At 38.8% G+C, this 144179-nt stretch overlaps 1 protein-coding gene and 1 long non-coding RNA gene across 2 annotated transcripts; both read right to left on the reverse strand.

The window, feature by feature from the left end:
• Positions 1–25360: 25360 nt before the first annotated feature.
• Positions 25361–26071, reverse strand: LOC137502359 (zinc finger protein 782-like; the record flags this gene model as incomplete). Its single annotated transcript, XM_068229370.1, has 2 exons — positions 25361–25483; positions 25574–26071. Coding segments are annotated over 2 exons (621 nt in total), but the record flags the coding sequence as incomplete, so codon positions are not given.
• A 134-nt stretch (positions 26072–26205) lies between these two features.
• LOC137502331 (uncharacterized) lies at positions 26206–68389 on the reverse strand. The gene is made up of 3 exons (XR_011018735.1): positions 68316–68389; positions 34400–34482; positions 26206–26705 (listed from the first exon to the last, which is right to left on the reverse strand). It is a non-coding gene; the product is annotated as an uncharacterized lncRNA (long non-coding RNA).
• Positions 68390–144179: the final 75790 nt, after the last annotated feature.

The following is a 144179-nucleotide window of genomic DNA, read 5'->3' on the forward strand; positions in this document are numbered from 1 at the left end:
ACTCCCTTATAGCACACCTCTCTTCTTTTATATCTCTTATTTTTACAACAATCCGTCATCCCCCAAGGAAGTATACTCCTACGCATCAAAGAGCTGACTAAAGGAAATAACTATTCGTAGAACCTCCACAGTAGATTTAAAAGGAGCACGAACACGACCAACGAAGAATAATGTTAAGGTCTCAGTTCGCTTCGAACAGTGGTAGTGTGCGGTTCTACTTTCCTACTTAGTTCGTGTGCGACAAGTGCAGTATTCTATAGTGCAAGCATTACAGTATATGTATGGCTCGCTTCGACAGTGGGGGTGGCGGTACTAACCGTTCACCGGACATGGACATTTCTAGTGATATTGATCATGAAGAAACAGTGCGGTCAACCACTAATAGTGCCATCACACCTGCTCTCGGTGGTGAAAACTATTCATCCAATAAACAGTCTGATAAGACTGATACAATTAATCCAATTTACTACTATTCAGGTCACCGCGGGCCGTACGTAATCTATGTTGAGTCAGCTGATGAGAAAAACACTGCAAATATTCATCCCGTGGCGCTTGGTCGGCTCTTCTATGATAGTAAAATTGTCGGTATAAAATCTATCAAACCGAAAGGTGCAAAGCGTATTCAGATTCTATTTGACTCAGCTAACAATGCCAACAATTTTCTCAAACACCCCATTTTGAGCTATCATAAACTTAAAGCTTTCATTCCGGAATCCAACTTGTATCGCATTGGATTAATTCGGGGAGTTGATAAGAAATTAACTGAGGAGGACATTATCAAGTACATTGAATCCCCCCTCCCTATAGTCAAAGCTCAACGTCTCAACCGACGTGTGACAGGTGATGGAGAAGCTAACTTTGTTCCTACGGGAACGATAAAATTAACCTTCAAATGCCAAGCTTTTCCTGAATTTGTTACTATTTTTCACGTAATACTAGAGGTTCAGGCATTCATTTTTCGCCCTATTATCTGCGGGAAGTGTCAACGATATGGGCACACAGCCAAAAACTGCAGAACAAAATACTCAAGATGCGGTAATTGCTCTAGGAATCATGAAACTCAAACATGTTCTGATGTATTACGTAAATGCCTACATTGTGGGCTAAATCACAGTGTCGGATCCGAACGATGTGAAGTTCATCAGCAAAAAATCGCAATGAAGCGCATGATGTGTGTGGACAATATTTCCTTCCAGGAAGCACAAGAAAAACTCCATCCGACAGGATTTTCCCCCTTTAGTGTTCCACATCTATTCCCGCAGCTTAGTACAAGCAATTCGACGCCTCCGCGTGAGACTCCTCGTAAACGGAAATTCACTGAAGTAATTCAAAGACAAATTCGACCAGACCCCCTGCCGGGCTTTGATAGAGCAGGCTATCACGCGATCTTACGCAATCCTACTTTGGATCATGCTCCACGGGTATCTATTTCACAGTCTCAACTGTCAAAGGTGCAAGTGGAACAGTCAAATAGCACGGCTCCCCCTTCAGAAGGTCCTCAGACTTCATCTGATCGACCTATGCTCCCGCGATTAACAATGAACGTTCAAGCAGACATACTGCAAGACTTCAAGCGATTAGCAGACGTTCTGGGTGGGTCAGTTTTTAGTAGAGGATGCGCATACTGCAATGGAACTGTAGAAGTATTGTTCCAAAAAAGCATGAAATAATACTTCTCGTCCAAGAATATCATCCCCATATTATTATATTACAAGAGTCATGGTTAAAACCTGACTCCACCTTTTCTATCCAGGGTTATAATGTTGAACGACTCGATGATTGTGGCTACGGTGGGGTACTCACTTTAATTGCGTCGCAAATACCATATACTAACGTCTTGCTACCTTACACGATTGTTCCTTGGCTGTGAGAGTACAGCATTTCCTTATCGTGAACCTCTACTGCCCGCCCTCCATACAAGGCAATGCCTTTCAATGACATCACTATTTTTCACAGTTTTTTGCCCAAGACAGTGTACTAATAGCAGGTGATCTCAATGGACATCACACTGACTGGGGATGTGTCGATATCACAACAAAAGGACGTCATATTCTTAATGCAGTCTTAAATAACCATTTGTTTATTTTAAATGATGGCTCTCCTACGCGGCTATCTCCACCCGGACACCCTAACAGTGCAGTAGATCTATCAATTTGTTCCGAAAATATCTTCCATAAATCAATGTGGTGTACGCACAAAGACACTCATCTAAGTAATCACTTTCCTATAATTATTGACATTATAACACAGCTCCATTCGCAGAACATAGTTTTAAACCTTCAGCGTAGAACACGGAATCTGCACGATTTTTATTTTGGCCTCTTTCATGATTATATTTTAAATCGCATTAAATTTGCCTCACAAACAGCTTCTGCCTATACCTCCTTATATCAACATATTCAAAACTACCTAGACATATATCACCCTTTTCATTATCGCAAATATAACAATACTACTAGACGAATTAATATTCACTGGTGGAATAAGCAATGCGCTGCTATTGAAACGAAACGCAGCCTGCTCAGAATTTAAAATCAATATTTCACACCTGCTAATTATTTGCAATATAAAAAGTACACTGCCCATCTGAGAAAAGTATTCAACGAAAGACGAAGAGAATCTTGGAAATGTTTTATTAACTCCCTCCATAGAAACACCTGTTTGAAGGATATTTGGGCTGCTACAAAAAAACTAGCTCATACGGGATGCAATAAAATCGACCAACCACACTTCGAAAGCATCTCCCAATTTTACGACACATTAACTCTGGATTTCGTTGTTCAAGAATTTCAGCAGTATACTACAATGCCTCTTTCAGATAAATTTCTCACACTCTCCCAACCTATATTCCAGCAGTATACTACAATGCCTCTTTCAGATAAATTTGTCACACTCTCCCAACCTATATCTTATCCAGAATTTATTAACATACTCCAAAAGAAACCTACTTCTGCTCCTGGACCGGACTATATTACCTAATGCTCTCCCATCTTCCTTATCATGCACATGCAATAATCGTAGCGTATTACAATAAAATACTAAACTCAGATGCTCCTCCTTCTGCATGGAATACATTTACGCTCGTACCCATACCGAAACCCAAACTCTCGACTACCAATCTCATCGAATATAGAGGAATCGTTTTAGGATCATGTTTAAGGAAGGTCTTCCTCAGTATTCTTTTGGAAAGGCTTTTGTGGTGTCTAGCTTATCACAATTTGCTACCGGTCTATCAATATGCCTTTATAAAAGGGAGAAGCACAGCGGATCCCATTAATATATTATTAACGGATTTGCAACTAGCAAAACAACGCAAACATGGAACAATTGCTGCTTTCCTCGATATCAAAGCTGCCTATGACAACGTGCCCATACACATGTTACTGTCGAAACTTCATAACTTACACCTCCCTGCTAATTTTATTAAAATACTCCAATATCTTTTATATTTTCGGCGAATGGAAATCACATGCCAATCCTCTACGTCTAATGTACGATCCGCGTCTAATGGGTTGCCTCAGGGCGACATTTTAAGTGGCCTGTTATTTGCTCTATACTTAAAGGATTTAGAAGGTGTCGTGCTTCGAGATGCAAGAATATGACTTTATGCGGATGATATAGCCATTTATTCTTCTCATGAAAGTCTGGAAGTCTGCACTCGAGCATTAACTGCTGCTAAAGCATGGTTAAACGAGCATGGTTTGGAACTTTCCTCTACTAAAAATGTGGCCATGATTTTCACGCATAAACGCAAGTATAATACAGACTCTTTCAGAATTGCAGATATTACAATTCCGATTGTCCGGGTGCACAAGTATCTTGGTATATTTTTAGATAATAAATTGTCCTGGAAACCCCATTTTGAATACTTTTCAACAATGACTCAAAAATTTACTAATATTTAGAAATTAACAATTCGACGAAACTGGGGTGCTGATCCCGTAACGGCTTTATTACTTTATCGGCATACAATACGCTCGCACTGAGATTATGGATCCTTTTATTTTTATATCGCATCCTCCACTCTTATTCACAAGCTCAACGTAATTCAACATCGAGCACTCCGACTATGTATAGACGCTTTACCCTCTACCCCAACTAATGCGTTACTTGTTGAAACATGTGACATGCCTCTCCACTATCGCCGTTTGTATTTAGCTTCTAAATTTTTATTGCCCCGAATGGCGCTAGCTAGACATCCTATTCTACCCAAACTACAATTAATGGAGAAATATCGTCAACGTTCTCAACAGCAATCACGAACTCCAGCTTTGTTAGACGCATTCAACTTGACGCGGCAATATCATACTGGCATTCAACAAAATGCTTCGCTTCCATACAATACAATGCCATACAATATTATGCACTACAAACCAAATATTGTAGTGTCTCAGCATATTTTCTTTAATAACAGCACAATGCAATTTTCTGAAATACCTCAACTAACACCTAAAATGGCAATAAACGATCTAAATCCTACTCTCACAATATATACAGACGGATCCAAACAACATGTAGGCACGGGAGCCGCATATTACATTCCGCAGTTACACGTCCGCGAGCAATACACACTTCCAAACTATGCCTCAATTTTTACTGCTGAGGCTTTCGCTATACGACAAGCTTTGATATACATAAAAAATAATCATATCTCCAAAGCGATCATTTTTACCGACTCCTTAAGTGTACTTCAAAGTTTAATGCCACACAAGTCCTATACAAATTGGTATATCTGCAATATTCGACGCCTTTTATTTGAACTCGATGAAAATGGTGCTGATATAACTCTAACATGGATAAAAGGTCATTCGAACAACGCAGGTAATGATCAGGCTGATAAAATAGCAAAACAAGCTGCATACGGAACCGGAATCAATGCTTCATTAGCCCTTGCCTACACAGATTTCACGCCGATTATTAAACTTGCTGTTCAACAAAATTGGCAGCACAATTGGACACAATCGGCGAAACTCAAAGGAAAATATTACTACCAGCTGCAACCAAGTATTGCTAGTCGCCCATGGTTTTCAACAACAAAATATTCACGCAGACATATTACAACACTTATCAGATTACGCTTTAATCACGCTCTGACTCCGGCTTATAAATTCAAATTAAAGTTAGTGAATTCACCCTTGTGCCCATGTAATAATAGTATGGCCGACATTAATCACATATTCTTTAGTAGTATAATGGGAGAGTTCTGCGGCCCCCTCCCGCAGGAAATTTGAATTCTGGCGGGAAATTTGAATTTTGGTAGGAAAATTGAATTTTGGCGGGAAATTTGAATTTTGGCGGGAGATTTGAATTTAGTGGGAGATTTCAATTTGTAAACAAAGCCACGTGCTTTTTGACAGCTGTCATCGACAACAACGCATCGCTAACCTCACTGCTGCCATCTTGACGGGCCTAAACCTCAGTAGTGCCAACTTAACCTAACTAGCGCGAGGTAAACAAAGCCACGTGTTTTTTGACAGCCACGTGCTTTTTGACAGACAACAACGCATCGCTAACCTCAGTACTGCCATCTTGACGGGCCTAAACCTCAGTAGTACCAACTTAACCTAACTAGCGCGAGGTAAACAAATCCCGTGTTTTTGACAGCCACGTGCTTTTTGACAGACAACGCATCACTAACGTCAGTACTACCATCTTGACGGACCTAAACCTTAGTGGTACCAACTTAACCTCACTAGCGCGAGATAAACAAAGCCACGTGCTTTTTTGACAGCCACGTGCTTTTTTGGAAGCTGTCATCCGCCATCTTTAAACTACAGAGCACTATGCTGCCCTCTTTATCGTAGTAGATGTAAATTCGTCACCTGTCATCCGCAGTGCTGCTATCTTGGCAGGCCTAAACCTTAGTGCTACCAACTTAACCTCACTAGCGTGAGATAAACAAATCCACGTGCTTTTCTGACAGCTGTCATCCGCCATCTTTAATCCATAGAGCACAGTGCTGCCCTCTTTGTGGTGGCGGATAATTTGAAAAATGCTTTTTGACAGCAACCATCTTTGAGCACCGTGCTGCCCTCTTTAGCTACTTACCTTTGAAATGTGGTGGCGGTAAATTCCACGTGCTTTACAAACCTATATGCTTTTCTGACAGCTGTCATCCGCCATCTTTAATCCAGAGAGAACAGTGCAGCAATCTTTAGTTGAAATATGGTGGCGGCAAATTCCACGTGCTCTTGTTTGGAAACAAATCAACATGCTTTTTTGACAGCTGTCAACCGCCATCTTTAATCACCGTGCTGCCCCTCTTTAGCTACTTACCTTTGAAATGTAGTGGTGGTAAATTCAACGTGCTTTACAAACCTATATGCTTTTCTGACAGCTGTCATCCGCCATCTTTAATCCAGAGAGAACAGTGCTGCAATCTTTAGTTGAAATGTGGTGGCGGTAAATTCCACGTGCTCTTGTTTGGAAACAAATCAACATGCTTTTTTGACAGCTGTCATCCGCCATCTTTAATCACCGTTCCGCACTCTTGCGTCAGCTGTCATCCGCCCAGCAATTCTCCTTCTATATAATAATTTCGTGTGGCTATTTCTAGCTAAGTGCAGTCTAAAAAAAATAATCCTAGTCTTGTTACATCAGGAAGGGTAACTGACTGAATCCTGGTCTTTCAGCGTCAGGAAGGGCAACCGGCCATACCGTGAAACAATAGTGTATGATGTAAGAGGCTAGATACTGCTTTTTAAAATCTAAGAAGTGCATCTAGCTGTAAAACCCCGATTCTCATGTTAAAAAGAGCATCTAGTTGTAAAACAGATTCTTAATCCCAGTTCTTTGACGTCAGGAAGGGCAACCGGTTGAAAACAATAGTGTATGATGTAAGAGGCTAGATACTGCCAGTTTTGCGTCAGGAAGGACAACTAGTCTTAAAACAAATTCTTGCGATTTAAAATCTTAGTTTTGCGTCAGGAAGGGCATCCGGCTGTAAAACAATAGTTCGTGATACAGCGATTTAAAATCTAAGAAGAGCATCTAGCTGCAAATCCCCGATTCTCGTGTTAAAAAGAGCATCTAGTTGTAAAACAGATTCTTAATCCGAGTTCTTTGACGTCAGGAAGGGCAACCGGTCGAAAACAATAGTGTATGATGTAAGAGGCTAGAAACTGCCAGTTTTGCGTCAGGAAAGGCAACTAGTCTTAAAACAAATTCTTGCGATTTAAAATCTTAGTTTTGCGTCAGGAAGGGCATCCGGCTGTAAAACAATAGTTCCTGATACAGCGATTTAAGATCTAAGAAGAGCATCTAGCTGTAAATCCCCGATTCTCGTGTTAAAAACAGCATCTAGTTGTAAAACAGATTCTTAATCCGAGTTCTTTGACGTGAGGAAGGGCAACCGGTCGAAAACAATAGTGTATGATGTAAGAGGTTAGATACTGCCAGTTTTGCGTCAGTAAGGACAACTAGTCTTAAGACAAATTCTTGCGATTTAATATCTTAGTTTTGCGTCAGGAAGGGCATCCAGCTGTAAAACAATAGTTCATGATACAGCGGTTTAAAATCTAAGAAGAGCAACTAGCTGTAAATCCCCGATTCTCGTGTTAAAAAGAGCATCTAGTTGTAAAACAGATTCTTAATCCGAGTTCCTTGTCGTCAGGAAGGGCAACCGGTCGAAAACAATAGTGTATGATGGAAGAGGCTAGATACTGCCAGTTCTGCGTCAGGAAGGGCAACTAGTCTAAAAACAAACTCTTGCGATTTAAATTCTTAGTTTTGCGTCACGAACGGCATCCGGCTGTAAAACAATAGTTCGTGATACAGCGATTTAAAATCTAAGAAGAACATCTAGCTGTAAATCCCCGATTCTCGTGTTAAAAAGAGCATCTAGTTGTAAAACAGATTCTTAATCCGAGTTCTTTGACGTCAGGAAGGGCAACCGGTCGAAAACAATAGTGTATGTTGTAAGAGGCTAGATACTCCCAGTTTTGCGTCAGGAAGGGCAACTAGTCTTAAAACAAAATCTTGCGATTTAAAATCTTAGTTTTGCGTCAGGAAGGGCATCCGGCTGTAAAACAATAGTTCGTGATACAGCGATTTAAAATCTAAGAAGATCATCTAGCTGTAAATCCCCGATTCTCGTGTTAAAAAGAGCATCTAGTTGTAAAACAGATTCTTAATCCGAGTTCTTTGACGTCAGGAAGGGCAACCGGTCGAAAACAATAGTGTATGATGTAAGCGGCTAGATACTGCCAGTTTTGCGTCAGGAAGGACAACTAGTCTTAAAACAAATTCTTGCGATTTAAAAATCTTAGTTTTGCGTCAGGAAGGGCATCCGGCTGTAAAACAATAGTTCGTGATACAGCGATTTAAAATCTAAGAAGAGCATCTAGCTGTAAATCCCCGATTCTCATGTTAAAAAGAGCATCTAGTTGTAAAACAGATTCTTAATCCCAGTTCTTTGACGTCAGGAAGGGCAACCGGTTGAAAACAATAGTGTATGATGTAAGAGGTTAGATAGTGCCAGTTTTGCGTCAGGAAGGGCAACTAGTCTTAAGACAAATTCTTGCGATTTAATATCTAAGTTTTGCGTCAGGAAGGGCATCCAGCTGTAAAACAATAGTTCGTGATACAGCGATTTAAAATCTAATAAGAGCATCTAGCTGTAAATCCCCGATTCTCGTGTTAAAAAGAGCATCTAGTTGTAAAACAGATTCTTAATCCGAGTTCTTTGACGTCAGGAAGGGCAACCGGTCGAAAACAATAGTGTATGATGTAAGAGGCTAGATACTGCCAGTTTTGCGTCAGGAAGGGCAACTAGTCTTAAAACAAATTCTTGCGATTTAAAATCTGTAAAACATATTTTAATCCCAAGAGAATCGAACCCGAGACTACCGGGTGAGAGGCATGCACACTAAACCAAACTGTAGGCTATAGGTTACATTTTTTTGTTCCACAGTCTTTGAAGTTGTATCGGCGCAGTCATTCAGAGCGACGTGCGGAATGCATGTGTTGGCTGAAATTGTACACGCATCTTCCGGCTGCACTAACCTTGAACGAAGACACGGTGTGCTGATAAGGTACTTGTAACTCACGAACGTCTTCTTAGCTGTGTACCATTTAGCCCGTGTAAGTTAATAACATAAAATATCATGATTGTACGGAGAGGTTAAAACACAGTGCCAGCATATAGCCCACTAATATCGAAAGAGCCTGCACGACGCCGGCATGTGGGCTACTCCTGTTGAAGGAGCCTGTACAAGGTTTAACACCCCTCCATCAACAGCCCTTACTTAATACTGGCTTTTTGCATGCCCTCGAAACTGCCTAAGAATGTAATATACTACCGTAGGGAGAGGGTAAAACTCGGTGCCAGCACATAGCCTACTCCTACCGAAGAAGCCTGCACAAGGCTTATTGCCTCCATCCGACAGATGAATCACCATCAACGTCTTGTACTCAAAATCATTTTCGAAGGAGCCTGCACAAGGTTTAACGCCCCCTATCAACAGCCCTTACTTAATGCTGGCTTATTTGCACACCCCGCCTCTTAGATCATACACCATAGTTTTACGACCGGTTACCCTTCCTGACTAGGATTTTAAATCGCAGTATACGCGATAAATTTGTTGTAGCGGGTTTTATAACTAGATGTCCCGGTACCGGCACTTAGCCTTCTCCTACCGAAGAAGCCTGCACACAGCTTAACGCCTCCATCCGACAAATGAATCACCCTCAACACTCTTCAATCATTCCCGCTACTTCGGGAGATAGCAGGTTCGAACTCCTACTGTTGGAAGCCGTAAAAAATAGCAAATGCTAGGCGAGGGACCTGCGCGATCGTCATAACGTGTAATTACATGATCTAGCTAAATGTAGTTTTAGCTCAATACCTTTAAGTGCCTACAGGAAAGGAATACCGCGGATGTAGCCTAGTACCCTCCCGTTTATGTCCAGAGGTCGAGGATCGCGCGCTAACTTTCCAAGGTTCGATCCGCTGCAGAACTCTTAAATTCTGACACCTCGGCATCAACAGGAGGTTCGATTCCGGCTTAAATATGTCAGCCTGCGGGACTCAGTGTAAGACCTTCAGGAGAGCTCTTGTTGCATAAACATTTAGTTCCAACTGTACTGCAGTTGTCAGCGATTTTCACATCCGCTTGGTAACAAGCAGCATATTGACTCGCTGCAGTCTGCGTGAAGCGCTCACAGTTCTCTGTATGCGTTTATTACGTACACATCTCCCGTCTAAGTACTGTCTGCTGTGAATATTATTCTTCAGCCTTTATCTTAAGGTAAGCTAGAACTGTTAGTTACTGTTTGCAAAGCAACTTCTACGCTAGGTAATAGACATCTACATTCATATATATTTGTTCTTTTCCTTTTTTTAGGTACCGTTCGAGTTACAGGCTTGAAAGTACTCATTTTATTCATCCGAGTAACAGTCTGCAGCACGTGCATTTTTAAGGTATGTTTTCGAACTTTGAGTTGTAAAGATAGCTAGGTTAACTGATGCACCCTACACTACATTCATATATGTTTGTTCTTTTCTTTTTAGATTCGACCAGAATATTATCATTCGAGTTTCAGGCTTGAACGTACGCATTTTATTTATCCGAGTAACAGTCTGCAGCACGTGCATTTTAAAGGTATGTTTTCGAACTTTGAGTTGTAAAGATAGCTAGGCTAACTGATGTGCCCTACACTACATTCATATATGTTTGTTCTTTTCTTTTAGGTACGACCAGAATATTATCATTCGAGTTACAGGCTTGAAAGTACGCATTTTAATCATCCGAGTAACAGTCTGCAGTGCGAAGATTTTAAGGTATGTCTGACCTCTATTCGTTGAAACTTGGTTTCTTCCGAACATCGTAACTTTAAGCTAATCATAAATAGTTGTTCTCTTCAATCCTCATGCTATAGACGGGGTTAATCTTATAATTTCAAAAACGCACACATAGCTATGTCTGTCCTCAACAGGCTGAAACTTGGTTTCTTCTAAAACATCGTAACTTTAGCCTATTGATAAATAGTCGTTCTCTTCAATCCTCATGCTATAGACGAGGTTAATTTTATAATTTCAAACACACACATAGCTATGTCTGACCTCAACAGGCTGAAACTTGGTTCCTTCTAAAACATCGTAACTTTAGTCTATTGATAAATAGTCGTTCTCTTCAATCCTCATGCTATAGACGAGGTTAATTTTATAATTTCTAACACACACATAGCTAAGTCTGACCTCAACAGGCTGAAACTTGGTTTCTTCTAAAACATCGTAACTTTAGTCTATTGATAAATAGTTATTTTCTTTAATCTGCATGTCGTAGAAGAGGTTAATCTTATAATTTCAAACACACACACATAGCTATGTCTGACCTCAACAGGCTGAAACTTGGTTTCTTCTAAAACATCGTAACTTTAGTCTATTGATAAATAGTTATTTTCTTTAATCTGCATGTCGTAGAAGAGGTTAATCTTATAATTTCAAACACACACACACAGCTATGTCTGACCTCAACAGGCTGAAACTTGGTTTCTTCTAAAACATCGTAACTTTGATCTATTGATAAATAGTCGTTCTCTTCAATCCTCACACTATAGATGAGGTTAATTTTATAATTTCAAACACACACATAGCTATGTCCGTCCTCAACAGGCTGAAAATTGGTTTCTTCAGAACATCGTAACTTTAGTCTATTGATAAATAGTCGTTCTCTTCAATCCTCATGCTATAGACGAGGTTAATTTTATAATTTCAAACACACACACATAGCTATGTCTGACCTCAACAGGCTGAAACTTGCTTTCTTCAGAACATCGTAACTTTAGTCTATTGATAGTTATTTTCTTTAATCTGCATGTCATAGAAGAGGTTAATCTTATAATTTCAAACTCACAGCAATGTCCCGCCTCTATACCTTGAAACTTGGTTTCTTCCGAACATCTTAACTTTAAGCTAATCATAAATAGTTGTTCTCATCAATCCTCATGCTATAGAGAGGTTAATCTTATAATTTCAAGCTTACAGCAATGTCCGACCTCTATACATTGAAACTTGGTTTCTTCCGAACATCGTAACTTTAGTCTATTGATAAATAGTCGTTCTTCTCAATCCTCATGCTATAGACCAGGTTAATTTTATAATTTCAAACACACATAGCTACGTCTGACCTCAACAGGCTGAAACTTGGTTTCTTCTAAAACATCGTAACTTTAGTCTATTGATAAATAGTCGTTCTCTTCAATCCTCATGCTATAGAAGAGGTTAATCTTATAATTTCAAACTCACAGCCATGTCCGACCTCTATACGTTGAAACTTGGTTTCTTCCGAACATCGTAACTTTCGCCTAACCTCTATTGGTCGTTCTCTTTTCAGATGTTCCCCTGCTGTGAGGAATGTAATGTAACGTTTACAAGGCGAGATAACTTCATGCGCCATATGAAATCAAAACACCCTAGCATAACATCTGCTTTATGTAAAGTTTGTAGTGTGTATTTCGCTAACGTAGAGCGATACGAGGCTCACTTAGTAGAGGTACATCAAATATCTACTTGCCCTCAGGTAGTAGTAGGGAAAAAGCGTGCAGCTACTGATGTAGCTGAAGAAAGTACTAGTTGTAAAAAACCTAGAAAAAATCGTGAACTTCAAACTATTCACTGCGAGCACTGTAACACTGATGTACCATCTTCGCATTTTCAGGGACACTTACGGAGTAATGCACATAAAAATAATGCGTGTAGAAGTGGTAGTAATGCAAACATCGAGGAAATTAATAGAGCATTTAAAAGTAGGATTGCTAGTTACAGAATTCGCACCAGTCAAAAGTTTCAGAGCACTTCAAACTTTTTAAATTGCGTTCAATCGGATGTACAACAGCTTCTTGCTAAATCTTTGTCCAATCATAGTTTATTTAAAGTTAATTTTGAACTTTTCGCCTTGTACATTAAAAGCACGGATGAATCCGAAATAACAGACATTAAATCATTTAATACGAAGAATTTTGTCATAAGTGAGTCGACTAATTTTGGTGATGTACTTAGGGATGTCTCTAACATTATTTCAACTAAGAGCGAGGAATTTCCGGAAAAGGAATCAGGGTGGGCTTTAGTTGAAATAATGTATCTAGAAGTTAACATCAATAAGTACAATCACATGCGAGGTTCATCGTACATCGAGCTGCCGACATGGATTCAGCAAAGAAAAGCTGTTGTAAACATCCAAAACAATGATGAAGCATGTTTTGCATGGGCGGTGATGTCGGCTTTAAATCCTGCGAAATCAGACGTAGCTAAGAGAACATCATCGTATCCACACTATTCAACGCAGCTAAATTTTGATAGTATAGAATTTCCTGTGCAGATAAAGGATATTAAGCGCTTTGAGGAACTAAATAACATTAGCATTAATGTGTATGGTGTAGAGAAAAAGTCTGTAGTAGGTCCTCTGTATTGTACATGTCATAAGAAGAGTACTCATGTTAACTTACTCTATATTGAAAACAGTGAGAATAGCCACTTTTTCTGGATAAAAATCTGAGTAGACTTGTTGGTAGTCAGTTGTCAAAACGTAATGGTAAAAAGTGGCTATGTGATGGATGCTTGCAGTATTTTAGAACTGAAGATCAGTTAACGAAGCATTCCAAGAATGACTGCAATCATGTACGTACAGAGATACCTACTACAGGCAATAATGTTTTAAAATTTACAAATTATCACAAGCAGATTTGGGTACCGTTCGTGATTTATGCAGACCTTGAAGCCATCCTCACGCCATGCAACACATGCTCACCTAATCCTGACAACTCTTTCACTAATACCACGCACATGCATGTCCCGTATAGCTTCGCGTATTACATCAAGTGTAGTTACGATAGTACGCTTAACAAGTTAGAGCTGTATCGAGGACATGGTGCTGCTAAAGTATTTTTAGAAAGACTTGAAAGTGATGCAGTTCGTCTCGGTCGTATTCTAAATAGTAATATTCCTATGAAGCCACTCACCGAAATTCAGTTAAATGATCATGAACGTGCTACAAAGTGTAGCATTTGTGATGGGGAATTTTCCGAAAATGACCCTAAAGTTTTTGATCATAATCATTTAACTGGTTTCTACAGATGTGTCGCTCATTATAGCTGTAATCTTAAGTATAGAGTTCCTAAATTTATCCCTGTAATTTTTCATAACTTATCTGGTTACGACTCTCATTTCATCATTTCACAATTTGGAGCTTCAGATGAAAAAGTAGATATAATCCCTCAGAATAAAGAGCGGTACATTGCGTTTGCAAAGTCTGTAAAAGTAGATGCTGAGCATTCTATAAAAATGAGATTCCTTGACTCGTTTCGCTTTATGGCGAGTAGCATCGATAAACTTTCTAGTCATTTACAGCCTGAACAATTTACGGAAATTCGACGCGTTTTTCCCGAAGAAGCGCAGTTTAATTTACTTCGGCGTAAGGGTGTTTTTTGTTATGAATATCTCGACTGCTTAGAACGCCTCGAAGAACGTGCCTTACCATCGAAACAATCCTTTTACAGCTCGCTGAATTCAGCAGATATTAGTGATGATGAATATTTACATGCACAACATATCTGGGAGCAGTTCCACATTCAAACGCTGGGTGAATACTCCGATTTATATTTAAAGACAGATGTACTTTTGTTAGCTGATGTTTTTGAAAATTTTCGCTGTGTTTGCAAGAAAACCTGCAGCCTTGACCCATGTCAGTATTTTACTGCGCCTGGGTTAAGTTGGGACGCGATGTTAAAATACACGCAGGTGAATTTCGAGCTGCTAACTGATATTGATATGGTGCACTTTATAAAATCATCTATTCGAGGCGGTCTAAGTCAGTGCAGCGGGCGGTATTCCAAGGCAAATAATAAGTACATGCCGAGTTTCGATTCTAGTCAGGAATCTCAGTATACCGTTTATCTCGATGCTAATAATCAGTATGGGTGGGCGATGAGTCAGCATCTACCGGTGAGTGGTTTCCGCTGGCTAACGCAGTGCGAAATTGATGCTTTACAGCTGCACGCCCTAGGCGATGAAGCTGATAAAGGCTATTTCCTCGAAGTTGACTTACAGTATCCTAAAGAGTTACACACTTCTCATAATGACCTACCGTTCTGCCCTGAAAATATGAAGCCCCCGTACATCGCATCAACGACGAAAATGCTAACTGCTAATTTATGCGATAAATCTAAGTATATCATTCATTACCGAAATTTAAAACAGTGTTTGCAGCATGGTTTGAAGTTATCCAAAATTCATCGCGTACTAGAATTTAATCAGTCACCATGGCTAAAGCCATATATCGATCTGAACAATAATTTAAGAACGAATGCGGTTAACGAGTTTGAAAAAGATTTCTACAAGCTCATGAATAACAGTGTGTTTGGTAAGACTATGGAAAATGTTGACAAACGCGTTGATGTAAAATTGATTACAAACTGGGAAAATATTAAGAAAAGGTATGGTGCTAACTATTTAATAAGTAAACCAAATTTCCACAGCTGTACCATCATACATGAGAATTTAGTTATTATACAGATGAATCGTGTTAAGGTTAAGTATGACAAACCTACCTACGTCGGCTTCGCAGTACTTGAATTAGCTAAAATACTCATGTATGAATTCCATTACGATTATATGATGAAGAAGTACGTGCATAATGCGCAATTGCTCTACACAGATACCGATTCGTTTATTTATCAAATCAAAACTGATGACTATTACAATGATATAAAGCCAGACTTGGGTAGGTTTGATACAAGTAACTATCCTGCAAATAATCAATATCATCTACCGCTAGTGAACAAAAAGGTTCTAGGTAAAATGAAAGATGAATGTGCTGGGAATATTATCGATTCATTTGTAGGTACTAAATCCAAGTCATATTGCATAAAACTCTTAAATGAATTACAAATAAAGAGATTGAAGGGGGTTAAAAAGAATGTCGTTCAGAATCAGCTAAGTTTTGAAAACTATAACAATTGCATTAAAAGTAATCCACCTGTTTTGCATAAGGAAATGTCTGTCATTAGAAGCAAGAAGCACCAGTTGTACACTCATTTAATTAGTAAGGTAGCCCTTAATAATGTTGATTGCAAACGGTTTGTCATTCCAAATTCTACCAACACTCTAGCCTGGGGGCATAGTAGTATTGATAGGTACTACTTTACATAAAGCAGATGTGTGTGTAAACATTATGCTAGAGGTGTGTACTTACGTTACGCTGTCTTACATCACAATTCACTGTACATATTGTAGGGAGACGTACGCTGAGAGCGTAGTACGGCAAGTTTAAACTTGTACATTCAAGAATTGCATCGAGAAGTACGCAAACATCACTAGGGTAAAATGATTCGAGATAAAACTTGTACATACAAGATGTAAATAAATAATGTAGAATTGGCATATTCTTTTATTTTAGGTTAGGTATTACCTTCCACCCGCTCCTTATTTGCAAGATAGAGTTTTTGTTTATTACTCAAAGAAGAAAAGCAAGAAAGAAGGTGTTGAGCAGATTCGTAAGTATGTTATTGTCTAGCTCATGTTGAGAAGAGAAATCTTTTTCTAAATAGTGTTTGATTGCAATACAGTGTTCAACAACATCGAACTATAAACGGTAGTATGTGTTCAAGTCTAAACTTGCAATACTCTTGCTTTTGCAATGCACGTTCGATAGAGATGTAGCTTGATAGAGGAAGAAGAGCAGTTAGTAAGTATGTTGAGAAGATATTTTGTTTTTCTTTCTAAACAGTGCTCGATTCTAGTTATACAATGCAGTGTTCAACAACATCGAACACTAGTATGCAGTTCAAGTTGTAATAAGTTTGGAACAGTAGTATGTGTGTGTGTTCAAGTCTAAACATGCGTCACTGCGGGTATGCGAGCGGATGACAGCTAACGAAATTGCCCCGCATGAGGGCAGCACGGTGCTCTGTTCATTAAAGATAGCGGATGACAGCTAACGAAATTGCCGGTTTGTTTCCAAACAAGAGCGCGTACAATTTACCACCACCACATTTCAAAGGTAAGTAGCTAAAGAGGGACAGCACGGTGATTAAAGATGGCGGTTGACAGCTGTCAAAAAAGCATGTTGATTTGTTTCCAAACAAGAGCACGTGGAATTTGCCGCCACCACATTTCAACTAAAGATTGCTGCACTGTTCTCTCTGGATTAAAGATGGCGGATGACAGCTGTCAGAAAAGCATATAGGTTTGTAAAGCACGTGGAATTTTCCGCCACCACATTTCAAAGGTAAGTAGCTAAAGAGGGCAGCACGGTGCTCAAAGATGGTTGCTGTCAAAAAGCATTTTTCAAATTATCCGCCACCACAAAGAGGGCAGCACTGTGCTCTATGGATTAAAGATGGCGGATGACAGCTGCCAGAAAAGCACGTGGATTTGTTTATCTCACGCTAGTGAGGTTAAGTTGGTAGCACTAAGGTTTAGGCCTGCCAAGATAGCAGCACTGCGGATGACAGGTAACGAATTTACATCTACTACGATAAGGAGGGCAGCATAGTGCACTGTAGTTTAAAGATGACGGATGACAGCTTTCAAAAAAGCACGTGGCTGTCAAAAAAGCACGTCTTTGTTTATCTCGCGCTAGTGAGGTTAAGTTGGTACCACTAAGGTTTAGGTCCGTCAAGATGGTAATACTGAGGTTAGCGATGCGTTGTTGTCTGTCAAAAAGCACGTGGCTGTCAAAAACACGTAGATTTGTTTACCTCGCGCTAGTTAGGTTAAGTTGGTACTACTGAGGTTTAGGCCCGTCAAGATGGCAGTACTGAGGTTAGCGATGTGTTGTTGTCTGTCAAAAAGCACGTGGCTGTCAAAACACACGTGGCTTTGTTTACCTCGCGCTAGTTAGGTTAAGTTGGCACTACTGAGGTTTAGGCCCGTCAAGATGGCAGCAGTGAGGTTAGCGATGCGTTGTTGTCGATGACTGCTGTCAAAAAGCACATGGCTTTGTTTACAAATTCAAATCTCCCGCCAAAATTCAAATTTCCCGCCAAAATTCAAACTTCCCGCCAAAATTCAATCTTCCCACCAGAATTCAAGTTTCCCGCCAGAATTCAAATTTTCCGCGGGAGGAGGCCGCAGAACTCTCCCATTATAGTACTTTCTTTCAATGTTCCCATTTCACCCTACATAAAAAACGTTTCTTCCACACTTTACGCTCGCAAAACGTACAAGTACCCACAACAGTCACTCGCCTCGCCTGTACCCTCACCTGTTCTTGCTATTCAAGAATTTTTGGATAATTGTACCATTAAACTCTAAGTTCTTTTGACTAGAGAGTCTTATGAGCTTCTTAACTCGCATCCTCCTCTACATAACTGTAACTCAATCTCTTTGCTGTAACCTATGAAGACGTCACGTTCTCGACCTGTAACCCTAGTGTTTATTGAGTGTTTCTACAAGTGTTGATCAACTCTATCAGTCATAAGTAAAACTCAGTATATATTTCTATTGAAGATTTGTGATAAAATAAGTGTTGCGACTGGGTAATGGCTTTTTAGCAGCGCCCAAGAAAATCCCAAGAGGAAGAAGAAGATGTTAAGGGCCAAAAGCATGCGCACAGCATACATACATACATTGTATTTACTTCTAAATTTACATTTACTACTTCTGTTCTAAATTTGGTAACTTACCCATCCACACGATGTATTGTAATTCATTACTATTGGTGGTTGGCTCATAAAAATTATTGTGTCGGAAAACATCACGACACGTTGAAACTTGTGCGTCAAAATTATCCACGGAATCCCTCTTGGAACATTTTCCGGTGCTGTTTCGTTTTGACTGTTCAAGTGACGCCATGCAACTTGCACGTACGCGATTAATGCGTGTTTGTGTGTTTAGGCCTGAAAAATTATTTTTGGTCTTGTAGAACAATATTCTGTGCTCCCACATATTTCTGCTATAGACATTTTTGCGCGATTTTCCATCCATGCAACTATATCTGATGAGCAAGAATATGTGTGATAGTTATAATTGTTTACTGCACTTTGTACTGGTATGATAAGGTTGCTGTCAACTTGTGCGATGTGTGGTGGAGCGCTGGCCACGTTGCATCTCTTCCTGGTCACACTTAACGTGTTCATCTACTGGCATATGGTGAAGGTCTGCTATTCCTCAACCAAGTAAGACTATTCCATGTTTACTGTACTTAAAATGTTGGAATATGATCTTCTGTAATCTACGTGTGAAGATTTGATTTGGACACTGAAATTGTACCATGTAATCTTGTATCCAAAGTCTCAAATTTCGCCTCCCCGTGTTTTGGCTTTCGGAGGGGAGAATCTGTGACATGAATTAAAGCTAACCTCATTTATTTGTCATAGGTATTTGTGTGTGGGGAATTCATCTACCATTGTTTGAATTGCCGTTAATTTATGTGATTGAACTATGCCTATTTCAATGTGTAATCTGCTATTGATACGTCAGTAGCTTCGATGTTTCCCATTCGCTCAGTAAGCTAGTTGATTTGCGCGCGCAGGCGCACTATTCCCTTGAACTACGCGATGTGCTTCTTGCTCGCTGCAAACGAGTCATTTGGTAGCCAAGTGCCATCATGGACGCTTTTACTAACCGTGTTCTGTGGAAGATGCGATTGAGAGTTGGTGGAATGGAGCGCGATACCCCTGGCTGATAGCCATGTAAACTAAGTCATTTGCCTTAGTTGCAGTATATTTGGTGTTTTAATATTTTTTATTTACCGTTCTTTAGTATATGAGTGATTGGAATATCTGAGCGAGCGTGCTTCATTGCAAAATGGCTTACCAACGTAAGCTATCGTATTATATTAAATTGGACACCCAGTGATGTAAGTACAAGTATCCTTTTAATTGTTTCGAAACTGCTCTTGTTATTTGGAGAAGGAGAGTCTGAGTAACACGCTATCATTGACATGAATATTGCGGGAACTTTCGGCAACGCTGTCAGAATTGTATCAAGCCAACCTCGCAACTGTAATTCGAAATTACGCCTACTTTTTCAAGGACCCGTCGGCGACGGTTTATTCGTTAATTAAAGTGGGACTTCTCTATCCTCAAGATTTTAAAATGTAACACGTTTGTAAAATTCAATATTCCAATTGTAATTGATAATGGGGTAATTCTGGAACTCGGTATATGCGCGGATGAGAGGCAAATTTCTCCATTCATTTTTATTTCATTGAGATTGTCGTTGTGATACCTTTTCTGTTCCTTAAAGTTATTGAGATTATTATTATTATTAATATTAATTTTAGTTGGCGGATTTCTTTCTAAATTTTCTGGTTCAGGGTTGCGGTCTCTATAGCACTGTTATCAATGCATTGTATGATGCTGTGTGCTAGTATAATTTACGTTATGGGATCATTCTTTAACTCCTTACTGGGATGGTTTATTTCCTGTCTTATTCGCACATAACCGTATTCCAGGGTCTCCTGAAAATGAAATTCAGTAACCGGCATTTTAATCCACTATTAATAGTTTGTTGGAGGAAATGACTGTCACACATAAAATACTTACCGATGACGATATTTAACGCGGAAGGGAGAAGCCCACTCCAAGAGTAGGTTCATCAAAAGGCCGGGAACAAGTACTCACCTGAAGTTTTAACCCTCATTATTATGTCAAGTGAAATGAGCCTCACCATTAAAGTTAAAAGATATTAATCAACATATTCATACCTACAGATGCATTTCAATTTCTACTAAGTAACTGAAAAGAAATATCTTGTCAATTAAAATTAATATTGTGAAACAACTGAAACCAGAAGTTGAAATATTTCTTAGATCAAGATAAAAATTGAAGGTTGAGGTACCTCAAAACAACCTTAAATATATCCCTAATATATTATTATTATCACTATTATTATTGGAGTGTGTACAGTATCCGGAACCTCAGAATTAGAACAGGCCTTGGTTTACTAGGCAGAGAATATTGTTAAATAAAATTAATTTTGGTACTTGACATGCACAATCAACTGGCAATATTAAAAAAACTGACTAGGACAATTAATTCAATAAATAGATTTCACATTTAACTGACTAGCTAGCAGAATAAATGACAGCCATTAAACACAATTCCGTCTATGAGTAATATTCGGAGACGGTCATCTATTTTTCAACAAGATAGGGCAGAGAAAAAGAAAATCATCATCAAAGAAACTCGTAACCGGGCAAACGGCCATGATAATAGGCAAGGCAATAAGCTTAAATAAATCTAGCCTTACGGCCATTGATAATTTTGAGGTTTCGTTTACATTAGGGAAGAATACCACGAAACGCAGTTGTGAACTTTTAGGCCTACAGTCATCATGCGATGTTCACATAACACCTTTAATTATCTTAACCTCGAGTTAGAACCATGATATAGCTTTTAAAACTTACTAGAAGGGATGATTATTGAATTAAGGTTATCATTTTAGCACATTTTAAGAATTCTAAACAGAATAATTGCGAATTACAGATGTAGCATATCTGCCGATCAAACGGCCACTGGAATCAGTTCCACACATAAATTTTAACTCATAGCATACAAAAAGGTTACATATTTACCTTGAGGTTCGGATCACAACACTACCTGATTAAAAATGGAAATTGAATGAAATAGTTTACCACATGGGCACGTGAAACGGATGAAAATGATTTGCCCTTCAAGAAAGAGAATATTCGTGGTAAATCAAACAATAACGGCTAGTGCTGACTTGAAGAAAACATCATGGAAACACGAAAAGCCACAAGGGTTTTTATTCAGGATCAAAAATCCTTCTTGCACACATTCTTATCTGTCGCACAACCCAATTTGCTTCCGATTCAAAAACCATCTTGCTCGACTACAGAGGAGTTCAGTTCAGCTGTCTTATTGTCGGAGTTCCGACTGGCAGCTGCGTGTAGCGCCACCAACTAGCTGAGTCTTTATTAACGAGGAACGCCAACAGGCTGCGCAGCGATGCACACTCGTTTCAATTCATAATTTGACACGAATCTCAATTTACCTGCGAAAGGAGCTAAAGTTCCTTAATAATGTCACCATGACAAAATTAAAATTCTATACCTTATTATTGTAATATCGTGGTTGTAGGGAACTGAAATTTGTTTCTGCCATTCCTTAAAGATACCAACGTTTACGCTCCTCAGACTATTCATGTCCGTGTTATCCTTTTTTCTTCCATTATGAAGTGTCATTTTTCTTATCTCCCTCTACGCTACATTTGTGTGGGCCTTGCCTTTTGTTTGATGATTTTATGTTAGCTTGGCTTGGGAAGCTGTAGGCTTCATCGTGTGTACGACTGTTCAGTTAACTGTGGAATATAATACATAGGGTTAAAGTGAACATTATTAGTGTAGGAGTTAGTAATTTTTTGATAGACTTGAATGTAAATTTTTAAGGTAGAATTTTGAATTTATTTAGGGTTTAGAATTAGTATACGAAGCTTTGAAAATTGGATTATAAACTAGGATTAGATACCCTATTATTCCAACTGTAAATACCATTACTTGAGTAGTAATAGTTATGTTCTTGAAACTCAAAGAATTTGGCAGTGTTTTAGTCTTTTCAGAGGAATCTGTCCTGTAATCGATAATACACGTTATAATCGACTTGATTTTGTTATCAGTTTGTATACCGCCGTCGTAAGATTATTTTCTCTTTTAGGAAATACTGGCCCTTCTTTAATTTTCTCTACACTATCTATTCTCCTTAACGCCGCGGTATTTTGACCGTGCAAAGGTAGCATAATCATTTTTTTCAAACATTTAGAGTATTACAATGTTAAAGTTTATATTTCTGATTGTAATTTGTAACTAATTTGGGAAATATTTTTATGTGGAATTTTGCAGTTCTCTTGTCTCTTCATTTAATTATTTATGTATGGAAAATTTGGTTTGCGACCTTTGGTTTTAAAATTGTGCGTGTTACCGTGATTCTGGGATGATTGAAATGTTTATGATAAACTGGCCAGTGGTGTATTTAATTCTTGACGTACGGATCCGTCTTAATATTTGTCATTTATTGATTCTGATGCGAGCTGCAACTACACTTATTTCTCTGTATTGTAAGAGTTACTTTAGTTTGTATTGTGAGTGGATTTTCACATTTTTAATTTTTCTAAGTAAGAAATTTGTCTCTTATTTGAATAAATTTAATAAGAAATATTTGCTTTTGGGGGGTATAAGTTCTCTGACTTGCTTATTTTATTACATCATAAGGATTATTTTACATTATTATCTGAGTGTGCTATCATAATTTTATTTATGTAAAAACTGAGTATTTAATGCATAATTAAAAGAGTTGATTTTATCATTAAATTATTTGCTCTTAATTTTGTTCATTTTTCAATATATTGCAGAAAGTTTTAAATCGTATTTAAGTATCATTCATAATTTTTCTTTTCCAAATTTTTAAATACATTTTTATTATCTGAATTTTAATTTCGCTTTTATTTAGTAGTTAGCGATATTGACATGGCCACCCCTCAAGTAGTAAGCTAAGATCCTGTCCTATTATCCTTTAGGTCCTGGGTCCTCCACGTCGGAACGTTTAATGCTGCAGCCCCCAAAGGTATGTATTTTGCGTCTTGTGCTCACTTTGTCATTTCATGTGATCATTGTTGTGTATAGGCTTGGGCGTTGCAGAGGGTTTTGGAACAGAAGCAGCAATCCAGAAAGGATTGAGGGAAAGCTACAGTTTGTCACCCTCCTTTTCAATGTTTACATAGAACAGACAGTATAAGATATCAAAGAGGAATTTGGAAAGGGATTCACAAGCCAACGAGTGGAAATCAAGACCTTGAGATTTGCCGATGATATTGTTATTCTATCTCAGACTGCACAAGATCTCGAGAAGCTGCTGATTGTTGTGGACGAAGTCTTGGGTAAGGAGTACAAGATGAATATAAATAAGTCCAAAACAAAAGTAATGGAATGCAGTCGAACGAAGGCAGGTGATGCAGGAAATATTAGATTAGGAAATGAAGTCTTAAAGGAAGTAGATGAATATTGTTACTTGGGTGATAAAATAACTAACGATGGCAGAAGTAAGGAGGACATCAAAGACAGACTAGCACAAGCAAGGCAGAGCTTTCTTAAGACAGGACATTTGCTCACTTCAAACATTGATGTAGGAATTAGAAAGATGTTTCTGAAGACCTTCATCTGGAGCGTGGCATTGCATGGAAGTGAAAAATTGACGATAACTAGCTCAGACAGAAAGAGAATAGAAGCTCTTTCAAATGGGGTGTTACAGAAGAATGCTGAAGGTGAGATGGATGGATCGTATCACAAATAAAGAGATACTGAATCGAATTGGTGGGAGATTGATTTGGCTAAATTTGACGAGAACAAGGGACAGAATGACAGGACAAATCTCAAGACAACCAGGACTTATTCAGTTGGTTATTGAAGAAAGTATAGGCGGTAGGAACGTTAGAGGTAGACCAAAGAAAGAATATGACAAGCAGATAAGTGCAGATGTTGGATACAAAGAGCCGCATTTAACCAGTCTGACAGATGACTAAAAAAACAACATTAAAATGGCACCCAGCATGAGGTGTTTGTGTATTTGATTGGATAATTTTAGTCATATGGCGATGTTTATTAATGACTTTGTTACTAACGTATATTATAGTATACCCAATTTGCACTCTTCAAGATACTTCCTACCACATCCATTACGACAATGTGGCGCTATCCAAAAATCGCAAACATGTGTGGTCAATTATCAGATTAGGTTGAAATATTTCGACATTGAACAAAATGATGTGGACGTGTCTAATAACCGCTGTCTTTTAACACGCAACTAAGATTTATATAACCAAATGCATATTCAACTCGGACTTCTGGCCAAAGCTGTTACACACATCGATCTCAGCAAAGAGGAATAGATGCAATATATCTTGTGTTTTCGAAGAATGGAATAGGTAACTAATTATCGCACTGATCAAATGAATGTAGACGCACTCCAGTATCAGTCAGCGTATGTTGTCGAAGAACTGCCTTTTTAGAAAACTTCTTTGCAGTCATTACCAGAACGGGGACTCTCACTAGTATGGATAAGCAGGTGTTGCTGACTAGACGTCTTGTCTGAACGCTCACGATGAATATTCTTAGAAAGCTTATTACCACATTATTTTCACAATGTGGTCGCAGACCTGTATGTTTTAGAAGGTGAAACTGAATATGTGAATTCTGGGAAAACGTCTGACCACAGTGTTTACAAAAATGTGCATGCTGAAGTCTATGTGTTACAACGTGCTTAATAAGACTTGACTATAAGTAAGTAAACTTAGAAAGACATTGATCACAGGAATATGAACGCTCACCAATATGTATAAGAAGATGACGCTGAAAACTCGCCGTCTCAAAAAATGTCTTACCACATTGTCTGCAGGAAAAAAAGGCTAATCATTATTTGTAAGAAGGTGACGCCGAAGATGCGACTTCTGAGAGAACCTCTTACCACACTGATAACAGGAATATGCTCGCTCTCCAGTATGTGTAAAAAGTTGACTTTTGAGAATGGACTTTCAAGAAAACGTCGCAAAACATTGCTTGGAGGAATGTGGACGCTCTCCAGTATGTGTAAACAAGTGTTGCTGAAGATTTGACTAATTAGTAGAATTAGAACTAGATTGATCACAGGAATATGGACGCTCACCAGTATGTGTAAGAATGTGACGCCGAAGGGTCGACCTCTCAAAAAACCGATTACCACATTGTTTACAAGAATGTGGACGCTCACCAATATGTGTAAAAAGGTGCCTGTTGAGATTGGCCTTTTGAGAAAACGTCTTACCACATTGTTTACAGGAATGTGGACGCTCACCAACATGTGTAAAATGGTGCCTGTTGAGATTGGCCTTATGATAAAACCTCTTACCACAATGTTCACAAGAATATGGCCGCTCACCGGTATGTGTAACCTGGTGAATCCGGAGACTAGCCTTTTCAGGAAAATTGGAACCACATTGATCGCAGGAATATGGACGCTCACCAGTATGTATAAGGAGGTGACGCTCAAGATGCGACTTCTGGGAAAACTTCGCACCACATTGTTTACAAGAATGTGGACGCTCACCTATATGTGTAGAACGGTGCCTGTTGAGACTGGCCTTAACTGAAAACCTCTTACCACAATGTTCACAAGAATACGGCCGTTCACCGGTATGTGTAACCTGGTGAATCCGGAGACTTGCCTTTTCAGAAAAATTGGATCCACATTGATCGCAGGAATATGGACGTTCACCTGTATGTTTTACAAGGTGCCTTTTGAGATTGGTTTTATCAGAAAATTTCGCAACACATTCTTTACAAGAATATGGACGCTCACCACTATGTTTAAGAAGGTGACGCTCAAGATGCGACTTCTGGGAAAACTTCGCACCACATTGTTTACAGGAATATGGACGCAGACCAGTATGTGTAAGAAGGTGACGCTGAAGATGCGACTTCTTGGAAAACTTCGCCCCACATTGTTTACAAGAATATGAACGCACACTAGTATGTGTAGCAATGTGACGTCGAAGGTGCGATTTCCGAGAAAACTTATAACCACATTTATTACAACATAGTTCCCATTTGCTATTGAGATGGATTGGACTTGGATCAGAGACACAGGACATGTGTAGGTTGCATCCATTACATGTGGACAAAATGCACATTACCTTACTTCCTTCTTTCGTTATCTTGCACCTACTGCTACATGTACCCACTGGACCTCCAGTAATTAATGGAACATTCCCAAATCTAGAACATGGAAAGAAAAGTTATTAAATTTTACAATTAAGATGACAAAATAAAATACAATAATCAGAGGTAAACGCAATATATGTACCAAAATTGCTTCTAATCACATAACATAGCAGACCAAATCTCAATAATTTCAGATAAAGGCTCTAACACATAAGCCCATATCATTTCCATGTGCCAAATAGAATATATGATACATCTGCACTTAACCACAGCACAGACAAACAATTCAAGAGGGTCCTATATGGAAGTAATTATTGTGAGAATGCTTCCCTTAGTGGTTTCCTTACCTGCATTCTCAACTTCATTTTAACTGAGACTCATCACTTTTAAGATGTCAAATAACAACTAATAATTTAATGGCTTCATCCTTAGTGAGATTATATGTTGTCAGGATTTCTCTATCATCTACTGGACATTGGCAAGGGCTTCTGGCCAATTTGACGTCCAATTTCTGAGATACACATGTGTACTATAAAGCCGGGAAGAAATATCTGACTGAAGCCCCTCAGCCTCCATCTGAGCTAATACCTGTCAACACATAAAGGTAGAAATAAGAATATGCAGTAGAGTGACATTCTTTGTGTTCGTCAGCAAGCTGAACTATACATTTCGGAGCAAGAAATGGGGCAGAATTTACACGCTGGTAGTTCTCTTCATCACAGGATTCACAGCACAAAATATTCCGAAGACTCCTGTGGTCGGGTTGTATTAACACAAATTTGTATATCTTAGGAACATCAGCTGAATGAGTAACAAGATGGGTTATGAATCTTAAAACAATAGACAGGAAGTCAGGCTAAATTTCAGGGTCAGCCGTTTACAAAGTGTTCAAAAACTACCCCATTTCAATATTCACAACTTCTGTCAAATTCAATAGTTGGGTTGGTTATCATACTAGAATCTTTGAGTACACAATGATGGGGCATATGTATGCTTGATGAGTTAGAAGTCATAAGGGGTATATTTTCCATGTGTCCCGTTTTACTGTATTCACGCATGAAAATTACATTACCTTACCTTACATTACATTACATTACATTACCTGGCATTACCTTGCAAACTTACTTTCAGCGTGTTCGAGCATTTTAACAGCATTATGCTTAAACTGAGGTACAGGTGACACTTCAGGACGAATAGGAAATTTGCCATTAAACCTGCCAGAATCATCCATTTCATCATTGTTCAAAAAATATTCTTCACATGCCCTTTCTTCAGAAGTAAGGAATGGTTTATGGCGTTCTTCAAGCTTCCAAAACCTCTGCAAATTTGTGTAAAGAGAATCGAGATTTATTAGCCTGGCACACCGAACTTTGGCGATATTCTTAACATAAACATCAGGGATGGTGCCTGAAAATCCCCAACCAAATTTGGTTATCTAACAAAGTGCGATAACCTTCCTTATGCAAGGTATTAGAAGACAAAATAACATAGTAGACTTCAACTCTTCGGAAGATATAAGAGGAAGAACGCTGCTTAAATATACTAACACTTAAAACGACATCACGAGCAATATACCAACTGGAACAATCAATTTGTTGTGCAGGAAGTTGGCTTGTGGTGTATTCACAACTGCACAGTTCAACTTCAATGTATAATCTGACACATTAGAGAACGAAACAAGGTTGCATGTGTATCATGCAGGCGATATATCAGTATTGCCTATACCAAATACAGGTAGCTAACAAACCTTCGTACAAATGCCAAACTTCGTGGCAAGACTTCAAGACACTAAGGATAAATGTCTCCCCCAGTCCAATAAAATCTTCAAGTAGTACAATCTCTCCTGATCAGTTCTTCACTGCTATACACGTTGTGGTTAACTAAATATTTGTGGGCTGGCACAATTGCAGAACTTCTAACAGGTATATCATTATTGGGAATTGTTTGGTCTTTACAAACCAATAAGGTGTGGGGTCCATTGTACCGGGGACACTTGTGTCACTTACACTGTATAAATACATGAGAAGCAAAAAATATAGATACCAAAGGTTACTTTCCCTCACAAACTTGCAGTGATAATTAATGTTTGTTCGAACTTTCTACAATCGGAATTGCTATGATTATCAAGTTTTCAACATTCACCATTAAAGGAAATGCTCTTGTTGGTATTGTGTAATAAAATCTAAAACAAATGACAATGACAAAAGGGCCATGAATGAAAGAAAATTAGTGGATCCAATTCACAATGCCTTATTTTCGGAGATAATGCTTGTTGTCCAGAAGGGTCCAAAATCCATGCACTGAACCTTGCAACTGTATTAATTACTGGTAAAGTAGAACCATGGCCTTCCTCCTATAGTGGTACAAATCACACATGTCGTACTCATGGCGTTCCTCTCATGGTGTACTAATCACAGGTAATATAGACACAGAGCATGCCATACATAATGGCACACCTCAAATGTAACACAGACCGATGGTGTTCCTCACATATTGGGACTAAACACGGTCACCGACTAGATCAATGATGATGATCATGATGATCATAATTCTTGTTCAAAGGGGCCTACCCGCTAGGTAACCAGACCCTATTGGTATGGGGTGCAACCAAATGGAACAATAATTAAAACATAAACATGTATTCATCGGCAAGATTCTAAAGTAAATGATGGTGAAAAATTAGCATGAATTCAAAATAATCAGTGGATCCAAATGACAATGCTTTAATGACTTCACTATGCAGGGTAGGATTAAAGAGAACTTTATTATAAAACATACAACATAGCTTCGAGTCTCAGCGCTCAATGCTGCATCAGCCTGTTTGCATCCCGGAGTCAGCGTGCTTTCCTCCTCCAAAGAGCGCGTTTGCTACACGTTTTTAGGTCCTATAGCCAAGAACATCCACCCGATGGATGATAAGTTCGAATCCGCAGTTAAGAAGATAGTTTTAAAATGGTTTCACATTTTCATACCTAGCTGGTTAACATGTCACTGTACTGTGAAACTCCTTCTCCTCAAAGACGTAATAGCGCTTAACCTCTGCCTTATGGACAGAGTACTGTATGACTTCTTCGTACCTAGTACTCATTTCTGTTACAAAATTGAGAAAACCTCAGATTTATCTCTCACACCTCTTAACAGACAACCAAACATACACCTTTATGGAACAGACCTACATGAATTGCTGTTAAAATGTATACTTCATCAATTCACATTAAAATAAATGCCTTCCTCACCACCACCATTAAGGAACAAACGCTGAATCTCCGTGTTCTGAGATAGAGATTTGAACCCCAAAAACTACAACAAAAACTCCACTCATATTCACTTAAAGACGAGTATTGATATAATCGTTTTACAGAGAATCGGTTCATCATGGGATTCGACTACTGAGTTGAATGACAATTATAATTAAACTTACGTCTTAATGGTCCACCTTTTCAATCCTATATTATGCAATGTGCATAGACTATATAGTATTGGAAAGGTGGACCACTAAACATAAGTTTAATTATTACTGTGATCACAATACAATACGGATCAAAAACAAGTAATTTATATCCTATGATATTGAGTAGTATGGCAAAGCAACTATAAGCTGCGACATAACAACTTCAACAGAAAGCAACAGAGAGCACCATCAGTTAGAAATATACCACCTGCGGGAAAAGCTTCTTCTATGGTGTCCGGAAATTCTACACCATCACCACCACCATGATGACAACAAATTGCAATGGAGAAGAATGCAGGGAAGCAGGCTAGGAGCCTGGAAGACAGTGATTCTCCAATCCCAAATAATTGCATGTAGCTTGCTATTCCTCCAGAGGAATAATTTCCATTTGTATTGTTGGGCAGAACACACACAGCACTCTCAATCAGGCGGCATATCACATCTCAACATCAGAGTGATATTCCTTTTGCTAGTTGCTTTACGTCGCACCGACACAGATAGGTCTGATGGCAATGATGGGACAGGAAAGGGCTAGGAGTGGGAAGGAAGCGGCTGCGGCCTTAATTAAGGTACAGCCCCAGCATTTGCCTGGTGTGAAAATGGGAAACGACGGAAAACCATTTTCAGGGCTGCCGACAGTGGGGTTCGAAATATGCACAGCCCTTACCTGTATTTATGTTGAGAATGCCTTTCAAAGGAATGATATGTAAATTCCATCATCTTCCAGTTCCAAAGACAATCACCAATTCCCTAGCGAAAATCAATATCCAAAACACATTTACCTACAACTCTCCAATTAAAGCATGAGTACAACAAGGTTCCCACTGTCACCACATTTGTGTGTCCTGTTTTGTAACAATATTACCCAACCTATACCCCCACTTTCATTGTGTCAGTTTGCTGAACACACAGCACTACTGGCTGTGGAATCCAAGAACTGATCCTTGCAATCCCGTCATCAAACGAATTTAAATGAACTCGAACAATGGCTCAATCTCTGACAAATCAAGATTAATGTCAGCAAAACATGTACTTTTTTCCTAATCGTAAATGTAGATGCCGTCCCAATAACAAACCCTTTCTAACCTTAAATAATCAACCCTTTGCTGTAATGACCACACTTACCTACCTAGGCATAACGTTTCAAAATAATTTTCAATGGGATGTACATTTGGACCAAATTTATAAAGAGGCATCCCACAGGATACAGATCCTCCCCTGGCTGTTAGGTCAAACCTGAGGATTAAAAGGCATACAAATCACACCTCCTACCAAGCACCACTTCCCGCTTCCAAGTCAGACGATAGATACATTTAAACTCAAAAGGGAATTATGGACATATACAGATCGCACATTCTTGGGGGAAGTTCTCATTGTTATTTTTTTCCTCAGAAATTATGAAAACTTGGCTTATTCACATGAAGAAGAATTCTTTAATAATTTTATGTCATTGATTGTATACTGAAACTTAAAATATATATAAATGTATCTAAGTAAAGATATAAAATATATTTAACATTGATTCACTTCGAGAAAAACAATGTTTTCTTTTCTGTTATTATATTTGTAGTGATTCAATACTTTGACAAGAAAACTATTTTTATTTCCTACAACGTGTTTTACAAAAGCAGAAGAAAAGTTTTTAATTTAATTCCATAAAACAGGTGAAATTAGCACACAACCATAACTAAAACAAATATCTGTAAATGTAATTGGCCAAAGAGTCCATTTGTTAGACTGATGGCTCGCTCCTGTAGTGGGGAGAAGGAAATAACTATTAAACTAAGAAGATTGGTTCATCTTTCTTTGCCTCTCTCTGCCTTTAGGAAAATATTTACCATGAAACAAGCCGGGTTATATTTGCATGGATTGAGGAATTACCTTCCTCTGGTGGTACAGCAAGACTTGCTTAAGATGTCATGTAGTGCAATTTTTTGGTGCAAACACTGTAAATAATAATATTCTTAATGCAAATGGAAATACACTTGATCTTATAATTACGAATATTAACACATTAACAGTATACAGATATGAGTGCCCCTTATTTAAGGAGGATAGTTATCATCCTGCAATTGTAGTCACACTAATATTAAACAGATAGTGTAACCACATTTCACAACAATCTAAACAATCTAAGCAGTTATTTAACGTTAGAGGGGTTAAATTCTTTCAAATGTATAAATGTTTGAGAAATTGGATTGGTCTAAGATTGTAGAATTTGCAAACGCTTACCAGGCTGTTGAGTGTTTATTTTTATTTTTTTGCTCAGGTGCACTCGGTATTTCGTGAAACAGTACCAATGAAGAATTTTCACACAAAGATAAAATATCCTCCATGGATTTTTAATTAGAAATTCAAGAGACATCACTAACACGTACGTACTCACCGTATTGTTCAATAGTATTGTCTGATCAAAACTTGCGTATTCATGTATAATTTGGTCTCCATGATATAATGTTATCAAAATCAAGTTGATGGAGTGCAGAAACGCTTTTAAAGATATCTTTATTCTAAAAACATACGAAATTCTGTTTTAGAAATTATGTTTCAAAATAATTTTTGTTGAATGAATTTAAATACATATCACTAGCCAGTGGGTGTGTAACAGCTCATCAAGTATATCTCTCCAAGATTATTAATGCATTAATTGACGACAACAATTTGCTTTACGAGTTGTGCTTTAACGTTAGAAAAAATTATTTAAGATTTTGGCAATTGTTCATAACTCCAGTCTCCGAAACTGTATTTTGTAAGAACTCTCCATTTATCAATATGTGTGAAACACAATAACATAATTAATACATATCATATAGATCTTGACTTTGTGTATGAATGTGACACATATGCAAATATATTAAAAGAATTGTACTCATCAAAGTGATTTGTTAATATGTATAATATTTACATTATTTGGTTATAGTTTATTTTTTAAATGTAGTAACAGACTTCTGTATAATTTATGTGAAGCTGTTTCACCCATTTCATCATCTCATTTACATAGCATTTTCATATTTTCTTCTTTTTGGTATTTCTGTGTGATTTGTGTCAAATAATTGGTAAAAGCTACCTATAATTGGAGTGTGTCTCTGTTGGTGGCACATTTCATAAATAAATATAATATTACTTTTAAAGTTCACTTCTGACTATCATTCTTAGATCAGCCTTTTACGCTGATGGCAGTAGAGTGCTCACCTCCTATTTTAGTCTACACAGACGTGAAATGCTGCAATGTTTCACCTTCATCTCTGTCCAGTGATCCATAGATCAGCCCTTTAGGCTGATGACAGTGGAGCGCTCACCACCTATTTTAGTCTACACAGACGTGAAAGGCTGCAATGTTACAACATCACCTCTGTCCAGTGATCCACAGATCAGCCCTTTAGGCTGATGACAGTGGAGCGCTAACTTCCAAAGTTAGTCTACACAGACTTGATAGGTATCTTTCAACATATATTTAAATTCTGCAGCCAAAACTTTAATCTCTAAGTGATGTAAACGTTATGGTATGCAATTAGAAGTCTCTAAATTTCCAATCTATGAGCTCAAAAATTAAAAATCAACAAGTGAGTGACTCCGTGGTCGCTCAGTTCTGAAATTGACGTTCATTACGTCCATATAAGCAATCCAAATATGTAAGGCCTTACACCATCTCCGTATTCCCATTAGCAAAATGTGTAGCTACCATCTTGTTGGAAGTCCAGCACTGAGTCTCGAAGATCACACTCGAATCTTTCCCCTCTATAAGTCAAGCATATGTATTAAGCCTTACAGCCTAGTCTCATTAGTATAATGTGTCGCCGAAATTTTGTTCCAAGGTCCGCTCCAAGGGAGCTAATGCTTCTGCACATTGCCTATGCAGTGGCCTCCACGGTATGCGCTAGCCTTGCATTTTGGTAGGTGTGTTAAGTACCAACTGATGTGCCCAACTTAGCAAACAAGAGTGAAACGCAGGCAACCAAGAATGAGTTAGCTGCAAAATTTATAATGTCCAATAACGGACCATTATATTGGTGCCAACTAGGCGGCCTACTGATCACAGGCTGACTTACTTTAATTTTGTGTAATTTTCTCATGAGCCATGATCAAACCAACAAGTTCAGACCATGAATGAAGTACAGGAGACAGAATTCGAGAATGATATGGATGGACATGTGCTGCCTTGAACCCAATATATTGGGATACTGAGGACTAAACTCCACCTCTTGTCTGCAGAGGGAGCTACTCAACATATAAATAGCAAATTCCATATTGTTGAGGTTTAGGGGTGTAAAATCTAATTAATCTAACCAGTACTTACTTGTCTTCTTCTTTGAAACAAGTGACCAACTGATCCACTGTGTGTTCATCCACACTTATTTCATTCTTAATATCGTTGGAAGGCTGTAAAGAACAAATATGCAAAACAAAGTAAGAAATGTAGAGTAAACAGATAACTAGAGTAAATGATTATAAAAAGACATGGCATAGCTGACAAAATAAACTGCATAATTGCACAATAAAATATAAATTTATTCTCCCAATGTAAAAAGGAAACAAGCAAACAAGTGTCAAGTCAAATTTATATTAAGAACAAGAATAAGAGAAGGAACTCGTAAAAGATAAAGTGGAAAGCACCGGAAGAGAGAGCAAAAGAAGAAGGAAAACTTGAAGGACAACAATAATCTCTGCACATTTCTTCTTCTCTTCCTACAACTTCCTGTCATCGTGTTCATTGTATTATGTGTTCTTAAATGACTGGTCACTTGTTTCTTTCTTGTGTTCCCGCAGATGACTCTGATTGTCAGAAAGACATACATTGGATCTTAATATGAGAAAGGTCAAAGTCTTGCCTACCATGTTCAATTTCGTACAACAAATAGTTAGTTGTTGGACTTTTCATTGACTCTAGACAATCTGAAGGCTTTATTAATATAGACTTACAACATTTACATTCAGATTTTAAAGGACAATGATGGCCATGTCTCTACGGATAGCAAGTACACCTCATTCCCGGAAGCCACAGAATTGATTCTCGGACAAGTTAGAGATTATTATCACACTCTGACGGCTAGTTGCTGGTCCAGTCAGGCTGTGTGAGAACAAAGAAGTTGTTAATTGATAGAGAGGTAGAGTCCTTATTCTAAGAAGCCATGAATAATTGCCAAGAAAATTTGTTTTGCTCACCACACACTGACTTATAAACTGCCGGACATCAGGCTGAGCAGGGGTCGCTTGACAGGGTAATGCCCATCAGAGTTGTAGAGCCAGAGGTTTTGGTCTTAAAAGGACTCTGTTCAGAGAGTTTTAAACTACCTAGTATGTTTTCTAGATATGACTCGAAATGCCTAACAATTTAAAAAAAATTATCATTCAACTGAAGTAGCCTACGCTTGACTTTGTATGCAATGTTAGATTAATGTTATCTCTCGGGTTTTTTGAAAAAGAGAAACCTTACACTTTGCTTCCTCACAAGTGAATCTTCCACTGTTCTAACAAAGGTGAAAGGATTCGATTTAGTTAAATGTCATTGATTATTTCATCAATAGAGCAATATTCAAATGAATTCATCAATCTAAACCTAACTAATAACAGTTGAAGGATCATAAATAATGTCGTGGATTTTGAAACTAACAACCAGCAAAACAGAAGAAACTCCCATTGTCCTGTGTAGCAAATGCTGCAAAAATGTCAAGGATCCAAAGCACATGGATAATATTTCCCTGGAAAATCACAAGGCTCAATTCATCTCAGATGAGTCTCTTCAGGATCGGCTGCATCTACTGATATGCCACGAAGCACATGTATGTGGAATTATATTGACTTTAATGTAAAATTTTATATCGGAAAGGCAAACCCGTTTGTTCACAACAACAAAGCTTTAAACAACAATCTATATTAACTTCATGAGAAGAAACATGCTTGAAACAGGCGATTCTCCAGATATATCCATAAAATATTTTCAACGGACTGGTCATATGAAGATTAAGTGGATGAAGACAGAAACGATGTTTAATTAGCTCTAGTAAATGAAGGCAAACTGACGTACTGGAGACAAGATGGTTCGAACTTTAAGAGGGACAATACTGCTGATGAGACGCTATGCAATGGAATCTAATAATGACACTGACAGCACACGTTAGTTTTATACCTACCTTACCTTAGAGCATACCTTCTCACATCACACGCACGCAAACTGGCATAATAAACACAGTCTCGGGTTAGCTGTAAATTTAGGTCAGTGTTGTCACGATGTTTTGTAATCGTACAGCACGAGAGTGTCCTCAAGATCTTCAAGAAGCTTGCAGCGAAGCTGCATAGCCTTACAGGACAGTGGCACGGTGGGTAAAAGCCTTTAACGAAGGACGCCAATAAGTGGCAGACGTGTATCAGTCATGTTATCCTAGTGTCAGTGAAGGGGAAGTGCATGTTCTTGCCGTGTTAATGGACACTGCTCGATGTCATATGACATGTGAGCTGGCCCGAGACACCGGGTCAACTTGGTGCTTCAGGTGAGTTTCTATTTACAAAAGGAATTCCTCGTTGTCTCAGCTTCTGTCACGCTAATACGCAATTGATTTCCTTCCTTTAGGTCCGCCTTGGATCGAAATCTTTCTAGATCCTCCAAAAATCCTTCTGAACATACTGTGTTTTCAAAAAATCTTGGCCGTCAATCTACAATTCTCAAATTTATGGATATTTATTGCTACAGCTTTCAAAATATAAGATCAATATAACGTGAAAAATATACTAATGTAATTTAATTTACAGTATTCACACAAGATATTAGTCTCTATACTCTAGATAGTATCAAGACAAACTCGAACATTCTACACAGGTCATTAACATAAATACTATGATTTTTTGTTAAGAATGAAGCCATGTTTTCCAGTGTTGACTAAGTTCAATGTAACAAAGGCTTTTCAGTCCGTCAAACACACAGCAAATACAATGTAAATTATAACACTATAAACATACCTCTAAAATACACACTAACATACAAAGAATGAGATGCTTCGTTCTACAAGAACATCCTCGGATTCTATTAAATCACTTAAAAACAAACTTATATATGTACAGTATTGTTTACGTAGCGTAAACTTGTCAATGATAGAGAGTTTAGTGATAACATGAAACAGTAATGACAAAAATAAAATATATACAATTACTAATATAATGAAAACTTACGCAATTATCTAGACTGCCGATGTTAAGTCCGTTGTCACCAAGCACTATCTCAGGACTGTGATCGTGGAAAGTTTTTGGTGAAGCACGCTGTGCGTGGAGAGGCGAGGGCAAGAAAGGGAGGGGCCTTGGAGAGCGAAGATCTCTCCTATTGGATGACTAAATCGAGTACACTATACAGTAGAGAGGGGAGGGAGAAGTAGGGCGGAGCGACTGGAGCGCTGTGGAACCTTCCATCAACATTGAAGAGGGGAGAGATGTTATTGACCTATTTCATGTTAAATGTACCTTTATGTAATATGGAGGAATGCAATTTAATAATTATTTTTTAAAGTAAGGAACGGTATTATTATTATTATTATTATTATTATTATTGATAAAAGCAATTTAATGAGTAGGTTTTGTCAGATATTATGTGAGTAGAGCGAATAGGGGGGAATTATTTGAATGTGTATGCTCATTCAGGTTATTTGCATTACCATTTTTTTCGACGTAAACTTCTATTGCTTCTTTTATATTCAAATATTTTCTTTTATTTTCGAAGTGTAAAATTTTTAGATTAGTGATGACGTTTGTGAAATGGTGTGAACAGTCGTATAAGTGCTCCCCGAAGGCTGAATGCCGAATATATCTGATCGCGTTGTTGTGTTCTTTGTATCTTGAATGGAAATTAAGTTTTGTTTGACGCCACATATATATGTATTTTACAGGTATGTTTATAGTGTTATAATTTACATTGTATTTGCTGTGTGTTTGACAGACTGAAAAGCCTTTGTTACATACATACTACGAGGAGCTGTTTTACCAAAAACTTGGTGCTGTAATCTGATTTTCCCTCACGTATAATGACTTTTAATATTTTATCAGCCAATTTTACTGTGTTAAATATAATTAAGAACGTTAATAATTTGATAAGGCCAATTGAATGCCTTTAATGTCAAATTAAGATATATTTTATGAAGAGTATTTACAAAAACTCAATGCTGTACTCAACCTTTATAACATCCACAAGCAATTTGACAACGTCATTTACTATTTGTATATTTGTATAACCCGTTAGAGGAGAGATCCTCACTTGGACTATGTGTAAGTAGGGTAGCATCCTGCTTCATGAATCTACCGAGCTCAGAACATTTTAAGCAAGCCTCGGACCTATGGGAGTAACGGAGTCCCACTCCCATTTGACAGGCGAGGGACTCCTTGGAAACAACTTGGCAAACGAAATGGAATTCGATGGGGAGCCATCAATATTAATGGGGCTTATGGAAGAAAGAAAGTAGAACTGGCTGAGTCAGCAAACAGGATGCATCTGGATGTGCTAGGAGTAAGTGATATTCGGGTAAGGGGAGATAACGAGGAAGATATAGGAGATTATAAAGTGTACTTGACGGGTGTTAGAAAGGGAAGGGCAGAGTCTGGGGTAGGGCTCTTTATCAGGAATACCATTGCACGGAACATAGTTTCTGTTAGGCACGTAAAAAGCGAATGATGTGGGTAGATTTGTCAGTTGGAGGAATTAGGACTAGAATTGTGTCCGTGTATTCACCATGTGAGGGTGCGAATGAGGATGAAGTTGACAAGTTTTATGAAGCATTGAGTGACATCGTGGTCAGGGTCAACAGCAAGGATAGAATAGTGCTAATGGGCGATTTCAATGCGAGAGTTGGGAATAGAAGTGAAGGATACGAAAGGGTGATTGGTAAATGTGGGGAAGATATGGAAGCTTATGGGAATGGGAAGCGTTTGCTGGACTTCTGTGCTAGTATGGGTTTAGCTGTTACGAATACATTCTTCAAGCAAAGGGCTATTCACCGCTACACATGGGGGGCTAGGGGTACCAGATCCATAATAGACTATATCTTAACAGACTTCGAATTCAGGAAATCTGTTAGGAATATACGAGTTTTCCGCGGATTTTTCGATGATCTGTATTGAACTAAGTATATCTAGGCCTAGGGTAGAGAAAGTGAAATCTGTCTGCAAACGCATAAGGGTAGAAAATCTCCAGGACGAGCAAATTAGACGGAAGTACATGGATATGATTAGTGAGAAGTTTCGAACAGTAGACAATAAGCAGGTTCAGGATATAGAAAGTGAATGGGTGGCACACAGGGATGCTGTAGTAGAAACAGCAAGGGAATGCCTAGGAACAACTGTGTGTAAAGATGGGAAAAGGCGAATATCTTGGCGGAATGATGAAGTGAGAGCAGCTTGTAAACGTAAAAATAAGGCTTATCAAAAATGGCTCCAAACAAGGGCCGAAGCAGACAGGGAGTTGTACGTAGATGCAAGAAACAGAGCGAAAGAAATAGTTGTTGAATCCAAAAAGAAGTCCTGGGAAGATTTTGGTAACAACTTGGAAAGGCTAGGTCAAGCAGCAGGGAAACCTTTCTGGACAGTAATAAAGAATCTTAGGAAGGGAGGGAAAAAGGAAATGAACAGTGTTTTGAGTAATTCAGGTGAACTCATAATAGATCCCAGGGAATCACTGGAGAGGTGGAGGGAATATTTTGAACATCTTCTCAATGTAAAAGTAAATAATCCTGGTGGTGTTGTGAACAGCCAAGCAAATGGGGAGGAGGAAAATGATGTTGATGAAATTATGCTTGAGGAAGTGGAAAGGATGGTAAATAAACTCCATTGTCATAAGGCAGCAGGAATAGATGAAATTAGACCTGAAATGGTGAAATATAGTGGGAAGACAGGGATGAAATGGCTTCATAGATAGTAAAATTAGTATGGAGTGTTGGTAAGGTACCTTCAGATTCGACAAAATCAGTAATTGTACCTATCTATAAGCAAGGGAACAGGAAGGACTGCAACAACTATCGAGGTATCTCATTGATTAGTATAACAGGCAAAGTATTCACTGGCATCTTGGAAGGGAGGGTGTGATCAGTTGTTGAGAGGAAGCTGGATGAAAACCAGTGTGGTTTCAGACCACAGAGAGGCTGTCAGGATCAGATTTTCAGTATGCGCCAGGTAATTGAAAAATGCTACGAGATGAATAGGCAGTTATGTTTATGTTTTGTAGATCTAGAGAAAGCTTATGACAGGGTACCGAGGGAAAAGATGTTCGCCATACTGGGGGACTATGGAATTCAAGGCAGATTATTAAAAGCAATCGAAGGCATTTATGTTGACAATTGGGCTTCAGTGAGACTTTATGGTAGAATGAGTTCCTGGTTCAGGGTACTTACAGGGGGTAGGCAAGGCTGTAATCTTTCACCTTTGCTGTTCGTAGTTTACATGGATCATCTTCTGAAAGGTATAAAATGGCAGGGAGGGATTCAATTAGGTGGAAATATAGTAAGCAGTCTGGCCTATGCTGACGATTTGGTCCTAATGGCAGATTGTGCCGAAAGCCTAGTCTAATATCTGGGAACTAGAAAATAGGTGCAATGAGTATGGTATGAAAATTAGCCTATCGAAGACTAAATTGATGTCAGTAGGTAACAAATTCAGCAGAATTGAATGTCAGATTGGTTGTACAAAGCTAGAACAGGTCGATAATTTCAAGTATTTAGGTTGTGTGTTCTCCCAGGATGGTAATATAGTGAGATTGAATCAAGGTGTCATAAAGCTAATGCAGTGAGCTCGCAGCTGCGATCAACAGTATTCTGTAAGAAGGAAGTGAGCTCCCAGACGAAACTATCTTTACATCGGTCTGTTTTCAGACCAACTTTGCTTTACGGGGGCGAAAGCTGGGTGGACTCAGGATATCTTATTCATAAGTTAGAAGTAACTGACATGAAAGTAGCAGGAATGGTTGCTGGTAAAAACAGGTGAGAACAATGGCAGGAGGGTACTCGGAATGAGGAGATAAAGGCTAATTGAAGGGTCAGGGGAAAAAAGCAGGAGAGTCAATATTTGTACAACTTGAGAAAAAGCAACTTTTGTGCTTGACTTCCCTAGTTCTTTCCTTTAACGGTGAAACTTTGAGTGCTAATTTCTCCTGACTCACTTGCTTTTTTTCCATTTCTGACCTCGCAATAGATGTGCATGATCACTCTGAAGCGGACTGTAACAATATCTCAATTTCGATGAAAAAGTGACTTACCTGTTTTTTTCCCCCGACCCTTCAATTTAGGAATGAACTCGATGGATGAAGTTGTACGCATAAACCGGCTTCGGTGGTGGGGTCATGTGAGGCGAATGGAGGATAGGTTACCTACGAGAATAATGGACTCTGCTATGGATGGTAAGAGAAGTAGAGGTAGACCAAGACGACGATGGATAGACTCGGTTTCTAACGATTAAAAGATAAGAGGTATATAACTAAATGAGGCCACAACACTAGTTGCAAATGGAGGATTGTGGCGACGTTTAGTAAATTCACAGAGGCTTGCAGACTGAACGCTGAAAGGCATAACAGTCTATAATAATAATAATGTATGTATGTATGTATGTATGTATGTATGTATGTATGTATGTATTGTATCTCATAAGAATTATTCTAGTCTTTGTATTTTAAATATACAAATTTTATGGTATACACCCAATACAAAAACTTATTTGAAGAACAAGTTCTAAATACATACAATTTTAATTATATTAGTTTAGTTTTCAGAATGCCTTGTACCGGGCGAGTTGGCCGTGCGCGTAGAGGCGCGCGGCTGTGAGCTTGCATCCGGGAGTTCGTGGGTTCGAGCCCCACTGTCGGCAGCCCTGAAGATGGTTTTCCGTGGTTTGCCATTTTCACACCAGGCAAATGCTGGGGCTGTACCTTAATTAAGGCCACGGCCGCTTCCTTCCAACTCCTAGGCCTTTCCCATCCCATCGTCGCCACAAGACCTATCTGTGTCGGTGTGACGTAAAGCAACTAGCAAAAAAAAAAAAAGAATGCCTTGTATCAATTTTATTAGGCTGATAATGGCAACTATAAAATAAAATAATGTAAATAAATATGTGACGTATTAATAACTTCACAACTTTGTAGTATTGTATAGGTTGAACAACTTACGCATATTTCCTAATGAAAATCTTGATTCTATATGGAAAAAAAAGGAATTTTTTTACATTAAATAAGGCGACTAATGTCAGATATCGGTCTTGCTGTGGGGTGGTTACCCTTGATAGACTTGGTACCGGCCTATGAGTAACATTTCCTGTGTCTTGAAATCGTCTTCAAAACCTGGAAATGAAACTTTATGACACATTCAAGGATACGGCGACTTCGGTCCGTGTCTGGCCTGCTTCCAGGCGGCCGAGTATTCTACCCTGCAAGACGGGGTCCAAATGGCGTCGTTGTGACTTTATGTTGTCACGATCACCATGAGGCTACACTCAGCGCACTATAACACGGCAAACACGACTGAGGGAATATGGGGCGCAGGCACTGGCTGGGTTTACCTTGCGGTTACACCACCAGTCAAAGCTGAGAACACTCCTTTCCTATACAGAGTGAACACGTAAGGTTGGTATGTGCATATCACAGAGATTTATTGAATAATGGTGCCGGTTTCAATATTTAAGTGCCATCATCAGCCATAAAATACTTTAATCACACAATTGAGAAAGGACATGATAATTAAAATTGACGCTATTATACATAAATAAATACATAGTCTTTTAAGGATAAAAGATGAGAAAGTTTTGACATGTTATCGACGTATAAAAGTCTTTTGAATCGCTTATTTACACTGTGTGGTGAATAAAATTGCAAAAAAACTCATACCAATCACTTGATACAATTTTTCTGCTGATCTGTTCATGTACAAATACTCAAACCTTCGCGTCATATTTACGGTTGCATTTGAATCTTTGGCGATAATTTGCCCGTTCTTTAAGGCAATTGTTATTCGAATGTTGTCAAAGTGAAAACGTAATTTTAGTTGATAACACCTTGTTCATGTAAAGAACTTGTAGAAATATGCATTAGTATATCTCATTACACTCGTAGTCTCGAAAGGCTTGTTGTGTTCGTTAAAATTATACAATGATGTATTAATAAATGCATTATAATACCCGTGGGGACACGTTTCTAAGCCTCTTAACAGCACAACTCTGGCCTGGCATTTTATTCCTTCTCGCTAAATGTAATTGCATCTTCTCCACCCGCGGGGCTATATTCCATCGTTCATATACGATGTTTCCTGATCTCATGTCTCTTGTCTACCGGTCTGATGTCGGACCAGCCGGAGAGCGAGTCTTAATTGGCCCGCTCGCAGTCCTAAGTTCTTTTACTGTACATCGCCGGGTAGCGTGAAGTCAGTTGATTGTCGAGCGCCATGAAGGTCAGAAGCTTAATGTGGTGGCTCTTGGTTAGAGCGTCTATCTACCTCAGCATGCCTGGATAGCATGTAAAGGATTAGGGCTAACGCCCTGAAGTGTTGTTTTCATCTTATTTTCTTTCCTGGAGTGGACATCCGCTACTTATTCTACTTAATTCTATCTCTATGAATTTGTAAGTAACCTGCATCGCAAATGACGCCATGCGTTAGTTTCCACTCATGGACTAAAATGTAAGTCTACATCAAGATGATATTATTTTCCTTTTCTCCTGGAGCTCGATGACCTCGTCTTGGAAGTTTATATAAAATTGCAGTTGCATGCTGTCGGAGAAATACCGGATTGATGGTTCTTCTGTTCTCACAAATTTTTAAATGTTGTAACATGTTTGATTTTCGGCCTACTGTCTGCTCTGTTTAAACCTACTATGAGTAGAAGAAAACCTTTTCGACGAGATGTTCTTGGCACTAAATAATGTTCCTGTTTCGGATTTAGTTGAAGAAGTTAGGAGTGAAATAATTTAATAATGTGAAGTCATCCATTAAAAGGATTGAGATCGCGAGATTATCTCCGTGGATCGGGATCTATTTCTTTCTTTAAATTTTATCTTTTCTGTCTTTCTTTTACACTTCAGTACTGCTTACTGTTGTTGTCGTCTCCATGGCAACCGTCGTACATCGGACCTACTGTTTTGGATTATTGATAAGGATTAATTATGTTGCTGAATTAATTAGTTTTGTGAGGAGCGTGCCATTAAGTTGGGAGCTGTTGGCTCTTAATTCTTCGCCTTAGTTGATTTATGAATTGAATGTGCGAGTTCTTCCTGGTGGTTTGAGCTGGATTGCTCTTCATTCTGATTTCATTTTATGTGTACTTTTTTCTTTTGTTGATTAGAGCTGCTTACTGTGATAACCAATGACTGATTTCTAATTTTTGGTGGGCACGTTACCATTCTGGTACTATCTTGCTTTTCCATTTCGAAGCACGGTGAATTTTTGGGGTCGTTTCGTGACCTGTTGAATGTCTATCTATCTTTGTGAGCGCCTTCGGTTTTGGATATGCTTTCTGTGAATGTTAATTAATTTTCCTGTTATGCCTATTGCGACCCGGTTCATACGATGATCTAGCAGCCTCACCTTAGCAGTGTTTCACCTAATGTACAAAATAATTCCTTTTGAAAGATTAAGATTTTGCCTCCCAGGCACACACTAAAGTTTAGTCCATGGAAATTTTCTGACAACCAATGATCTTGTAATTTAATCTCGATTTAAGTCTATCTATTAATTATATTGAAAAGGGCCCCTCGACACTAGGTATACATTTCTACTCAATTCAGAATTATTTAATAAACCCATTTAAAATATTAATTCATCTCAAATCCGAGTTTATTTACTTCATCAAATTATCATATTAATTCATTATCTCAATTCAGCGTTTATCTAATTAATCTAATTATCATATTAATTTCTTATCCCAATTCAGTATTTACTTTATTGATCAATTTACCACTTTAATTAGTTAAACCGTTCGTCTTTGTGAAGGTGCACCTGTAGTTTCAAGGGAGTTTTCTTTTCCTATCATATGTAACTTTCTCTTACAGCAGAAATTATATAATTTGGTTTTTTAAAAGCTCGCAAATTTTTCTTTCAAGGTTTCTAATATTTCCTACCGTGCAAATCTTTTGGTTCGGTCTGAGTTGCCTCTGGTTTATGGCCTGTTACTGAACTATTTGGTGAGTATTCTCTGTTTTCCTTCTTAAGTTCTTTAAAAAAAGGAATATTTGCTATCTCTTGCTCTTTGTTTACTTGTACGAGTAATTGCCGGTACGACTCGTATACCCGTTATATTTAGCTATAGATCGAATTGTATTTAACATGTTATTCCAATTTTCTCAATTTAGCGGTATACTGAATGCCCTGTCTACCATATTGCTGTAGGTAGCACATTTTTGACTTTGGGAAGGAAATAAAATTCCTTGATGGTAGTAGCGGCCTGTGTCGGATTCCTGTATATATTGTATTCTATCGAAGAAGGAAATCTGTTTAACGTGAGATCTAGAAAATGTATGCTTCCAGTTGACTCAGATTCCAGAGTGAACTTTATCTATGGATCAATATAGCTTAAAATGTTTAGGGTGAAGCCTGCATCAGTAATTCTTTTGTCAAGGATAACGGGAGTGTCACCTGCAAACCTGGCCCAAAATTTTATGTTCGCAAAGTCACTATTGTTATTAAATGCCGTATGCTCTAAATAGTCAATGTATATTTCTGTAATATCCCTGAGGCCGGCGACCCCATAGCCAAACCATCCTGCTGATATATGCAATTATTAAAAAGGAAGCAATTACCCTTAACTACTAGTTTCAAAAAATTCATGAAATCTAGAATCTCGAATTTACTGTGGTAACTATTTTTATTTAAATTATTTTGGATAATAGGAAAAAGTTTCTTTGTACCGTCACTCGGACACTTTTTTGTTGTATCGACAGAATGCAACGAGCGGAAGCGCTGTATTTCAAAGGTCTCCTGTTTTTTAATTAACTCAATGGTATTTTTCACAGAATTATTCGACAGAAAAGGATCATTCTTTATTAGAAATTTCTGGATAAATTGTGTTAATTTATACAACGGACTTGGCCTATAATTGATGATGGGGCGTATGGGGACGCCAGCCTTATGGATCTTAGGTAAAGCTTTCGCTACTGGCAGTCCGGGGTTCATAGTTATTAGTTTTATCTTCTCGTGTTCTGTAAATAACAACGAGGTATTTTTAGTATTGATTTTAGGAGACGTTGTATCTATTGGGTCGGATCTTTTTTAGTCACAAATATTATAATAATATTTATAGATCCACCTGTTCAATAAAATTCAATACAATCCACTATTTTGTGTGGTTAAAATATATACATAATACATAAAAGTCATAGGTACATGTTTCACCGTTTTTACGGGCTTCATCAGCCTATATCAATCTTAAAAATTCATGGATACGGGATCTTTCTAATGTTATAAACTATAGAGTAAAATGTTAGACAATGATCTCATAAAATGCTGTACTATAACATGTAAAATAGGGATATTGCACAGAAAGTACGTTAAAAATACTGTGAATTAACAGTTTTTGAAGATTATAACGTGGTTAATCATGAATATTTGAGCGTTTAAAACCAAAATGGATCCTCTTTTTATACATCATTAGAACAGTGACGGCCTGGAGTGTAAGAGCACAATTATCCAAGGGGGATGTATACTCCATTCCCATAGCATGAGTTCAAGATAAAATCAATGTCAGTTATTTAAAACAGAAGTGCGCCCGTATCAAATGTATTAAAATATGTACAGTTGATTTATCAGAAAGTCATAGAAGAGAAGATGGGACTTCTTGTGGAGGCGTTGCTAATGCTAAAATGTTGTGTCAAAGCTATCTGATGTCAGTGTTTAGTTATGTTAGTACGGTAATCAATTGGATCCAAAAGACGGTCAAGTGGGTGTTAACCATGCCGAAACATTTGTTCGAAGAAATGATCGAGTTTTACCTGAAACAAAATGTTAAAGACAGTTAGTTAAATAGTATTGTGCATGAGACTTTCCGTACGTCAAAAATGCATAAGGCGGTGTTTACTCGTACAGTGCGTGTTAAGTACGTCGGGCTGTTCCAGCAACGCTAGCTTGATTGACCTTTCTACTGCTAGTATTATACCGGTGTGGCTGAGGCGGTGAAGGACACGGGGGGGGGGGAAGGGAGCGGATCCTTGCGCGCAGGTGTTGTTGTTAGAGGGCTGTTAGGAGCAGAATGGGCGGGCCTAACATTTGGCGAGGTGGTGGGAACTTAAGAACAAAAAGTTCTAAAAGTCTGCGGGATTGTATTATGTTTCGACTTCACAATACCTAATAACTTTAATGTTAGCTCATATATAGGATATTTTGCCTCTGTGGCATCTTTGTTATAGGCTTGGTCTAAAAAGATGTAAAGACTCTAATTCATTCATAAGTTTTCCTTTGCCTATACATCTTAGAATAGTGAGATCATTATCAATTGATGCAAACTGGTGTCCTATTTCACACATATGTTAGCCCATCGCTGGATATTTGTTATGTTTGAAGGCATTGTAATGCTCCATATATCTCGTACAGAAGCTGCGCCCAGTTTGACCAACGTAACTAAATCCACACTGAGCGCAAGTCAGTCTGTAAATACCAGATCTCGAAAAACGGCTGTTTGTATAATTGACTTTATTATGATTTAAAAATATACTTTGATTTGTATTTACTGTTCTGAAGGCAATATTAATGTCGTATTTCTTCAGTGTGTTTGCGATCTGGTGAACGGCTGGGTTGTTGTACGTAAACGTGGCATAACTAGTTTTTTAGGTTCATCCGGAATGAGATTCGTGGATAGTTTATATTTAACTTTATCAATTAACCGGTTAATCATTTCCACTTTGAACCCATTAAGTTTAGCCAAGTTTCTTATATAGTTTAATTCAATTTTTAAGCTGTGAGGGGAGAGTGGTATTTTCAAAGCTCTGTGTATTAAATTATAGAATGACGCCTGTTTATGAGTATTGGGATGTAAAAAGGAATTATTTATGGTTATAGGAGATTGTGCGGTTTTCCTGTATATTTGAAAATCAAAAGTATTATTGACGCGCGTGATCGTTATATCTAGAAAATTTACGGACTGTTCAACTTCGTCTTCCTTAGTGAATTTTACATTAGGGTCAATTTTATTTAATTTCTTTAAAACTTCTTCACTGTTAGCAACATTTTTGTCAATAACCACAAAGGTGTCATCCATGAATCTTAGCAATACATATAGCTTTTATATGCGCTTTGATGTTCGTATGCTACCTTGAATCCATGAAATGTCAGCCAAGATGCCGTACAAAAGGTCACCCATGGCTAAGCCAGTCTGTTGATAACTCTTTCCATTAAAGGATAAAAGTTGTTATTCAAAACAAAATTCAATATCTTTACACATTCATCAATTTCCAGCTTACTCAGGCTGCTATGTTTTGAAATATTGCCATAGATAATTTTGACCGTTTCTTCAGTAGGTATATTTGGATACATGTTTATGACATCATAGGAACACATTATGTGGATAGGTTGTAAGTAAAATCTACTTAAAATATCGCAAAATTTGATTGAATTCCTTAAATGATGTTTATTATTAAACTAATAATGTTGTTTTAGAAAACCGTGGATATATTTAGAAACTTTATAGGTAGGGCTATTACGGCAATTAGTAATCGGACGTACAGGAATCTTGTTCTTGTGGATTTTAGGTAGGGCTCTGGCTACTGGAATGCTGGGGTTAATATTGATAAGTCTCTGTTGTTCCTGCTCATTAAGACGGAATGTGGAGTTCTTCATTATAGATTTTAAATTGCATTGTATTATTACAATAGGATCTTTGCTAACGATTGTACAAATCTTATCCTTAAAAAATTATTCTGTTTTATTTATGTCTGTCCTTATCCAATAATACTATAGACCCTTCTTTATCAGCTTTTGTGACTAAGACGTAACTATCTTCTTTTTTAGTTCTCAAAATACGTATTACTGTTTTTATTAGAATCACATTTAGCTTTAAGTCCTTTAGCCAGGGTTGGTAATTTCTTTTTATTTCAAATCTAGTGTCATTTTGAACGTCAAAGGGGAGTTTAGAAAAGTTAGCTCTATCTCAGCTACTGTGGTAATTATATCCAAGTTCCTTTTTATTCAGTAGGCCAGTTATAGTTCGGACCCGTATTTACGAGTTCCACTTCGAATTCAGAAAACTGCATACTGGTTAAATTAACAATTGCAGGTGTGTTGACACGTGGAGTACTTGCTTTTGTTTATCTGCATTCTGTACAATGAACTGTGTTTGGGAATCTTTTAAATGTGTTAACTTCTTATCTAATGTAGTCTGTTTCTTGTCCAGTAAAACCATAATTTTGTAGTCTACGTGCAGTTGGAAAGAGTTTCATTCCAATGGGAGCAATGCCTGGGTCACTGTTAAATGAATTTTATATAGTTTTAAGTTCAATTGCGATTTGTTTTCATGTAGTGACCTAACTTCATTCCTTAACCATATTTCACTTACTTTGTTTTGGATTTTGTTCATACTTGGAATGGTTAAGTTTCTTCTTTGTGTAAGTTTCAAAAATTTTGGGATCAATTTTAGTTATAAACATTGCTTCAAAAATGTTATATATTTAGACAACTTGCATATTTTAATTTTGAGATTGATAAAACCTATTTAAATGAGTTTTGCCTGGTTGGCTACTAAGTTACAAGTAAATATTTTCATTTTGATTGCGTACTGAAGATGACGTATATCACAAATATCATTATAATATTTATAGATCCACCTCTTCAATACAATGCAATACAATCCACTATTTCATGTGGTTAAAACATATAAATAATAATACATACGTCACAAGTATATGTTTCACCATTTTTTATGGGCATCATCAGCTTATAACAATCTTAAAAATTATGGATACGGGATCTTTCTAATCTTATAAACTATAGAATTAAATGTTGGACAACGATCTCATAAAATGCTGTACTATAACATGTAACATTGGAATATTGCACAGAAAGTATGTTAAGAAATACTGTGAATTAACAGTTTTTGTATTATAACGTGGTTAATCATGAATATTTGAGCGTTTAAAACCAAAATGGATCCTCTTCTTATACATCATTAGGACTGTGACGGCCTTGAGTGTAAAAGCACTATCATCCAAGGGGGATATTTACTCCATTCCCATAGCATGAGTTCAAGATAATAAAATCTATGTCAGTTATTTAAAACAGAAGTGTGCACGTATCAAATGTATTAAAATATGTACAGTTGATTTATCAGAAAGTCGTAGAAAAGAAGATGGGACTTCTTGTGGAGGCGTTGCTAATGCTAAAATGTTGTGTCAAAGCTAGCTGCTGTCAGTGTTTAGTTATGTTAGTACGGTAATCATTTGGCTCCAAAAGATGGTCAAGTGGGTGTTATTAACCCTGCTGAAACATTTGTTTGAAGAAATGATCGAGTTTTACCTGAAACAAAATGTTAAAGAGAGTTAGTTAAATAGTATTGTGCATGAGACTTCCCGTACGTCAAAAATGCCTAAGGTAGTACTTACTCGTACAGTGCGTGTTAAGTACATCGGGCTGTTCCAGCAACGCTAGCTAGAAGTAGAATGGTCAGTCAAACCAGTGGATCCATAAATATTATAATAATATTTTTTATACGTCATCTTCAAAACGGAACCAAAATGAGAATAGTTACTTGTAATCGTTTTTAGTCACTGTAAAAGAGCTTTTCTTGAAAAATTCCTCATTTTTTGGTGTAATCTGTTTTTTCCATTATTACTGTCACGTTCCCTTTATCTTCCCCAGTGATAATGAGGTTATTTTCTCTAATTTTCTCTTTGAGGTTTATTACCTATTCCCATTCTACAAAATATTCTTGGTTTCTATTGTTACTTGTAGGTAATGCTTTTCTATTTGATACACGGATTTTGTTCAGTTTTCTCCTATTATCGAATCTGACCTCATCTTGTATTTTTGGGGGCATTTCATTAACAGCTACTTCCGACTCAATAATCACTTTGGTAGTGGCATTGATTATATTCATTTTCGACCTATTGTGTTTCGGACCTTTTTCTAGTATCTTGTTTTCCTGCTCCGTTAGTACTGTTTCTGACAAATTTATAATGGGAGGGTGAAATTTCTCAATCAAGTTGTTTAAATTGTTATGATTTTCTGTTTTGCTTTTGTACCCGTTTTTTGTCGCATTAGCCTTAAGTGTGTTGAGATTTCTGTTAAGTACGAGCTGTTTTTGGGCTAATATTTCCTGCTCTCTTCTTGAAAATTTCTCCTTTTCTCACAAGAAGAGAGCAGAAAATATTTTAAGTTCAACATTGTGACTAACTTAATAGGTGTTCTTTATTTATTTATAAATCAAAAATTATTCTATTTCAAGTGTTTTATTAAATGACAAAGCAAACACAAAGAAACATTTTATTCTTTTTCAGATTTAAATAAGGATTTGAGTTCCAAGAGCAGAGCAGATTTAAAATTTCAGCATATAGTGACTAATTTAATAGATTTTATTCAATTATGATTTGAAAATTTCTATTTTAAAGTCTGTAATAAATAACATAGTAAGTAAGTAAAGTTGAAACAGAAAGAAATTTTTAACAATTTCAAAGAATTATCTATAATTGTCCTGTTGATACGTATATTTGTCATAATGCACAAAGTCCAAATGTTATTGAATTTTTGGCACCGCTGAAGAAGAGAGTAGTTAGCTCTAGAAACATGTACGGTAATTAAGTTAAATAAAATATGTAAAGTACTGACAAGGCGGAAACGTGTTTTATAAGTCAATACGGACAGGATTAATCAACGTGGTGAAAATGATCCATGCTAATAATATTCTCGCCATATAATGGAAAGAGAGGATGTGCATTTACTTTCACCTGTTGATAAGGACTTGGACTTTGATGTGAAAATTCAAAGAAAATGAGGTTGAGGAGAGGAAGTAGTGAAAAACCCCAAGGGTACTGGAAGATAACAACCAGTAAATGAATACAGTATATCGTCAAGACCAAGCCCTTGCATATTTCCCTGTAACGCGATGGACTATGCTGTATCTATTGTATATGGCTATCTTCAATTCATACATTGTGTTCATGAAGGTTACTGGCAGGTGGCTGCATTATACAGAATTTCTCAGAGCATTTGCCAAGCAATTGTAGCAGAGTGTTGGTCTCCTGACTAGGACAACAAAAGGAAGATCACCCGGTCAACACAGCCACCTGAGACTTCAGGCAAATGTATGGGGCATTTTCCAGTGCCTATTCCTCCAACAGAAAGGAAGAAACATCCTTCTAGGCCCTGCAAAGTTTGCAAGGGTCATAAATAAGGTCCGAAGAGAGGTGGCTATGTGAAAAATGTGATATTGCTCCATTTGGACTGGAAGTAAAATTTGTGAGCACGTAAATTAATTTGAACATCAGTAATTTCAACTGAAGGTTTATTTGATTATAGTGACAGTGATGGAAGCAATACTGAAACCGCGAGAGAAAGTGGTAATAAAACTACACTGCCAGCGGAAGTGAAATAGGCATGAATACAGAATATGATGAAACAGTGGGAGGGGCATTTTCTAAGAGATTTAGTATGCCTAGATATAGTGACAGTGAATGATCCATAGTCTTCTATCAAGTGATTAACATACTGAGTTATGTGTAATGTGCAGTTATGTGTGTAATTATTGGAAGGATTTGCGAAAGGCTTCTTAACAGGAATACTATAATTTATGATGAGATTGTACATTTCATAAGGCATGCATTGTACAATATCCTCTTATACTCTCCTGTGTATGCTCGAACCTAGTCCTTGTCACCTTCCACTACAGCGCACTTCCCGTCCTGCACTTAAATGAATGTTCTCCACAATTTGCAAAAGCTGTACCCAAAGATTGTGACTCAGTCCTCAACACAACAAAAGTATAGAAAAGAAACCTACACCATTAGGAATCCTCCTGATGTACAACATACAGGCAGACAGGGTAAAAAGTATGGTGTATCTAGGGAGTAACATAGGACCATTGTGCTGTAATTAAATGCTGAAGAAACCAGAGACTATCTTCATTAGCAAGTGGCAACTCCTATCCTGATACGATCACAGAATCAAGCTCTTAAAGAGGATAACAAAATGCTGTATCCTCTCTTTCCTACTAAATACTGTAGAGCCCTATATATTTTATTATCCACAGAAAAGAGAATCCAAACTTTCAAGATGTGGATATATAATGGCAAATTGTGTAATTCATGTGGGTTATTTTCATGTCGCACCAATGGAGATAGATCTTATGCCGACAAAAGGGTAGGAAACGGCTAGGAGTAAAAAAGGAAGCAGCCATGGCCTCAATTAAGGTACAGCCCCAGCATATTAATGATAAGAAAATGGGAAATAAAAACCATCGTCAGGGCTGCCGACAGTGTAGTACTCCACACGAGCTGTCGACCTCAACTTATCAAGACAATTTAACTCAAGAGGCTGAAATACACATATCACATTATGAGGACTCCTAAAAAGGGCAGTCAGTTACAAGTAATATTTAGAGGAAAAAATTTAGGCAGCAGAGGACTTAAAGAAGACGGACATCTCGGATCAATATTTTGAAGAAATGGGTTGGAGCTCTTTGGCACATGACAAAAGGAAGATAGCCATGGTCATAGCCTAAATCCAGTTAGGATAAGGTACCAGCAACAGTGAAGAAACCAGCCAACAGATGCCGTGCAGTGGAGGGACTTGAACAATAATAGCTGCTATGTATTAACTAGCATAAAATTTCAAGCTACCTGAAGAAATTATGAAAATCCTTTCAAATAATGGAAATCTCACTATACATCTTTCCAAGGATCTTCAAAATATCTGCTCAAAAATGAGGTTTTGCTCAATTAAGTCTATTCAGCAGTGTGTTAGATTTTCCACTATCAGAAAAATGACATCAAAATATTAGATTACTTCAAATGTGTTCACCTGTGTTTCTGTTGGCACTGCCAACTCTGATTTTGGTTCTTCTTTCAAATGCATCTCTTCTGATATAATTTTGTAATTGTCATGTGGAAAAGTTAATATATTAGGCAAATTTTTCAGACACATCTGGAAATGTATTTATATATGAGTGGGCTTAACAATTCATCATTTCCTAGTAAATAAGAGAGTTTCAGTTTCAAATCTTCATTATCATTTATCAGAAAATCTCCATGTTGTGTATCCATAAAAGCATGACAATTATGAGACCTTCAGAAGTGGAGGATAAATGCTAGATTTAATTTTGAAGAGTAGAACAATTATATAAAATTAAACCTTTTAAAATAACACCGAGTGATCAGGAAAATGTACAGACATACTTACAATAATCTGCTCATTATAAAGAAACCAATACTGAAATATTAAGAACTTCACAATTTATCACTGTTATCTTTCACAGCCTGTACCAACAAATACAGCTCAGCAGGAAAATGTATCTTCCATATTTCCTCTTCTATATGAAGTGCTCAGCTTGAAGGCAGGGAGGATCCTCAATAGCCCTACCATCAAATGGCATAGAGACCTAGGTGTCACTGAGGAGGCAAACTAAGGAAATGAAGAGTAAGGTAGCTTTCCATTGCGTTCCTCTTCCAGCCAGACAGTGCTGTTACATACCAGTCTCTCATGAGCACGGTACTGTACACACAGACCAGCTATTTCACACCTTTTCCTATAGGATCTGGCTGTATTAGGAATGGTGTTGCCCGTACTGCTCATATCTCAGTCACTTTCATATCGTAAGAGCCAAGAATGAGACTGAGACCCAAAATACAAGTGACAAACTTGTTCTGGGCCAATCCGGAAGACAACAGGTATTGAGCACACAGTATCTCACCAGAAATGGAATAGGGCAGGCCACCTCATATGGAAGTCATAAGCCCTAAACAATTTAAACCATACCCTATAGGTTATCTACAATATCATAGAGGGCCTGTATGCCTGACATCAGTGCTCCTTGTGCAGGTACGAGTACGCTTTACATTGCACCAACACAGATAGGTCTTTTGGTGATGATGGGATAGGAAAGGGCTAGGAGTGGAAAGGAAGTGACTGTGGCCCTAATTAAGATATATCCCCAGAATATGCCTGGCATGACAAGAAATCACAGAAAGCCATCTTCAGGGCAGCCAACAGTGGGTTCAACCCACTATTTCCCGAATACAAGCTCATAACTGTATGACCCTAACCGCATGGCCACCTGATATATTGTGCATTGTGACAGGACTTCGTACGTATTGAGAAGCAAAAGGTCAGATTGTTGTCTCAAGAATGCCAGCCCTATGTTCAGCATATGCCTGCACAAATCAGTATAACTAATCCAAGGACACATTTTGTTTTAAATAAGTGTTACTGGATTCCATTCCTGCTAGTTAATAAACCTACTTTAATACTTTAACAGAGGAAGTACTGTGAGACAGAGTTATTATCAATTTGATCATGTTACTGATTTCCTTTCTAAAACCAAGGAATTAACTCAACAATGGGTTGTGAGGATGAAAGGAGACAAATTGTATCCCACCCAACAGAGTCATTTAGGCTGTGCATACTTCGAAGTTAAGTACATGTATCAAATGACCAGTGGCTATTACTGCCAAACATGGCATGGTTCTAAGCATTTTATTTTTCCTCATATTCGCAAACAAAGAAAATATTGTGCTCACTGCCAATAAAACATAACGAAAACCCAACAGAGGCAACTTGTTAAAATTAAAGTTGATATTGTGTAACACTCCAAAAATGCAAATACTGCACATATTTCATTGATTTAGTGATATATTTTACACACTATTAAGTTAAAAGAAGATATATGATGGTTCAACCCTTTTATACTATTAAAAGAAGAAATGTAATGTTTACATTCCTATTTAATTATAACTGGTACCGGTTTCGACCATTATTCTTGGCCATCATCAGCCGATCACAAATACGTATAAAAGACAATGCCCAGGCAAATAAAATGTGAAGTTTACATTATTCATTCAGTAGCTGTTTGTGAAGCACTAAAAAACTTTAGGGAGCACTGAGTGTTGAAATTTCAGTCGATCACTAAAAAGAATAGAAGACAACGAATAGAGTCTACGTAAATGTAGTACGGAGCAAGTTCTTTAAGAGTAGCAAGACATATGTGCGGATCGGCACTGTGCTTCATGAACTACAACTAAAAATACATGTTTCATCCTAGACTTCTCCATAACATTGAAATTCCAACACACAGTGCTCCCTAAAGTGTTTTAGTGCTTCACAAACAGCAACTGATGGAATTATTTAAACTTCACATTTTATTTACCTGTGCATTATCTTTTATACTTATTTGTGATCGGCTGATGATGACCAGGAATAATGGTCGAAACCGGTACCAATTATAATTAAGTAGGAAAGTAAAAATTACATTTCTTATTTTAATAGTATTGAAAGGTTGAACCATCATATATCTTCTTTTAATAGTGTGTAAAATATACCTCTAAATCAATTAAATATGTGCAGTACCTGCATCTTTTGCAGTGTTACATAATATCAGCTTCATATCCATACTGGCAGTACTAAATTATTCACCTACAGGGCTTCATTACATCCTTCTAATCAACACTAACTTCAGGCCAACTTCACTGATAACTTAAGGCCATGCTGCCAATGGGGGAAAACACAGACACTGCACTAATGCAATTCATATCTTGTATTGAATATGAGGATCCAATGGAGTCCATTAAAGGTATAATTCCTTTGTAGTGCACAAGCACTGACACATGTAGAATGGTGCAGCGTAATGAGTCTACATGAAACATGTCCTTTTCTTATCATCATGGTTGTGATCCACAGTATGGAAGATATGACACATTTATCATTCTTTGCCTCAGTACTTAGACATTCAAGTTTTTCTATAGGGGTCAGTTCAAAAAATATGCAACAGAGCATGTTAGTAGTAGTAGTAGTAGTAGTAGTAGTAGCAGCAGCAGCAGCAGCAGCAGCATTATTATCAATATTCGGAATGGCTAAATTAAGATGAGAAGGACCATTCATTCAAAATCTTGTTTCATTCTTATTCTAATAGCAAGACTCATCCTTAATGGGGCAGACTGATCGAAAACACCATCAAGGTGGTGAACTAAAAGTGAACCAACACTCATTTTTGTATATCACGTAATAACGCAATAAATGATTTTATGTAAGAATGCATTTAGTGTTTTGTACTGCATAAAGAACAGAGGTATCTTCTGGATAACTTCAGAACTTGCTGCCAATAGTGGCAAACACGGACACTGTGCTAATGCCGTTGTTATTCATGAGCACGTTATGAAATGTCCAGTTACAGGAATAGATACATACATACATATTCATTATAGACTGTTATTCTTTTTGGTGTTCAGTCTGCAAGCTGCTGTGAATGTAATTATCACCACTGCAATTTCCTACTTCTAACTAGTTCTATATCTCTTATCTATTCATGTGAAACAGTCCAATCATCATCGCCTTGGTCTCGCTGTATTCTTCTTACCCTCCATGACCGACTCCATCATTCTCCTAGTTAACCTATCCTGCCCCATTCATCTCACATGACTGCACCACAATTCCCTCCATGACTACAGCTCCATCCATTGCGTTCAATCCTAACTTAGCTCTTATTTCTTCATAACAAGTACCCTACTGCCATTGTTCACACCTCTTTTTACCAACAATCATTCTTCCTACTTTCATGCCTGTTACTTCTAAGTTGTGAATAAGTTATCCTGTGTCTACCGAGCTTTCACTCCCGTATGCAAAGTTGGTCTAAAAACACATCTATGTAAAGATAGTTTCGTCCAGGAGCAGACTTCATTCTTCCAGAATGCTGTTGATTGCAGCTGTGAGCAGACTGCGTTAGCTTGATTCAATATCACTTACTATATTACCAGCCTGGAAGTGCCCACATCCTAAAAATTTGAAATATCTACCTGTTCCAACTTCGTTTCCCCAATCTGACATTCACTTACCTTGGATGTCTTACCTACTGACATCAATTTAGTCTTAGAAAGGCTAATTTTCATATCATACTCATTTTACCTATTTTCAAGTTCCAAGACAGTAGACTGCAGGCTTCAGGCAAAATCTGCCATTAAGCTAAAGTTGTCAGCATATGCCAGATTGCTTACTAAATTTTCACCTTACTGAATCCCTTCCTGCCAATTTATACCTTTTAGCAGATGATCTATGTAAAATACGAACAACAAAGATTTTTCAAAATTCTGGCAAATACAGAAAATACATATCTGACAGTTCCTTTGTGGTCCGAAACCACACTGCTTTTCGTCCTACTTCCTCTGAAACACTGACCTCACCTCCCTTCCCCGTTGCCAGTAAACACCTTGGCTGGTATACTGATTATTAAGATACCTTGATAATTGATGCAATCCTTCCTCTTTGCTTGCTTATAGGTAGGTGCAAATACAGCTTCCACCCAATCTGAAGGTACCTTACTAACACTCCATGATAATCTTACTTTATGAAGCCATTTCAACCCTCCCTTCCCACTATACTTCACAATTTCAGGACTAATTTGATTTATTCGTGCTGCTTGATGACAATGGAGTATATCTACCATCCTTTCCAATACGTTAAGAATAATTTCACCAACATCATTGCCCTCTTGACACAAGAGTTCAGAAACAATAAGGACTGCAAGTAATATATGACACAGCAATGTTGCAGAAAAAAGACTGTGTACTATGACTGTGAAAATTATTTGTGTGAATTAATTTGATGAGTATGATGCTGAACTGCAAGAATGGGCTAAATATGGTATTGCTGAAGAGAGATATTATGAAGGGGCTAGACGTAAAGGTTACATTCTACTTCATCAGGTTGTATTTAAGGACAATGCAATGATGTGAATTAGACCCACATTCGACACATCCAGTATAAGGAAGAGGGAGTTGTCACTGAATTACTGTATGACAAAGGTCCAAACTTAATAGAAATTCCCTCTCTTCTGTTCAGGTTTAGAGAAAGGCCAGTAGGTGTTAGAATATTACACACTGGCAATCGCACATCACTGCTGCACTTGGGTGAAAGATTTTCAGTTATACAAGGACGAAGGAGAAGCCACACAGACCATGCTGTCAAGATGTGTGAGATAAAAAATGGCACCAAGCTAAGAAGGCGGATGTTGATTCTGGAACTCTATCGGAAAACATGATAAAATATGCTGTGGTATTTGAGGCGACAGGTGTAGACCTTGCTGGACTCTTGTCACAGAAAGTAAAAAAGGAAGGCGCGAATTATGATCTTAACATGTGCTGTGTATACGCAGTGCACTGGATCTTGTAAGCAATTTCATAACGAATGGATTTTTACTGAGTTTTCGATGGTTCATTACTCGATGGGAAAGACCAAAAGTGTCTACAACAATAGAACAAATTTCACTGGTACAGATAACTTGTTTTGATAGATAGATAAAGCCTTTATTTTCTGTGGCGAAGTTAGGGCTCTTGGCCCTTTCTTACACTTAAGCACACACATATTGTTATTATTCCATACAATGACATTGATTAACTTAAAATACCAAGAACTACAAATAACACTAATTTTTAAGACAAAATATGAATATATACACGCAAAGAAGAAAGAAAGAAAAAGTAACTCCTTACATAATACAGGTTTGAAAAAAAAATTCAATACACAACGAAAGAAATACGAATGTAACAATACTAGTAAGCTTAATAAAAATATTAAATGAAATCTAACTAATTGTATCCTTGCAAGACTAGATCTAAGTTAAATACTGTACTTACTACTAGCTATTTCTGGCTACTTCTACTTCGTAAATACAGCACGGATGCTTTTAATTTAAATTATCATATTAACTGAATATTTTTTGTACAATAATCTTATATCATTTTTCACAATCACTCGTTCCACTCATACACGTACCTTGCTGGAAGCACTTAACAAGGAACTGCTGGTAGGAGGTTTTAAATATGCTTTTTGATGCAGCATCCTTGATGTCTTTGGGAAGAGCATTCCACCATCCCGAAGCGGGGATAGTAAATGATTGATGGTATGTGGTTGTTCGGTGGACAGGTATTTCTACGAGGGACACTGACCGAGTATCATGGAGATGTAAAGAACCAAGGTGACAAAAATTGCTGGAGAGATAAGCAGGGATGTCTTCCATAAGTACCTGGTATATACGAGTATTTGCATGTAGTTTACGCCTGTCGTCTAGTCATAACCAAGATAATTGTTTATAGTAGGGAGAAACTCGAGCGTCATACCGTAAATCCATAGCATATCTAAGACAAACATTTTGAGTGCGTTGTAGTTTCAAGCTTAATTCATTTGTTATATCCGTAAGAATTACATTACAGTAGTCAAAAATAGGAAATAATAATGACCGAACAAGTTGAATTTTTAGTGATCGAGGGAAAACATTTCTGAACCGTTTTAAGGGGTGCCACAATAAACCTTTATGCAGATGTTCTTAACTTGCGCTGACCAGTTTAGAGTTTCCGCTATAATAACACCAAGGTTAGAAACTGATTCACAATAAAGTATAACAGTATTATTTAAAGTTACGGGAGGAATGCAATTTTGTTTTAAAATGTGAAGATTCTTTGATGTACCGATGATAATGGTTGCGTTTTATGGAGGTTTAATATAAGGTTGTTTTTAATTGCATAGCTATTAATTTGCTCCAGGTCAGCATTTACATTACTATTGCTTGTTGTATATTATTAGTTCTAGTGTGGTAATAAATTTGCAGATCATGAGCATAAAGATGGTACTTGCAGTGCTTAATTGATCTGGTGATATCATTTATATATAAAGTGAATAGGAGAGGGCCTAGGACTGACCCTTGTGGAACACCAATATTTTTTGTTTGCCACGTTGATTTATTGTTATTTGCAATCACACACTGCCGGCGGTTCGTGAGGTAAGAATAGAAAAATTCCAGCACTTTCTGACTAAAGTTTAAGGACTGTAATTTTGGAAGAAGCAACCTAGGATCAACAGTATCAAATGCGCTACTGAAACTTAAAAGAGGAAGTATTGTCACTTGTTTGTTGTCCATTGCATATCTAATGTCATCTGTCACTTTCACCAGAGCTGTCATGGTACTATGTTTTTTCTTAAAGCGTGATTGGTAAGAGTCAAGTAAAGCATATTTATGAAAGTACGTAAGGATTTGCTCATGTACCAGGCGTTCCAGCACTTTGGACAGGGGTGGCAGGATAGAAACTGGTCGGTAATCTGAAGGGATACTGGGTCCATCCTTTTTTGGGATTGGGATGATGAGGGCATCCTTCCACACCGTAATGAAAACTCTCTGGGTTAAACAGTAGTTAATAATGTGTGTTACGATCGGCAGAATGGCGCCAATGATATATTTGTAGAAGGACAGCGGTATGCCGCCGTGTCCAGCAGCATTTGATCTGAGAGAATACATAACTCATTTTACGTCATTTCTACCAACCTCTTTCAACACAAATGTATCTTGAATTGGCATAAAATGAACATTATTATTATTGTTATAAAAATTATTATTATTACTTGTACAGTTATGAAAATTGTTATTGTTATTATTATTATTATTATTATTATTATTACTGTTATAAAATTATTATTATTACTTGTACAGTTATGAAAATTGTTATTATTATTATTATTATTTTATTATTATTATTTGCTCTTACAGTGGATTCGGCAGACGTGAAGTGTAAATTGAAGTCATCAAGGGATACATTCAGCGCCTGCTTTAATAACTTTCGACCTATACCCATCGTTCGTAATTGTTTTCATACTTCTGTCGAAATCTTGCATTTCGATACTTGACATATGTGTTTATATTTACTGTTTTTGATTAACTGTTTAACCTTGTTCCAGAGAACGCGGTAATTTTCAAAGTCATTAGCATTACCCCTTCGTTTAAACCTTCTGTACCATGAGTCACACTTTGCCTTTTCTGATTTAATCTCACTAGTCAACCACGGAGAAGGTGGTCGAGTTACCCGGATCTCTTTCTTGGGAGCAAATCTGTCATACAGATACAGATACTATACACCAGATCAGATAGTTTATTTATTTTTACGTCAATATCATCCATGTGTAAAATATCGTTCCACGGCAGATAATATGCTTCGTGTCGTATTCTTCCCTTGTCCAGATGTTTTATATCCCTGCGTGTTATATATTTAGTTTCGTATTTTGGCATCATTAATGAATAGCAGACATATATTAGATCATGGGTAGAAATACCTGGCACTGCAAGCTGTCCGTGTTTTAAAACTTTCTGAGTATTGTTAGTTATGATCAAGTCAACCAAAGTATGAGTCATCCGGTTAACTGTATGTAGATGATTAGTAGCGTTTAGAGGTAGGATGTTCAGGTCTAAGCTAAAGAACATATTTTGTAAATGTAATGAGTCGTTCGTCGCAGTCAGCAGATTTGTATTAAAATCTCAAAGTATAATTATATTTTCGTACAGTGGAATTAACTTGGCTAAGCAAATTTATGTCTTACGTCTGGGGGTTTATAAACTACTCTGGTCAGTACTTTTTGATTGTTAGCCAAAACTTCTATAAACATAAACTCACGTCGATTGGGAATTGCCTGGTCTGAAGTAGCCACTATTTTACTTTTGAGATCATTACGACAGTATATAGCACACCCTCCCCCTATAAGTTTTCTGCGGTCTAGACGATGTAAAGTCATGTTATTTAATTCAACAAGGCCTGAGTTTAGTGAGGGTTGTAACCAAATCTCAGTTACACATATGCAGTGAAAGGTATTACTATCATGAAAGAGTGATTGTATTTCGTTAATGTGAGCCATTAACGATTGCACGTTAATATGACAACACTGTAGGGCTCGCCGATATCTTGAAAGACATTCCCTGAGAATGTCTCCCGCTGACGCTGTTGAAGGGTAGGGTGAGGGGGGCGACTGGGGAGGGGGTGGGAGCGGGTCACTGGCATCAAGGTCACTACAATCGGTAGAAATAACACTCGTATTATGACTAGAAATTATCTAGGAAATACTTCTGCTTACTCACCTTGTTTTCTCCACAAGTACTTCCAGGGGCACAATCACATTCACTCACACACATACACGCATATTTACTTAAAACTACAACATCATGCATTAATTCCATCTCAGTAATGAGTCCGTAACAATGCTCACTCGTGTTTTACATTAAAATAACAAGTTGTACCATTGTAGTAATTAACACCTTTCGTCCATTGTCACATAGCACAACAATGCGACCGTCTTGGCTCCAGACACGATTTAAGCCAAAGTGATCTCGTGCACGATTTAAAATGTTTTCCTGGTACCCGTGAGCCATTCCGTTAGGAGAAGGTGCGTGCGTTTTAGCCCACGTTTAGCCCTCCAAATGCGGTGACGATTCTGGTACCGCAGGAACTTAACAATCAAAGGGCGTTTACCCGTGGCAACCACATCAGCCGTTGTTCACTTTGGAACACCTAGGCGATGGCAACGGTCAATGTCTGACATATTAAACTCGATATCCAGTTATTCTTTAATAGTTGATAATACTTTAGCGTACATGTTTTCACCTGGTGCTTCCGGGACGCCATGCAAAATTAGACAGTTTTGGCGGCTGTATTGTTCCGCTTCGTCCATCCGTTCACTTTGCTCGTTCAGCTTTTCCTCTATTTTTAAAATATTGTTTTTTATGTATTTCATTTCACCAGACACGTTCTCTTGAAACGCACAGAACTTCTCCTCCAGCCGCTGTAGTTTCTCCTCCCGGTTGGCGCTGCTGGTCGCCTCCTTGAGTTGGGCGCGAAAATGCTGCATTGCATCTTCAACTGCCGATACCTTTTGAACTACATCCCGTAGCGTCATGTTTTTTGTCAGTATTGGACGGTGATTATTAAAACTATGGAGATTAGGTCACGAATGGCACTTAGTTGCTGTTTATCTTGCAGATTTACGAGTTTGCCTTGACACACACTTTACACTATGACTCAGCTCTCCACGATCTTGTAATTGATAAACTGTCAACTAAAACCACACAGAAAGAGAGTCCACAATGCAGCGAATAGAGTAAAGCATTAACCACGCCAAAGCAGGCTGGTGGGGTGGTTGGTGGCAAAGTCTGATTCAGATAGTAAAGAGAAATTTGAGATGAGTCCTCGGGAGAGCTTCACTGTGTTGCGATGAGATGACGACACTACTGTGTGAGTGTGAAGCCGTCATTAATTCCCGTCCTCTTAGCTACTTGCCTGAGAAGCCTGAAGATCTCAACCAACTTTCACCTTCAAGTATTTTGCAAGGCGATGTCTGCATGGGAATACCATATTTAGATCAACTGGATTCTGTGAAGTTGTCAAAGAGATGTTGATTTCTACTACAGTTGCAACAAGATTTTGAGAAGGGTAACTTACCTAAGTCAGTTGATCAAGAAAAAAAATAAAATGTCTATAAAAACTGGAGGAGATGTGGTGCTGGTTGCAGCTGATGGAAGAACTGGATCGAATGGCCATTAACACGGGTGCTAGAAGTGTATCGTGGGAAAAAGTTGGAAACAGTGTCATGTGAGGTGACTAGTCCACACCAGTGACTTCTGAAACTGTGAAGGAGGATGCTAATGACTGCCCCAGTAGCTTTCACTCTCATAAACAGTCTGACTCATCACTCCTCAAACTGGTATTATGACAGCACTTCTACCGTTTCATATGAATATAAGAACTGATTAAATCCGAGTAATTTACAATAAATGTGAAGTTCCTCACAGGTAAAAAGAAAGTTTCTCACAGGCTATGTGCTTTAGGAATTAAGACTGTAGGGCATTCTGAAAATATATCTCCATCATTAATCCACCTATCAAAATAGTGTACATGAGCAGAAAGTTCTACAAGCAGATTTCCTGTAAGATTGGTAGATTTCAAATACGGATGGCCATGTATATTTTTGGGAGAGTAAAATTACTGTTGCAATCTTCACATAAATCCCCAGTCAATTCATGGATGTTGAAATGATACTGAACTTAAAAACTACCCATGGATAAGAGGATTCTAAATGTGGGTTAAAATACATCCAGTAGTTTTTCAGTTACAAGAACTCAAACAACAACAAAAAAGAAAGGCACAACCCCTAAGCTGAAAATATTTAGGTACATTATTACACCTGAAATGGATAACTAAAAGAAAATGCTGCCAAAATAATCAATATATAGATTCACAGTTGTTACATTTTTTTATATAGATTACAGTCAGTACTAATATGCATGGCTTATCAGTCCATGGACTAGAATGATGCAGATTTCCATTTCAATTTATCCAGTCCTACCGGCTTCTTCTCTATCTAGCGCAGTGTTATCCGAGAAATTTTGTCAGCCGGGTATAAGGAATGAGTGGCTACATAGGGAATACTACGCATTAAAATGGATATAAAAAATGTTTAATTTATAGCCCTCACGGCATTCGTATTAACAGTAACTGCAAAATTGAACTATTTTTAGTATTTTTACCCTAAATTAGACAACAGAGAATTTTGAACTTCTAGTGTTCTATTGCTCATTCATAATCTTTCAATTTCTGGGATTACTATTCAATTGCTATGGAATGCCATACGGGTTTGTGACATCATTCAAAACTGCTAAACAACTAAACTCTGATGTAATTATGCTGAAAATAATGATTGATCATTTAATTAAACAGTGCATATCTTTATGTTAGCTGGGCAGTCAGTAAACATGGCAGGTCAATTCACCCATTAAGAGGTCTTAGGGATAGCATTGTAGTTGAAGTAACATTTACTACAATTCTTATATCATATTAACATCATGGCATGCCCTATCACTCTAAGCCTCTAGATTTGCTCCTAAACTAAATTAATGAAACCCTGCAGGAATTTGTTTCTAAAAAGATAACAGGTTGTTATAACATTCCTTCAATTGTGGTAGATTTCATAGAACATTAATAAAGCTGGACTCGTGGTGTAGGGAGCACTCCTGTCACCTGGCGGCCCCAGGTTCGATTCCCAACTGGGTCGGGGTTTCCAATTTTAAATGAATAATATCCCTGGCCTGGGGACTGGGGTTTGTGTCATCCTTAAAATCCTTTCCTTGCATTCAACACTCTACACTGACTCCATTCCAATTATATGCAGGTTCATAATAGATGGTGCAATTAGGGGCGAAGACCTCTACAGTTCGATGCCCCAAACAGCATTAAAAATAATAAATAAAGTTGTTGCAGTACCTATAGCCACACAATCAGATCAGGTGATACCAGTGTTGTTACATCATGGTAGAAAAAGAGGTGGTCAACTATTTTGCCATTAACTGGTTTTTAAATAGGGTATAAGATGACTTTTTCACTTCAATGGAGTACTTAACCATCTCACTATCCACATGAGTGCTGTACATTCCTCACCCTAACAGGGAATAAGTACAGTATTCCTCTAGATTTATCCCTCTGTGCAATCTCAAAAGCAACACTTTAGGAAGCTTTAAGGGTATTGTCATAGTGAAAAATCCAATTATCAAAGTTGACCATCAATAATATAAAAAGTTTTCAATCAGGAGAAAGGATGAGTAAAAATCACTAATGAGCAAGCTCCCCATATAAACGTTAATTTAAATCTATTCGTGCCAAAGAGGGTAATATAGAATTATCAATACCGCATTAATGGTCACAATCCACTCATAATTTTAGGCAAAAAAAGAAGTGACCAGTCAAAATCAGTAATCTTATCATGAACAATATCACAAAGGTCACTCGAGTAGTTTTACCAAATGAAAAAAGTCCATAGCACTGATAGGATCCAGAATCAGCACTAAATTTCAGGTACTGATATCTCAAACTCATTGGAAATCATACTGGGGCCTTGTAGGTAAGATAAACGTGCTCATTCTTTAAGGAATAGGGCCTGCTCAGTTAATTTACACTGAAAATAATAAGTGTTATGTAACTAATCATGAAACTATCCATGGGGATAAATAATGAAAACAAGGTTCCAATGCCAACAACTATCTACTATTTCCAATAACAATGAATGACATCCAGCACATAATATACTACGGGTGATGGTTTGGTCTGCCCTCTCAATATATTATCATTTTCTAATTTTGTAAAATTATTTCACTCGTACATGTATCAGGAGCCTCAACTCACTTCATCAGCAATTTCCACATCATATATAAATATTCCCCATATCATAGGATCTAACATTATTCATCTATAAATAAGATGTCATCAATATATACCATTATTTTTAATACATACACACTTAATGACCATATCTTGATAATGATTGTTGTAATGGAACCATTTTAACCTGAATGGAACACTTTAGAACATTTATGAAAGGTTCAACTGGTTATACTTATGTTATGTTACTCTTTAGTACACGTATTAAAATGCCAGAATGTTTCCTCAGAAAAACTGATCAGTGATACAATGTTTCTTGCTACTGTTTGTTCTGTCATACCCCACATAAGCGTAGACCTACTAAAAAATTAACTATTATACTACCAAAATTAACATTCTTGCCTTGTTATTCTTAGAATGCTTTCTAGAATGAACTGGTTTACCATTGAATTATTTGACTCCTTAAGATCTAAATGAGCAATTCATTATATCAGGTCAGATGGAATCTTTCTATGTTTGTGTTGGACTGGAATTTCGACGGAGAGGATCAAACCTCCCATCATGTCCTTGAATTCGTGGCTATTATATGCTCTTCTTATTGTAAATTATTGATGCAGAGGAAGACTACCCACTCACCAGCCTAATACTTATTGATTCTGTCATGCAAACTAGCTTTAAAGGTTTCGAAACACTAAGATGACGGAAATCATTTCCACAAGAGGCTAATGTATTTGAGCATTTTTAATACCATCGGGGTGATAAAGGATTTAATATGCAAACTCGAAATCAGAAGGCAAGACCTCCACAACATAAGCTACTAAGACTGCCATTTTTCCTGACAAGAACTACAAAGCAAAGAGAGATGTAGAGAAACCCACTTCTTCAGCTTTAACACATGCTGTGCCAAATAAAAGATGCATACCTGTAAATTCTGCATTCATGTAATCATAAAAATATACTTAATCAATTTGAGATTAATATGAAAATATATACGTGCATTAAGAATAGACAGGAAGTAACTCATATATCTCCCGAACATCAGATAAAAGTAGAGTTATGTAACCATTCAAACTCAGACGACTGCTAAGGGTTTAATTGTAGTCACTATAAAGTTACCTAGAATCATACTTACGCATGGAGTATTTGATGTTTCCTCACAGCAGATTGGTTCCTCTTTGATATTCATTTCCAAGTCCATTGTAAATAGCGCGTGGAGGTGTAGACGATTTTGAGATGTAAATTACTTCCACAGATCTTTCACTGAAACATGAGCGAAAAACACTATTATTGCTCTTTTGTAGTCAAGTCTGTAACTTTAGGTGACTGTTGATATTGTGCTCATAGCCACAGGGCCTCCAGTTTTACCTGGAAACTGAACCTCAGTGATAAACATTTTCAATGAAAGAACATCCCACACCCACAGAATGGGATTACTTTGCACACCCCTTGTGAAAAGCCTGTGACTATGCAACTTACATATCACCCACTAAACTGGGAATCCAATCACTTGTTTGATGTACCTTCTTCTTTTACGATATGTTTACATCACACTGACACAGATAGGACTTATGGCATTACAGCTAGGAGTGGGAAGCAAGTGGATTTGGCATTGAGTAAGGTAGATTCCCAGCATTTCTTTGGTGCAAAAATGGGAAAACACAGTAAAGTGACCCTTGGGCTGTGACTTCCTTCCCATTCCTAGCCAATTCCTATCCCATGATTACCAAAAGTCCTATCTGTGTCAGTGCAATGTAAAGCCAATTGTAAGAAAAAAGAAGATATCTTTCAACCAAACCTTCGAAACTATTCATTTCTTGCTCAAATTGCAGGGCAAGATAAGCATTTAGCCATTGTGAAGACACAATCCCCGTGCCCTGTCCCCCCACTGGCTCTATTGGCCGTGTACATTTTGTATTGCTCAATATAAACATCACTCTCTTTTCACTAGAGTTCAGCAGTGGTTCAGACACAATATAAAATTTGAAAGTCACTAATGGGAATGTTCTCATATAGTACCTTCAATTTTTGCTTTCAATCCACGAACCTTAGGATAGTAAGTGGTGAGCCCAGCCTTATTCATAACACTTACAAATTATGCAAATCATCCAGGATGTTAATAATAATTGTGGGTAAGCCCTGCGCATTATATATTTTATCAAGCCCGTTTCTTACACAGGTCTTATAGCCATAGTTCTTCCCTCGATGCACAGTACTCACCTGGGCTAGCGCCTCTTTAAGAACTACCATGCAATATGTTGAATTCAGTAGTAGTTTAGCCAGATTCCTTATTGATCAAACAAATGATTTGATAGAAGACAGCCATGTACTCATTGGCAACTTTATCCAAAAAGTTGGAACCATTACTGATTATGCTACAATATAATTATACTGTATGTCCATTACAACAAAAAGTTTCGAACTGGCTATGAAGTCCTTCAAAATTACTTTAATGAGCATACATGAATAAGCATGCTTCTAGAACTGATTGTTAATAATGGTTTGTTAGAAGTAGTAAATGGCATTTGTGAACTGTATCACCGCCATCTACTAATTGTTACAAAACGTTAAACAATGGATGACGGAAAACCCCATTATTCCAACGAGAAGTACTGCATGTAGTCACACCATTTACTCGTCAAATCAAATGTGAATATATACAACATGGTACTGAACCTGGTATTCAACGCGCAATGCTAGCATTGGCTCTGAAATGGTTCTGAATATATTTAGAACAGCATGAATTCAGAACTCACAGTTCAGAAGCAGTTCTGAATTTCTGTCGGAAGAGCATGAACAATGGCACCAAAAAATATTGTCACAGACACCTTTTCACATATAATATAATTGTATGAATACTAACAACATTATGTGTATACCATTAACCTTTACTTTTTCTAAACACAACATAACACACGTAATCTATTAAGTTAGGGTTTTCTCCCACTCAAGAAAATATTGGCACACTTTTCGTCATTTTATACGAGCTTTACAGACAGCACTACGTGTACCAGATTTGTGCAATTGGAGATGACGAACAGTTGAGCCGCTTGCCCGACGCCAGTGTATGGGTCAATCACTTGTCACAATGAATCTGAACACAAAGGAGTATTCCATGTCACTCTGCATCAAGGTGCTTTTCTTACATTTGCAAGGTAATACTTTCCGTGAAATTGGTAAAGAACTTTCTGTTACTTATTCAACAGTGCGGGCAATCATCAACAAGTCTCAGGAGACTGGTACAACAGACAATAAACGCAGACCTGGACGTCCAAGAGCTCTTACATGTATGGAGCGTCGAGGCATAATTCGTCTTGCTCTAAAATACAAGGTTGATTGTATCGGACATCCAGTCAAGGCCCAATAAACAGGTCAGTTCTCAAACGATTATGAATGTTTTGAATGCAGCTGATATTCATGGGTGATCTCCCAGAAAGAAACCATTTATTCCGGAAATTAACCGAAGAAATTACCTCCAGTTCGCCAAAGATTATGTCAAAAATTCAATTGAATTTTGGAATTTTGTAATATTTTTTGATGAATCCAAGTTTTAACTTGTTTGGGTCTGATGGAAATGTAGATGTGTGGGGCAAACCAAATGCAGAACTCCAATCACAACATGACCTACCTACAGTAAAACATGGGGAAGGAAGTATAGTGGTTTGGGGATGCATGGGAATTTTTGATCTTGATGACTTAGCAATTATTGAAGGGGTCATGGATCAGCGTAAATATACCGATGTGTTGCGAGGCCATTTATGTAGCAGTGCACAGAAACTGGGTCTTGATGTCATCTTTTACTTTAGACAAGACAATGACCCGAAACATATGGCTCTGCGAACGCGGGATTGGTTACTGTATAATATACCAAGAAGAGGTTTCACTCCACACAGAGCCCTGATCTTAACACAATAGAGCATCTTTGGAATCACTTGGAGACAAAAGTTTGAAAATGTCTTTCTACAGGGAGGCGCGAGTTTCAGATGGTGTTGTTGGAAGAATGGTTAAAGATCTTAGGAGAGATAATTTGCAACATGGTTCCCTCGATGCAAAGACGCCTACAAGCTGCCATCAGTATGCACACAGGCTACTAGACTTGAGTACGTGAATTACAGAGACCTTAATTTCATTTGTGTATAGGTGTGCTAATACTTTTTTGATGTGTAGAGCAACTGATTTTATTTTGTAAACTATTACTTTTGTTGTGAGAAACCATTTATACTCGAAAAACCTTATATTTACTACTGTACATTTCAATAAATATATCGATGTCTTGCCATCACCCTTACTCTTTGGTGCCAGTGTATACTAATGCACATTAAGCAGGCTATTCAGAATCAATTCGGTAGCATGTTGGAACAAATTTGCATGTATTATCACTAAGAATGGTAGCTGAGATATATTTAATGTAGACAGCTCACAGTCGGCTGAGAAACTGAATTATCTGCCGCTGATCTTTTATGTTTAAATACGAACTGAACAAAAAAGCTTACCTTATTTCCTATCACGTAAAGTACGTATTTAATGTTCCATACGGAGATGTACAAGACTGAGACTCCTTTGGACACGGTGAAAACGTAAGAAACTGCAATTACCTGATGTAGATAATCTTAAGAGAAACAGCACATTCGACAGGATAAACCTGCACCTGCACAAGCAGCCGCAATCAATGTCCGAGATGTACAGTACAAAACTGCTTAATTCGAACATTACTTAACGACAAGACAACCACTTCGAAAGTAAACCGAAAATAGCGAATAGGTCACACAAATTTAAATCAGTGCGTCCTTCCTCGACCTAATACCTACACAGGCGGTATAATTCACTTATCTCCAGCTAACTACTGCACATGGACAGAAGTCAAAAGTCATCTGGGACAACCAAAACCACAATACCGAGAAAATGTAACAAAGGCTTTTCAGTCTGTCAAACACACAGCAAATACAATGTAAATTAAAACACTATAAACATATCTGTAAAACACACACGAACATACAAAGAATGACATGTTTCGTTCTACAAGAACATCCTCAGATTCTATCAAATCACTTAAAAACAAGCTTATATATGTACAGTATTGTTTACGTAGCGTAAACTCGTCAATGATAGAGAGATTAGTGAAAACATGAAACAGTAATGACAAAAAGTAAAATATATACAATTATTAATATAATGAAAAACTTACGTATTTATCTAGACTGCCGATGTTAAGTCTGTTGTCACCAAACACTATCTCAGGACTGTGGTGTCTGTGCGAAATCGGTACGAGTCACTCCAGGTAGAACAACAGAGGGAAGATGAGGGACAGGGAACTGTTGCTGAGATGCGTGGAAGTAGGAGGAAGGGAAAAGGTAGGAAAGGGAAATGTAGAGTAGAGGATAGGAAAAGACAGGTGGAACAGGGTCATGGGAAGGAGAAAAGGGAGGAGGAAGCAGCTTCTGCAGCTATCAGGAAAGATAGGGCTGACCAGGAGGGGAGGGGATCAAATGAGGTGGGTAGGGTTGAGGCTCTGGTCATGGGGGATTCCATCGTTAGACACGTGGGGAAAGTGTGTGGAGGAAAGGGAACCAGGGTAGAATGTTATCCAGGAATTAGGTTGAGGCAGATGTTGAGGAAAGTAGGAGAGAGGGAGGAGGGGAAGGAGAAGGTGGTAGTGTTTCACGTTGGTACCAACAACGTAAGGCAAGCTGATATAAGTACCAACATAGTTGGAGATGTGTGGGATCTGGTAAATGCAGCACGGGTGAAGTTTAAGAAAGCGGAAATTGTTATTAGTGGAATACTGTGTAGGAGGGATACTGACTGGAGGGTGAGTGGGGATTTAAATGAGACTATGGAGTGGGTATGTGGGAAACTGGGAGTGAAATTTCTAGATCCTAATGGGTGGGTAGGAGAAAGGGATCTGCGCTCGGATGGCCTTCATTTAAACCGCAGTGGTACGTATAAGTTAGGAAATTTGTTTGGAAGGGTAATAGGGATGTACATTCAGGGAAACGGGATGGCCTAGGGAGCGGTGATAAGGGAACAGGGAACTGGAAATCAAGTAGGGATGACATAAAATTATTAGTGTTGAACTGTAGAAGTATTGTAAAGAAAGGAATAGAATTAAGTAATTTAATAGATATATATTTACCACATATTGTAATTGGAGTTGAATCATGGCTGAGAAATGATATAATGGATGCAGAAATTTTCTCACGGCACTGGAGTGTGTATCGTAGAGATAGGATAGGAAAGGTGGGAGGGGGAGTTTTCATTCTGGTGAAAGAAGAATTTGTAAGCTACGAAAAAGTTAAAGATGAGACACATGAAATTCTAGGTGTAAGGCTCATTTCTAAAGATAATAGGCAACTTGATATATTTGGAGTGTACAGATCGGGAAAGGGTAGCACTGATGCGGATTCGGAATTATTTGATAGGATAGTCAGCTATGTGGGAAACGACATGGAAAGAAATGTGATTGTAGCGGGAGATCTGAATTTGCCAGATGTCAATTGGGAAGGAAATGCGAACGACAGGAAGCATGACCAACAAATGGCAAATAAGTTAATATGGGAAGGACAGCTGATTCAGAAAGTGATGGAACCAACCAGAGGGAAAAATATTTTGGATGTGGTGCTGATAAAACCAGATGAGCTCTATAGGGAAACTGAAGTAATAGATGGTATTAGTGATCATGAAGCTGTTTTTGTGGTAGTTAAAAATAAATGTGATAGAAAGGAAGGTCTTAAAAGTAGGACTGTTAGGCAGTACCATATGGCTGATAAAGCAGGTATGAGGCAGTTTCTAAAAAGTAACTATGATCGGTGGAAAACGGTAAATAAAAATGTAAACAGACTCTGGGATGGGTTTAAAGAAATTGTTGAGGAATGCGAAAACGGGTTTGTACCTTTAAGGGTGGTAAGGAATGGTAAAGACCCACCTCATTATAATAGAGAAATAAAGAGACTAAGAAGGAGGTGCAGACTGGAAAGAAATAGAGTTAGAAATTGCTGTGGAAGTAAGGAGAAATTGAAGGAACTTACTAGAAAATGGAATCTAGCAAAGAAGGCAGCTAAGGATAACATGATGGCAAGCATAATTGGCAGTCATACAAATTTTAGTGAAAAATGGAAGGGTATGTATAGGTATTTTAAGGCAGAAACAGGTTCCAAGAAGGACATTCCAGGAATAATTAACGAACAAGGGGAGTGTGTATGTGAGGATCTTCAAAAGGCAGAAGTATTCAGTCAGCAGTATGTAAAGATTGTTGGTTACAAGGATAATGTCGAGATAGAGGAAGAGACTAAGGCCAAAGAAGTAATAAAATTTACGTATGATAACAGTGACATTTACAATAAGATACAAAAGATGAAAACTAGAAAAGCGGCTGGAATTGATCAGATTTCTGGGGATATACTAAAGACAATGGGTTGGGATATAGTACCATATCTGAAGTACTTATTTGATTATTGTTTGGTCGAAGGAGCTATACCAGATGCATGGAGAGTTGCTATAGTAGCCCCTGTGTATAAAGAAAAGGGCGATAGACATAAAGCTGAAAATTACAGGCCAGTAAGTTTGACATGCATTGTATGTAAGCTTTGGGAAGGCATTCTTTCTGATTATATTAGACATGTTTGTGAAATTAATAACTGGTTCGATAGATGGCAATTCGGTTTTAGGAAAGGTTATTCCACTGAAGCTCAACTTGTAGGATTCCAGCAAGATATAGCAGATATCTGGATTCTGGAGTTCAAATGGACTGTATCGCGATTGACATGTCTAAAGCATTTGATAGGGTGGATCATGGGAGAATACTGGCAAAAATGAGTGCAATTGGACTAGACAAAGGAGTGACTGAATGGGTTGCTATATTTCTAGAAAATAGATCTCAGAGAGTTAGAGTAGGTGAAGCTTTGTCTGACCCTGTAATAGTTGAGAGGGGAGTTCCGCAGGGCAGTGTTATCGGACCTTTATATTTTCTTATATATATAAATGATATGAGTAAAGGAGTGGAATCGGAGGTAAGGCTTTTTGCGTATGATGTTATTCTCTATAGAGTGATAAATAAGTTACAAGATTGTGAGCAACTGCAACGTGACCTCGAAAATATTGTGAGATGGACAGCAGGCAATGGTATGTTGATAAACGAGGCTAAAAGTCAGGTTGTGAATTTCACAAATAGGAAAAGTCCTCTCAGTTTTAATTACTGCGTTGATGGGGTGAAAGTTCCTTTTGGGGATCATTGTAAGTATCTAGGTGTTAATACAAGGAAAGATCTTCACTGGGGTAATCACATAAATGGGATTGTAAATAAAGGGTACCGATCTCTGCACATGGTTATGAGGGTGTTTAGGGGTTGTAGTAAGGATGTAAAGGAGAGTGCATATACGTCTCTGGTAAGACCCCAACTAGAGTATGGTTCCACTGTATGGGACCCTCACCAGGATTACCTGATTCAAGAACTGGAAAAAATCCAAAGAAAAGCAGCTCGATTTGTTCTGGGTGGTTTCCGAAAAAAGAGTGGCGTTACAAAAATATTGCAATGTTTGGGTTGGGAAGAATTGAGAGAAAGAAGAAGAGCTGCTCGACTAAGTGGTATGTTCCGAGCTGTCAGCGGAGAGATGGCGTGGAATGACATTAGTAGACGAATAGGTTTGAATGGCGTCTATAAAAGTAGGAAAGATCACAATATGAAGTTAAAGTTGGAATTCAAGAGGACAAACTGGAGCAAATATTCATTTATAGGAAGGGGAGTTAGGGATTGGAATAACTTACCAAGGGAGATGTTCAATAAATTTCCAATGTCTTTGAAATCATTTCGGAAAAGGCTAGGAAAGCAACAGATAGGGAATCTGCCACCTGGGCGACTGCCCTAAATGCAGATCAGTATTGATTGATTGATTGATGATTGATTGAAGTTTTTGGTGGGGCACGCTGCGCGTGGAGAGGGGAGGGCAAGAAAGGGAGGCGCCTTGTAGATCGATGTGGATCTCTCCTATTGGATGATTATATCGAGTAGACTATAGAGTGGAGAGGGGAGGGAGATGTAAGGCCGCGCGGTTGGAGCGCTGTGGAACCTTCCATCAACATTGGAGGGGGGAAGATGTTATTGACCTATTTCATGTTAATTGTACCTGCATGGAATATGGATGAATGCAAATTATTTTTTTTAATAGGTGAATAAAGTAAGGAACGATATTATTATTATTATTATTATTATTATTATTATTATTATTATTATTATTATTATGAAAAAAGCAATTTACCTTCCGTCAACATTGGAGAGGGGAGAGATGTTATTGACCTTTTCCATGTGAATGTACCTTTATGTAATATGGATGAATGCAAATTAGTAATTTTTAGGTGAATAAAGTAAGGGACGTTATTATTATTATTATTATTATTATTATTATTATTATTATTATTATTATTATTATTATTATTATTATTATTATTATTATTATTATTATTATTATTATTAAAAAAACAATTTCCCTTCCATCAACGTTGGAGAGGGGAGAGATGTTATTGACCTTTTCCATGTTAAATGTACCTTTTATGCAATATGGATGAATGCAAATAAATAAAAAAAATTGGTAAATAAAGTAAGGGACGTTATTATTATTATTATTATTATTATTATTATTATTATTATTATTATTATTATTATTATTATTATTCTTTCTTCGTTTCGGCCTGCTGTGGACCACGTTATTTCAACCGTTTGCATCCTTGAGCTTTAATTCGCCCCCAGTACTCACGCATTCTCATTCTGTGAGCCTCCTTTCTTTCATCAGTCCACTTCTTGCCTGTTTTCAACTTTGGCCTTTCTTGGAACCTCTTGTATCCCTGGAGCTTTTTCTGGAGAGGAGCACGTTTCTGGATGTCTTCGAGTGTGATTCCTATTTCCTGAAGGTCTTTTTCAACTTCGATAAACCAGGGTCCCTTGGTTTTCTTGTTAAGAAAGTAGGAAAAGATCCTATTGGTCTGTCTCTGTGTGCTCATGCGTCCTATATGGCCATAAAAATGAATCCTCCTTTTCCGAATCGTGTCCGTTATCCTCTCAATATGCTGGTACAGATCGCTGTTGTGTCGTCTCCTGTACTCACCATTTTCTTTGATTGGTCCAAGAATCTTTCTCAGGATTTTTCTTTCTTTAGCTTCTAGCTTCTCCATCAGACATTTTCTGATCATTGCAAGGCATTCTGCTGCGTACAGTGCTTCCGGGCGTACAACCAAACAATAATGCCTAAGCTTGGCGTTGATGGACACTGATCTTTTGTTGTAGACATTCCTAGTCAGCTGATATGCCATCTCCATCTTGTTGATTCTGTACATGAATGCTTCTTTCTCAGAGTTGTTAGGTACTACCCACTCACCTAAGTACTTAAACTTTTCCACCTGCTTGATTTTTCCCTGTTCCACAATGAGCTCTCTGGGAGCTGGCTTGATGTTGGTTAAAAACTCTGTTTTTTGGAAAGAGATTTGGAGGCCAGATTTTGCTGCTTGGATTTTCAGTTGGTTAATTTGTTTTTCAGCAGTATCTAGGGAATCAGAAAAGATCGCTAGGTCATCTGCAAGAGCTAGGCAGTCTATGATAAGATCATCTTTCTTATATCCTAATCTAAGGCCATTCTCAACCTCTTCCTTGCACATCTCCTTGCGCCATTCCTGAATGATTCTCTCTAGAACGCAGTTGAAGAGAAGGGGCGATAGTCCATCCCCTTGCCTACCACCAATCTTGATTTCAAAGACATTCGAAATTTCTCCCCTGAATTTCACCCTGGACGTAGTGCTGGTTAAGATCTGTTGAATTATAGCTCTCGTTTTGTTGTCTAAGCCCATTTCCTTCAGAATGCGGAGGAGAGTGTGTCGATCTATGGAGTCATAGGCTTTTTGGAAGTCAACAAAAGTAACTACAAAATTCCTATTCCTGGATTTTAGGTACGACAGGACAGACTAAAGGTTCATGATCTGTTCTGCACAAGATCGTCCTTTTCTAAAGCCTCCTTGGTATTCACCCAACTGTGAATCTAGTTGCTCTTCTGCCCGAGTTTGAAGAGCTTTGGAAAGAATTTTGTATGTTACTGAGAGAAGGGAGATGCCGCGGTAGTTGTTTACATCTGTTTTCTCACCTTTCTTATGTAGGGGATGAATCAGGGCTGCTGTCCTATCATTTGGGATCCTCTCTGTTTCCCAGATCTCGTGAATGATCTCAGTTAGATTATCGATCGCCTTTTCACTTGGATACTTCCAGAGTTCAGCAATTATCGCATCTTCTCCAGGTGCTTTGTTGTTCTGTAATGATGTAATTATCTGTTTGATTTCCTCTTTTGTGGGGGGAGAAGAGTCTGGGTTGGGATGTCTGGATTCTTCAAAGGTGAATTCTGATTCTGGTTCTTCTCAGTTAAGAAGAGATTCAAAATATTTAGCCAAGATTTGGCAGTTATCCTTGTCGTTGTAGGCAACCTTTCCATTGTGATCTCGGAAATGTAGACTTGGTGGGGTGTACTTGGTGAGGTTGCGTATGAAGGTTCTATAGCAATCCCTAGTATTATACTTATTGAAGTCCTGCTCGGTCTGTGTCAGTTGGATTTTGTCAAATGCGCGCTTTATTGGCGGATCACTTTCGCTGCATGTTTCCTAGCCTTCAGAAAGTCTTCATATCTTTCTGGATTCTTCAGGGAATTCCACCTTTGCCAAGCGATTTGTCTTTGTGTTATTATTATTATTATTATTATTATTACGATAGAAGCAATTTAATGAGTAGGTGTGGTCAGATATTATGTGAGTAGAGCGAATAGGGGGAATTATTTAAATGTGTATGCTCATTCAGGTTATTGGCATTAGCATTTTTTGCGACGTAAATTTCTATTGCTTCTTTTATATTCAAAGATTTACTTTTATTTTCGAAGTGTAAAATTTTTACATTAGTGTTGATGTCTGTGAAATGGTGTGAACAGTCGTAGATGTGCTCCCCGAAGGCTGAATGCCGATTATATCTGATCACGTTGTGCCCGTTCGCATCTCGTAGACCAATAACAAAATGGCGGCGTAGGAAGGTATGGCCCATGTGATCTACTAAGTCAACGAACTTCAAATCAATGCAGCATACAGAAGGCTATGTACGTCACGGAAAGGATAAATTTCGAAGACACTGCAGAACAGTAGAGGTTCATTTGAATTGTTTTAAAAAAATATAGCAGCGGGAGGATTGTTTAATGGGATTCTCTAAAAAAATTACTTACGGAAGTAAGACGCAAAATACGAGCGGAGCTACGAGTTGAAGGATATTCGGAGTAACTAAGAAGAATATTATCTATATATAACGGAGACATCGTGAGAATAAGTTATTCACCGGCGTATGCTACTGTAGAGCCGAGAGAAATAGATATAAAAATTAATTTTTGGTGAAATACGACGGACTTGGTTTACCCAACAGCAACTCAGCGATCGGAAGAAACGGAATTCACCATTTAATAATAATAAACATCTTCATTCGTGAAAATAGGAACTACCGTAGCGGTAAATCAAATAATTATTACGGAGAAATATTTTCACAGAAAAGAAAACTTCGACGATTGCCGTAGATAAAAAGAAATATGAATAATATCATGATTAATTACTGCGCATATGGAATTCTTTTCGTTGTCTTCAGATACAAGATGATGACTGTCTGCTAATTTGACAAGATGGACTAAACTGGGGAAATGTACTGTCGAGCCAGATGACCAGCTGTGGAGGATTGGACCGGCCAACCAGTGGACGTGATGACGTGGATGAACACCCACCAGCCAATAGACCGGACGAGAAGGAGAGATCCGACAAGCGATGTGACCAGCTGATGACCATGAACGTCCAACCAAACCAGAGATCCAGATCCGATATGAGGGTCTAGCCGCAGCCGAAGGATGGAACAACAACCAGATCAGATGTAGCAACTGACGAGCTAAGTCCATACATTTCTTTAGTAGAGTAGTTTCTCATAATCTGCACCCTCAATCTATTTGGCATGTGCTGAACATATGCTGATTTATGAAGTAATTAAGAACGCGTGTGTAATATAAATAAAGTGTGAAATACTTAAGGAGTAAGATTAGATGGAAGTATGGAATTAGAATATTTATATGACATATACAGGTTACCGCACTAGCATATCAACTGTGAAATTATTATCGGATAAGAGAAATGTGTGATACTTGTGTAGACTTAGAAGTAATGAGTCTAATTTACAGTAAGATGTCGATTAATCTCGTTTACCTGAGTATAGATTACGTCACGAAATACCTGCGCGATACGATAATGATTGTCAAAATTAAGTATTCCTTTCATCCGTGAAAGAGGGCATTGAACTCGTAATACAGTTGTTAAGAAGGAGGTTATTGATTATGTATTTTTGCAAGGCAATTCGTAAATATTTAGCACATAGTTTTGGTGTTATGGCTACGTGCATACGGCAATATGAAAGCCGATATTATGTTGAAGTGTCTATGGAATAGTGTTGAGAAGTGAGTATTTAATAAGCGTATTGATGAATGATTATAGTAAAGTGATTAGTTTATATTCGACGGGAAGTGTAAGAATTGCTATACGATGTATTAATGTTATATTGGTAATACGAGGTGAGTTTCTGTGCCAAGTTTGAGAATATATGACAAGGAGAGATTGTCGCGCAGATGACCATGTCAAGGTAAGATGAATATGTATTACGTAGAATTGAGTGTCGTGACAGTGATATTTATGTCTGTCTTTGATGAATAACAGGTACTGCGTATGAGAGAGTGATCTAATATACGATTCGTTAGACTCATGATTGAATATACATTTAATATTTCACGATGCGGTGACGTAACACGATAATATGAAATAATGTAATTCTATGCTATCCATACGAGTTCAGTAGCACATATAAATACGAAATATTGAGACAGTGCGGATTATAAGAGTACATTGAGCCAATTATAGAGGAGTGTGCCGATTAGAAACTACTTGAAGTAGCAGTTAGATGTTTATTTTTTTTTAAATTCATACATAAGATTTTGACTCAAATAATTTAAATAGGAAATATTTTATAAACGTTAGTTAGGAACCAAATGTCCTAGGTATGAGGGTGGTATTGGTTTAGCTCGTAAGTGGTTACCACTGCGTATTCGAAATACGTGACCAATGATTCAGAGTTCAAACTTATGAGAAACCATAACTTATAAATGGAAACTTGGAGGACACTTTCACAATTTAATACTCACAGAGAGTATATTTGGAACTTAATTATGCAAAGATATTAGATGATTTGCGTTCATAATTTAACCTTTTTTCCCAGGTAATTTTATTTCGTTTTCAAGTTAACGAATCATTCATTTTTGCTCAGTGATCTCGAATATTAAGAGAAAAGTGTAATATTCTCGGAACATGGCTACGAATATTTAATTATGTATTATTTACAATTTAAACATTGGTTATGAGAATATGTTAACAGTTAATATCTTTAATTATTTTATTTTTATTTGAGGAAGCGCTGACTCAAGTCTTTTAAATGATTAAATATCAGAAAATCAAAACTACCCAGATTTCACTATATCCGACATCGTCATCATTTTAATCAATAAATATTCTTATATTTATTTTCTTTTATAAGTGACTGTGTTTTAATTTCTACTCGAGTAAGGTTTAGTTGTAAGTTAGTCTATAAGTTTTCTTGATGCAAGCGATTGATATGTCTTCAAACGTAATGCGAGATTTTTTCAAGTTATCGGTCGTAGGTCTCTACTTTGGCGTATAGCTATTTCAATGAAGCGTATCCCAGCGTCTAATTTCTCTTCGAATCCACGTAAAACAATTACATATAAAATCTCAGATTTTATGGGCGGAAAAAGGACACCCTGAGAAGAAACCAAGAGCTACCGGGAAATCTTGTCACTGATCGCTACAAGAGCGGGTGCAAGTAATTAAATGGCGCTCCAACGTGTAGCATGAAGAGAAAGACACCGCGGGAACGTCAAATAAAGAACCGCCTAAGACAAGTAATTTAATGGCTGCACAACAGTGAGCAATTGAAGAGAAACACACCGCGGGAAAGTAATTAAATGACGCCACAACAGTGGAACGATTGAAGAGAATGACACCGCGGGAACATCGAACTAGGGACCGCCAAATGTATAAAAATTTTCAACATGATAACTGAAGAGAAAGACATCGCGGGAGAATAAGAGATTGTCCGACACATCACACTATTCAATCGGCAGTCTTGTGTTGAAGCTCGAAATGTAGGTATCGGGCAGAGAAAACGAGTCACCGATGCATTGAGCAATTTATTTAATTATTACCACATTGCTGGACCTCTGAAGATATATTGATTAGGAATCATTGTTATTTATTTGATGATTGCTTTTCTATAATAATAATAAGCTAGGATAAGGTGATTTTAAGTTAATATAAAATGAAACTTGCTTGATTTCAATTATGGTATAGGCTGATGGCCATGCATATAAATATGGGATGCCGCATAGCGGAATTTTAATTTCTCTATTTCGTAACATGTTCCGAAATCTGAACGAAATCATAGGTTTGAACTCTTGGTCTGGTTGTTGATGGTCTATCTGGTGAGATGGTACCGATCTCCAGGAAGGTCCATCTGCATTATTATTCATTGAATAGAAAACTTGAAACTAGTGCATATAGTGCAAACTTCGAACTATTTCAAACCTTATAGACTAAGTTATTGTGGTGTGTGAGATCTTTTATGTGATATTCTGTGAACTTAGTGGATTGATAGGCAATCTAGAGTAATATTTTTACAAAATAGAGAGTTTACTAGTAATTTTGAAAGATTATAACGAATATATATATATTGAATTCGACATAAAATGGCAACACAGGGCAGAGTACAGACAAGAAGGGAACAGGAAGAGGAAATGAGAAGAGCACAAGAGAAACAAGAAGGAGCTCCGTTATGGTTCCTCGAATATTTGAAGCAGCAAGAAGAGAAAGAGAAAAAACAAGAAGAAAGAGAGAAGAAGCTTGATGAAGAAAGACAGAGAGAAAAGCAGGAGCGTGAAGAGAAAGAGAGAAAGTTGGAAAAAGAAAGACAGAGAGAAAAGCAGGAGTGTGAAGAAAAAGAGAGGAAGCTGGAAGAAGAAAGACAGAGAGAAAAGCAGGAGCGTGAAGAGAAAGAGAGGAAGCTAGAAGAAGAGAAGGAAAGAAGACGGTCGGAAAAAGAACGAAAGCAACAAGAACAACGCGAAGAAAGAAAGAAAGAACATTATGAGTTGATGCAAGAATTGCACAAGAAACAAGAAGAATGGCAACAGAAACAAGAAGAGAAAGAACAGGAAAGGGAATCAAGATTCCAGAGATGCATCATTGAGATGAGAGAAGAAAGAAAAGAAGATCTGCTAAAACAGAAAGAATCTTTAGAAGAATTCGTTAGAAAACTAGAAGATGAACACAAAGCAATGATCGATGAGCTACGCAAGAAACAAGATGAGGCGACTGAAGAAACAACGAAAACACGGACAGAAGTATATGAAGTCAAGAACGAAATCCAAAACATGCAGACGAGGTTGACGGAAACCATGGAAAATAGAAACAGAGAGATGCATGAGGAAATAAATAAAATAAGTGAAATGGTAACCGAGAGCCAGGAAACAATCCGAAAGTTGGAGGAAGAGAAAATAAACGAAATAACAGCGGGTATGCAAGGATTAAATCTAAGGCAACAAGACTTAGATGAAAAATATGATCAGGCTGCAAGCACAGTATCACAGAAAATTGATGAATTAAAACAGAAGATAGAAGATAATAAGGAAGAATCCGAACGAAAAATAGAAAAGACAGAAGAAGAAATGAAACAGATTAGAAGAGAAATCCAAGAGATGAAGCTGGAATCACACACGGCGAAATCGATGGCCTCAAGCTCTAATGATAGGCAAAGAGCAATAGAAGTACAGATTAACGATAGGGAAAACACACTTTCAGGGATAAGCGACCCAACTAGAAGAGATATAGAAATATTGAACGGTAGTAACCATAGTGAGGGAAGCACGATAATCAATATAATTAAAAATTATGACGACCGACCAAAACATTTTGACGGATCAGCTAAGACTTCACCCAAACAATTCCTTAGAGACATGGAGGAATATTTTAGGGAAGGAAAAATTCAGGAAGAAAAGAAACTGAGAATTATAGAAAAACATCTGGACGGGAACCCAAATATTTGGTTCCAGGCTTTCAAATACACCTTCCATAATTATGACGAATTTAAGGTTGCTTTCTTGAGGAAGTTCTGGGATCCTGAGATCCAACAGCAACTAAGATTAGAGCTGTACTCGAGAAAATTTTCGACCGCAGGCCAAACACGCTACAGTGATTTCTTCTCCCTACAATTTCATCGTTTTCAGGACTTAGATTCTCCACCTAGCGAACTGGAGGCGATCAAAACTATTCAGAGGCAATTACCTCTTGAAATACAAAGATTACTAGCGGCCTCTGACATACAAACTGCTATTGACATGGAGAGACGATTAAGACAGATCGACCTAACATCATCATGCTTAATAGAGAGGAACCCCAGGAATATAAGACAAATAGAAGCGGTTAATACGCTTAGTCCTGAAATCACTAACCACGGACTAAATAAGGGTGATGAAATTAGGACAGAAGATTGTATTAGGGCCCAAAGCAAAGAACCGAGAAAATGCTATTGCCAGTATAGTGGTCAACAGCACGGAAGATGTGGACAAGTTGGAAATAGAAATAGTTTCCAGTATAGGAATAATGCACGATATGGGAATAATAGAAGTCAACCATATCAGAGGAACAGGAGGCGATACGATGAGAGGAGAAGACCTGCACAATACAGTCAAAATGAAGAGAACAGGCGATATCTTCAGGAGCTGAGAGAAGAGAGACAGAATAAGAGCCGATGGGAGGAAGCTATTAAGAATAAAGACATAAATGGCGACCTCGAAGGCGCAGAGAGTCTCGAACTTCAGAATTATAAACGAAGAAGACAGGAAGAAGGCTGGAAAGAAAATGAAAACCAAGGGAACACGGACAATTCCCAAACATCGGAGCGAAAAAAAAAAACGCCGATGACGAATTAATGAGACATGAAATTGAAAATAGTAAACCGAATGTAAATATTGTCAAAATTCGCAGTTGGGTAGTTGCACAAATAGATCACTGGGACATTCAACCCGAAGATTTAGTTGAAGAAGATGCCTGTCACGAAACCCAATCAAAATTTAAATTACCTGTAATAGTTGTGAGAGTGTTCGATACCCGGTTATACTGTTTAGTGGACTCTGGAGCTAGCATAAGCGTAATGTCACATACCTTGTTTCAAGAGCTAAACCAGAAAATAGAGATACCAACCATACCTGTATCTGGTGTAAAAATCCGTGGTATAATTCCTGACAAGGCAGTTGAATGTAAGATACAAGCCTACTTAAGTGTTAAGATTGGAAAATATGAATTTGAGCATCCATTCATGGTCATGAAGAAAATTAAATACAACATAATTTTTGGAATAGACTTCATGATAAGTTCTAGGATGACAATTGATATGGAAAAGGGTGAAATTCGATTCCCGGTAGTGGAAAATGATGGAAATAGAACCGTAGAAAGAGTACAAATTAGTAGCACACTTGAAGAGAACGAATGGTTAAAGATCGAGGGAAAAGAAGTGGATCTATTAGACGAAGAGAGCCATGAACTAGAAGAAAAAGATCTAAGTACAGAATTAGAGCCAGAATTAATTATGAGAATTGAAGAAATCGTTGCAATCGAAGAGGAAAGCTGCGAAAGAACTGAAATTTGGGAAGCAATTACTCAAGCCGCAGTATCTGCAGAAGAAAAACGAATATTGTACAACATCATCAATAAATATATTGAAGTTTTTAGTGATAAACCTGGGCAGATTCCTAATTACAAGTACAAACTGATAGTTACTGACTGGACGCCATACAAGGGAAAAATATACGACGTGCCGGAGAAGTATTTCACCGAAGTTAAACAAATTATCGAGGAAATGCTAGTTGATGGATTGATCGTAAAAACTACCACTCCATTCCTCAATCCTATAGTAATTGTAAAGAAAAATAACGGAAAAGTGCGCCTGTGCCTCGACGCGCGAGTCCTAAATTCCAGACTAATTCCAGAGTATAGTCAGGCCCCTAAAATTAAAGATATTGTGAAGAGATTTCGAGGTCAGAGATATTTTACAAGCATGGACTGCACAGCTTCATTTCATCATATTGTCCTTGAAGAGAAGTCACGGTTATTAACAGGTTTTATGTTTAATAACCAGACATATGCCTATTGTCGGTTACCATTCGGGCTAAAAGTCAGTTCGGCCGTATTGATAAGGGCACTAGACAGAAGCCTAACAACCGAAGTAAAGGACTTTGTAAATTGTTATGTTGATGATTTAGTCTTCGCGAGCTCTACTTTCGAAGAACACTGTGAAAAATTGGAAAAGCTATTAAGTAATTTACAGAGAACTGGCTTCAAAATAAATCTATCAAAATCTAAATTTTGCCAAAGCCAAGTACTTTTTGTAGGCCACATGATCGATGGAGAAGGGATAAGACCAAATCCCGTAAAAATAAAGGCAATATGTGATTTCCCGAGACCGAGTAAGGTAAAGCATATAAGGCAATTTCTTGGGATGACCGGATTCTTCTCAGACCATTGTGAAGGTTACACAGAGACGGCTGCACCATTACAGAACCTGTTAAAAGTCAACAATAAATGGAAGTGGAATGATGAGGCAGAACAAGCTTTCATCAACATGAAGGAGCTTATGAAGAAGAGTATTAAACTGGGATATCCTGATTATCAACAAAGATTTATAATTCAGGCTGATGCATCGCACGTTGGTGTAGGAGCTTGCCTATATCAAGAAGATGACGAGACCAAAAGACGAACTTATTTGGCATTTACCAGTAGAAAACTTAGAAAACATGAGCAACACTATACCACTACTGAGCTTGAACTACTAGCAATAGTGCATGCATTACAACAGTGGAGACGTATAATTTATGGCTATCCAGTAACAATACGGACAGACCACAAGGCGTTGACTTTTGGGTTAAAAGCTGTCATGATCAGTGAAAGGATAACGCGGTGGATGTTATTCACGCAACAGTTTGACCTAAAAATCGAACATTGCAGTGGAAAGGAAAACGTCTTAGCTGATGCGTTAAGTAGAAACCCACATGAAGGTGAAGAACATGTGCTAGCAATCGAACTGGATACTCAAGATGAACAACTCCTAAGAAAGTTAGAAAATCTGAGGGAATATCAGGAATCTGATCAGAAATTGAAAATCATTATCGATAAATTGGTTAACAGGGAATCATCTCCAGAAGTCACAAAGAACTATGAAATCGTAGATGGAATACTTCTGAAAGTAGTGGACAAGGTCAGTAACATCAAAAGAATTGTAATACCAGAAGAGCTACAAAAAGAATTAATCTGGCATACACATAAGATGACTGGTCATGCTGGTATAGACAAAGTCATTGGAACAATAATGGAAAAATTCACATGGAAAGGGTTACGAAGATCAGTAAGAAACATAACGAAAACATGCGATGTGTGTCAGAGAGTGAAGCATAACAATTACACGTGTGGACACAAACCGATTCCAATTATACCATCTAGAGCTCAGGAAATCTATGCAATAGATATTTTTGGAAAATTGCCAACTGCTAGGAAGGGAAAGAAATACATACTAGTGGTCATTGACATATTCTCAAAATATATATCATTGCAAGCAATTCAAAGAGCCAATACTAAACAGGTTTTACACGGCCTCATCAATAAAACATTTCAAGAAATGGGAAAACCCGAAAGGATCCTTACTGATAGAGGAACACAATTCACTTCAGTTATGTTCCGCGATCGGATAAGAAATGAGGGAATCAAACATACGTTATGTTCAGTTCGACACCCTGCAGCTAATCCCGTAGAAAGATATATGAAGGAGATCGCTAAATTCGGGAGAATATATTGTAGTCAACAACATTGGAAATGGATAGACATGCTAGATATCATTGCTGAAAGTTTAAACAACACCATAAATCAATCAATTGCCCAGATTCCTAGTGTAGCACATAAGAATGTCCACCCACAGAGGACATGGGACAGCATTTTTACTATGCAGCTAGAGAAAAAGCTAGATCCTTTAGAAATAAATTTAAAGATCCAGCAGAGACTCAAGGATCAGTCTCAAAAACGATTAAGAAGGGTACGGAATAAAAAGTTCCATCCGCATTTCAAACAAGGAGATCTAGTACTAGTTAAAACCGCACCCATATCAAATGCACCAGCAAAAATATGTGCTAAATTTCTGCCGTTATACAATGGTCCCTACAAAATAGAGCGCGTAATTGGGAACAATGCCTACGAAATAGCAAGTTTAAATGGCAAATATCATAACATACACAATGCATGCAATATTAAGTTGTACTATCAAGAGAATTAGCACATGCAATAAGAACTTATGGACAAGAATGTCTAAAGCCAATAAACGACCTACCATCGTAAAATACGCCTGGAGGAAGGAATAAATATCTTTATTAGAACCATTAGAATGAAGAAAAAATCAGCAGCTAAATACATGGTTACGGGACTTGTAAACAAACTAATGCGATGAGGACAGTATCGATACCAATCTGCTGATATTCGATAATCGCATAGAAATATCACAATGGCAGAGAATATACGAGATGCAAAGTCACATTTGAGAGTCAAGTCAACAATGAGAAAATATATCGTGACCAATATTTTTTCTTTGTGCCGGGGGATAAAATGTGCCCGTTCGCATCTCGTAGACCAATAACAAAATGGCGGCGTAGGAAGGTATGGCCCATGTGATCTACTAAGTCAACGAACTTCAAATCAATGCAGCATACAGAAGGCTATGTACGTCACGGAAAGGATAAATTTCGAAGACACTGCAGAACAGTAGAGGTTCATTTGAATTGTTTTAAAAAAATATAGCAGCGGGAGGATTGTTTAATGGGATTCTCTAAAAAAATTACTTACGGAAGTAAGACGCAAAATACGAGCGGAGCTACGAGTTGAAGGATATTCGGAGTAACTAAGAAGAATATTATCTATATATAACGGAGACATCGTGAGAATAAGTTATTCACCGGCGTATGCTACTGTAGAGCCGAGAGAAATAGATATAAAAATTAATTTTTGGTGAAATACGACGGACTTGGTTTACCCAACAGCAACTCAGCGATCGGAAGAAACGGAATTCACCATTTAATAATAATAAACATCTTCATTCGTGAAAATAGGAACTACCGTAGCGGTAAATCAAATAATTATTACGGAGAAATATTTTCACAGAAAAGAAAACTTCGACGATTGCCGTAGATAAAAAGAAATATGAATAATATCATGATTAATTACTGCGCATATGGAATTCTTTTCGTTGTCTTCAGATACAAGATGATGACTGTCTGCTAATTTGACAAGATGGACTAAACTGGGGAAATGTACTGTCGAGCCAGATGACCAGCTGTGGAGGATTGGACCGGCCAACCAGTGGACGTGATGACGTGGATGAACACCCACCAGCCAATAGACCGGACGAGAAGGAGAGATCCGACAAGCGATGTGACCAGCTGATGACCATGAACGTCCAACCAAACCAGAGATCCAGATCCGATATGAGGGTCTAGCCGCAGCCGAAGGATGGAACAACAACCAGATCAGATGTAGCAACTGACGAGCTAAGTCCATACATTTCTTTAGTAGAGTAGTTTCTCATAATCTGCACCCTCAATCTATTTGGCATGTGCTGAACATATGCTGATTTATGAAGTAATTAAGAACGCGTGTGTAATATAAATAAAGTGTGAAATACTTAAGGAGTAAGATTAGATGGAAGTATGGAATTAGAATATTTATATGACATATACAGGTTACCGCACTAGCATATCAACTGTGAAATTATTATCGGATAAGAGAAATGTGTGATACTTGTGTAGACTTAGAAGTAATGAGTCTAATTTACAGTAAGATGTCGATTAATCTCGTTTACCTGAGTATAGATTACGTCACGAAATACCTGCGCGATACGATAATGATTGTCAAAATTAAGTATTCCTTTCATCCGTGAAAGAGGGCATTGAACTCGTAATACAGTTGTTAAGAAGGAGGTTATTGATTATGTATTTTTGCAAGGCAATTCGTAAATATTTAGCACATAGTTTTGGTGTTATGGCTACGTGCATACGGCAATATGAAAGCCGATATTATGTTGAAGTGTCTATGGAATAGTGTTGAGAAGTGAGTATTTAATAAGCGTATTGATGAATGATTATAGTAAAGTGATTAGTTTATATTCGACGGGAAGTGTAAGAATTGCTATACGGTGTATTAATGTTATATTGGTAATACGAGGTGAGTTTCTGTGCCAAGTTTGAGAATATATGACAAGGAGAGATTGTCGCGCAGATGACCATGTCAAGGTAAGATGAATATGTATTACGTAGAATTGAGTGTCGTGACAGTGATATTTATGTCTGTCTTTGATGAATAACAGGTACTGCGTATGAGAGAGTGATCTAATATACGATTCGTTAGACTCATGATTGAATATACATTTAATATTTCACGATGCGGTGACGTAACACGATAATATGAAATAATGTAATTCTATGCTATCCATACGAGTTCAGTAGCACATATAAATACGAAATATTGAGACAGTGCGGATTATAAGAGTACATTGAGCCAATTATAGAGGAGTGTGCCGATTAGAAACTACTTGAAGTAGCAGTTAGATGTTTATTTTTTTTTTAATTCATACATAAGATTTTGACTCAAATAATTTAAATAGGAAATATTTTATAAACGTTAGTTAGGAACCAAATGTCCTAGGTATGAGGGTGGTATTGGTTTAGCTCGTAAGTGGTTACCACTGCGTATTCGAAATACGTGACCAATGATTCAGAGTTCAAACTTATGAGAAACCATAACTTATAAATGGAAACTTGGAGGACACTTTCACAATTTAATACTCACAGAGAGTATATTTGGAACTTAATTATGCAAAGATATTAGATGATTTGCGTTCATAATTTAACCTTTTTTCCCAGGTAATTTTATTTCGTTTTCAAGTTAACGAATCATTCATTTTTGCTCAGTGATCTCGAATATTAAGAGAAAAGTGTAATATTCTCGGAACATGGCTACGAATATTTAATTATGTATTATTTACAATTTAAACATTGGTTATGAGAATATGTTAACAGTTAATATCTTTAATTATTTTATTTTTATTTGAGGAAGCGCTGACTCAAGTCTTTTAAATGATTAAATATCAGAAAATCAAAACTACCCAGATTTCACTATATCCGACATCGTCATCATTTTAATCAATAAATATTCTTATATTTATTTTCTTTTATAAGTGACTGTGTTTTAATTTCTACTCGAGTAAGGTTTAGTTGTAAGTTAGTCTATAAGTTTTCTTGATGCAAGCGATTGATATGTCTTCAAACGTAATGCGAGATTTTTTTCAAGTTATCGGTCGTAGGTCTCTACTTTGGCGTATAGCTATTTCAATGAAGCGTATCCCAGCGTCTAATTTCTCTTCGAATCCACGTAAAACAATTACATATAAAATCTCAGATTTTATGGGCGGAAAAAGGACACCCTGAGAAGAAACCAAGAGCTACCGGGAAATCTTGTCACTGATCGCTACAAGAGCGGGTGCAACGTTTTTGTGTTCTTTGTATCTTGTATGGAAATTACGTTTTGTTTAACCTATGTATTTGGCGTTGCAGTTAGGTTCTTGGCACTTGAGTTCATACACTCCTGACTTTGAGAAAGGGTCCTTTTTTTTAGGTTGCACCTGCTGAAGTGTCTCTGTAGTGTGTTATTCGTTCGAAAAGCTATTTTTAAACCTTGTTTCTTGAAAATGTTAGCTACTTTGTATGTGTTATTGTTAACATAGTTGAGAACCACGTAGTTTTCTTTGTCGTGTGTGGTGCTTTCCGGCGACTTTTCTTATGTTTATTTAATAGTTCATCCACTGTGCCTGGAGGATGGTTGTTTTCTTTCGCGATTTGTTTCATGATTTGCATCTCTTCATTGAAATCTGTTGTGCTCATTGGTATGGAAATAGCTCTATGTGTCATTGTATTCAGTCCTGCTATTTTGTGTGTGCATGGGTGGTTCGAGTCGCTGTCAATAGTGTGCGACGTCTGAGTGGGCTTTCTGTATACTTTGTAAGATAGGTTGTCATTATTCCTGTTGATTGTGATGTCTAAATAGTTTATTTTCTTGTTATTTTCTGGCTCCATTGTGAAGCTGGTGGATTTGTGTAAAGAATTTAGAGTGTTTAATAACTGGTCTGCATTAGTGACGTCATTATCATATATGCATATGACGTCATCCACAAATCTGCTCCAATGTCAGATTCCTTTTGAAAACTGGCCCATTAAGAAGATGTTCACGATGTTATTCAGAAAAATGTCTGCTATTATACCTGATAACGGTTTGGCAATAGATTTTGTCGTTAAATGCAAAGCAAATTTGGTGTAGTGTTGTTCTAAGAAGGTTAATAATTTCTTTGGTTTCTTGTAGAGAGGTGTTTTCTTTAAGAAGGTTTTCGATAATTTTAATGGATTCATCTATTGGTATGTTGGTGTACATGTTAGTGATGTCAAAAGATATCATACGTGTGCTCTCTGTTATTGTAAGTTTATTTAATTCTTTAATTAGTTCTTGGCTGTTTTTAATTGATCTGTCTCCTTTAAGTGAAATTTTCTCTTTTAGAATCATGTTCAGTTGTTTGCTTAAATAGTAACTTGGCGCATCTTTAAAATTTACTATTGGTCTAATGGGACACAGCTCTTTGTGTATTTTGGGCAGGGCTCTCAGTGTGGGGAGTTTAGGATGTTTGATGGTGAGGCTTTCTTTTTCTTGTTTTGTGAAAATTAAGTCTGTTTCCTTGATAGCTTGCTTTATTTGGTTTTGAAATTTAAACCTTGTTTCTTGAAAATGTTAGCTACTTTGTATGTGTTATTGTTAACATAGTTGAGAACCACGTAGTTTTCTTTGTCGTGTGTGGTACTTTCCCGGCGACTTTTCTTATGATTATTTAATAGTTTGTCCACTGTGCCTGGAGGATGGTTGTTTTCTTTGCAATTCTTGAATACCGTTGTTGTTGATAAATTCTATTGTTTTTTCTATGTATTCATCTTTCTTCATTATGACTGTTGTGTTACCTTATCCGTTTATTTAACTAAGTCAACACTGGAAAACATGGCTTCATTTTTAACAAATTATTCGGCCAGTCAGGCAAATTACGAAGCCAAAAACTCAAATCACTTAAAATTAAAATCATGAACATAGACAAATCAATTACATTTAATAAGAAATGTCTGTAAATAGAGCTCGTTCCTAAGTACATACCCATTAAAGCTAAACCCACAACAACTTCGGATAAAATATCAATATCTCAATCACAGTTACTATGGATCAGAAACGAAATCAAATTCGCGTACATAAAGAAACAGCAAATCAATAAACAAATTCTACGCATCCATTTAAACCTAAGCAACTTCTGGCACCGCACACAATGGACATCCTATTCCAACTTTTTACACGATTACATTAAAAAGGAAGCAATCCGGAAACAGAAGGTTATTGACAATAAAATACGTAACATAATGATTAAACAGAAAAGTCCAGAAAACGCTAAGCACAACAAACTCGCGAATTTTCACCCTAGATTAATTAACAGATCAGAGACTACCTTTTCAAAGTATGAAATAGATCTGCTAGAGAAATGTCTCAAATTCAACTGCCAGGAACGTCATAACGAAAACAACATAAAACAGCTCATCACTGACGTAGAAATTGCCTTCGACAAAATACCCTCTCCACAAAGAGAAATAATAAAAAACGTAGCCACCAACGAAGCCCTAAAAATAATCGCACATGAAAATTCCACTAAGCAACCGAATTACGCCACTCAATACTCGGCATTGAAAACAGTTAAGAACAAAATTAAAAACGACAACCTTATCATCACGAAAGCGGATAAAGGTAACACAACAGTCATAATGAAGAAAGACGAATACATAGAAAAAACAATAGAATTTATCAACAACAACGGTATTCAAGAATTGCAACGCGACCCTACAAATAAATTTCAAAACCAAATAAAGCAAGCTATCAAGAAAACAGACTTAATTTTCACAAAACAAGAAAAAGAAAGCCTCACCATCAAACATCCTAAACTCCCCACACTAAGAGCCCTGCCCAAAATACACAAAGAGCCGTGTCCCATTAGACCAATAGTAAATTTTTAAGATGCGCCAAGTTACAATTTAAGCAAGCAACTGAACATCATTCTAAAAGAGAAAATTTCACTTAAAGGAGACAGGTCAATTAAAAACGGCCTAGAACTAATTAAAGAATTAAATAAACTTAAAATAACAGAGAGCACACGTATGAAATCCTTTGACATCACTAACGTGTACACCAACATTCCAATAGATGAATCCATTAAAATTATCGAAAACCTTCTTAAAGAAAACACCTCTCTACAAGAAACCAAAGAAATTATTAACCTTCTTAGAACAACACTACACCAAAATTGCTTTGCATTTAACGACAAAGTATATTGCCAAACCGTTATCAGGTATAATAGCAAACATTTTTCTGAATAACTTCGAAAACATCTTCTTAATGGGCCAGTTTTCAAAAGGAATCTTACACTGCAGCAGATTTGTGGATGACGTCATATGCATATATGATAATGACGTCACTAATGCAGACCAGTTATTAAACACTCCAAATTCCTTACACAAATCCATCAGCTTCACAATGGAGGCAGAAAATAACAAGAAAATATGTATTTATTTATTTATTTATTTATTAATGCCTTTTTTTCAGTGGCGAAGTTAGGGCTCGAGGCCCTCTCTTCCACTTAACCACATACTAATCAAAACCATACATAAAATTATGAGATCTTTAAAATAGTTAAAACCAAACAAAAATTAATAGAATTGAGAGCAAATTTAAATACATTACTAAGTTAATAATAAAACTAATTAAAAGTAAGAACCCTTAATAATGACTTATCCTCAGGCGCGCACACATTCATACTTCAACCATTCAGTTAGCTGTCCTCAGCAGGTAGTCTCGGCAGGTGACCTTAAACCTTTGTAAAGAGCTAGTTTCTCTGACCTGAGCTGGCAGGGAATTCCATAAGCTGGCGCCGGCCACTACAAACGATCTATTAATTTTATTCGTGCGGTGCACTGGGATAGAAAGAGTGGATCTGGAACGTGTATTTAAGTTGTGAAATGATGATATAAAGGTGAATTTAGAAGAAATATACAGTGGCTGACTTTCCGCTAGTACTCTAAATACCATCGTTAAAATGTGTAGCTGCCGACGTTTATCAGGCTTCAGCCATGAGAGAGTCTTACAGTATGGAGTAATGTGAACATCGTACCCAATATTGTAAATAAATCGCAGGCAGGAATTCAGTGCTCGTTGAAGTTTAAGTGTTTCTTCTCTTGTCATATCAACTAGAACAACGTCACAATAATGAAGAATAGGGAGAACCAGTGTCTGTATTAGTTTGGCCTTAAGCTCAAATGAAAATACATCCCTTTGCCGTTTAAGAGGGTGTAGCGCTCCAAAAATCTTTTTACAGATGAATTTCGTGTGATCAGACCAATCAAGTGTTTCATTGATAATTACGCCGAGATTTTTAACTGTTTTATTGTAGGGAATAATGTTACCATTCAGTAGGATAGGCGGGATTGCAATATTGTTTGAACAGTTCAGTAATTTTCGTGTTCCTATTATGATTGCCTGAGATTTTGTGGAGTTTAGTATAAGAGAATTTCGTTGTGCATATATACTGAGTCGTCGGAGGTCATTGTTAATATCTTGTATTGTTTCATCTAAGTCTGAAGTCTTGCAGTGTCGATAAATCTGAAGATCGTCAGCATAGAGGTGGTGTGTGTTATTTCCTGTCACCGATGATATGTCATTGATATAAATACAGAAAAGTAAGGGCCCTAGAATACTGCCCTGTGGGGCACCACTAAGTTTCATTTTCCATTTAGAGACCTTGTCGTTTACTGTTACACGCTGCTGACGGTTACTCAAATAAGAACTAAAAAAACTTAAGCGCAGCCAGGTCAAAATTTAGTAGTTCCATTTTCTTTATCATAGTCTGAATGTCTATAGTGTCAAAGGCGCTACTGAAGTCAAGAAGGATAAGTATAGTAAGCAGTCGTTTGTCCATAGCATTTCTAATGTCTTCAGTAACCTTCAAAAGTGCTGTCGCGGTATCGTGCCCCTTCTTAAATCCAGACTGTAAAGGGTCCAAAAGAGCATTTTTATTTAGGTACTCCAGAACCTGCTCGTATACCTAAAAAGAAATTATTTATTTGCATTCATCCATATTACATAAAGGTACATTAAACATGGAAAAGGTCAATAACATCTCTCCCCTCTCCAATGTTGATGGAATGTAAATTGTTTTTTCATAATAATAATAATAATAATAATAATAATAATAATAATAATAATAATAATAATAATAACAATAACGTCCCTTACTTTATTCACCTAAAATTTACTAATTTGCATTCATCCATATTACATAAAGGTACATTCACATGAAAAGGTCAATAACATCTCTCCCCTATCCAATGTTGACGGAAGGTACATTGCTTTTTTCATAATAATAATAATAATAATAATAATAATAATAATAATAATAATACCGTTCCTTACTTTATTCACCTATTTAAAAAAATTAATTTGCATTCATCCATATTTCATACAGGTACAATTAACATGAAATAGGTCAATAACATCTTCCCCCTCCAATGTTGATGGAAGGTTCCACAGCGCTCCAGCCGCTCGGCCCTACATCTCCCTCCCCTCTCCACTCTATAGTCTACTCGATATAATCATCCAATAGGAGAGATCCACTTCGTTCTCCAAGGCCCCCCCTTTCTTGCCCTCGCCTCTCCACGCACAGCGTGCTTCACCAAAAACTTTCCACGATCACAGCCTTGAGATAGTGTTTGGTGACAACAGACTTAACATCGGCAGTCTAGATAAATACGTACGTTTTTCATTATATTAATAATTGTATATATTTTACTTTTTGTCATTACTGTTTCATGTTATCACTAAACTCTCTATCATTGACAAGCTTACGCTACGTAAACAATACTGTACATATATAAGCTTATTTTTAAGTGATTTGATAGAATCTGAGGATGTTCTTGTAGAACGAAACATGTCATTCTTTGTATGTTAGTGTGTGTTTTACAGATATGTTTATAGTGTTTTAATTTACATTGTATTTGCTGTGTGTTTGACAGACTGAAAAGCCTTTGTTACATTTAACTAAGTCAACACTGGAAAAACATGGCTTCATTTTTAACAAAATACTTACCGAGAGACGGGAGACGAATGGGAATCACCACCAATTACCAGTACCGGTATGCTCATAGGCTGTCTTAGCATACAAGTTGGCCGTTACCCTTCCTTATTGTTGTCAAACTTGTGTTTGCAGTTTCGATATGTGGATTCTTAATCAGTTTATCAATCAATCACTACTGACCTGTTGTTAGGGCAGTCGTCCAGGTAGCAGATTCTGTCTGTTGTTTTACAAGCCTTTGCTTAAATGATAGCAAAGAAGTCGGAAATTTATTGAACACCTCCCTAGGTAAGTTATTCCAATCCCTAACTCCCCTTCCTTTGAATGAATGTTTGCCCCAATTTTCCCTCTTGAATTCCAACTTTATCTTTCCTGCTTGTAAAGACACCACTCAAAGTTATTCGTCCACTAATGTCATTCTACGCCAGTAGTATAATAGGCGGGTTCGGGCGCCACCGCCACCGCAGGCTCCCAGAGGCCACCTCCACCGCCACCACAGCCAGAGGCCTCCCAGATGCCTCCTCCACCACCACTACAGCCAGAGGCCTCCCAGAGGCCTCCCAGAGGCCCCCTCCACCACCACCACAGCCAGAGGCCTCCCAGAGGTCTCTTCCACCACCCGCGGGAAATTTGAATTTGTAAACAAAGCCACGTGCTTTTTGACAGCTATCATCGACAACAACGCATCGCTAACCTCAGTACTGACATCTTGACGGGCCTAAACCTCAGTAGTACCAACTTAACCTAACTAGCGCGAGATTTGAATTGGTAAACAAAACCACGTGTTTTTGACAGCCACGTGCTTTTTGAGAGACAACAACGCATCGCTAACCTCAGTACTGCCATCTTGACAGGCCTAAACCTCAGTAGTACCAACTTAACCTAACTAGCGCGTGGTAAACAAAGCCACGTGTTTTTTGACAGCTGTCATCCGCCATCTTTAAACTACAGAGCATCGTGCTGCCCTCTTTATCGCAGTAGCTGCAAATTCGTCACCTGTCATCCGCAGTGCTGCCATTTTGGCGGGCCTAAACCTTAGTGCTACCAACTTAACCTCACTAGCGTGAGATAAACAAATCCACGTGCAGCTGTCATCCGCAATCTTTAATCCAGAGAGCACAGTGCTGCCCTCTTTAGCTACTTATCTTTGAAATGTGGTACGTCACAGCTGTCATCCGCCATCTTGCATCCGAAACCTCAGTGCTGCACTCTTTAGCTAGATACCTTTGAAATGTAGTGGTGGCGATTTGAAAAATTCTTTATGCTCTTGTTTGGAAACAAAGCCATGTGCTTTTTTGACAGCTGTCATCCGCCATCTTTAATCCAGAGAGCACAGTGCTGCACTCTTTAGCTACTTACCTTTGAAATGTGGTACGTCATAGCTGTCATCCGCCATCCTGCATCGCAAACCTCAGTGCTGCACTCTGTAGCTAGATACCTTTGAAATGTAGTGGCGGTAATTTGAGAAATTATTTATGCTCTTGTTTGGAAACAAAGCCACGTGCTTTTTTGACAGCTGTCATCCGCCATCTTTAATCCAGAGAGCACCGTGCTGCCCTCTTTAGCTACTTACCTTTGAAATGTGGTACGTCACAGCTGTCATCCGCCATCTTGCATCGCAAACCTCAGTACTGCACTCTTTAGCTAGATACCTTTGAAATGTAGTGGCGGCAATTTGAAAAATTCTTTATGCTCCTGTTTGGAAACAAACCTATGCGCTTTTTTGTCAGCTATCATCCGCCATCTTTATTCCAGAGAGCGCCGTGCTGCCCTCTTTAGCTACTTACCTTTGAAATGTGCTGGTGGTAAATTCTACACGCTCTTGTTTGGAAACAACCCCATGTGCTTTTCTGACAGCTGTCAACCGCCATCTTTAATCCAGAGAGCACCGTGCTGCCCTCTTTATGCCGGTGGCAAATTCCACGTGCTTTACAAACTCACGTGCTTTTTGACAGCTGTCATCCGCCATCTTGCATCACAAACCTCAGTGCTGCACTCTTTAGCTAGATACCTTTGAAATGTGGTGGCGGCAAATTCCACGTGCTCTTGTTTGCAAACAAATCCACGTGCTTTTTTGAGAGCTGTCATCCGCCATCTTTAATCAATAGAGCACTGTGCTGCTATCATGCGGGTAATTTCGTCAGCTGTCAACCGCCATCTTTAATCCACAGAGCGCCGTGCTGCTCTCTGTAGTAGCGGGCAATTTGAAAAGTTCTGTTACTTGTCATCCGTCATCTTTAATCAACAAAGCATCGTACTACTATATTTAGCTACATACATTTAACATGTGGTGGCGGATAATTTGAAAAAACTTCCGTTAGCTATCATCCGCCATCTTTATTCAACAGAGCATCGTGCTGCTATCTCTAGCTACATACATTTAACATGTGGTGACGGCAATTTGAAATTCTATCTAGATGCCATCTTTAATCAACAGAGCGCCGTGCTGCTATCCCTTTGAATTGTTGTGACGGATAATTTGAAATTCCGTTAGCTATCATCATTAAACATTAGTGCATCCGCTAACCTAACCTCTCATCTACTATCTTGAAGGAGACTGTACGACACCTCCTCTACCTCCTGCTCTTCCTCCTCCTCCTCCTCCTCCTCTTCCCCTACCACCCCCGCCTCCTCCTCCTCCTCCTCCTCCTCTGTCAAGGCATAACTTTATCGAACACGCATCGCGAAGGCAAGAGTGTGCAGCGATATGCATGTTTAGACTTGCGGATTATGAAAGAAACATAACAAGACTTGAATCGAACACTGCACTCGATGTCGTTAACTTCAACATGTGATTAAAACATTGTCTGGTGTGTTCAGAACACTACATAAGTGATCAAGACTAGAATCGAACGCTGTACTTAATACAACATGTTAGGGGATACCTTTGTTCTAAGAAGATCAGATTGAAACATAACAAGACTAGAATTGAACACTGCACTCGATGTCGTTAACCTTAACATGTGATCAGAACATTAATTGATGTGTTCAGATCACTAAACAAGTAGAACCGAACACTGTACAACATGTTAGGGGATACCTTTGTACTAAGAAAATTAGATTGAAACATAACAAGACTAGAATCGAACACTACACTCGATGTCGTTAACCTTAACATGTGATCAGAACATTGATCGATGTGTTCAGATCACTAAACAAGTAGAACCGAACACTGTACAACATGTCAGGGGATACCTTTGTTCTAAGAAAATTAGATCGAAACATAACAAGACTAGAACCGAACACTGTACTCGATACAACATGTTAGAGGTACCTTTGTTCTAAGAAGATCAGATTGAAACATAACAAGACTAGAATTGAACACTGCACTCGATGTCGTTAACCTTAACATGTGATCAGAACATTGATTGATGTGTTCAGATCACTAAACAAGTAGAACCGAACACTGTACAACATGTTAGGGGATACCTTTGTTCTAAGAAAATTAGATTGAAACATAACAAGACTAGAATCGAACACTGCAGTCGATGTCGTTAACCTTAACATGTGATCCGATACAACATGTTAGGGGATACCTTTGTTCTAAGAAAATTAGATTGAAACATAGCAAGACTAGAATCGAACACTGTACTCGATACAGCATGTGATTAGAACATTGTTTGATGTGTTCAGAGCAAAGGTACAACTTCAATGATTTACCTAGTGTAAAAATCAAAAACACACACTGTGCACATATCGCATAGCTATCTCGCCTATCACTTGCCTAGTATGAAAATCAAAAACACACTGTGCACATATCGCATAGCTAACTCGGCAACAATTCAAATGATTTGCTTAGTATGAAAATAAAAAAATCTATACCGCGTAGCTAACTCGTTCATCGCACTGCTAAGACGCTTAGAATTTGCAAAATCAAGAAAGTACACTGCGTAGCCAACTCGCCTGGTCACTCGCTTAGTAATTGCAACACGACTAGAACACTGATACACGTTACTCTTTTTTTCTCGAAACACACACACGGATAAGAATGTTGCGAGATACTACATACTTACATGTTTTTTTTTTAAAATAGGGGGATGAAAGATCATAAATTATATGTACATATGTTGTCTCCTCCAAGTTGTAAGACGAAATAGACGCAGTACTGCGAGTTTCCGCTATAGCTGGCGAACGGAAGTAGCATGATATCTCAGCAAAAAAATACGCGTGAGCTTGCATACACGCAAGTCAGACACAATGATGGATACTGCGATTGAAATCCTGGCAACTTATGCCGTCAGGAAGGGCATCCAGCTAGATCATGTAATTACACGCTATGACGATCGCGCAGGTCCCTCGCCTAGCATTTGCTATTTTTTACGGCTTCCGACAGTAGGAGTTCGAACCCGCTATCTCCCGAAGTAGCCAGAATGATTGCGGGTACAAGAGTGTTGAGGGTGATACATTTGTCGGATGGAGGTGATAAGCCTTGTGCAGGCTTCTTCGGTAGGAGTAGGCTATGTGCCTGTACCAGAACATCTAGTTATAAAACCCGCTACAACTGATTTATCGCGTATACTGCGATTTAAAATCCTAGTCCTTTAACGTCAGGAAGGGTAACCGTTCGTAAAACTATGGTGTATGATCTAAGAGGCGGGGTGTGCAAAAAGCCAGCATTAAGTAAGGGCTGTTGATGGGGGTGTTAAACCTTGCGCAGACTACTTCGAAAAATGATTGTGAGTATAATATGTTGATGGTGATTCTTCTGTCGGATGGAGGCGTTAAGCCTTGTGCAGGGTTCTTCGGTAGGAGTGGGCTATGTGCCGGCGCCGGGTTTTACCTCTCCCTACTGTAGTATATTACATTCTTAGGCAGTTTCGAGGGTGTGCAAAAAGCCAGCATTAAGTTAGGGCTGTTGATGGGGGCGTTAAACTTTGTGCAGGCTCATTCAACAGGAGTAGCCTATATGCCGGCGCCGTGCAGGCTCTTTCGATAGGAGTGGGCTATGTGCTGGTACTGGGTTTTAACCTCTCCGTACAATCATAATATTTTATGTTAGGAACTTACACGAGCTAAATGCTACACAGCCAAGAAAACGCTCTTTGAGTTACAAGTGGCTTATCAGCACGCAGTGTCCTCGTTCAAGGTTACTACAGCCGGAAGATGAGTGTACAATTTCAGCCAACACATGCATTTTACACTCCGCTCTGACTGACTGACTGCGCCGATACAACTTCAAAGACTGTGGAACAAAAAAAACGTAACCCATAGCCTACAGTTCGGTTTAGTGTGCTTGCCTCTCACCCGGCAGTCTCGGGTTCGATTCTCTTGGGATTAAAAATATGTTTTACAGCCGAGTGCCCCCTCCTGTCGCAAGAGTTTAAATCACAAAAATCTGTTTTACAACTGGATGCCCTTCTAGGATTTTAAAAAGCAGTATCTAGCCTCTTACATCATACACTGTTGTTTTACGGTCAGCTGCCCTTTCTGACGCGAGATTTTAAATCACAAGAATCTGTTTTACGACTGGTTGCCCTTCCTGACACAAAACTAGCAGTATCTAGCCTCTTACATCATACACTATCGTTTTACTTCCTGACGTCAAAGAACTGGGATTAAGAATCTGTTTTACAACTAGTTGCTCTTTTTAACACGAGAATCGGGGTTTTTCAGCTAGATGCTCTTCTTAGATTTTAAAAGCAGTGTCTAGCCTCTTACATCATACACTATTGTTTTACGGTACGGCCGGTTGCCCTTCCTGACGCGAGATTTTAAATCACAAGAATCAGTTTTACGACTGGTTGCCCTTCCTGACGGAAAACTGGCAGTATCTAGCCTCTTACATCATATACTATTGTTTTCGACCGGTTGCCCTTCCTGACATCAAAGAACTGGGATTAAGAATCTGTTTTACAACTAGTTGCCCTTTCTAACACGAGAATCGGGGATTTACAGCTAGATGCTCTTCTTAGATTTTAAATAGCTGTATCATGAACTATTGTTTTACAGCCGGATGCCCTTCCTGACGCAAAACAAAGATTTTAACTCGCGATAATCTGTTTTACTGCTAGATACCCTTCCTAACGCGAGAACTTAGATTTTAAATCACAAGAATTAATTTTACAGCCGGGTGTTATTTTTGATGAGAGAAACATGATTTTAAATTGTGTCCCACACCACAAACTATTGTTTAATAGCTACATGCCCTTCTTGACTCATAAACTATTAGTATCTAGCCTCTTACATCATACACTATTGTTTTACTGTCGGTTACCCTTCCTGACGTCAAAGAACTGGGATTAAGAATCTGTTTTACAACTAGATGCTCTTTTTAACAAGAGAATCGGGGTTTTACAGCTAGATGCACTTCTTAGATTTTAAATCGCAGTATCTAGTGTTATACTTCACAAGAATCTGTTTTACAACTGGTTGTCCTTCCTGACACAAAACTAGCAGTATCTAGCCTCTTACATCATACACTATTGTTTTCAACCAGTTGCCCTTCCTGACGTCAAAGAACTGGGAATAAGAATCTGTTTTACAACTAGTTGCCCTTTCTAACACGAGAATCGGGTTTTTACAGCTAGATGCTCTTCTTGGTGCAGGAACTAAGATTTTAAATCGCTGTAACACGAACTATTGTTTTACGACCGGATGCCCTTCCTGACGCAAAACTAATCGGTTAGGTGACTGGTAGTTGAGGTTTTGACGTGTTATCCTAACATCGCTATGAGGAACGCTAACCTAACCTCAGACGTGTTCCATTTGGCGGAGTCAAACTAGTAAGGTGAGATGTAGGTGTGGTCAACACGTATGTTAGGGATGATGAGGTAAATAACCTTACCCACCAGGGTGAGCCTCCCCCTTATAACGTTTGGACTGGCCTTGCGCCCTAGAATATCTGTGTCAATTGGCTGCTCGGAAATATACCGTTTTAAGCTAATGTATCTAGCGCGCCATTGTTCTGGCTCCGTGAGGTTGCGCGTACTGCGCATGCGCCCGCCGGTTACCAAGAGACTTGCTTCTTCCTCGCGTCTGACGCGAGAGCCAGTTCGCTTGGGTCAGCCATGACGAGCGCTTCTGTAATTGTGTGTTGCGCCATGGAGTGGTGGATTACCAGAAAACCTCCTTAGTTACTTCATTAACGGGGATTTCCCCCGTGGAACTAGTTGGAGACCTCCTGCCATTTCTTCTGATCATATTTTTGCATCTATATTTCGTCTCGATACTCGGTAACAAGGTCTGATGCTGGTCGTGTGACTGCATTCTTCGTCAACAATGGCCAGGTTTGAAATTCTCACAATTTCTTCACCACCAAAGGTATGTACCAGTGTTTGAAACATTTTAAGCGTCGTCCAGAAGAGGATTTTGATATTTTCGAAGATTTCAGGAATAATAATAATAATAATAATAATAATAATAATAATAATAATAATAATAATAATAATAATAATAATAATAATAATAATAATAATAATAATAATGATTTGAACTTCGTCGTTAAATTGGTACCTATTTGGCGTGTGCAGTTGTGAAAATCTGAAAAACAGTTTCGGCAACTAATCACAGCAATGTGGAAGGTTCACAGTGAACCGAATTGGGATTTTTAGTTTAAAATTTAACTGAGTTCTTTTTGGCACTTTAAATTGTAACCTTCCTTGTGAACCAAGGGACAGTCTCCAAGGTAGCGGGCTTTACTTTCTTCGGCTTTCTGTTTGCTTTCCTGTGTTTGTTTTCCAATTCGTTTGGTATGTTTTCTTCTCCCCTCCCCCTTCTGGGGTTTTTGGTGAATTAAAATTTTCTCTCGCCTGTTTTCCTCCTTGTTTTTTGGAGGCGTTGCTTTTGTTGGGTGGTTACCTTGGCAACGGTTGTGTGGGTATTGTTGTCGGGATTTAATGTTGTCTGGCGCATGGAGCCTGTGTGCATCTTGAATTATATATTTCTGAGTTGAGTGTATCGTTCACTGTTTTAATGTTAATTTATTAATTTTGACCACCCTTTAAAGTTGTGTTACCATTTCCTTGCCCCGGGTGGTGTGTTTCTTTACGTAAAATTCTATATGTCTTGGAAACTGTCCTTGGTGGAAACTGAACGTTTTTAATTTTGGTAATTATGAGAAGCTTCTTCCTCGCGTCTGACGCGAGAGCCAGTTCGCTTGGGTCAGCCATGACGAGCGCTTGTGTAATTGTGTGTTGCGCCATGGAGTGGTGGATTACCAGAAAACCTCCTTAGTTACTTCATTAACGGGGATTTTCCCCCGTGGAACTAGTTGGAGACCTCCTGCCATTTCTTCTGATCATATTTTTGCATCTATATTTCGTCTGGATACTCGGTAACAAGGTCTGATGCTGGTCGTGTGACTGCATTCTTCGTCAACAATGGCCAGGTTTGAAATTCTCACAATTTCTTCACCACCAAAGGTATGTACCAGTGTTTGAAACATTTTAAGCGTCGTCCAGAAGAGGATTTTGATATTTTCGAAGATTTCAGGAAAAATAATAATAATAATAATATTAATAATAATAATAATAATGATTTGAACTTCGTCGTTAAATTGGTACCTATTTGGCGTGTGCAGTTGTGAAAATCTGAAATCTGCGAACCATGTGACCTTGCCGCGGTGGGGAGGCTTGCGTGTCCCAATGATGCAGATAGCCGAGCCGCAGGTGCAACCATATCGGATGGGTATCTGCTGAGAGACCAGACTAACGAATGGTTCATCGAAAGGGGGGTAGCAGCCTTTCGGTAGTTGCAAGGGCGGCAGTCTAGATGATTGACTGATACGGCCTTGTAATCATACTCAACATGGCTTAGCTGTGTTGATACTGCTACACGGCTGAAAGCAACGGGAAACTACAGCCGTAACCACCTCCCGAGGACATGCAGCTCTCTCTGTATGAATGATGTACTGATGATGGCTTCCTCCCGGGTAAAATATTCCGGAGGTAAACTAGTCCCCCATTCGGATCTCCGGGTGGGGACTACACGAGAGGGGGCGATCATCAGGAAGATGGATACTAACATTCTGCGAGTCGGAGCGTGGAATGTTAGAAGTTTGAATCGTTGTGGTAGGTTAGAGAATCTGAAAAGGGAGATGGATAGGCTAAAGTTAGATGTAGTTGGTATAAGTGAAGTACGTTGGCAGGAAGAACAGGATTTTTGGTCAGGCGACTACCGAATTATCAACACGAAATCAAACAGGGGTAATGCAGGAGTTGGTTTAATAATGAATAAGAAAATAGGGCAGCGGATAAGCTACTACGACCAGCATAGTGAAAGAATTATTGTCGCCAAGATTGACACCAAACCAATGCCCACCACAATAGTGCAGGTCTATATGCCTACTAGTTCAGCGGATGATGAAGAAATTGAAAGAATATATGAGGAGATAGAAGATTTAAGACAATATGTCAAAGGTGACGAGAATCTAATTGTGATGGGAGACTGGAACGCAGTGGTAGGCCAAGGAAGAGAAGGTAGCACAGTAGGAGAATTTGGATTGGGACAAAGGAACGAAAGAGGAAGTCGGCTGGTTGAATTCTGCACTGACCATAATTTAGTCCTCGCCAATACTTGGTTCAAACACCACAAACGACGGCTGTATACGTGGACGAGACCTGGAGACACTGGAAGGTATCAAATAGACTTCATTATGATTAGGCAGAGATTCAGAAACCAGGTGTTGGATTGCAAAACATTCCCAGGAGCAGACGTGGACTCTGACCACAACTTGCTGGTCATGAAATGCCATCTGAAGTTGAAGAAATTGAAGAAAGGAAAGAATGCGAAAAGATGGGATCTAGACAAGTTGAAAGAAAAGAGTGTGATGGATTGTTTCAAGGAACATGTTGCACAAGGACTAAATGAAAAGGCCGAAGGAAACACAGTAGAGGAAGAGTGGAGAGTCATGAAAAATGTTAGGAAGGAAGAAAAGATCAACTAAGAATCAGTGGATAACTCAGGAGATACTAGACCTGATTGATGAACGCCGAAAATACAAGAATGCTAGAAATGAAGAGGGCAGAAAAGAATACAGGCGATTAAAGAATCAAGTGGATAGAAAGTGCAAGGTAGCTAAGGAAGAATGGCTGAAGGAGAAGTGCAAGGATGTCGAAGGCTGTATGGTCCTGGGAAAGGTAGATGCTGCATACAGGAAAATCAAGGAAACCTTTGGAGAAAGGAAATCTAGGTGCATGAATATTAAGAGCTCAGATGGAAAGCCACTTCTAGGGCAAGAAGACAAAGCAGAATGATGGCAGGAGCATATCCAACAGTTGTATCAAGGTAACGATGTAGATAATTTCGTTCTGGAACATGAAGAGGCTGTTGATGCTGATGAAATGGGAGACCCAATTTTGAGGTCAGAGTTTGACAGAGCTGTGAGTGACCTAAATAGGAACAAGGCACCTGGAATTGATGATATTCCCTCTGAATTACTGACTGCCTTAGGAGAAACCAGCATGGTAAGGTTATTTCATTTAGTGTGCAAGATGTATGAGACAGGAGAAGTCCCATCCGATTTTCGGCAGAATGTTGTTATACCTATTCCCAAGAAAGCCGGTGCTGACAGGTGTGAAAACTACCGCACTATTAGTTTAGTATCTCATGCCTGCAAAATTTTAACACGTATCATTTACAGAAGAATGGAAAAACAAGTTGAAGCTGAGTTGGGGGAAGATCAATTTGGCTTCAGAAGAAATGTAGGAACACGTGAAGCAATCCTGACTTTACGTCTGATCTTAGAGGATCGAATCAAGAAGGACAAGCCCACGTACATGGCATTCGTAGATCTAGAAAAGGCATTCGATAATGTTGATTGGACCAGGCTATTTATGATTCTGAAGATGATAGGGATCAGATACCGAGAACGAAGAATTATCTACAACCTGTATAAAAATCAATCTGCAGTGATAAGAATCGAAGGCTTTGAAAAAGAAGCAGCAATCCAGAAAGGAGTGAGGCAAGGCTGCAGTTTGTCCCCTCTCCTTTTCAATGTTTACATAGAACAGGCAGTAAAGGAAATCGAAGAGAAATTTGGAAAGGGAATCACAGTCCAAGGAGAGGAAATCAAAACCTTGAGATTTGCCGATGATATTGTTATTTTATCTGAGACTGCAGAAGATCTCGAGAAGTTGCTGAATGGTATGGATGAAGTCTTAGGTAAGGAGTACAAGATGAAAATAAATAAGTCCAAAACAAAAGTAATGGAGTGCAGTCGAACGAAGGCTGGTGATGTAGGAAATATTAGATTAGGAAACGAAGTCTTAAAGGAAGTAGATGAATATTGTTACTTGGGTAGTAAAATAACCAACGATGGCAGAAGTAAGGAGGACATAAAATGCAGACTAGCACAAGCAAGGAAGAGCTTTCTTAAGAAAAGAAATTTGCTCACTTCAAACATTGATATCGGAATTAGAAAGATGTTTTTGAAGACTTTCGTGTGGAGCGTGGCATTGTATGGAAGTGAAATATGGACGATAACTATCTCAGAAAGAAAGAGAATAGAAGCTTTTGAAATGTGGTGTTACAGAAGAATGCTGAAGGTGAGATGGATAGATCGAATCACGAATGAAGAGATACTGAATCGAATTGCTGAGAGGAGATCGATTTGGCTAAATTTGACGAGAAGAAGAGATAATATGATAGGACACATCTTAAGACACCCAGGACTTGTTCAGTTGGTTTTTGAAGGAAGTGTAGGTGGCAAGAACGGTAGGGGTAGACCAAGGTATGAATATGACAAACAGATTAGAGCAGATGTAGGATGCAATAGTTACGTAGAAATGAAAAGGTTAGCACAGGATAGGGTGGCATGGAGAGCTGCATCAAACCAGTCTATGGACTGATGACTCAACAACAACATGAGAAGCGGCCGCGTTGAAGATCCATTTTATTGAAAACTTGTTAACTGAGTATGTTTTTTTTAATTAATTAACTATCCGTGATCGATCACATTTTATTTCAAGGTAGTATTTATGTAAGGAAGTCAATTGGTTTTCCGTTGTTTTCTGATCACACTTTATTAGGTACGGAGGTTATCCTTTTCTTTTCTTTGTTGTTTTCATAAAAATTTCAATTTATTATCTGTTAAAGAGTATTTATTTACCATTAATTGTTAATTAATAATGAATTAATTTTTCTTTTAAACCATACCTGGGTATATTCTGATTTATTTTATTTATTGTTAATTACTTTTCCACTTTTCAACTTTACGTTGAATTTATTTACATTTTGGCTTTACTTCTTAAAATAAACGTAGGTTTTATCAACTTAATGATTTGGTTGTTACCTACAATTTGCCCTTCAATTAAAATTCTTTAACTTCATTTGAGTGCTGGTTTTCATTCGCCACGTTCGGTGGAGCACTGTCACCGATTTTCTTGTGTATTTACTTCCACGGCCTTAAGTCGTCTTCCTCCGCTGCTTCCGGTAAGTGTGGTAACTTCATTCTTTGGTTATTTCTATGGTTCCTTGCTTTTTTATTGTGCTTGGACCTTTGTTGTCGTTTTTCTTGTGCCCATCATTCTCCCTCGTGTTCGCTATAACTCCCATTTTGGGGCGGACACGCTAGCAAACTTCCCACCAGGGTCTCTATCTCTCTCTCTCTCTCTCTCTTCCTCTCTCTCTGTCCTTTTTCCCCTCTCTTCTACTCTCACCCTGGTGGGTAAGGTTATTGACCCATCATCCCTAGGTCGTACCGGGGACCTAGAGGGTGGTGAACGGTGAGAGTGGTATCAGAGCGGTGGTTGTTTGTTGTTCCACTGTTGTTCTGATCCCGATTTGAGTGGTAGCAGACCTGTTGTTGTTGTTGTTGTTGCTCTGCTGCCTAATCTCAGTTGTTTCTGCCTTGCGCAACCTACCTTTCCTCCCCTCCTACCCTTGCTTGGTGCAGTGCTGTGGCGAATGTTGGTGGATGGAAATCAAAAACTAAGAAACTAAAAGTGTTATTGTCAATAACTATTGTGAAAGGGAGTGCAAGGATCTTGTGTAATTTTTTTTAATTATTTGTTCCATGTTTGCTACCATGGCGCGTGCCGTTACGAACCCCTCCTTCCTGCGTCGTGCCGAATTGGAGTACGAGTTATCCATTCGTGGCCTTGAACCTGCCCGTACTGTCGCTGAATGCGCTGCCTTGCTATCAGCCAACTCCCAGGTCCCCATTAATGTATTTTCTATTGACAGGAGTCGAGTGGGTGAGTACCTTAACCTAATCTGTGACAATCTTAACGAAATTAACATTATTCGTGAAGAATTTATTGAATTGCCTCCGTCCAAATCCCAAGTAAACCGGCTGAGGGCCAGAGCTGACCACTACTCGGGCCGAATTCAGGATATATTATCTATTAAGCCTGATTCTGTTTTTGTGTCAGAATGTGCTAGATTGTTAACGGTGGTTTCTGGCATCACCTCTGATTTAGATTTGCTGTTAATTAACAGAGATATGGAGAATTGTTCTATTTCTACTGGACTTAACCCTACTGTACCCACCCTGAGTGTCCCTTCCCACCAAATTGCGTCCTCGACCCATGCCCAAGGTCCGTGTTGTGTGACTGCTCCTTTACTGGAAACCTTAGTCTCTAAGCTAAATTCGGCGTCATCGCCTAACTGTTTAAAGGAAGTTTTTCGCGGAGTGAGGTCGTTTTCTGTAAATTCTATCCATGAGTGTATTCGATTCCTACGGTTTCTGGTGGAGTTGACCGAGACTGGTAATGTGTACTCAGTCGATGATTTGGGGATTTTCCGCGCCCTCTTCCCTCATTGTGAAGGGATTCTAAAGAGAGAAATTTCTAAAGCTATCTTTAAAAATTTATCGATTAGCACCTTTCATGAACTTGTCCTTTCCAAATTTATTCCCTCTCTTGCTCTCCAAAGTCTTGTGCCCCAACACTGTTTCCGGACCCAGTTCCTGCATGAGAACTTGCTAACTTATGTGGTGGATCTGCGATTCTTTTGCAAGGTTTTTAGAATTTCTGTGCCAGAATGTGAAATGGTCTCTAGAATTTTAAAAGGAATATCTCCTGCGTACCGCTCCCATCTTTCCTTAACCCGTTGCCCTACTACCTTTCAAGAATTGGAAGAGGCCTGTTCCTTTGCTGAAGATGTCAAACATGGGGATGCCTCCAGACCTGTGAATTTCCCTCCCCCTACTACTACCAATTGTCCCGTCCTTCCGTCAACACCTAAAGTAGTGAAAGTCCGTAAATGTTACAACTGTGGGTCCCGAAATCATCTAAGAAATTCCTGCCCTGACGTTAGACGTGGTCCAGGCGCTTGCTATTCCTGTGGCTCTAAACAGCATGTTAAAAGAAATTGCCCCTTGGTAGACAGAAATGGTACTCAATGACTAGAAAGGGAAAGGGCAAGGTCTGCCCATACTATGTTGGTAAACCATGAATCTCGTAAAAGACCGGTGTGTCCCCCAAGGTGCAATAGTATTTCTGCTCATGCCCCCTCCTCTGGCACGTGCACATTTGTCGAGGTCAACAATGAACCCGTAGATGCCCTTCTTGATACTGGAAGCGTGGTATGCTTGATGAATTATGCCTGGTATTGTCAAAAGAAATCCTCGTGTAAACTTCCGGAAATAAAACCCACTAATCTAAGATGCGTTTCGGCTAATTGTCAGTTTTTAAATATTTAGGGTACTGTGAAGGTCAAGTTGAGGATTGGGAATTTCAATTGGAAGATCAAGTGCTTGGTGACATCCAATTTATCATGTAACATTATTCTGGGTACCAACTTTCTATCTTGGGCCGGTGTTGCTTTGGATCCTCAGTGTCGAAATTTCTTTTTAAAATTTTCTCCTGACCTGAAATTTGAATTGATTAACGTTCCCTTGAAAATGCCTAAAGTTTTGTGTGCGGGTTACCCTGAGTCAGATGAGTCTAGTGACATCGATCGGCTTGACCTGAATCATTTAGGACATGCCGAAGCACGGCAAGTTCGTGATCTTTGCAAGGAATTTCCCGATGTGTTCACTAGCAAGTTAGGCTTGACCGACGTACTCGAGTATGACATTGAGTTGTCTGACCTGCAGCCTGTTCGATCCCCTCCTTATCGCCTTTCCCCTCCCCGTATGTTGGAACTAAAGAAAATCATTGAGCAAATGGAGAGAGACGGAGTGATCAGACCTTCGACTTCCCCGTATGCGTCTCCTGTGTTCTTGGTACCCAAACCTTCTGGTGGTTATCGTGCTGTGATTGACTATAGGGCCCTAAATAGTAAGATTGTACTCCAATCCATTCCTCTACCTGACCTTCATACTTGTTTTGGATGGTTCTCGGGTGCGAAATTTTTCACTGTCCTGGATTTGAACCAGGCATATTACCAAGTGCCTTTATCGAAGAGATCAATTCCCCTCACTGCCTTCATCACCGACTGGAACTTGTATGAGTTCCTCATACTTCCGTTCGGGCTCAGTTGTGGAGCAGCCGTGTTGTCGAGGTTGTTAAATTCCATTCTCTCTGACATTAAGTTCAGCTATGTCTTTAATTACCTGTACGATTTGGTAATTTATTCGAATACCTTCGAGGAACATATGGTGCACGTTAGGGAAGTATTGCTACGGTTAAGGAAAGCCGGCCTTACAGTGAAGTTATCAAAGGTAGCTTTCGCCAGACCCAGCATGTCTTTCTTGGGACATGTAGTTTCTTCTGAAGGGGTTTCCATAGATCATTCCAGAACTCAAGCCATTAGGGATTTTCCACCCCCCAAAGATGTCAGGGGAATTGCTCGATTCATTGGTATGGTCAATTTCTTTAGAAAATTCATCCCTAACTTTGCTGAAGTGGCTGCCCCGTTGAACGACCTTAGGAGAAAGAATGTAAAATTTACTTGGGGTAAAGCCCAGGAGGAAGCTTTCAATTCATTGAAGGTCGCATTGACTAATGCACCTTTGTTAGCTATTCCTGATTTTGAGAAACGTTTCATTGTCCAAACTGATGCCTCCGGGCGTGCTATTGCTGGCGTTCTGTTACAAGAACATGAAGATGGGCGTAGGCCCGTGGCCTACGTATCCAGGGTCCTCAATGATCTGGAGTCTAAGTACTCCATTTATGAACTAGAGTGTTTAGCTGTGCTGTTTGCTCTGGAAAAATTTCGATCATTCATTGAACACGTCAACTTTGATCTGGAGACCGATACTCAGGCTCTTTCTTCGGTGTTGAACCGACCAAAAAGGACCGGTAGGAAAACTAGATGGGCATTACGGATCTCATCCTTTAATTTCAATGTTCGCCACATTCGTGGGTCTGAGAACGTCATTGCCGATGGCTTGAGCAGGATGTTTGAAGGTAATCCTTGTGCGGAAGCCAACCCGTGTGTCGATGAGCTTGCTGTCAATACGGTTGGAGTTAGTGCCATCCTCATCGATTCCCCATTGCTGTATCAAGAAATCGGAGATCATCAAAAAACTGATCCGGATCTGAAAAGGATCATTGACACAATCAGTAGCGGGATCGAAGTAAAACCTTACTCCTTATCTAAGGGCGTTCTCTGTTGTAAGGGTCGCAAGGACCATAATTCCAAAATTGTCGTTCCTAAAGTTCTGGTACCTGTCATTTTCAAGTATTACCACTGTTCACCCCTTGGCGGTCATCTAGGAAATTCCAAAACTCGTTTGAAAATCAGGCAATTCTTTGTTTGGAAGAAAATGGATAGTGATATCAGGAACATGGTCAAATCTTGTAAATCTTGCGCCATCAGCAAACCTAATTTGAATAATCGGGTGGGATTATTGTCTTCAGCACAAGCGTCGCGCCCCATGGAGCGACTGTTCATCGATTTCGTAGGACCCCTCCCCCGATCTTCCTTGGGAAACACCCACATTTTGGTATGTATAGATGCCTTCTCCCGGTTCTGTTGGATCTTTCCCACCAGGTCCACTAATTCACGTACCTCTATCTCCTGTCTAAATTCCATCTTTGCATCGTTTGGCCCACCTAAGTTCTTGGTATCTGACAACGCTAGTTCTTTCACCAGTAACTCCTTCAAAAGGTATCTGTTTGAGTTGGGCATTTCTCATGTCACCACTATTCCATACTATCTAAATCCTTCTTATGCAGAGAGGTTGAATCGGAACTTAAATCTGCATTGATAGCGTATCATCATGACAACCAGTCCAAATGGGACTCCTGTCTGCATTGGTTGGCCCATGCTTTTAATTCCGCTACTCATGAGTCCCATGGTAAGACGCCTATGTCTTTAATGTTTGGCTATACTCCGTACTCCCCTATGTCTAACCTGCTATGTATTGAGGATCTTCTCCCAGACCTATCTAGGCCTAATGATGTTCAAAAGATCTGGAACGAAGCAAAATGGAATCTAGCTGTGTCATACGAAAAGGTCAAAAGGCAGTACGATAAAGGTAGGAAACCGTCAAAATTTAATGTTGGTGATCTCGTGTATGTTAAGTGCTACCCAATGAGTAAGGCCGTGAATAAGTTTTCGGCAAAGCTTGCCCCTAGGTACCAAGGCCCGTGCACTGTGTTGGAGTTCTTGTCTCCCGTTTCAATTTTGGTAAGTGACCCTGTAGCAAAACGTATTAGGCGCGTTCATGTTTCTCAAATTAAACCCGGTTGATCTGGCCAATTGTACCGCATCTTCCGCTGGATGGATGCACCTTTGGTAACTGGCCTGTATCGTTAGTGAATTTAGCACACATACTGTGGGATGGCGAGCGAGTCAATCTGGTCCTTTCTGTGCCTCGTGTTGGTGACTCTAATTTAGTACTCCTTGTATGTTACTGTTTCTAGGTGTGGATACTTGTAGTTAGAAATTGTCTTTCCTTAATTGTCTTGTGATGGTGGCATTAATACCTTGGAATAGATATCCTCGTTATGTAACCTTATGCTTTGGTGGTGCGCTACCGAAGTCCCATTGGGGAAATCTAATGACATCTAACTTAAATTGTGCTTTGTTGTCCCTCTGTTTTCTCTAGGCGTTTAGTATGTAATTTCAAGGACTTGTTTCTTCTGTGGCTCCGCATCGGATTCCTTCCGCTGAACCCTTCGATCATCTTGTGACTTAATCATTGCTGAGCTATGGTGTGCCTGGGATGGAATGTAAGGGAGTGTGTCTGGTGCCTGAGTGTTTACCATTTTGTCATCCTTTCATTGTGTGCGTGTGTCTGAAGATGTGTGGTGCTTTGTCATGATTGGGTTGCTATTTGTGCCATTTTAGTATTGTACGATTTCTGATTGTGGTGTGTTTCGATCTATCGGTGTCGGAAAAGTTCCCTGCTTGCCTTCTGCATGGACTGCGTGTCTTAAAGGTGTTTCTTTTCCGGATACTGATGTTTGTATTCATCCATGATTGAGTGATCTGACACTCCTCCTTTTGGGCACTCTTCGCGGCTGTTCTAAAAGTGGTTTTATATGCGTGAACCATCTATATTATTTTTCCTGTAATGGGTTTTTGGGCTGAATTTATCTTCCTAACCTTTTGATTTTGGGTGTCGTTTTGGGGTTATGTAGAAAATCTGTCTCCGATTTTTTTCTGTGGGCGTTCGGTTGGTGCACTCCTGCCAGCATTATGGTTGTATCTCCTGTGTTGTAACTTGGTAACGTTGTTGTGAGTTGTTTGGATCCTTTTGAATTGTGGACCGTTAGTAACGTAGTGTAATTTTCCTTATCTACCGGTTGGCGTGTGGAGTTTTCGGTGGTACGGTCGGACTTCCTTCCTGAGGATATTTCTCCTTTTGTGTTCCTGTGGGATGGACCTAGTCCTTAATCTGTACCGGGTTTGCGGTTGTAATTTCTGCTTTGTATTGTGCTGTTTTGTTGTGGTCTGTGAGCACGCGTTGAGGATAGCTATCCTTTATCTCTCTATGAGTGACCCGTGTTGCTAGCTTGTCATGATTTATGTAATCGTGTTTGGATTACGTTGTTTGGCTGTCAAGACACCTTGGTTGGGATGTGATTTGTCCTTTAATTTACCTCTGTGTCTCGGTAGATTTGGCTGTTGGTTTGGTATCCACTACTCCGAGGAAGTACACCTTCGGGTGGGCAATTCTTAGTTATCTGTTAGCTCTGGGATTTTCGACTTGTTCTTCCTCACGCAGAATTAGGTTTGTGGTTACTATTCTGTACCACGTTGCCCCGTGCATTTATTTCTTGTAGTTGTACTTTGATGTGGCCGTTATGGATGACTGACTGATCGCGATTTTTCCATCTGGTAACCTATAGGAGTCTCCTGCTTGCCCATCGATGCTACTGTTGCCTGTCTTACCTCTCTGTAACTCGAGTGGTTTCTGCGTCCCTTCTCTCTGATGGTTTTCCGTTGGTCTGTTCAAAAATTAGTTTTCTATGCTTGAGTCCTTCCCTGTGTTTGGTTGGTGAACTAGGATAGTTGCCGATCCCAGTTTGGTTTGTATTTTGCTCAACCCCTCGTTCTTGACCCTTGGACCGATTGACGAGTTCGCCACTCTGTGGTTGTGTGTGTGTCACTCCAATATCTAAAAGTGTAATTTGATAGGTCATTCATGTGTCCTCTTAGTTTAACTCCTGCTATTCTAAACCATATGTTCCAAGGACGTCTATTCTTTGGAGTGGTCCTGTACCTTTATTAATATTTTTTTTCTTGGGGTGATTTGTGCTTGAGTAATATTACCGCTTTCCCTTCCGTTATGTTCATGATCTTTCGGGATATCTGTCTTAGTCCTAGTTGGTATTAAGTGTTGGATTGTACCCTATGTTTCTATGTGCTCTTGTTAATTGTTTCTCTACGTGTCATGGCTAAGTGTCCTTCGTGGCAGAGTAACATGGTATATTTTATGTAGTTTCCCTTTGATTTCTTAATTGTCGTTGAATGGACCCTTCTTTGCCTTCGGTGCTATATCGGACCAAGTGGAAAGCTCTGGGCTTCAGCTAGTTTGTTGGTAACTAGCTTATGTAAAGTTAATTGGCGGATCTATGGATCCTGTAACTGAAAACTCACCTACTTTAAATTTCCTGGTTTGCTTTTTTTTTCTCCCTCTTCTTGTGGTTTTGCCCCCATTCGGGTTTTCCGGTGCGTTTCATTCCCCTGTTGTCACCTGTTTGCAACACGAGATCATGCATTTCCTTAATATCAAAGGAGATTTGTAAAGGTATTCGTGCATTAAAATTAATTTACCACCGTGCTTGAGAAAAAACCTGGATGCGTGGACTAATAATCATGTGGTTTTCGTTTGATATTTGTCAGTATATCTGTGATTAGTGTGAGAGTTGCCAAACTTCAAAGGTGAACTGGGTCGTGTGTCAAAACTATATCATTGTGAGATGCATTGAAATAATGTGTATTGGGTGAACCTGAATATTTGGTGAACTCTGGTCATTGTGCCCTCTATTTGATGAAAAACATTACTCTGGTGATTTTCCGAGTGCTCGGTTAACGTTTCTGGACACTGATGTTGATCGCACCCCGCCTATTATTTCTAAAAACAATGTGATATGGACCTGTGTCTTAAACTATTAACCTGGTCAAGTGAATTCCTAACAAAACTAGTTAATCTTGGTGGTCGTTTTCTGTTGGACTACTTCGCCCAAATTTAGTATATGTGTGACCACCACATCATTGATGGCATATGCATGAGATTTTGTCGTCGTTTCGGGGCGGGAGGGCTGAGACAATATTAAATAGTGTGAGCCTCCCCCTTATAACTTTTGGACTGGCCTTGCGCCCTAGAATATCTGTGTCAATTGGCTGCTCGGAAATATACCGTTTTAAGCTAATGTATCTAGCGCGCCATTGTTCTGGCTCCGTGAGGTTGCGCGTACTGCGCATGCGCCCGCCGGTTACCAAGAGACTTGCTTCATCCTCGCGTCTGACGCGAGAGCCAGTTCGCTTGGGTCAGCCATGACGAGCGCTTGTGTAATTGTGTGTTATGCCATGGAGTGGTGGATTACCAGAAAACCTCCTTAGTTACTTCATTAACGGGGATTTTCCCCCGTGGAACTAGTTGGAGACCTGCTGCCATTTCTTCTGATCATATTTTTGCATCTATATTTCGTCTGGATACTCGGTAACAAGGTCTGATGCTGGTCGTGTGACTGCATTCTTCGTCAACAATGGCCAGGTTTGAAATTCTCACAATTTCTTCACCACCAAAGGTATGTACCAGTGTTTGAAACATTTTAAGCGTCGTCCAGAAGAGGATTTTGATATTTTCGAAGATTTCAGGAAAAATAATAATAATAATAATAATAATAATAATAATAATAATAATAATAATAATAATAATAATAATAATAATGATTTGAACTTCGTCGTTAAATTGGTACCTATTTGGCGTGTGCAGTTGTGAAAATCTGAAAAACAGTTTCGGCAACTAATCACAGCAATGTGGAAGGTTCACAGTGAACCGAATTGGGATTTTTAGTTTAAAATTTAACTGAGTTCTTTTTGGCACTTTAAATTGTAACCTTCCTTGTGAACCAAGGGACAGTCTCCAAGGTAGCGGGCTTTACTTTCTTCGGCTTTCTGTTTGCTTTCCTGTGTTTGTTTTCCAATTCGTTTGGTATGTTTTCTTCTCCCCTCCCCCTTCTGGGGTTTATGGTGAATTAAAATTTTCTCTCGCCTGTTTTCCTCCTTGTTTTTTGGAGGCGTTGCTTTTGTTGGGTGGTTACCTTGGCAACGGTTGTGTGGGTATTGTTGTCGGGTTTTAATGTTGTCTGGCGCATGGAGCCTGTGTGCATCTTGAATTATATATTTCTGAGTTGAGTGTATCGTTCACTGTTTTAATGTTAATTTATTAATTTTGACCACCCTTTAAAGTTGTGTTACCATTTTCTTGCCCCGGGTGGTGTGTATCTTTACGTAAAATTCTATATGTCTTGGAAACTGTCCTTGGTGGAAACTGGACGTTTTTAATTTTGGTAATTATGAGAAGCGGCCGCGTTGAAGATCCATTTTATTGAAAACTTGTTAACTGAGTATGTTTTTTTTAATTAATTAACTATCCGTGATCGATCACATTTTATTTCGAGGTAGTATTTATGTAAGGAAGTCAATTGGTTTTCCGTTGTTTTCTGATCACATTTTATTAGGTACGGAGGTCATCCTTTTCTTTTCTTTGTTGTTTTCATAAAAATTTCAATTTATTATCTGTTAAAGAGTATTTATTTACCATTAATTGTTAATTAATAATGAATTAATTTTTCTTTTAAACCATACCTGGGTATATTCTGATTTATTTTATTTATTGTTAATTACTTTTCCACTTTTCAACTTTACGTTGAATTTATTTACATTTTGGCTTTACTTCTTAAAATAAACATAGGTTTTATCAACTTAATGATTTGGTTGTTACCTACAATTTGCCCTTCAGTTAAAATTCTTTAACTTCATTTGAGTGCTGGTTTTCATTCGCCACGTTCGGTGGGGCACTGTCACCGATTTTCTTGTGTATTTACTTCCACGGCCTTAAGTCGTCTTCCTCCGCTGCTTCCGGTAAGTGTGGTAACTTCATTCTTTGGTTATTTCTATGGTTCCTTATTTTTTTATTGTGCTTGGACCTTTGTTGTCGTTTTTCTTGTGCCCATCATTCTCCCTCGTGTTCGCTATAACTCCCATTTTGGGGCGGACACGCTAGCAACCTTCCCACCAGGGTCTCTATCTATCTCTCTCTCTCTCTCTTCCACTCTCTCTCTGTCCTTTTTCCCCTCTCTTCTACTCTCACCCTGGTGGGTAAGGTTATTTACCTCATCATCCCTAGGTCGTACCGGGGACCTAGAGGGTGGTGACCGGTGAGACCTCACACAGACACTTTGTAGTCTCCCCTTTGTAGTAGTGGCGGAGCTGTGACGTAATAACCGCGGGCGATTTAAAAATGCCTGCTTATCTTTACATAACCGAACGCGCATGTCTCCTGCTGACAGAGCTGTGATATCACAGCATGACAAATTACTATCAGATCCCGCTACAGACATAACAGTGCGCTCTCGCTGCGACTTGGAAAAGCAAGGCTCTTTAGTCTCCAGCTAGTTCTTCCGTCCGGTCCCGTGCATTTAGGGCAGTTGCAAAATTCTCATCATAAAACATTTGTAAAAGTACGAACTGCCTATATTTGTAACAATCAGTAGAAATGCATCTTTTTGGTGCGGCTCATTTGGTTGTGTCGTTGTCCTTCTGAGTCCGAGTTCGCAGATTCAAATCCCGGATTGGGAAGATAGCCCTTAAAAGGGTGTTGTCATGGCAACAGCTGCGGGTCGTTGGTTTCTGGCAGCTCGCGAACCCCGTACTTTCTACTTACAAACATCCCGCATGCACTATTGATGCATGGGATGCCTAATCACTTACAGCATTTTCGAAGGAGTGATACAACGTGCTGAATTTCGGACGTTGTGCAAGGAACAGCTGTCATTTAACCGCACATGTTCCATAACAGGTGTGCATTTGTAAATACACTAAAGATGCAGAAAAGGAAATTTTATAACTACTTTTACACGTGCAGATATTCCATTATATAAAGAGTTGTTTATATGGAACTAATACTGTTTGGCGAAATACGATTGCAGAAGGCGGACGTCTATATGGAAACTCCTATGCATATCGTCTGGGAGCTTCGGCTGCATTCCGACCAGATTCTCCATAAATAAAAATGATGTCTGTGTATTCGTCGTTGTTAAACAAACTAGCCATTGCCGACAGCAAGTGTAGTGCCGCTGTACCATGCACCAGCCTAGTACTGTGCGGTAAGAAACGAGATTTATTAATGCAAGGGGTTACATTAGACGCCTAGCGCTGAGGAACATGCTGCGACGACCGTCCGTTTGTTAACACTTCTATTTCTGACGTAAGCTGCCTCCTGGTAGTAGCGCCCCTGTGAAAATGAGTTAGTGGAATCCCATTCATCGTTAGTTTAATGCGCGAATTTTATAAGTAGAAAGTACGGTACTCGTATATTAGCGTCGCAAAACCGTAACTTTATGCTACTATATTCTGTACCCCAGGCTTCCGAAGGAAACTAATAGGACGAGGTGAAACCTACCCAGCATAGGTTGTGACAGGTATTTTTCTTTACCAACTTACAGAATATCTACACCTATAAGCCTTTCTTCGCCACATTTGTATAAAACATCGCTTCTTTATAGCTTATCACACGACCTTTATTACAAAAACGGTACCGTATTTATTCTAAACGAGAATATTACATCTTTACTCAAACTCTTTATTCTTACATTCATTTCACTTGTATTCGGAATATACGAGGATGAAATGCTGCAGTTATGTGGGGATGGGAATAACAGATTAAGACGAGGACGTATCCAGAGTTGGGAGGGGGTCCAAGGAGTCGAGACACAACCGGAGTTTTAACGAATGTACTTTTATTAAGCATTTTATATATAACGTATATTATTATTTCGAGCATCCGGAGTCCGCCCCAATCCACCGCTCTTACTTGGAGCCAAGGACACTCATTTCCTTAATAGGTATTGTCTATCACATAGACTCTCTGGAAGTTTGGACAACTATCAAAATGAAATTCTGCATGAAAACCTACCTTAATGGGCACCCTTCCAAACTGAAATACTGGATACGCTACTGCTATAAGCATTGTTTATCCATAACACCCCCTGACCCGCCAACCCCATCGGCTGATCCCGGGTACGCTACTGAGAAACTGATATACGTCACACGGAAGCAGAAACGGGAACAAATGATGATGATAATTTTTTTGTGCCAGTTATTTTCTATGTAAGTAAATGGTCAAATTATTTGAAAGGTTACAAGTCATTGACAGTAATACAGTAATGTGGCTACCTTTTGGGAAACTGCGTGTTATTTTGTTAGTAGCATTGTCCCTGAGAGGAGGAAATTGAACATTCAAGGTTTAAGATAACCGATCCCCTCGGGAATCGAACCCAGAGCCTTTTCAACCGACGACTACACTGACCATTCAACCAAACGTACAATAAAAATAATGGGAGCTAAAGGTAATTAATTTCGAATGTCCCAGACTCACCTGGTGATGAGCACTATGCTAAAATAGCATATTTTCCATGCGAACATTTGTACCGTTACTGTTAGTAGCGTTCTGTAAATTAAGTGTAGTTGAAATTGAGTAAGACGTTTCTCAGCCCGATCACTGCCTCTATCACTTTACATCCACTGACCGCCGTTCTCAATCTTGTAAACAGGTTTAAACATTTTTTGAAAGGTTGGCATTATCCACCCGCATTATGTGACTCTCCTCTTCCTGGTCCTATCAGACATTCTTTTGAGTTTCCTGAGGCGCTTCATTCTCCCTGTGTCTGAACTCCCCATTTCAGTCTTTAATGCGCCCCACATTTTTCTTAAAATCCTTCTTACCTCTTCCTACAGCTCTTGTATTTCTGCTGTTTTCATGGAGAACGTATACTCCGTAGCATAGAGACTTTCTGCTTTAATTAACGTCGTGTAGTGCCTGATTTTAGTTTTGATGGAGAGTCTCTTCTTATTATAGGTGTGCTTGGTCATTTGGTAGGCTTATTATAATTACCTTGCTCTTGATTTATTTGCTCCATAGTCTAGACCAGGGGTTGGAAACCCGCGGTCCACGGGGCTTACACAGATTTTGTCATGATATAATGAATAAGAATAGTATGAACACTACACTGAATAAAACACTTCAGATGTCCTGCGACATCAGGGAATCATAGAACATGTCTCAGCCTCCACCACAGCGGTGATCTTCAGTAACTCAAGACATTATTAGATATTTCATGACTTATCAAGGTTAATATGTGATAGATTACCAGTGAGAAAGGAAACTGATGACTAATTTGGTACATATTCTCTTTTGCGGTGTTCATGAGAGCATGCCTGACATGTACAGACAGTGGCAGGTGGTTGTGTGAAAACAGCAGGGAATAAGGTGCAAAGCCTGACAGAAGTAAGTAAGCCATCATCATTGCTATTATTATTATTATTATTATTATTATTATTAGCCCGCGTGGTGGCCATGATCTTTAAGGCGTTAAATCTGTATTGTGTGACACGGTTCGTCTCCCGGTGGTCGAAAGAAATTCACATTCAGAATGTTGTCAAGCAGGGTAGGCCTTAAGCGTGCCTTAAGCCTGGATTTAAATCCAAATATCGCTGCAGTATTCACAAGGAGGGATGGGTGACGGTTCACGAACTGTGACTTCTCTCTGATATATAAAAATCAGGAGTGACGATTCTTACTTCCTACACTGTCACTGTGATTAACCGAGTGCTGATGTAACGGTATCCACGTAACGTCAGCGTCATCACCATGGTAGCCAACAGTGTGCCTATTTGTAGTTGAGGAATGTTATTGTAAGAACTTAAACCTCGTCATGGCTGGTAGTATCAGTTTAGGATTTTTCATGTTGACCAGTAGTGTGTTATTTATTATTATTATTATTATTATTATTATTATTATTATTATTATTATTATTATTAAGCGCACGTTCGAGACAATGCCTGCTAGGCAGGACTTACAAACACTTACAGCCACTAAAACACGAAACATGTCATTCTTTGTTTAATAATGTGGTATGTCGTAGTGTAGTATTTATATTGAACTTGACTGAAAAGCTTTTAGGTTACATTTAAAGCTGCACTTGACATAAAACTCAACTCACTCTTGTTTGTTAGATGTTTATGAAGAAAGTACTGATCAATTTGTAAATTCTAGTTGATGTTAACAATCTATATACCGTATCTTTGTGGTAAAACTCACAAAATTCTGGCGATGAGCAGGACTAAACTCTATCTGCTAAGACATTATTCACTTCTCATGATGCTGTATTTAAAAAAGTAATTTTTTAGTCAGCCAGTAGTTATCGTCATTTAAAACCAAAATCATGCCCAGAACATTTCAGCGAATATTCATCTCAATGAATGTGGCTGTTCATAATCCTAGTGAAAACTTGCCTCTTTTAAAGTCCAGCATTAATTGCACTAGGTACTAGGTACAAGTGAAAAATATGTGGCTAGTTTATAGGAAGTTTGGGTATGTAATGCGGAGTACAGTCTACAGTGGTGGTGAGCTCAATGGGATTGCTTGTGTTATACATCAGCAGCAAAAAGTGTTGTGGCATTCCTAGTGCCTCTTTATTTGGTTCATTTCAGCAAATTGTATCCCTTACTCCTGTTAATAATTTCATGGGTGAAGACCTAACATCCTACACAACTGAATCCTGCTGAAGCATGGGAGCTTAAAATTTGTGTGATAATTGCATACAACAACAGACTGAACATGTAATGTTTAAGAACCTGTCAACATCTGACAATTATGAAGGTCATCACTCAGGATATGATTTTTGAGAGTGTACATATCCTAAAAATTATCATAATCAGCCGAGCTTAACCAAACAGACTCTGAAAAAGCTTCAAAGTTTCCGTCATTGTATTAACATGACAAAATAATAGTTGCCAAGTTCTCAGATATCAAACAACAGTGAAGTACTGATTCAAGAATTGCACATTTTCGGGAAAAGGTTTCTCACGAGTGGAAAATAATGAGTATTTAAAATAAGTAATTAAATTTGTCTCTGTTGAAATAAAGTGTGTATAAATATGTCATTCAGTAAAATATTTTATGGTAATCTAGCAACCGTGCGGGATGTGATGTGAAGTATTGATGGAGAGCCTCTATTGCTTGTTCATCTCCCTTTATACAGATCCATGGCCTGCACAACTATCAAGGTAGCAAATTAACAGGACGTCAAAAATTCTGAGATAGAATCGGGGTGCAACAAAGCTTGTGCAGTGAACTGGAATTATTCTCTAAGGTGAAAGTCAGGTCCCGCACAACACTATCGTTGTGCCTGTCTGTTTGCAGACCAGTTTTGTTGTACGGGAGTGAATGGTGGGTGAATTCAAAGTATAAGTAACACACATGAAAGTAGCGAGAATAATCTGTGGTAAAAGTAGATAGGAACAATGGCAGGGAGTTAGAGGGAGGAGATAAAGTCTACGTTATGAATGAACTGTTATGGATGAAGGAAAACGCGTATAGCAACCTTCAGTGGAGGGGTTATGTGAGGCAAATGTAGGAGAATAGGTTACCTAGGAGAATACTGTACTAAGTCGTGAAAGGTACCAGAAGTAGTAGGAGACCATAATACCAATAGTTAGACAGAGTTTCCATTTATTTAATGACAAGAGGTATAGACCTAATCAAGGCCTCAGAGCTAGTTACAGTAAGCTAGAATAACATAGAGAGGCGGAAGTGCTTTCTGGCTGAAGTTAACTTAACGTACGTCCACCATATTTGCTGTGGTCACGTAATCAAAGGGACGTGGTTCTCGAATGACGAAAAACGTTAAAAATATACATTAATAAATCACGGGTGAAGAATTAGAGACCATTAGTCGATCAGGCCACGAAATCGGAATCCTGCATAGCTGTTGCGGTTAAGAGTAAATTTCATTATAAATTAGTATTTGTGACGGAAATCCTTGAAAAATGAAGGAGACCTACGATAGGTTACAACCTCATTGGGACCATATTTCATTCCCGTGAGTAACACTACAATGGTTCAATGTCCTCACGATATCGGACTATTTGCTACTTGTTTAACGTCGCACTAACACATGGAAGGTTTTCGGTGAGGGTGAGATGGAAAAGGGCTAGGACTGGGAAGGAGGTGGCAGTGGCTTTAATTAAGGTATAGGCTGGCGTGAATATGAGAATCTTCGGAAACCATCTTTAGTACTGCCGACTGTTCGATTCGAACACACTATCTCCCAAATACAACCTCATAGCACCCTTTGTGAGTTGGGGTGGTAGAATAACAACCACCTATCCCCTGCCGGTCGTAAGAGCCGACTAAAGGGCGCCCAACGGGATCTTCATTTGGGATTGTGGGTTGGCCACCACAGGGCTCTTAGCTGAGTCCAGGTATTGCCTCCACTTACTTGTGCGAGTCTCTTCACTTGCATCTATCCTACCCGACCTCCCTTGGTCAACACCTGTCCTTCTCCGTCCACGACGGTATTAGGTTTTCGAATACGTAGGAAGTCTTTAATTTTATTCCCTTCGTCGCATTTGCCTCTTAGGGGAGATGTAGGAAAAATATATGACTCGAAAATCCATGTTTCAAAGAAATTATTTTTGCATAGCACAGAGTCTCATAAACATATTCCCAAAGTTATGTGGCGAAAAAATGTACCTAAGTGCCGCAAAACAATGAAAATTCACGTACGTGCGTTTCTGCCACGCCCACCTGAAAAAGAGTAATTGCCTGCTTGTAAATTGTATTCCCATTTCCTGCAGGTACTACTTTCAAAAAGTGTTATTTCTTTGCACTATTCTTGCAGGTAAGACTGGGGCTATGATCTAGAAGGCTGTGCGTTTGTCCTTACGTGATTTGTTATGGTTGAAACTGTTTCCATGTAAACATCAAGTAAAATACGTAAGCTAAAATATTTTGCTATCAGTGTATTTGTTAATCAGCTATGGGTTGATTATCTAGGATTTTTAAGAAAGTTAAGAAGACTCAAATAGGGAATATTACATCAAGAAACAAGACCCGTTTCCCAAACTAGGTTAGAAATCCTACTTTACCAATGAGGGGTGACTTTGCTGGAGACAATGCTGCAAATATCGTTCCCCCAGTGAAAACCACACCACCAAATTCCTCCCGTCAGAAACTGAAACTTGGACTGTTCGGAGAGCGTGTGAAATGTGACGTAGGCCTAAATAGTTGACATTGAACTTCTCTCTGCTATAAATATTGCATGTTGTTTTACACAGTGTTGACAATAGAATAGGTCTTGCTTGTAATCTCCAAATAGTGTGCAATAACTGCAAAGGTAGTAAGTCAGTGAACACTTCAAGGTCTGCTAACTGGCAATATGAAGTAAACTTCGATTTGTGTACGGAATGAGATGTATTGGAGTATTTTGTGGCATTATGAATATGCCGCCAACTCGTGCAAGATTCACTGCTCTAAGAACTGCCATTCGGAAGAGTCTGACTGTGTACATCTTGTGGTGGCACATGGATGAAGCGAGGCCACCAGTCCCTTCATGGTGTATCGAGGGTAGTTTCTTTGGACAGAGGCAAAGTGTCGGACATAGAAGCAATTCGCAAGCACAGTCCTATGTGTGCTGTTAGGAACAAACATAATGACAAGTAATAGGAAATCGAGTAGAGTAAGAAACATGAAGTGACCTGTGGTTAAAAGTTAAATGGTTCAAGTGGCAGTATGGAGACCGCTGGAATGAAAGAAATATTTAGTCGTTCTGTCCAAAAGTACAGTGTTCGGTGTGTAAGATAGTTCGGAGATGGCGATTCAAGTGTTTAATACGCAGTGTGTGAAAGCCAACCGTGTGGAACTGACTGTGTATTTGAAAAACCGGAATGCATACAGCATATTAAACGGATGGGAAGTAGGATGAGGAAGGCCGTAGCTGTTTCGAAAGGGGAAACTCTGGATGATGGGAAGCCACTTGGTGGTAAAAATAGACTCAATGTCAAGAGAATAAATTATATTCAGTGTTATTATGGTATGGCAATCAGGAACAACATACAGGATGTGAAAGCAATGCAAAAAGCTGTGTGAGCTATTTATTTCCACTTGCTGTCAACAGATGAGTACCGAATACATGGTTTGTGTCTGGAATGCTTGTGCAAATATAAAAAAGCACAAATCAATGAAGACTCGTTTCAGCATAAATATAAACTTCTTGCAGCCGTGATGAATGAAATAAAGCCTACTTTTAGAGTCTTTGGCACCCAGACTTGCCGAAGAGTTGTGTCCATGGAAGAACGGATTTTATCTCGGGTTCATAATGTAGACTGAAGCCAGACACTAATGTGCCCACCAAACCCATCTCAGTCGCATCATGGCTGATCGTTCACTCAACACGGCAGGCTAGCCCATACCAAACAGAAGCCTCTCCAAGCCTGCCCAAGCGCACCAAATGAGACTCGGGACCGCACAATATTACTCGTCGTGAGTAAATTAAATATATGATACATTAAAGATAAACATACCTCGTAGGGCGGAGAGAATATTTCCGGTCCCAAGATATAGTGGAAGAGGTCTAAACACACGTCATCTAGGTTACAAGGCTTGCCGACTGAATGCTGAAAGGCTTAACAATATATAATTAAGATGTTTGTATGGTTGTGAAAATGTGTAAAATTTACTTTGTACAGGAATACTCTGGAAGCAGATTTCAGTTATTCAAATGATATACACCTCACATTTCTTTAATATTTCTCATCATGGCTTAACCGTTACATAACACTTCATTTGAGCCATCGCTCACTAATGACAGATACTTTCAACTGTCACGAGGGAAGCTGAAAACCGACAACGTTGAGCAAACATTTAGCTGTTACCAGTAGCTTTCAGGGAGATAATTATCATATATCAGTCACTCAGCTCATGGAATGGGAAATAAAAAACACGACGGTGAACGTGGCATGTATAAACGACATTATCACTCTGATACACGATATACTCAACTAATGGTTGCTCACTTAGAGGCATTTGACAATTCCTGGTGTATAAGTTAGTTTTTCACGTGTGTTGGTGTTATTTAAATTACCTGTGGCATTAGTGACGTGATTTCAGTTAATTTCTTCCAACTGTTCCGAGTCCTGAAGTGCAGACATATTGTTTAACTTTTCTTTGACATTCAGCATGCACTTGGAAGATAATCATCTACAAAGCCGCGCTCCGAAGTGAAGAGTAATACAAAACAATACGGCATCAGCAAGTTGGCAAGAACTCAAACTATTGACTGTTAGATAGCACCGTCGCAATAATCTCTTGCACAATCCATGACACGCCATTTCTCTTTTAGCACACGAATAGCGCTGTGTCGGAACAACTTCACATATCGTGCCGAATTCCCTGACCAGGAGAACACTGAAAGCAGAATTTTATTACGCTTTAAACGACCACAGAACACTTTTATGCCATCTCTTCCTTTCCTTCTGGATTTGCTGGTGGAATGGATTGCCTTCATCCGTTGGTCCTGAAATACCTTCCCCAATGTCAAAAGTATGATTCTAAGGAGCAACTCATGAGATCTTCCCGAGGTCTACTTGACTTTATCATTTCTGGCGGAGTCCCATTCGAGCTTCGCCTCTATTTTTTGGTTCCTCACTCACCGCTTTGAAGAATAAATGTGGTGGCATTCGCCCTACTGCTGTCGGTACCGGTTTGGGTCGACTAGCTGCGAAAGTCTTATGTTACAGAATTCGTATACCTGCTATGGACATCTTATCACCCCACCAACTTGGGGTGTGTGTTCCCAATGCTTTCCGTGCCGCACATATCTATGGATAGTCTCCTCATCATTGCCAGAAAGCTTTAGTAATGCTTTCAACGAGTTCCATCGTGATGCTATGTTGTTGGCAGTGAAGAATGACTTTCCTTGCTTCCATCCATCCTTGTGTATATCAGTGCAGCTAACAGACAAGTGATCTTTCCCTTCAATGTGGAGTTCAACAATGTGACGCACTCGGTGCAGTTACTCTTCAGTCGATTGTCAACTCCATTAATACCGAGTTAAACGTTTGGTATTTGGATGAAGTTACCATTGATGATGAACCTGACTACGTCCTTTCATCTCTGGATTACATTCCCACACAAGCTGCAAACATTGGTCTACATCTTTAATTTTCTATGAGCGAAGTGGGTTTTCTTGGCGTCCATTGTACGAGAAGTTTAATGCTTCTTCACCTTGAATTCGTCTTTTAATAACAGCCGATACTTTCACAGTTGGCGCAGCGCCATCCCCTGGAGCTCTGTGCAAATTATTGGCTGAAAGTACGACGAAACTTTAGCATTTTATCACGTCTTTCCATGGTTTCGTCACATTAAGCCTTCTTCTTGCTCCGCACTTCGTTTTCCAATCCGTGATTGATGTACTTCCCGCGTTGAACGCCGTCTCAGCGTGAGACCCCAATATTGGGAGAATTCGATTTTGTGTTCAAAACTGGGCGCGAAACCATCCTCAAGTGCTCCGTGAGTGGAAATGCTTGGCCACCGTCTGTTTTCCTCTTCATTCTGAAGGCCTCGGCATTTGTCGTGCTGCGGATATGGCGATTCCGCCATTTTAGCGTCTTTCCACGTTTCTGTTCGCCTTGTCGAGACTCATCTTCAACCTAGTGGATGCCTGGACCCTGGTGCTGCCCTACAAGAGAGCGCATATTGGTGGTCAAGCTTGGTCGGCGTAATTCCCCCGGATATTGGCAAAAGAATTATTCAAGCTGCTTGGGATGCTGCTCTTATCAGTCATCACCACTCGCTTCTGCAGCAGCCAACTAGTAGTCTTCAAGACAAAGCCTTTCTCCTCGCTGCTTCTTCTCCTGAATCGGCTGCATTGCTCCAAGCATTGTCGTCGCCTTCTCTTGGTCTTCATCTTTCCAATGAGAGTTGTGGCTTTACGCTTGGGAGCAGCCGTCTTCGAACCTCACCGGTGCTCAGCTTTTGTGCCTGTGCTGATCGACATGGCCTCCATGGCCTTTCCTGTTGGGAAGACACATAGGCCACTCCATTATAAACGATGTCATCTTGCGGGTTCTGATTTCGGCAGACTTTTCTCCTGTGCGAGACCCTACTAGCTGCTGCCGTTCAGACGATGAATAGCCAGATGCTATGACAATTGTGCCATGGTAAAAAGGTAAATCTCTCTTGTGCGATTTTACCTGTGCCGACACATTTGCCCAGTATAATTTTCCCCTTTCGTCACTGACTGCTGGAGGAGCACCCGCGAATAGGAAATATGCTAAAAAAATAAAATACAGGGATTTGTTGCACAAACTCTTCGTGCCAGTAACCGTTGGAACGAATGCTATTTGGGGTGACGAGGTCTTCAATTTTATCAAAGAGACTGGCCAACGGAATGCTCGTATTTCCGGCGATACGCGATCAACTGCTAAACTTATTCAGCGCAACATCATAGCTCTAATGCGTGGTGACGTCGCATCCATTCTCGAGATATTACGACCTGGTAAAGACTTGGATGACGTTTTTCTTCTTTAATGAGTGACTTTGTATTTTATGATATCCAGGATATATTAGATTAATATTTTAATAAATATTTATACATATTTAAACAGATAAAATACGTTTCTTTCAATAATTCATGTGATTTGACATTTTTACAAAAGGAACAGAGGTGTACTGTACCGATGGCTATTTAGGATGAGAGATTATCTATAATGAGCTGTATTTGATACACTACTGAACCACTTTCTTCTACCCAAGTTCTTCTCATGAAAATCAACTGTAAAATGCATCCAATTTCCTGTAATGAATACGTAACTATTTAAGAATAGGCGTTCCAGTTTAAAAATACCAGGAATTTTTACATATTTATTCATAAAACCTTACAATAATATAACAATATTTTGGAACCGCATCACGAGTCATAATAATGGAAATTCAGGATAGAGGAAAATTTCAGTTGGTTTATAATTAGGCCTAATCTTACACTTTTCAGGGAAAAGAATACACTTCAATGGCAGCTCACCGTTGGATCTTTCTCTGGAAGTGAATGAACAACATGCGCATAACCTAGGGGTACTGGGATTGATAGGCATATATTCACCCTTCTCATCACCACATTATTCTCACTTAATTTGTTCAGAGCTGTTGATTACCTAGTTGAAATTCCTCTCGAAACAAAAATCACCACCGCAACCAGCTGACTTTCTAATATAGATTCAAGCGAATTCGCCCACCACTGATGGATATACACTTCAAGATTCCTAATACCATATTACAAATATATCCCCGGTTCCACTACCTTGTATTGCTATCAGTTCCGTATACAGCATTAGTTGAGGCTTGCAGCAGAATTTATAGGAAATGTACAATCAATAATAACGGTATCTAAGGTAAAATAGGGTATTCGAATATATAATTTGAGGTTATACTGTAATACGCATTGTTATATTGAACTGAAATATACAATGTGAACGACAAAAATAATGTAAGAAATACACAAAGTGTTTGTTTACACGTTCCTACTTCAGTCTGCTGGAGGTCAAATCATCCAGTCTCGTGTATTAGATTTTTATTCAAGGTAAGGAACTGAGGGAAGGAATTTTGGCACTCTGTGTATCTCAAAAAACACTAAAAGGTGATATAAATGCGTAAAACTATTGTTATGCAATGGTGGAATTAAAATATCCAAAAACCAAGAAGGAGTTATGCTATATTAACGACTGATGGGACGTGTTTACACATGTGAAAAATGAAGGTGATTCAAATTCCCCGCAAATCGCATTAGCGTGGCCCTAGTAGCGGCCATATGACTTTGCACATCAGGTTGCTTTACAGGCTGTACTGTGAGAGAGCGTTAGTTACCTGTGAGATTGGACAGAGTGACTGTGAGTGGGTCAAGAATGCCTTTACGACGACGAAGAGGCCAGTATGAACAGCTCACTGTTGATGGAGGCCGAATAAGAGGGATACGTGAAGGTGGATTTTCCTTCTGCGCTACTGCAGAACGACTAGGCCGGAATGTCTCCACTGCGCATGCGTGCAGGTAGCATTGTTCCGACAAGGTTCGCTCACCAGAAGACCGGGCACCACCGGGAGCGAGGACCGCCGTATTTGGCGTATGGTTGTGGTGCAGCGGACTGCGTCTGCAGTTAGCACTATGGTGTTCATTCCACTTTTCAACACAAATTCCGTCTTCTCGCTGCAAAGTGGCCATATGAACCATTCAGTAACAAGTTTTTGTCCTAATATCCAAGATGAAAAGAGCGAGTGTTCACTTTATCCATTCTAACGAAACCGCTCATGTTCTTTCCTCCTACATCTGACTACACTTCTACAAGTGCACAATAATAGAAAACGAGTAGAACATGGTGCCTACAGGCTTAGAATAACCGATTGCGTTTAGGGAATGAAATCTCTTGCTTTTTGCAGAATGTCAAGCGAGACCTCATTGGTGTTTGGAGTGGAGGTCCACTGTGTTTTTAGATTAAAGCCGGTTCTGTCTCGGTGCCAGTGATGGGCATGTATTGGTTATAAGAGGCCTGGTGAGAGCCTGCACTCCACCTGTCTGTGGCTTCGACACACTGAACTTACACCGGGAGCACTCTAGTGGTTATCCCACGCACCCTCACTGAAGCTGTATACGTCCGTCCGTCTGGTGATTCGACCCGTTGTGCTGGCGCTCATGACCTGCATCCCCGGGGTGTTCTCCAGCTGCCATGCTGCTGTTGTAACCCAACGTGTTCTACAAGGTGTCGAGATGTTGCCTTGACCGCTGGATCCACCCCATCTATGTGACATCACTGGACAACAACTTCAGCGTCATCCACAACCGGCAATATCCGTCCCTGAATTGATCGACCAAGTGCGAAAGGCATGGAACTCCAACCCAGCACCCGCATGCCACAGTGAATGTACATCTGCATGCCTGCATTCAAGTTTAGGGCGATTATACCAATTATTAACGGACCAGCATTGCACATTTGCGAAGGCTCTTCTCACGCGGATATTAACATATAGTCTTGTACCTTAAATCAATGTAATATGTTACCTTGACAACATTTCCGTATGCTGCATTCCTTACTTCATTGTGTTTGGAAATATTTTTCGCCAGTGTCATATTATTATTATTATTATTATTATTATTATTATTATTATTATTATTATTATTATTATTATTATTATTATTATTATTATTATTATTATTATTATTATTATTATTATTATTATTATTGTTGATAGTACATAAACTTACTCTCAACATTCCCTAAAGCTATCCTTTCCCACATAATTCTGGAAAAATTAACAATCATACACTTACTATTAAGAGTTTGTTTGTTTGCGGATTTCAACAGAGTGTCAGCGCATTTTCATCGGTGCTGCAGGGCAGACTAAATTTAATGATAAAAAGGACCACATCGGTTGATCCGAGTATGTAGCAAAGTTGCAAGTTGGATGAGGCTGAACGAGACAGATTTGATGGAGGAGTAAAGTAGCCCAGCAGCAGTGAGACACCTGCCGTCGTGTGCTTGCCGGAAGTATGGATGTTTTTCAAGTATGTAATTTCTCAAAGACAACAAAGTGCACAATAATATAAAATTATACGAGTAGAACGTGGTGCCTACAGGCACAGAAACAGGATGAAGGGAGACAAGGTCTTGATAAACATATTGAATAACCGATTACGTTTACAGAATGAACTCTCTTGCTGTTTGGGGAATGTATTCAGTGCGGAACACACACTATAACCTGCATCACACAACTTACAGTGTTAGCGTATTTAGACAATCGTGCTGTGTGTACTGACTGCAAAGTAGTAAATCTATCTTCATGAAGAACTTTATCGTTGAATAAAAAGGTATTACTCACTGTAGAGGTGCGTGCTGAAACTGCGCCGAAATTACAATTTGCACATCAAAAATATCTGAACGCCAGGGTAATTATTTTAACAATAGATATATTCTCTGAACACATCACGACCGGAGGAAAGCTCTTGTGGACAGCGATACTATCAGGCCTTCTTTTCCGAGCAGCCATTTACCCAAATATATAAAGAACTGAAATTGCAACAATTACTGTTGGAAAGGGAATACTGAAACAACTAATACCAACAGATTCCAAACGAGACTTAAAATTCTAGCACACAAGGAAAAGATCACGCTGGGAATTGCTTTCCAGACAGCACTAATTACATACTTATTTCTCAGTGTAAAAGCTGGTCACAAAATAACTGCAAAGTGGCCGTATGAAACATGCAGGGCTGATTTTTATCCTAACATCCAAGATGAAAAGAACGAGTGTTCATTTTATCCATTCTCAGGAAACCGCTCATGTTCTTTCCTCCGACATCTGACTACATTTCCAGTAGTTGTCAGCTTGAATGTTAATCACGGCACTGAAACTTAACACAAAAACCTATATGAGAGAAATTACGAAGCCTACGTGCTGTTGGGTAATCAAATCTCCTCGCACGAGATTGCAGGAATAAAGTTTATATTTATAAATAAAGTCGCCAGCTGTTAGGATATGATCTGTAGTGTTTGCAGGTTTGGTATCTCAACTCTGGGCTCCGTGGTCAACTTCAATTTGTCCGTGTAAAATAGTTAATAATAATATTATTGGCTTTACGCCACACTAACTACCTTTACTGTTCTCGGAGGCGCCGAGTTGCCGGAATTTACTCCCGCGGTACTTTTTCGTGCCAGTAAATCTACCGACAGGAATCTGACGTATTTGGACTCCAAATACCAACGCGATGACCCAGGATCGAACCTACCAAGTAGGGTTCAGAAGGCTAGCACCATAACAGTCTGAGCCATTAAGCCGGGCAAAATATTGAATAGTGTTGAAAGGAAAATACTTACGTTTATTCATCTTCTTTGTGTATTGTTGGCTGTCATAGTGGGATGGAGTCATCTGTTTTGTTGCTACCTGGATTGATAATCATCAACAACCCAAAGCTACCCCAAACGAAAGAGTAAGGCTTAATGCATACAACGTAGATACTTTGTCCCTTATGCGAGCAAATCAGACAAAATTAATTAAATACAAAACAGCCTATACATAATATCATATCTAACGTCGAGTTGTAGATTAGGTGCACCAGAATGAACCACATAAGCTAATCAGGATCGGTGAGGATCGAGTCAAGACAGTCTGTCCTCTCATTTGAAGATTCCTCGTGTGGCAACACATACGTTGACTGTGAAAATTAATAACTTCACTGCAAAATAGCGAAGGTTCAATTACTCGTCCTCTCTTAAACATCACTTGAGAGCATGCCGGAACATTCCAGGTTAAATGAGACTTGGGTGTTCTATGATGAGTGTAGTGAACTCGGGAGTGTCCTCCAGAAGATTTGCAAGTAGGAGAAATATTACGATAAAGTACACTTATATTTCATTCTTACGGACCTTGTTAATACGGTCTTCGAATTCATAGCTGTGTCACTGTAATTGTCTCCACCATCTACACATGTAGGTACATTAGCAGAGAAAATCTGATGTGTTAACAGCAAGACAAGATTCATATTGCGATGAAATTTATGAAAGTGAAAGGTACTTTACCGTCATTTAAGAATTCGTCTCTTTATTGACCACATTGCACAACACTTCAAATATTTGCCATCTCCGGTGTGCTGTTATTTTTTCACTACTTTCTCGATTGTGTTAATTATAACGCCAGATGTTTCCAGTCGCGTTATAGATTATGGAAAATTTCCATAATCGGCCTTTGTCCAACAAATGTTCTGAACTCATGGGTTGTACCTTTGTAAAGGCAACTTATTAAGAAGTTACTGAATAAATGGTTTTAGTGATTTTGCTGTAATGTTCTGCGTATTACAAGTTCGCTTTAACTCAAGCTGATCATGTAGTAAGTACAGGCTGTGCAGGATGAGTAATACGCCGCGAATTGTCCCACATTTTAATATATATCGTTTCATCTTTAAGTTTGCCCATCATATTGCCACAACAAACATGTATGTGTTTCCATGTAATATTGGTACGCCTGGGATTGTTATAGCAGCTGAATCCTTAGCATTGAGTTATCAACTTGTGAGATTTAACCGATATGTTCTGCCTATCACAACGTAGCATTAAACCAAGTGCCTTATCTTGTAACTATACGATGAGGTGGTATTTTGCATTGTTGTATTAGAGCCCCGAGCCATGCGGACAATTCTGTACGAATGCCCTTACTAATAAGCTACATAAAAATTGGATGGAAGCAAAGAGCAAATCTCGTTATTCACCAAGAGAAAATTACGTCAGACTGATAGAAGTATAATGAATTTATTGAACTCGACCAGGCAATGATCCCATGACCCAATACAAAGTGCTTTTATCGCGCCGATTACATTGATCAGTCCGTGAACCAGTAGCCCACAACGAGGGAAGGCTCCGTTTCTCAACCGAGGTAGACAAAGAGCAGGGCGCGTCAAGCCCCACTGTGTGAGAGAGAAACACACAAGCGAGACAGTCGCAGAAATTGAATAACGCAAGCTTGTTCAATTTGTTCGGGGAAATACAATTGCCAATTGTGAGGAGGAAAATATGAGATGCTTCAATGTTCGAAAACCCAACGAACTGATTTCTGTCCAGCACGGGCACCCGATATGGTCGAAACGAAAAGGTAAAACAGCCAAGATATAATTACTTGCTGAGAACGAAAGAGTTACAATTCAAAACATGAATTTTTGAGATTTTTCTGTCAATGTCTACCATATGCCGACCTCTACAACCTCCGAAATAATAACACAACATCTAATGCATTCAAACAGTTTTCATTGTTCTGAAATTCGTCGCTTTTCTTCATTCAAAAGGCTAGCCTTAAGAGTTGTAACTCTTTTCCACATTATAACAACCAAATCATATTCGCTCACACATCAATTTTCATAAAAATTATGAAACATGTCAATTTTTGAGAAGCAATGTTTAAACTGCTAAATCTCTAAACTCTCCTCTTGAAAAGCATAGATGTTGAATTGTAACTCTTTCGTTCTGGGCCACCAAATTATGCAGCCATGCCCAATCATGTTTTAATTCATCATTCTGGTAGAAGATATGAAATAACAGGAGGTCGGCTGCCCGCAGAAAGAAATGTTTGTTAGTGTCTGTTGAGGGGGCCGTGACTTCAAAACTTTATTACCGGCGTAATAATTAATACCCTCCCCATAAATATTTTAGTACTGGCCGCATGGCCATTGAAATTCGGGTCTTTAAAGTGTTTACTCCTACGTTATTCCTCAAGTGATTCATGGTCACAGATACCATGGCCTTCATTATTTATGAACATAAGTTTCCGCCGGCTTGAGTCATTAAAGTATCCATCGGCTGTGTGTGGGGAGCAAATGTCGTCTACAGTATTCTCCTGCATTCTAGTGTCGTCGGTATGAACTACTCGCCCCCCTCCACCGAGCGAGTATGCGCACATAAATATTGCAACTGTGGACTGACTCGTAGCCTTCTGGGTATTCGCCATTATCGTTTTGTGAGTGAGGCGGGATGGAAGGACAGCATGCTTCTCTACTTGGCGGGATGGACATTGTGTTTATCATGCATCCAGGGTGAAGATGCTTATGCCCTCGTGAACTTCGAATTTTTATTATACTTTCACTTTCCCCGCCTGGAACTTTTGAGTACCTTCTAAGGATTTCCTCTACCATACGTAAGTAAGGATATGAGGCTGAAGCGACCTCACGACTACGGCAAGATGCGTACACTGTAAGCGTTTTTCAACTCTCCTTTTACTGATTCCGTGTGGGGAACTGAATATTTCGAAATGTGAAGTGCGAACTGGGACATAATGTAGCTTTACGTCTTTTAATTTCTGTACCTTAGCCTGGTGGTTTTCGAATATTCTTCGGGTTATAAAAATGGAACTTATATGTAAACCACCTTTGTTTACTAGGTACTTAGTCTACTGTAAATTAATATTAATTCTTATTCTTGGATATTGTAAATTTAGTACTTAATGTTTGGTTGTGGCTTTCTACGCCTAATAAGTTGGTGGTAAACGCAATGTTTTGGCAGGAATACCAACCAAGCGAGTTGCTGCAATGGTGTGGAATTTTCGTTCGTATTCCATTATAATGTTACCTTGATTTCCTTCTTCTTAATTTAATTTTTAAATTAATTTGTTTAGTATGTGCGTGATATTTCGGCGTCCTGTTTTTATTTTGTCTCTTAATATGTATTTGCCTATTGTTGATTGGTGGCCTATGATTGGCCCTTTTCCTTAACACAGCGCGTTTTCGTTGCCATGGGAATGCTAATATTGATGGATGGTGATGCTGATTGTTGATGGATGTGGGTGGAAATGAATTGATGTTCCTGTTATGAATTTAGTATTGTGGATGGTTTAACCTGTTTTTCTTTTAATTAAATTTGGCTTTTTTCTCTCCCTGCTGGCATATTTTCCTATCCCGTGTTGCGAACCTGATTTTTATTTTATTATTATTATTTTGGGGTAAACTTATTCTTGGAAACTTGATCGTGATATTCCACCCTTCTTTGTAGGAGTTCCTTGGAATATCCCCGCAAATAACGTTTTAGTATTAAGAAAAACTCAAGTGAAAATTGTTTTAAGCTTGAATAACTTATATGTTGGTGGTATGAGCCTTGCAAAAAATGTACTGGCAATTAAAGGATATCTTAAGGTTGAAGAGGCGATTAGAATTGTGTGTAGTCTTTGTTAATTTATTCATTAATTTATTTATTTTCTTATGAACGGTCGACCGTAGGATTTTGAAATTTGAGCACTAAGATTTTATGGTTTATTTCCAGCGAAGATTATTTTTTTATTTAAATTGTAAGCTACTTAAAGTCTATTATTAAATCTCTCTTTGTTTCCAAGTAAGAGGTTGTTCTTTTTTGAAGTGCGTAGATATTTTACGATGATGACCAAGTCTCCATGTTATCCATCCCTCTGGTGTCACCGGGTCATTTATGGTGAGTACTTGTACATTTTTCTTATTTGCTATTTGTTTGGACTCACACGTTTCCACTACTCTGATCTGTACATATCCATTTCATGCATGGTCAGAGCATTTGTGCTGTCACTTGGTGTAATTGTGTAGTTAAATGCGTTATGCGGTACACCATGAGAGTGCGATGCTTCGCCTTTCTTCTGCGCAGAGCTGCTGCTAGAAGTGCGTGTCGCCTGTCGAGAAATCGGAGCTCGTTGTGAGTTGTAAATTTTGCTCATTGCTCAGAGCGGTTAGAGAATAGAATCCAGTAATTAGTATGGAAAAGCTAGAGGTGAGGACAGTGGATTAGAAAATAGATTCAACAATAAACGCACCCGTTAATGTGGGCGCTGAACTATACAAGCTTATACAATTTGTACTACGGAATATGTACTTACGATTGGACGAACTAAGACCATGATGATGATGATGCTTGTTATTTAAAGGGGCTCAACATCTAAGGTCATCGGCCTCAACTAAGACCATTAGGTGTTATCTGCTTATGTGTGGGCGGACTAATTCCAGTGAGGCAAGTAAGCACACCAAACACTATCTCGTACTTCTTCGGATCAGGAGCCCTCATGTTCGAGTGTCACGCGCGGTAAAAGTGCACCATAACGTTTGTGCTCCCGCTAGTTGGGAGAAGTGTAAGTGTAATATGAATTAAAGCTACCCTAAACAATTGGACATATTTATTTTGTACTGAGAACTCATCTCCAACTATCGTCCATTGTTTGAATTGCCGTTAATTTGTGAGTCTCAACTATGTCTATTTAAATGTGTAATCTGCAATTATTACGTCAACAGCTGCGATTTTCCTCATTCGATCAATAAGCGCGTGCGCACGTCTCTCTGCGCTTGCTTCTTGCTTGCCTGCGTTCAGTGGCGTTGTAGAGGTGGGCTTTGTGTGAAACAGTTTCAAAATAACTGTTTCGAATAGCACGTGCTTTTTTGACAGCTGTCTTCTTGACGCACCCTAACCTCACTTTGAAGGACAATAGAGCGTCGCTAACCTCACTGCTGCCATCTTTACGGCGGTAAACCTCAAGGCTGCTACCTTATGCATGTTATAGCGCGGAATTTAAAATCCAACAACGGAACATTGTTAACCTCACTCTTGTCATCATTACGGCAGTAAACCTCAAGGCTGCCACCTTATGCATGTTGTAGCGCGGAATTTATAATCCAACAACAGAACATTGCTAAACTCTCTGCTATCATCTTGAAAAGTTCAGTGTTCCAAACACTAGTTCGAAAAACGTAACTCATCGCACCTCGGGGATTTTATTAGGTAAGGCGTAACCCCTAGGTTCCATTCCTTGTTCTGAACATGAAACCATTTACAAATAAAGATTAATTTTCTACACTTAACAAAGTACAAGCGTTCTTGCTGATAGCGATCGATGAGGTTGTTGCTCCTTTAGCCCTTTAGTCCCTTAGCCCTTTTGCCCATTAGCCCTTTTGCCCATTAGCCCCTTAGCCTATTAGCCCTACAAGGAATGTGCGGTAAACTAATCTTCTTAGAACAAAGGTATCCCCTGACATGTTCTAAACACATGTTGTATCGAGTACAGTGTTCGGTTCTACTTATTTAGTGTTCTAAACACTTCCATCAATGTTCCGATCACATGATAAAGTTAACGGCATAGAGTGCAGTTTTCGATTCCAGCCTTGTTACGTTTCTTCTGTGATTTCCAAGTCTAAACATGCTTAATGACGTCATCACTGCAGCACGTGCTTACTCTAGCTATTCCGATGCAGGTTTAAACTTGTTCGATACAGCTATGCCTTGACATAAGAGGAGGCCTTAACAGCTTATGAAAAAGCACGTCGAATTTTTCAAATTACCCGCCACCACATTTCAAAGGTATGAGGTTTAGTGCTGTAAAAATACCTGCACGATGCAAAGCTAGCTTTCTTCATCAGAGCAGCCACCATCTTGTCTAAGCACCTCTAGGCCGTATCATAAGCAGCTGTGTATAGTCATCGTCTTGTCGCTGCTACCTCCCGCAAGCACCCCTAGGGCGTCTCATAAGAGCAGCAGTCATCTTGTGCAAGCGCTCTTAAGCTGTCTCATAAGAAGCTATGTATAGCCGCCATCTTGTAGAAATAGATAGCTGCCAATGCCAAAGGGCCTAAGTAGGAATCGAACCGTCGATCTCATCATTAGACTATGTTTTTCTTATGCTATCATGTTCCTGAAACTGCAAACCTAGGTATCAGGTAGAAATATTTTGTCCGTTTTCGAGATATTTAACATTTTGCATTTAAGCCCCAAATGTAATGAATCGAACCTGCACGGTACGTTATACTCTCTACCATAGCTAGACTTGATCATGTTACGAAGACTTGCTTCATTACGAGCTGAAACAGAGCTAATGCCAAAGGGCCTAAGTTAGAACCGAACCGTTGATCTCATCATTAGACTATGTTTATCTTGCTCCCCATACTGCGAACCGAGGTATTGGGTAGAAAAATTTTGTCCGTTTTGCTCTACGATGCGCCGTTTTCTAGATATTTAACATTATGCATTTAAGCCCCAAATTTAATGAATCGAACTAGCACGACACGTTAGCCTCTAAGCTAGCTTTCTTCATAAGAGCAGCAGCCATCTTGCGCAAGCACCCTTAAGGTGTCTCATAAGGAGTCGTGTATAGCTACCATCTTGCGTCCGCCATCTTGCGCAAGCATCCTTAGGGCATCTCTAGCCATCTTGTGCAAGGACCCTTAAGCCGCCTCATAAGAGCAACCGCCATCTTGCGCAAGCATCTCTAGGGCGTCTCATAAGGAGCCTTGTATAACCGCCATCTTGCGCAAGCATCCCAAGGGCATCTCATAAGAACCTATGTATAGCGGCCATCTTGCATAAGCACCTTTAAGGAGTCCTGTATAGCCACCATCTTGTGCAATTAGTGTCGAGAGATGGCTGATGTAGAATTTTTCTTTTTAAATTATCCGCCACCATATTTCAAAGGTATGTACCTAAAGAGTGTAGCACTGAGCTCTATAGATTAAAGATGGCGGATGACAGCTGACAAAAAGCGCGTGAGTTTGTTTACTAAACAAGAGCACGTGGAATTTTTCAATTTGCCGCCACCACATTTCAAAGGTATCGAGCTAAAGATGGCAGCACGGTGCTCTCTTGATTAAAGATGGCGGATGACAGCTAACAGAACTTTTCAAATTGCCCGCTACTAGATAGAGGACAGCACGGTGCTCTGAAGATTAAAGATGGCGGATGAAAGCTGACGAAATTGCCCGCATGATAGCAGCACAGTGTTCTATTGATTAAAGATGGTGGATGACAGCTTTCAAAAAGCACGTGGCATGTTTCCAAACAAAAGCACATAGAATTTTTCAAATTGCCGTCACTGAGGTTTGTGATGCAAGATGGCGGATGACAGCTGTCAGAAAAAGGCACGTGAGTTTGTAAAGCACGTGGAATTTGCCACCGCCACAAAGAGGGCAGCACGGTGCCCTCTTGATTAAAGATGGCTGCTGTCACGTGGAATTGCCTGCCACCACAGGTATCTAGCTAAAGAGGGCAGCACGGTGCTCTCTGGATTAAAGATGGCTGCTATCAAACAGCATTTTTCAAATTATCCTCCACCACATTTCAAAGGTAAGTAGCTAAAGAGGGCACCACTGTGCTCTATGGATTAAAGATGGTGGATGACAGCTGTCAAAAAAGCACGTGGATTTGTTTACCGATTCAAATCTCGCGCCAGTAAGGTTACGTTGGTAGCACTAAGGTTTAGGCCCGTTAAGATGGCAGCACTGCGGATGACAGCTGTGACGTACCACATTTCAAAGGTAAGTAGCTAAGGAGGGCAGCACTGTGCTCTATAGATTAAAGATGGCGGATGTCAGCTGTCACAAAAGCACATAGCTTTGTTTCCAAACAAGAGCACGTTGAATTTGCCGCCACCACATTTCAAAGGTATCTAGCTAAAGAGGGCAGCACTGTGCTCTCTTGATTAAAGATGGCAGATGACGGCTGTCAAAAAAGCGCGTGAGTTTGTTTCCAAACAAGAGCATGTAGAATTTTTCAAATTGCCGCCACCACATAGAGGGCAGCACGGTGCTCTCTTGATTAAAGGTGGCTGCTGTCATGTGGAATTGCCTGCCACCACAGGTATCTAGCTAAAGAGGGCAGCACGGTGCTCAAAGATGGCTGCTGTCAAAAAGCATTTTTCAAATTATCCGCCACCACATTTCAAAGGTAAGTAGCTAAAGAGGGCACCACTGT

The sequence above is a fragment of the Anabrus simplex genome, chromosome 10 (assembly GCF_040414725.1).
Source record: "Anabrus simplex isolate iqAnaSimp1 chromosome 10, ASM4041472v1, whole genome shotgun sequence".
In the NCBI taxonomy this organism is placed as follows: Eukaryota; Metazoa; Arthropoda; class Insecta; order Orthoptera; family Tettigoniidae; genus Anabrus; species Anabrus simplex.